The sequence below is a fragment of the Balaenoptera musculus genome, chromosome 18 (genome assembly GCF_009873245.2).
Source record: "Balaenoptera musculus isolate JJ_BM4_2016_0621 chromosome 18, mBalMus1.pri.v3, whole genome shotgun sequence".
Classification (NCBI taxonomy): Eukaryota; Metazoa; Chordata; class Mammalia; order Artiodactyla; family Balaenopteridae; genus Balaenoptera; species Balaenoptera musculus.
This window is the reverse complement of record NC_045802.1, coordinates 39,136,553-39,280,731: the sequence shown is the minus strand read 5'-3', so window position 1 is coordinate 39,280,731 and position 144,179 is coordinate 39,136,553.

The following is a 144,179-nucleotide window of genomic DNA, read 5'->3' as shown; positions in this document are numbered from 1 at the left end:
TCCTATATTATCATTAGACTAAAGTGTATGCTGTTTCCTCTGTGCTATGCTGATGGACCACTAGGAGTTAACCTTCTGTTTTCACTCACCTGTACAAAGTATAACCTAAATTTTAAAAAAATGTTTAAGATAAAACATATAAGTGTATCATGTCTGTTGAACAAAGGCTTTTTAAAGGACATGTGCCTTAAGAATCTATCTATAAACAATTTTAGTTAATATCAGCCTTAGGTAAAAATGTATAGGATGGCAGAATTAGGGTGAACTGGTTCTATAATCATCTGTTAAAACTGTCTTTAATTATTTCAACCCTTATCTTTGGTCACTAAATATGACTTTGGTGATCTATTTCTCTAGCTCTGCCTTCTCTTTTTCTTTGGATTGCTACTTTTTCCGAAGGTATCCTGATTCTCAACATTTCCACTATAATAATACCTCTTGGAACACACACCCACTCACTACTATTGAGGTTCTGATACTGCATGAACCAGTTTCAGTCTGATTTGGCTTATTTTGTTCGTTTTTGCCATGTCACACTGTGTGCAAATTTTTATCAATCATTATCTCAGTGTTTTTAATTAAATGCTTCTATAATTATCTCATGATACCACAACTTTATAATTTCTACTGGTCAAAACTGTGACTCTGTAAGAAAGTTTTCTACACTCCTCCAAATTATTTGCCTATCAGAGTGATGAATAATTGTTTTACCACAATCTACATTTTGTTACATCAGGGAAGGATTCTTAACTGTCTCTCAATCTACATTATTGATAAAACTAAGTTAAATTACAGGGGTGATATTAAGCTAAACAAAATTGCTTGATAATGCTGAAGTGAACCTCATGGAGGAAATTTTAAAAGTATATAAGGGCATGTTAGAGGGAACAATGGAGTCTGAACTCCAGAAAAATCTCCCTTTCATAGAAACTATGAGAATGACAAAAATTGTCAAAACTTTTGAAAAACTCTGGAAATTAACGCTTGGCTTGCAAAACTCCAGGGAGCATTTTTTTGAAGAAAAATAACTCTAAGAAAACTGAACTTTGTGACATTTGACCAACCCTAGTTCTATCCTCCTTTCCTCAGTCCCACAGTAACCTTGAAACTGTCCTCATCTACAATCATGGTGAAAATCAGCAATCTAGCAGCCACTGAAAGGAGTAGAAATGAATTGGATCTCCCCAAAGCTCCACTCCCTGAGGACTGTCACTGCTTAACCTGTCTGAAAATTTCCTTGAAACCACCACTCCTAAAGGTTGATTTTATTTCATCTGTGTTGAAGCTCCTCCTGTGTGAACAACTTGTTCTCAGTGGTGCTTGTCAGAAACAATCAGCAGAAATTGTTTAATATAGCAGCTTTCTGAGGCAGTGATAACAGTTGGGGCAAACAACAAACTCAGCAAAAAACTTCAAAAGTAAAGCTAGTAAATAAGATGTCCACAGGGGACTTTGAAAAGAAGACCTATTTCTGGGGATCAAGAAGTCCATGCACACATGGAAGGCTGTATGCATTTTCAGGAAAGACCTGAGGAGGCCCTAAACTCTCAGCTCTGGCTCTTCTTGAGGGTCTGCACAAAAAGGAAGTGAAAGCTAACACAGAGTTGTAACTAAATTCCTATCTGAGAATTGATAGTATGCCTCAATACAGAGAGAAGCCCTCAGCAAAAACCAAGAGACTTATTGGTTCTAGGAATGGAAGGAAATCTCTTCATTCACTAACTAACCATTAAACTAAATGAGCAGAAGCTCAGAGATTGCACATAACAAAGAATAAACACTTTGAATAAGAAGTGTAAATAACTTAAAAACAACAACAACTATTCCTGAGGAAGAGGAAAAAACTGATTTCAAGAGTTTGCATGTTACGTTATTTAAAATGTCCAGGTTTCAACAGGAAATAATGAAACATGCTAAGAAACTAGAATGTATGGTCCATATACAAAAGATATTGATTTTATAAACAAAGCATTACATTATTTAATTTAAATATGACAAAATCAGGAAGACATATCTAAATAACTAAAGGAAAATATGAGAACAATGCTTCACTAAATAAAGGATGACAATAAATTTATAGACATTATTAGAAAGAACCTAATAGAAATTCTGGAGTTGAAAAGTATAACTAAAATTTTTAAAAAACATCACCAGAGGTCTCATAGTATATTTGAACTAGCATAAGAAAGAATTGGCAAACTTGAAGATAGATCAATTTAGATTACCTAATGTGAGGGACAGAAAGAAAAAGAATGAAGGAAATGAACAGAGTTTCCTAGACCCTGTAAACAGTATCAAACATACCAAAATTCACAAAATGGAAGCTCCAGAAGGAGAGGAGTGGGATAAAAAGTTAAAAAGAATATTTGAAGTCTAATGGCCAAAGCTTCCCAAATTGCATGATAAATATTAATCTCTAAAAATACAGACATAGACACACTGTAATCAAACTACTGAAAGCCAAATACAAAGAAAGAATCCTGAAAGTAGCAAGACAGAAGTGTTTCCTCATGTGAAAAGGAAACCTCAATAAATTTAACAACCAGTTTCTCACCAGGAACCATGCAGGCCAATATAGGATGACATATTCAGTGTGTTAGGGAAAACAAAAACAAACAAACAAAAAATAAAAACAATAAAATACTCTTAACCAGTAATTCTATATCCAGCATAAATATCTTTCAAAAATGAAGGAGAAATAAATTCACAAAAGTTAAAGCAATTTCTTCAGGTATAAGTGAAAAGACTCTAGACAGTAAATCAAATTCACATGAAGAAATAGAGAACACCAGAAAACATAACTATTTGGGAAAATATAAAAACAGCATAAGTATAATTTTGTAGGTTTTTAAATTTCCTATATGATGTAAAATGTAACTACATAAAACTGTGTTAAGATTATAAAACTGTTTTGATGATATATAATGTATAAAGACACCAATTTTTATGATAATAACACAAATGAGTGAGGAGTTAAAGGAGATACAAAGAAGCACTGTTTTTATATACTAATAAAATTAAATTGGCATTAATCCAAACAAGATTGCTACAAATCAGTTTAAAGTAAAAGGGTAATTATATGTCATGGAAACAATAAATTAAAGAAAGCAGTGTGGGCTATAATGATATCAGACAATTAAGGCATGGCTTATTGTTAAAGAGCGAGAGGGATATTTTATAGTGATAAAAGGGCAACATATTAGGAAGAAGAGAGAATCATAACACAAGAAGAAAAACAGAACTGAAGTAAGAACTAGACAATTAAATAAAAATATTTGGAGCTGCAATACTCTACTTTCAATATTGATAGAAAAACTACACAGACAACTGAAAAAAGAAATAAAACACGTGAACAGTACTATAAGCTAACTAGACGTAACAAGTACCTATAGAACACTCCCAAAAGCAAGAAGAGAATGCACAATAAGCACATAAAAAATGTTCAACATTATTTGGGACTTCCCTAGTGGTCCAGTGGTAAAGAATCTGCCTTCCAATGCAGGGGACCCGGGTTCAATCCCTGGTCGGGGAACTAAGATCCCACTTGCCGCAAGGCAACTAAGCGCTCATGCTGCAACTACTGAGCCTGTGCACCTCAGCTAGAACCTGCGTGCTGCCAACTACAGAGCCCACATGCTCTGAAACCAACACGCCACAACTAGAGAGGAGCCTGCACACCACAGCTATAGAGAAGTCCATGCAGCACATCGAAAGATCCAGCATACAGCAATGAAGATCCCACATATCACAACTAAGACCCTATACAGCCAAAAGTAAATAAATAAATAAACAAATATTTAAAAACTTTTAAAAAGATAAGCAAATACCTATTTAAAAAAGTGTTCAACATTATTAGACATTAAGGAAATATAAATAAAAACCACAGTGAGATTCTATTTCTCACTCACTAGTTATAACAGTATAGTTATAATAGAAAATTCAGAAAATAACAAGTGTTAATGACAGTGCATAGACATTATAACCCTCATACTTTGCTCATGGGAATAAGAAATAGTTCAGCCAGTGTAGTGAGTTGAGTGGTATTCCCTCAAAAATTCATGACCACACAGAGGATCATAATATGATCTTATTATGAAGTAGGGTTATTTGCAGTTGTAATTAGTTAAAGATTTTGAGATGAAATCATCCTGGATTTAAAGTGGGCCTTAAATCCAATAACTGATGTCCTTATAAGAAAGGAGGAAAGAGAAGACACAGAGGGGGAAGAAAACCTTATGAAGAAGGAGGCAGAGATTGAGTTTGCTGCTGCAGCCAAAGTATGCTAGGAACCATCAGAAGCTGAAATAGACAAAGACATATACTGCCCTAGAGCCTTCAGAGGGAACATGGCCCTTTTAACATTTTGATTTTGAACTTCTATCACACAAAACTGTGAAATGATAAATTTCTGTTATTTTAAGCCACTGTGTTTTTGATAATTTGTTATGACAATCCTAAGAAACTAATACACCCAATTTGAAAACAGTTTGGCAGATTCTTAAAAAGTTAAACAGTTATTACATGATCCATCAATTCCACTCATAGGAACATGAAAATACATATCCATACAAAATCTCAGACATAAATGTTCATACAGTAATCATACATAATTACTAAAAAGTGGAAACAACCCAAATGTCCATCAATTGATGAATGGATAAACAAATGTGGTAAGCAATAGAATATAATATGCATATAAAAATAATTAAATAATGTTGCATGCTGTAGCATGGATGAATCTTGAAAATAGTATGCTAAGTAAAAGAAAACAGACTCCAAAGACCATGTATGCTATAATTAATTGTGTTTATATTAAATGTCCAGAATAGGCATATCCATAGAGATAGATATTAGATTGGTGGTTGCCAGGGGCTAGGGCAAAGAGAGAATGAGTGTGACTTCTAAGGTATAGAGTTTCATTTTGGGATGGTGAAAATATTTTCAAACTAGATAGCAGTGATGATTGCAAAACTTTGAGAATATATTTAAAATCACTGAATTGCACATTTTATTACTCTCCAAATTTCTTTAAAATCAAATTAAAGGTAGAGTAAAAATTACAAATACAAAAATTTTCAGAAATGCATAATTTGTGTGTCTCACTGAATGCATTTGAAGAAAGTATTACTCATAGTATAAACTATACTTGTTTTGAATGCTTCCTTTTAAGTGAATATGTTGAATAACATGCTTATTGAGTGTTTACTATGTACCAGTAAAGATCAAAGTATTCATGCTCTTTTAAACCCATTTAATTTTTTTTTAAATATTAAAAGGTATTACCAACATCTCCATTTTACAGATAAGGAATCTGTGGCAGTAATATCAAATTTTTGCCTAACATCACACAATTATTAAAAATTGGTTACAGGCTTCAGAATTTTCCTCTTCTTGACTGTTCTCATGAAGGAGTATTGGAGAATTTTTTAGAAAAACAATCATTCTCATCAGTACTATAAAAACTTCAAAATATGCAAACAAACAAAAAATAAAAAATCTTTTTTTATTCCAGTCCAGTATGTATGATTCATTTTCCCCTTTCCTATTTAAACAGTGCTACTAGAAACATAAGACTAGACTATATTACTAAAAAAAGTTGTGAACACCATTTCATATATTTGCCACATTCGGGTATAGTATTGTTTTGGTGTTACTATTACTAGAAACTCCAGATACATGCCATTCATTATATTATAATATGTCTATTTTGATTCCGCATTTCCCTTGAAGTTCAAGTGACTGCACTGGGTCTTTCAGCTAACCTTAGTTGTTCCATGAAATGGTACAAAATGGACTAAAATGAATATCAATCACCACAAACAAACTCAAAATGGAAAGTTCAAAGAAGTTTTCACTCCATCATTAATGTACATCACTTGCTCTTCAGCTTACACATATTATATCAGTGAAAATTCATGCAAAGGATTTAAGAGTTCTTTTAAGATTTACCCTGGAAATGATTTTCATAAGAATTATCTAAACTGAGATCTAATCTACAGTAGAGAGTTGCTTTGAATATGATAGTTCCTTACGTGACATTTAATTCAGCGTCATGGATTATTAGATATTCACAAAGAATTCAAGCATAAGTCTCTAGAGACAGCTTACCATGTAGAAATCTTTACAAAGGGAGCACTTTGAAAATATAGTTATCCTGCCCCACTCAAATTTAATATTTGTAGTAAATTATCACATTTGCAGATAATACTGATGAACAACAGAGTTTTTAAATAAATATCTTGTAATTTTATCTAGCAGTGATTGTTTTCCCCACAAAATCTTCTTTAAAGTTGAAATGTGTTGCTTATACTAAACTTTTAGATATGTCAAGAATGCATAAACACTTGTATAACAAATTTATTGTTCAATAAAAGGAATGAAAACTTTTAGAAATACATATTTGTATTATATTCTCAAACTTTATTATAGAATATTAGTGTTTAGCTTAAGGAAAAGATTTATTGCAATTAAGCTTCATAAATATTTATTGATTATTGACAGTTTTTTAAATTTCTGTTAAGTAACATTGTGTACTATTGACACTAGATATTTGAACACACTTTTCTAATTGAATATATGACTTGAATACTGAAGGTCATTCCTTGGATTTGAAAATAACGTATATGTAGTGAATGAGAAAACTAAGTTCTGCACATTTTCTACTTACTTATTATGCACAGAGCTAACACTGTCACTATATGTGGCATCTCCAGATGGCAAGTACATCAGTGGGAGATTGGGAAAACTTGTAGAATCAGTTACAATTGCAGGTAAAATTAAACTTGGAAGCCAAATCATTAATATGTTGAATATGCATCTGGTTACAATTCTTTGAACTATTTTAGAACATTTCTATCTTATTCTAACTCAGGAGCTTCTTACATGTTGTAACTGCTCTGTCTGAATTAAGACCATATGTGAAGTTTAGGCTTATCCCCAAGGAATCCATCTGGAGTAACTGATGTCGATCCATAGGTAAATCTTGGTGCCCACTTATAAGCTTTAGGGAGATAGGTAGCTAAATGAGTTGACTAAACAGCACTTCTATATTTTTTAATGTATGTGTTGTGAACTTTAATACCTAGAATTTGTGAGATTTTAGATGACTTTTGTTTGAAATTAAATCTATCATTATTTGTATAAGACATCAAATTTATAATTAAAATGTCATAGATAACTAATAAAGGACATACTGTATAGCACAGGGAACTGTACTCAATACTCTTTAATGACCTATATGGGAAAAGAATCTTAAAAAATTATATGTATATGTATATATGTATATGTATAACTGATTTACTTTGCTTTACACCTGAAACTAATGCAACATTGTAAATCAACTATATTCCAATTAAAAAATCAACACTTCTTAGAAGTATATTAATTCCTTCATAATCTAGGTTACTTTTAGAGTATCAGATTATAAACTCCAGTTAAATTAGAACCAATAAACAAGTTATGGACTATTGAAACATTTCTTAATAAATTATATAAAGAGCATATTATTTAATTTCTATGGATAGTATATTATTAAAATAGTTACTCTTCTAGAAATCTCTAATAAGATTTTGTGAAATAATGTTGTTTAATAGAATGTTTTGCCCAAAGATATATAATTTGTTACAGGTATTATTAAATTCTTAAAAGATGAATATTCAAAAATATAAAAGTATATACTATACACAAACCCATGCTACATATAGTCATTTCAGCCATCATATTTATATATACTATAGCACCTAAAATTGTATAAGTTCCACAACTTTTTTATTTAGATGAAAGAAATAATATTATGGAATCCTAAATTATGGAATCAGAAGCAGATATAAGAATCCAGGTTACATGTACTTTGAAGAAATAAAAGAAATTTGCAAAAATGTAATAAATGCCACTCTTCTTACAACATGTTTTTGTTTTGGATTATAAAGTGATTTTCACAAAAAAGTATGTAATTTACATTAACATGGAATAAATTTATTATTGTTATATTAAAATAAATTTATAAATAGATTTTAAGTTATTACTTTTCATTATAAATATGGTAAGTATTGATGCATATAAGCCACATACACAGAAGCTCTTTGGTGTCCTCAGGAAGTTTTAAGAGTACAAGGTATTTCCAAGATCAGAAAACTTGTGAATCATTGCACACAGGCTTGCCTTTGAAATTTCAGTGGGAGCAATATAGTTTCCAAGGGAGTAAAAAGTGGTTCCTGGAGGTGGGTGAAAGTATCTCACTCTTTTCATTTATGAAGCACAGACACACATATAATACATGAACGGATATACAAGTATATCTGGCATTAAAATTCCATGCAAGATTGTGACGATTAGAAAAATATATATAAATGGGTCCTTAGGGGGGATGATAATGGAATAAAAAGACTATAAATCTTACTATATGTTAAAATATAAGTTCTAGATGAGAGTGGTAATGTGCTTACTTAGCATCAGAGTATTTGTGGAAGAGCATCCACTTCACAGCTATTTTCTGTCCTCTTTGACTATAACATAACTCATTTACTTGGCTGGGTTTTTGGGTATGGGTCTCCATGATTGCATAAATACCATGTCTGGTTGTCACATCCATGTAGGCCTTTTGTGTTCTCCTCATCCTGATCATTCAATTCCCTCAAAGGTTTCAGTACATCCTTAGCCTTCCTATACATCTCTTGGAGGTGAGAAGCAAAGGGGATTTTAGTTGCTTTCCCATTCCATGGGGTCTTTGAAAGTGTCAGGCGTCTGTTTCAAGTTTCTTTTTTCCCCATACACTTTAAGCTACCTTTTCTAGTCGACTTTATCAATGACCTATGTGTAAGAATGCTACCTTTCAATATTCCAGAGGAGGGTGACTTAAAATATTTTTCTGCTCTTGGATTTTCAGCCACTATGTCTTGGTGGGCGAAGGAAGACAATAACACACTGATCTCAATGCATTAGTAGCTCCTAAATTCTGATTACATGATATCTAATCTTCGTTTACTTCACTTAGGAAAATTTTATCTGTGCTCTGACTAAGGATGGCTAACATAGCATCCATGAAGCACTTTATGCTAATAACTAGAAGTCACTGTATTCTTCATTGTCACATTAATACTTTTTTTAAAGAAAGTATTATATCTCAATCCCAATCTCCCAATTGGGAGGCATATATACACTATTATGTATAAAATGGATATCTAATAAGAACCTGCTGTATAAAAAACTATATATATTATAAAACACTTACAAAATACTTTTTTAAAAATGTCAATTTCACATGAGCATGTCCTTGATGAAGCAGTAAATGTTATTACTTTTGTTAAATCCCAACTTTGATAATATATCATTTTAATATTCTGTGCAAAAAAATGGGTATATGTATAAGTATTTCTGCTGCAACAATGTCCAACCAATGATTGTCTTCAGGAAAAGTCCTTGGGAGATCATTTCAGCTACGCATTGACTAGTCTCAGTTACTTCAATAGAAATTAAAGAATAAGCCATTGTCCTCAATTCAGTAAAAGCAGAAACCTTAAACTTATAATTTGGTGTAAACAAATGGATATTGTCATTGTCATATGAGCTCAAAAATCTGGAAAGAGCAAATAAAATTGGTATATGTTCTTAGAATGTGTACATGAGAACTATTAAGTGGGAAAATTGAATACATTGATTTCTTTCTTCTAGGGTCAATTCCTTACTCTCACACTAAGAGTTTAATTACAAAATACTGATCATGTAAGATGGACTTTCAAGATTTCTCAGGCCATTTAATTTTTCCTAAAGTTTTGTACTTACTGATATTACAAAATTCTTTTATATAGATTTTTATCCCCATGTATGTTACTTAAAAACAGCTGAGTGATATTGTAGTTTCATTATATTGAGTAGATGAAATTCTTTTATTCAGAATTTATAATTTCTTAGGAAAATGGAACTTCTTCAGCACTCATAGCTTCTTTTCATCTGTGACAACACATTATTCTCAATCTTTTCCATAATCATTACAGAATACATGTTTTTGTCATTACTACTGTAATTAAAAAACTAAGTTTACTAAATTCAGAGTGGAGACACACAAATTATTTAAAGTTGTGTTAATGATTCCTCTTTTAAATGAAAATTTTAAGATAGTATGCCAACAGCCTATGGTTCTATAAAATATATTCAATTGATTTTAATAAAAGGACTTTGTTATAACTACTAACTTCTCAAAAAGAAATAATGCATTAAAATGCAATTATTGGTAGTAAAAGCTTCTATAGAAATTAGTAAATATATGTCATTTTACAAGCCATGGGAAAAACAGTGTGATACAAATAATGCGTGACAAGTCTGAAACAATTGTGAGAAAAGCAATGATAGAGAATATAGTCTTCCAATTCATTTATTTTAAATTTTCAATTTATCTCTTGTGGAAGAAAGTACACATTCAGAAATCTGCAGAAATCAAAAGTGTATGAGTCAAGGGCTGAAACACAAGAATGGACATTTTACTTATCACTTTTTGGAGTATTTAACAAGGACTACAGAGAGACATTTCAAGTGAGAAACTGGGGACAATGTCAGTGGAAAATCACTCTTTAATATTGAAAATAATAGCATTTAGCACATAAGGAGTATCTTTGGTAATGTATAGAAAACCACTTTAAGAGATGGTTTGTATATGTTTTCCTGAGGAGTCTTTTGAAAACCTAAATCCAGTTAGGGCAACCTGATGTTATCGACTGCAGTGTAACTAAAGAAATTGTTTGCCTAATCAGTTTTGCTGTAACCTTGCTTTCTGAAACAATGCTGGATTAATGGAAGGATGATGCTTTTCAACAGAAGCTGCAAAGAGAGGATCTTAAAGAATTGGGATTTGTCAGTATATCTCCAGCACTTTCTAAGAAAGAGCATAGTCTGATAAAATGGTTGTAGGATCTAATTCTCTTGGGAGAAAAAGTAAATATAGTTTTAGGTAATTATTCTCCATGACTTGTTACTTGTTAATAAAACATATTTCTGACAGTATTTGGCCATCCAATATGGTCTTTATACAAAATAAGATACAGTGACCAGAAAACATTCTTTTCCTAGTAAAATTCCTGTTTTTCTTCTGTATTATCTTCCTTTCTTTCCTTCTTTCTTTCTTCCTTCTTTCTTTCCTTCCTTCCTTCCATTTTTTAAAAACCAACTCAATGATATTTTTTATTGCCACACTTCTTCACATGGGCACCATAATTCTCAAGTCTAATTATTAATTGGTAGAATTAGATTATTGAGTTATAGAATGATAGGTGTGAAATAAAATGAAGTAAAAACTAAAAACCAAGAATAGCTTGCTTTGGGGACTTCCCTGGTGGTGCAGTGATTAAGAATACGCCTGCCGATGCAGGGGACACGGGTTCGAGCCCTGGTCTGGGAAGATCCCACATGCCGCGGAGCAACTAAGCCCATGCAGCACAACTACTGAGCCTGCACTCTAGAGTTTGCAAGCCACAACTACTGAAGCCCGCATGCCTAGAGCCCGTGCTCTGCAACAAGAGAAGCCATAAGAAGAGAAGTAATAAGAAGTTCACGCACCGCAACGAAGAGTAACCCCTGCTCGCCGCAACTAGAGAAAGCCCGCACACACACAGCCAAAAATAAAATTTAAAAAAAAAGAATAGCTTGATTTGAATGTGAGGTATCTTTAAAATACTGTTTCTCTATTCTCTTTTTTTAGACTATATTTACTGACACTTTACTTAATTGTTACAAGGCTGTCTGATCCTTTTACCTCCCTAAATTTTAATCTCCTCCTTGATCTTGGCATTATTCTAATGGAAGAACATTGAGAACAATGTTCCCCATTCAAAAACAAAACTAAGTTCTTTGGTAGTTTTCATTTCTCGTAGTAACACTATGCCTGGGCCTCATGTGATTTTTGATTCCCAGATTTCTTTGACATTCAACTTATGAAAATGGGTACAGTCAATTTGCAGTTGAAAACTATATTTCACATTACAGTAATGCATGAAAAACACAATGTAATAAACCATTTTTTATCTCATGTACACACAGATATACACAGATATATAACATTTATATTTTGAATTGAATTTTCAGAAGGAATTTCTTTTTTTTTCTTAAATTATAAAAAGAATACATGAGCATTATTAAAAAATAAAACTAAGCAAAAATATGTTAAAAGACAGTTAAAACTCTTTACCCTGTCACTATCTTTTTCTCTGAAATAGACAATCTATCTTCTAGCATACATCTCACAATCTTTTCATTTTGTTTTCATTGTCATATAAAATATTATCACACACAGCATACCTCTTGATTGGAGAGAATGCAATATCTTTTGATATTACTTTCAGTACTGTAATTTTTAACATTCAGTATGACTGATTGACAGGGTTTCTCAGAAAAACTAATTTCTTTTTGTGATACTGCAGTTTCATTTTATCAAAACTATATTCACCCGGAGTAACTTTATCCTAGATATATTCCATGCAAATATCCTTCTTGTTTTTACATTTCTCTGTTTCGGACTCCTATGCCTGGAAACATACACTGCCAGACCAAGGCTTCAGAAATGCACATCCTATACACACACCCAGGTCTTATGTGGAGGGCTAATTAGAGACAAACAAACAAAAACCAAGCAGCAATGCAGTAATGCAAGGGTGGGAAAATATTTTGAAAGAATCTCCTGCTCTTGATAGTGGCAGAAATATTTGTGGTTATCATTTAAAAATGGAGGAAGTGAGAATGTCTGCACCTTCTCCTCTTGTCCCAGTATTAAAAAACTATGCAGTCACAGCTCAGAAGCAGGAAGGCCAATGAAGCAAGTTAGATGCCTCACATCTTTGTCAGACACCAGTTTGTACTATGTAGATGCAACCATGCTTTGTAGATGGAGCTGTTTTTCTAGATTTACTGCCCAGCCCGTGAGAACATAGTTATACTCTCTGAGCTTCTAAGACATTTCCCAGGGGAAAAAAAGGAGGTTAAATAGTGAAAATGAGGGGGTTCCTTCCTGAGTAGGAATGCCAGATAAAATCCAGATGCCCAATTCAATTTGAATTTCAGTTAAATAATTAATAAATTTTAATATATGTCCCAAATATTGTATGTACTTTATACTCACCCCCCCAAATAGCTTTTTATCTGAAATTCAAATTGAGCTAAGCATTTTGTATTTTTATTTGTTAGATATGGCAGCCCTGTTCCTGAGGAAATAGTTTTTCCTCAGCTGTTTCTCTCTCATCGTATTTTCCTGGACTACTCAAACAAGCTTCCATGCTTTTCCTGCACACTGTACAAACCAGTTTCCTCTCTGCTGCCTATTTGTCCCAATCCATATACCTGATGTTGTTTATTTTCCTTGCAATTATATAATGAATTTCACAAAAAGTACGTAATTTACTTTTTGAGGGGGCAGTGCTAGTGTAAATAGTGTCTGTTTTTTTTTTCGAATTCCAATTGTCCATTGCTGGTATGTAGCAAAGCAAATGACTTTTGTGTATTAACATTATATCCTGCAACTTTGTATCATCATTTATCACTTCCAGGAGTTTTTGTTTTCTTTTGTTTTTCCTTATTCTTTGCGATTATCTAAATATACAATCATATCATCTGCAAACAAACATAGTTGTATTTCTTCCTTCCCAATCTTTATGCCTTTCATTTGCTTTTCTGTCTTACTGCATTAGCTAGGACTTTTACATCTATGTTGAATGAGTTTGGTGAGAAGGGATGTCTTTACCTTGTCCCTGATATTAAGGGAAAAGCATCTAGTTTCTCAGCAATAAGTTTGTTGTGAGCTGTAGATGTTTTATAGATGTAATTTATCCAGTTGAGGAAATTCCTCTTGATTTCATTTTCTAAAATTTTATCATAAATGGACTTTGGTTAATTGTCAAGTGCTTTTTCTGCTTCTATTGATATAATCATATGATTTTGACATGATGAAATACACTAATTGATATTTGGATGTTGAATTAGTCTTATATACCTTGAATAAATCCCTCTTCTCAAATATTCTATTTATAACAACTAAGTTGTTCTGCCTTTTGGATTACATCAAAGTGTGGCATTTAAACATAATATGCTCATTTTTAATATTTTTCTATTTTTAGTTGACAGTGAAGAAGTAACCATTCAGGAAAGCATTGTATGTTAGAGAGAGAAGGTAAATAGTTGTGAGTAGTGCAGAAGTAAAAAGATTATTCTACATAACAAAGAAGAGAGGATGGTCTAAAGGAAAAAAGAACAGCAGCAGCAGGAAGATGATGAAATTACATCTATTAAAGGTTTTCTTACTGTTGTTTCCCTGCTTGGTTTTCAAATATATAATATCAATTCCTTTTTTACACAAAAAATGTGTGATTAACTTGCTTAAGAGAAAGGTTATTTAAAAATACTTAAATTAGCTCATATCCACCCCTTTTATAGGATAAAACTCATAAAACACAATAAATATAGGTAAAAATTTAATAAAACTTTAAGCATTTTAACTGTTAATAAATAATTTTATTTAATGTGATCCAGTATCATTTAAATTTTTTTCTACATCATAAATTGTGTCAAATTGTTTGTTTTCAGGATTATAATTTAGCCTACACTTCCAAAAAATTTTTGTACAATTCTACAGTTCTATGTTCTTCATCCTTTTTTTTAATTTATATTTCCTTTATTGATGTACATACATCTATAGGAATGTGATTTTTATTTTCATTTTTAATGTGTGATTATTGTGCTACTAACTTGTATCTATTGACAGTAAGACAATAAAATTATTTACAAACACAGTGTTTGGTTTTTATTTCTATTTTTATTATTTTTTTAACTTTTCAAAACTTTGCCAAAGAAGTGGCAAAAACAGTGCCAATTTTCTTGGCTTCTACTAACCATACACATGCCTCTTATTTTAATGCTTTATTAGCAGAATTGACCATGCTCATAAGCAAGAGTAGGTGATTGTTAATATAATAATATTTTAGGGACACTGAAATAATGACCTTGCCTTGCACCAAAATATCCTACCCTGTCATACTAACATTTTAAATAATAACCTGATTAGTATTCTCAGCGTACATTTACTCATCTCACTTTCCTCTGGATGTCTCAAATTCTCAAAAATAATTTGGCTATGCATTTCTCACTGTTGACATTCACTCCCTGTATCTTAAGCTCATCTCCAAATTCTGGAACATCATTCTGTTTGTAAGTGTTCATCTTTAGCTTTGATTTTCTTGCTTAGATATAGAGCCTGGCCTCTGCATCTTTCCTACACTAAATTATATTTTAATTATGTCATGTTTCAGAGCATCAGTCTGTGATATCACAAGTGGTCATAGTTCCTATTCATAGCGGCCCCCTAAAATACTTCAAAAACTTCCATCAGTACTTAACTCCATTCTTCCTTTGGGCTGACATTCTGTTGCCATAGATGACATTCACCTGCCATGGTTTTAGACCAGTGTAAAAAGTCAAATGCAGCCAGAAAATTTATAAAACCAAAATTATTGAACGTATAAAATATAACAGGAGCTGTTATGGGTTTCAGGGATCCATCAAGATTTTACCTTTTGTGAGGTCACTAATAAGGAAGTATTGTTTATATACTGAGTAATATTTCTCCCAGGGTGCTGCCTAGTAATTAAATTCTAGCAAGAAGTTGCTTTGGAAAAGTCTTATTTAACAGCAGAGATGTTAAAGATCTTCCTTTTATCATTTGGACATTATATAAAATAAACATTAGGAAGGGCAGTCGTTGAGAAATGGGATGTGTTTAGGTGCCAGGTGAGTTTAGACATACTTTCTTTAGAGACTCAGTCTTCTCTTTGCAATGGCAAGTTGCAAAGACTGAAAAATTCCTAAAAAGGATTAGATAAATTTTTAGAATGAGACGCTCAAAATTTCTATGGTAGTATTTTTCAAACCTGAATCATAATCTATCTGTGATTATTAAAATCTAACTATTTAGTCATTATTGGCTTAACATTTTCAAGTAAAATCACAGAATGAAAGTGTCAGAGTGCATGAATATAGTAAGAATAATTATTAGACAAAATTTGTTCAAATTGTCTGTGTATGTGTGTGTTTACATTTACTAGTTTTGATGCATGATATATTTCTTATTATGGGCCATAGTTTTTTAAAAACTGAGTTATAAGTTATTGAACTGGATACAGAGGTGAGGCTATAAAGGTATAATGGGCTGAGAAGGTCTGATAGAAAATGTAAACCGTATGTTATGTAACATTTATATATCCAAATCCACTAACTATTCCAATTCAGCATCCAATCATATAGCAAACCATGTAATCTAGGAAAGAAGGAAACAGGAATCAAATTAGTTTTGAATTTCTTTACTTGATAATATTTTTTGTGAAATATTTTCCTCATAAAGCCAACCATATATTCTAGATTTATTTTTAACTCTTGGGCTCTCTCATAAGTTGCTGAAATTTCCTTTTTTTTCCCCCAGAAAACTACTTTATGTATATATATAAGGTCTTAGCTTTGAAACTCTTTGCAACCAAAGTTGAACTGAAGCGCATAACACAAACATTTCTACTTAAATTATTTTATATACAATATGGATATATGGTTATATTTGATTCTAAATATTAATTTGGAAAGTAAGAATTTGATATTTAATTAATTGACTAATCAATGTAAAGGAAAAATAGTATTTTGAAATAATTAAGGGAAAGCTTACCATGTTTTTAAACTGGAGAACTTCGATAATTTTCTAAATCTAACATTTGCATTGTATATAAGCTCATAGATCATATGAATATAGATATTTTGAAACCAGACTTCTTTCAGGAATTCTTTGGTGTAAAAATTAAAAACAATTCAAAAACATGGTTTTTGTCCAGAATACAACAGAGAGAGCAAATATATATATGTATATATATATATATATATATACATATATATATATATATATATATTCAAGTAAACACAGGAGAAAAACAAAATAAGCACACACACACATTTGTGGAAAAGGTAAATTTTCCGTATGTCTCCAGATGTGATGCAAAAATCTAAAAATATGTAAATATGGGAAGGTGGTAGTTACTCCCAGGAGAAAGAGCAAACTATGCCTTCTAGAGTACATTTGAAGAAGAAACCAAGAATAATAAAGACATAAAAAGAGGCTATTTTGATCTTCATAATAAAATCGAAGGTGAGCTTAATTTCTGAGATGATAAGATTTGGAGTTCTTCCACCTTAGGGTTGCCAGATATAGCAAATGAAAATACAGGACCCATAGTTAAATAGAATCTCATATGCATAAGAAATACATACGCACACACATATATTTACATTATAGACACATTATATATATAATTTTTAGTGAGTATGCCTGTGTAATATGTGAGATGTGCTTATACTAAAAAAAATGTGTTGTTTATCTGGCATTCAGAATTAAATGTAAGTCATTTTTATTGCCTGGAAACCTCACCCCACTCCTCTCTGGAAAGGTAGTGAATGTTTGGAATTCTTTCTTTGATGAGAAGAACAAAATTAATTTGATTTGAATAAAGAGATTAGTCAAATACTAGGAGAAACACTGTGAATTAATTAGAGGGATTTTTTAAATTTGTTTTTAATATAGTCCACGTTGTAAGGTGACTTTTTTCTTCAATGCTTAATAACCTTAAAATGTAGAAAAGAAAAGAGTCTTAAATTTATATCAAATTTGGAATTGTCAGTGTGGGTATGATATAATCATTAAAATGCTGGAATTATTTTAATCAAGAAAAAACTTATTTAATGTATCTGGTTAAGGAGAATGTTTAGAAATGATAACTGTTAGGAAAATAGTTATCAGATTAGAGAACAAAATAATGACAAAGAAAATATGGGAGCAGCTAAAGATTAAAGAATGAAAGCTGGATCAGGGATTGGGGCCCACTCTTCTTAAGTTAAAAGCTTAATAGTTGAGTTGTTACTGCCTGCAAGGTTGCTTACAACTTCTATCTGTGTATTCAGTCTTATGAAACAGTGATAGAAAAGTGTGTAGAGTGAAATCAAGGTCATGAGCAATATTTTTGAAAATGGAAATCCTTGAAAAATGTTGGGAGAGGTGTCTAAGTTTATAAATGATAAGAAATGGTATAGATTTAGAGTGAGGACAGATTGTTGAATAAGGTGTTTGAAAAGTGGTGAAAAGGTAGCACTTGAGAATGAGAAAATTCCCCTATTTTTGGCTTAATAATACCAGAAAATAGCAGATAGAGCAAGAATTTTAAGACTTCAGGTAAAGAGACATTTCACTTTAATTGAAAGAGTAAAGTTTGCTCAAATAAAATTTGAGAATATAGAGACATTTGTAGATAATTAATGTATAAGGTACAAAAGAATGAGCTAGGCACAACATTACTACATAAGGCAGAAATAAGTAAAAGGCAAGTGTTTCAGGATTTTATTGACTGCAGAGCATTCGCCCCAGTCATAACTATGAATCACAGGGGAAAAATAAAAAATAATTCAAAAGGAGAGAGACATGTCACCTCACTCATGAGGAAGGAGGTTGTGTATAAAACTTTTCAACCTGTATCAAGGAGTCAATGATAAAATATTTGTTGTTTTGCCAGTCCTGGATGCTTTATATTTTGGAAATTGTCTGTGTAGTTGGAAGGTGACTGACACTGATTAAAAATTAATTAACTATGAACCTTCTAAAATGACCATCTGAACCTCAAAGAAAAATGTCTCCTTAGAAAGTAATTGCATTTTAGCTTAATTCAAGTCTCAGGCTAAGATGTTATTAGAATTTACTATAACTTCTCTGAATAAAAGGTGAAACTAAAAAGTAAAACCATGAACATTATAGTAAAAAATCCCCTGTTAGCAATCCAAAACTCTTCAAAAGGGAGAGTGTTAGACTAAATCACATTTTAAATATGGTATTAGATATTATACCTCTTTTATGTTTTCGTTGTCAAGAACCAGTCTAAGGTAACCAGCTCAGGTTTCAAAAATACCATATAACACCCAGACAATAGAGATTCTGACAATTACTGGCAAAGCATAAGCTTTGTATCATACTGATGTGTATGTAGACACGACGGATAACTTATGTGATCAATATCAACCTGTAATGTTATATCAGTTGATGCACAGTGGTCAAGAGAATACGTTTTATGTTCACACAGGTCTGTGCTAAATTTGAATTTTACTTTTGCTACTTACAAAATTTCTAAGCTTAAATGAGTATCTAATCTCTACAAGTCTCAGCTTTATATTTTAAATATAATAACAACATGATTTCATAATTTGTTATAGAGATTTAATAAGATAATTCATGTCAAATATTTAATTCATACTAAATGTTATTGTCATCTTGCTATTTTGAGATGCTGAAGATTCCCATATTCAAAGTTATGTGATAACATACTAACAAGTGTAAAATTTGAATTTTATGATGTTTATTAGTTTAATTACAAAATTAATTTCTTACCATGAAAGCTACTTTTTTGAATAATGCATTTGAAATGAACACATTTTCTTCCTTATTAATTGCCAAATTTTATTTCCTTAATTTAGGTCTAGTTAGTTCATTTTATTAGCATTTCTCAAATATAAACACAATAGCATATATAATATTTTCAAATACATAGATTGATTAGTGAACCCAATAACATAATACCAATACCACTACTTATGTACTCTCAAAAATACATATTTTGAGGTAGAAATAGGGCCTATACTCTCTACTGAGTAGCAAGTAGTTTAGTTTGGACAAAACTGAAATGAATTTATCATACTCATTACATGATGTTGATAATGTTTCTCTCAAGAGCTAATGTGAGCCAAACACCACTGGGTTTTACTAATGAAGATATTTTTTGAATATTTAAAAATAAGAACAGTAATATAAGAATGTAGTATTTCTATTAATAAACTTATGTTTATCAGAAAACTGTATATCTACTTTATGTAAAACAGCTGCCAGAAATAAATTTTAAAATATTACTCAGCCATAAAAATGAATGAAATAATGTTATTTGCAGTGACATGGATGGACCTAGAAATTGTCACACTGAGTGAAGTAAGTCAGACAGAGAAAGACAAATACCATATGATATCCCTTATATGTGGAATCTTTAGAAAATTGTACAAATGAGAACTTGTTTACAAAACAGAGTCACAGATATAGAAAACAAACATGTTTACCAGGGGAGGAAAGCAGGATGGGGGAGGGATAAATTGGGAGATTGGGATCAACATATACACACTACTATATATAAAATAGATAACTAGTAGGAACCTGCTGAATAGCACAGGGAACTCATCTCAGTACTCTGTAATGACCTATATGGGAAAATAATCTAAAAAAGAGTGGAAATATGTATATGTACAACTGATTCACTGTGCTGTACATCAGAAACTAACACACCATTGTAAACCAACTATACTCCAATAAAAATTTTTTAAAAGACATCTTCTTAAATAAGAAAATAAATAAATAAATAAAATATAGTTTAGATAATAAATTTTAAAAAACTAAATAGAAATTTTACTTTCAACAAACTGGGTATAGAAGGAATGTACATAAACATAATACAGGCCATATATGACAAGCCCACAGCTAACATCACACTTGATACCTAAGAATAAATTTAACCAAGGAGGTGAAAGATCTCTACACTGAAAACTATAAAACAATCATGAAAAATTAAAGATCACCATAATAAGGCTAGTTACCATGTAACAACATATAAAGATACTACATTATTATTGACTGTATTCCCCACACTGTGCATTTCAGACGTGACTAATTTATTTTGAAACTGGAAGTTTGTACCTCTTAATCTTTGTCACCTATTTCTTACATCCCCACTCCCTTCCCCTCTGGCAACCACCTGTTTGTTCTCTGGATCTATGACTCTGTTTCTGTTTTCTTATGTTTGCTCATTCATTTGTTTTTCAGACTCTACATATAATTAAAATCATACAGTATTTGTCTTTCTCTGGCTGACTTATTTCACTTGGCATAATACCCTCTAGGTCCATCCTTGTTGTTACAAATGGCAAGATTTCATTCTTTTTATAGTTGAGTAATATTCCACTATATATATATATATATATATATACCACATCTTCTTTATACATTTAATTTTTTATGGCCGCTTAAATTGCTTCCTTATCTTGGCTATTGTAAATAATGCTGCAATGAACATAGTGGTGCACATATCTTATCAAATTTAGTATTTTCATTTTCTTTGGGTAAATACCCAGGAGTGGAATTGCTGGATGATATGGTAGTTCTATTTTTAATTTTTTGAAGAAACCCCATACTGTTTTCCATAGTGACTGCACTAATTTACATAGAAAAAGAGATAAGTGTTGTGATTACCAGAGGCAGGGGGTGAGGGGTGGGGGAGATGGATGAAAGTGGTCAAAAGGTACAAACTTCTAGTTATAAGACAAATAAGTACTAGGTTTGTAATGTACAACAAAACTAATATAATTAACACTGCTCTATTTATATTTTATAGTTGTTAAGAGAATAATTCCTAAGAGTTCTCATCATAAAGAAAAAAATATATATTCTTTCTTTTTATTTTTATTTTGTATCTATATATGAGATGATGGATTTTGGCAATAAACTTATTTTTATCATCATTTCATGATGTATGTAAGTCAAATCATTATACTGTATGTACACCTTAAACTTATGCAGTGTTATATGTCAATTATATCTTTTAAAAAGTGGGAAAAAAATAAACTTCAAGAAGACAAAAGTAAAAGGAAAGATAGTCTGTGCTCATGGACTGGAAGAATTGCTAAAATGTCCACTCTACCCAAAGCACTAAACATTCAAAGCAATGCCTATCAAAATTCCAGTGGCATTTTTTACAGAAATAGCAAAAACAATCCTAAAATATGTTTGGAGCTACAAAAGACCCTGAATAGCTAAAGCAATCTCGAGCAAGAAGAACAAAGCTGGAGGCATCACATTTCTCGATTTCAAACTATATTACAAAGATATAGTAAACAAAACAGGAATAAAAACAGACACATAGATGGATGGAACAGAATAGAAAGCTCCAAAATAAACTCATGCACATAAGGTCAATTAATTTTTCAGCCCAGAAATACACCCATGCATATTTGTCAATTAATGTTTCTCTTCAAACTCATTTAATTAGACACGTTAAGGTACCACTGCTGTTAGGAAATATTTGTAATATTTCTGCTTTTAAATATTTTCTGCCATAATTATTATAAATTTTTCCAGGTATCACACTTAGTTTCAACTATCATAGAATCAGAAGTATTTCCCACAGGCTCTCCTCTATATAAAGAAGTAATATGTATAATAATTTTTAAATAGTCCTCCTAACTTTGGGAAAACTTTGTCCTACCCCAATACACACACACACACACACCATTTTTTTCAAGCCAAGAATATATTATGGGGAAGGGATAATCTCTTCAAAAACTGGTCCTGGGAAAACTGGATGGCCACATGCAAAAGAATGAAACTGAACCACTATCTTATACCATATACAAAAGTAAAAAGTCAACCCAAAATGGATTAAGGAGTTGAATATCAGACCTAAAGCACTAAAACTACTTGGAAAAAACATAGGGGGTAAGGTCTTTGACATTGGTCTTGGCATCAATTTTATGGACTTGACACCAAAAGCAAAAATAAACAAGTGGGAATACATCAAACTAAAATGCTTCTGCACAGCAAAGAAAACCATCAACAAGTGGAAAATGCAACTTATAAAGTGGGGAAAAAATATTTGCAAACTACATGTCTGATAAAGGCTTAATATCCAAAATATATAAGAGACACATACAAAAAACAGAAGCTTAGTGAAAAGGTAAGCAAAGGACCTGAACAGACATTTTTTTCAAAGAAGACATACAAAGCGCCAACAATACATTAAAATGTGCTCAACATCACTCATCATCAGAGAAATGCAATTAAAAATCACCGTAAGGTATCACCTGACATTGGTTGGTATATCTATTATTAGTGAGACAAGAGATAACGAATGCTGGCAAGGATGTGGAGAAAAGGAAACTCTTGTACACTGTTGCTGGAAATGTAAACTGGTACAGCCACTACGGAAAATAGTATGAAGTTTCCTCAAGAAACTGAAAACAGAGCTATCATAAGATCAAGCAATCCTACTTCTGGGTATACATACAAAGGAAACAAAATCACTATCTTGAAGAAATACTTGTGCTACCATGTTCATTGCACCATTATTCACAACAGTCAAGGTATAGAAACAAACTAAGTATCCACAAACAAATGAATGGATTTTAAAAAGGTGAGATATAAATTAAATAAATAAATATATATGTATATGTATATATACATATACAGTAAGTCACCTACATACAAACCTTCAAGTTGAGAAATTTCAAAGTTGCGAACGTGCGTTCACATGTCCAATCAAGTAAGTCAATTCACATGTCTGGCATACATTGTCACGTGCGTGCATCCTCTACAAGTGGTTGTGCTTTTGTGTACTTTGCTCTACAGTACTGTATACAATATAGTAGTAGAATGTCTTTATTTCAAGCCCAGGATGTCCAGAAGCAAGCATAAAAGCAGTGGTGATGCAGCTGGTACACAAAGGTTGTGGCAGCTGTTCAGAATGTAATCCAGTGCTACCATGTTATCTATGGTGAGAAAAGAAGAGCTATTACCCAGATATCACTGGATCATTTTTTTTTCAAGAGGGTAGATATAATTGAATACAGCAAGGAACCAGAACCTATGCCATCAGTGTCAGGTACGAGTGAAATTGCAGCTTGCCCTCTATCTCCTATTGCTGATGATCCTTCAGCTCTACCATCTCCCACCTCCTCTCCCTACTCCAGTCTTCTTGCTTGTTCACTCAATGCCAGCCCCTGTATGCCAGCTGTTGCATTGTACTTTTTTGTACTACTGTACTTTTCAAGGTATGGTACTGTAGATTTAAAATGTTTTCTTTATTTTTTGTGTTTGTTTTTTATGTATTATTTGTGTGAAAAGTATTATAAACTTATTACAGTACAGTACTATATAGCTGATTGTGTTAGCTGGGAACCTAGGCTAACACTGTTGGACTTACAAACAAATTGGACTTACAAACGTGCTCTCAGAACAGAACTCGTTCGTATGTAGGGGACTTTCTGTATATATATATATATATATGTGTGTGTGTGTGTGTGTGTGTGTATATATATGTATGTCAGCCTTAAAAATAGAAAGAAGTCCATAGATAAACCTGGAGGGAATTGTGCTAGGTGAAATATACCAGACTAAGAAAGACAAATACTACATAATATCACTTAAATGTGTAATCTAAAAAAAAAGTCAAACTCATAGAAAAAGAGACTAGAATGGTTGTTGCCAGGGTCTGGGAAGTAGAGGAACTAGGGAGAAGATGGAAAAAGAGTGCGAATTATCAGTAATAAGATGAATAAGATCTGAGGATATAATATGTTATATGGTGACTAAAGTTGATAATACTGTTTGGTACTGTATAAATGAAATTTGCTAGAGGAGTAAAACTTGTGTTCTCAACAACAACAACAAAAAGTAAATATGTGAAATGATAAAGGAATGGATATGTTAACTCAGTGGTGGGAATTCATTTACAATGTATATGTATATCAAATCATGTTCACACCTTATATCACAATTTTAATTTTCAATTATATTTCAAAAATTTAAAATAAATAATAGAAGCTTTACTTTCAGATAAATAAAGAGCTGACAGTAATCATTCTAAAATATATTAGGTGTTGCCAATATTGAGATTTAGGAAACTCAACAGTTTTTCTTCAAATTTTATTAAGATATAATTGGCATACAGCACTGTGTAAGTTTATAGTATACAGCATAATGATTTGATTTACATATATCATGAAGTGATTATCACAATAAGTTTACCGGATATCCATCATTTCATATAGGTACAAAATTAAAGTAGAAAAAATTATTCTTGTGAAGAGAACTCTTAGAATTTACCTTCTTAACAACTTTCATATACAACATACAGCAGTGTTAATGATTCATGAGTTTTAAATTGCCAAAATGGCATAACTAACCTATTTAGCGAGTGTCTTCAACTTGACTTTAATTTAGGTAGCAGTGATATATGAGCATTCTAACTTATCAGCAAAGATGCTTGATGACTAGTGAAGATAAATGTTTCCCTTGTTTTCTTTCCTACTCAGTAGTTTGAGAGCATCCTTTAAAGAGTTAGAACATGTGATATAAAATACTGAAGTTTGTCTATCTTTTGTGCACTCCAAGTATCCACTTAGGACTGAAGTATGACCAGGAAAGAACTATGCTGTTGAATATCTATGCCCTTGATTTTTAAGATTATATCTTTTTATTTCAGAAGTTTTGAAGTCTTTAAATTTATTTGGTTTATTATCCTTCCCTATATATATATCACATACTGTAAATTATACATACTTAAATGATAAGAGTTTAAAGAAAGTGAAACCACCTGGATATTCACTAGATTTTTGATAGTAGAATATGTTTTTATATGCTTATGTAATTTATCTTATTTCTTTCATAGTATCCATAGTAGAGAGAAATCTCAAAAATCTCAGTTTTTCATAGATCAACCTATATATAACAATAAAATTAAATTTAGGCTTTTTTTCTTTTAAAATAATCCTCTTTAAAAGTGTAAGGTTTATATATGCTGAGTCAGTATAGAAAACTTTAAATAAGTAATAGAGTAGCTGATTGAGGGAGAGTTCAAATACATATGTTTTTATTTCACTCCAAAGAAGGAATTACCACTTTAGAAAGGTGAAAAACATCTGAGATTTTTCTACACAATCATGACTCTTTCATATTAACTCAGTTTGCTACCTTTGTATGTATTTGTGCTGATAATCAGAACGTAAGCTGAAGTAGTTGAAGAGACAGAAATGTAATTAGGGAATCTTTCATTCTGTAAATATCAGGAACTTTAAAGTCTTAGCTCCAACTCTTTTGAGAGTTCCACCTCATCATCCCCAATTGATAGATATGTAGTTCTGTCTGTATCACGTTTATTCATATAGGACCCATATAATTAAAAAATTCTAAGAGGCTTAAAAAAATAAGACAACACAACACTTCAAGGAGAATCAGCTTGATTTTATTTTGCTGAAAGAAGGAGAATGGAAAGTGAATGAGGGGTAAGAGAGTGAGTGAAAGAGAGAGAGACCCATGGTATTACTGACCTAAGATAAATTGTAGAACAAACTAATGCTAACATCTCCTTAACTCATTCTTTGATTCTAAAAGAAATTATGAAGAATCTTACATTATCTGATATTTTTGCCACTTAGTAATGTTCTACCAAAATTCTCAAAAGCATCCCCTCCTTTAAAGACTAAAGACCTAGGGCTCTTAACCCAGTATCATGTCTGAAGAACAAGATTTTAGATACTAATATTGTACTGTAAATAATGCTACCACCTCATCTTCCTACAGGATTATGCAACATTAATATTAAATTCCATGGACACTCTTCAAGCTGACTCTTTTCTGAATTTTGTAAGATTACTTAAAATACAGGATAAGTAAATATCTCATCCTTCAGGAAAATAAATTAAACCATTTTTAATGGACTTTTTAAATACTTCAAATACCTCATTATTTTTTGAAAACTATATCTGATGCCTTCATCGTTCTTTATATTTGTATACTTAATGTTTCACATAATATGTATTAATATAAAGACAGGCAGAAGTAATATTAACTAAAGGAAACTAGCATGTTAAAACGTTTAATATGCCATCAGCATTGTGATAGGTACTTTAACATATTATTTGACTTAATCATTACAAAGATTCTCTAAGGAAACATTAAGTGCATTTTACAGGTCAATTAACTCAAGAGATGTTTGATACGTTGCTGAAGGACACAAAACTAATTGAAAACCCCATTTTCCTGACTCCAGTCTATATGTTTATATTTAACTAAACTATAATTTCCAAAAGTTAATCACAGATTTTATAGTAAAAAGCCTTGACATATAAATGGTAATTCCCTGCTTCCATTCAAAATTGTCTTCCTCCATTCTTCATCCATATTTTACTGTAAACACTCACTCATATGTTCAGGACTACCTGGGTTTGAAACCAATTCTAAAATTGGGAAGAAGATATATACCAAGATTCCTTAAAACTTGAGCTATCAAGATATTGTTACTTAGACTTTCAGTTTCTTATTCAAAACCTTTGACTATATCCCTACTTCTTCTGCCCAAGATACGTGGAATTCCTTATCTCAGGTGATTATCACTCTAATCTGGATCCAGGTGATCTATGTATCTTTTCCTTGTTTTAGTTAAATTTCTTCAATCTGAGATCTTGCTTGGTTGGATATATATTAACTGTTTTCAGTATTTGAAATTCCTCTTGACCAGGTTAATTATTAATCTCTATTTTCCTCATTTTGATGTAATTTCTTTAGATTTGAGCTCCACCTGTTTGCTATATCATTCCTTTCATTATTACTATTATCAAGCAAAATTCGAAGTTCCACCCAGGTTTCCTCTGTGACTAATGGATGATTCTGTTAATTTTCTTCTCACTTTTAACATGAATTTGCAACAAAGGCTCCAGGTTTTTAAAATTCTATATATTTTAAACAGTATAAAGTTTGAAAATTCTATATATTCTCTCTTCACCTTTTCTCCCTTCCCTTATAATCCTACTTACAGAAACAGTACACTTAACATAATTATAATTTTATAATTGTACTTCATTCATATAGTTTCAGGTTAATAATATTCTCTTGTGAAAAATGAGCTACTTAAACAACCATTCATTACCAAATATATAAATTATATGATAGATTGTCAATGAAAAATTAATTTCCTCTTAAGACCTAGATAAAATCATTTGATCATGTATATTCAAAGAATAATTAAAATATACATATATTGAATGAAATTCAAATGAAACATTTGTACTATTTCTTTGATATTCTCTTTATGTAACTTCACTATGATTATAAGTAAACCAGTCAGCTAGCATATTAAATTACATAGTTATATAATTTTTCAAGTCAAAGATCAAATAACTCTCCTATGTGCTAATAAATTAAAAATAAATTTTTTATTCTGAAAATTTTTATGCATTAAATCATTTTAGTATGTTTTTGTAATTCAGTGTGGATAAATTGACAAAATGAATATATGAGTTGAGGATATAAAACCCAGGGGTGACACAAAAAAGACTTTTTTTTTAAGTTGTGACTTAATTAAATTATCATTCAGTACAATACTTATGATAACATGTTTATTGCTCATTCCATGTCCTGCTGTGCAATGAGACACAAGAGACAGTAAATATGGAATTAAATGCCAATAGGTTGCAGCTTTGTAAACACATAAAATGCAAAATGGCATAAAAGCTCTTGAGTCCTGCTGATTCTTAATTGTCATCTGTGGCATGCTTTATTCTACATTGCTTTAAAGTAGCTGATATTACATTAAGCTCCAAATACCTTGTACCTAAGAAAAACTAATTCTTTAAATTATGATAATTCTTAGAAATTATACTGATTTTTTACTTAGTTAATAAAATGTATGCTCAATAATTACTTTCAAGTAGCAAATTTTAATAGAAAGCCCTTTATATGGATTGAAAATGGTAGGGAAAAAAGTATACTAGCAAATCATTATCACTTTTTAAAAGCACTTCTATTTTTTATTAGCAATAATTTTTTAAGTATCAAAAAGTTTCTTCATGTCTATAAATTATATTTCTCTTACTTTTGGTTTATTTAACCTCATCATCAATCAGGAAAGATACATTCTGGGTTTTTTTCAAATTTTATTTTGTGACATTAGTCAAATATAAACTCAAGTATTCTTATGACTTTTAAAAATTTTTTTCTCCTGAGAAATGCAAACATTCTTGGCGCTACTGATAAATTGGCTCTCACAGTAAACAATCAGTATTAGAGTACCAGCAAAAAAAAAAGGTTAATCTGAATTAGACAAAGTAAATCTTATCAAGTTATCATTCTGAACTTCATTCCTTTCTTTTGAGAAATTACTGCATTCCTAAACTTTTTATCTGTGAATCCAAAAATTTTTGTTTGTTTGTTCTGTCCTTTTATGTTTTTTATTTATTGTTGAAATACAATATTATATTAGTTTTAGGTGTACAACATACTGATTTGACTTTTCTATGCATTATGAATTGATCTCAACAGTAAGTCTAGTCTGTCTCTATATAAAGTATTGCAATATTATCAGCTATATATTATACTGTACATTACATCCCTGTGACTTATTTATTTTATAACTGGAAGTTTGTGTTTCTAAATCCCCTCCACATATTTTGCCCAACCCCCTAACCCCCATGCCTCTGACAATCACCAGTTTGTTCTCTGTATCTATGACTCTGTTTTTGTTTTCTTATGTTTGTTCATTTGTCTTGTTTTTTTTTTTTTTTTTTTTAATTTTTATTTATTTATGGCTGTGTTGGGTCTTCATTTCTGTACGAGGGCTTTCTCCAGTTGTGGCAAGCGGGGGCCACTCTTCATCGCGGTGCGCAGGCCTCTCACTATCGTGGCCTCTCTTCTTGCGGAGCACAGGCTCCAGACGCGCAGGCTCAGTAATTGTGGCTCACGGGCCCAGTTGCTCCGTGGCATGTGGGATCTTCCCAGACCAGGGCTCGAACCCGTGTCCCCTGCATTGGCAGGCAGATTCTCAACCACTGCGCCACCAGGGAAGCCCCATTTGTCTTGTTTTTTAGATTCCACATAAACGTGAAATCATATGGCATATGTCTTTCTCTGTCTGATTTATTTCACTTAGCATAATATCCTCTAGGTCCATCCATGTTCTTGCAAATGGTAAGATTTCATTTTTTTTATCGCTGTGTAATATTCCATTTCATATGTGTGTGTGTGTGTGTTGTATACATATCAATCATATCTTCTTTACCCATTCATCTATCAATGGACACTTCAGTTGCTTCGATATCTTGGCAATTGTACATAATGCTGCTATGAACATAAGGGTGTATATATCTTTTAAAATTAATGTTTTCATTTTCTTCTGATAAATACCAAGAGGTGGAATTGCTGGATCATATAGTTCTATTTTCAATTTTTTGAGGAAACTTCACACTGTTTTCAATAGTGACTGCACCAATTTACATTCCTATCAGCAGTGCACAAGGGTTTCCTTTTCTCCACATCCTCACCAATATTTGTTATTTGTTATCTTTTTGATAATAGCAATTCTGACAGGTGTGAGGTGATATTTCATTGTGGTTTTGATTTGATTTTCCCTGATTAGAAATGTTGAACATCTTCTCATGGGTCTGTTAGCTATGAGCATGTCTCCTTTGGAAGAAAAAAATGTCTATTCAAGCCCTCTGCCCACTTTTTGAATGAGATTGTTTAATTTTTTGATGTTGAGTTGCATAAATTCTTCATATATTTTGGATATGAACCTCCTAACAGATATATCATTTGCAAATATTTTCTCCCATTCTGTAGACTGCCTTTTCTTTTTGTTGAAGGTGTCCTTCACTATGCAAAAACTTTTTAGTTTGATGCAATCAGATTTGTTTATTTTTTCTTTTGTTTCACTTGCCTGAGGAGACTGAAATTTAAAAATTTTGCGACCAAGATGGTGGAGTACTGTGATCCTGAGCTCACCTCCTCCCACAAGCACACCAAAATCGCAATGATCTGCAGAACACCATTGATGAAAAAGACTGGAACCTACCAGAAAAGATTTTCTACAACTAAGGACATAAAGAAAGAACCACAATGAGACAGGTAGGAAAGGCAGAATCATGGTATAATAAAATACCATAACCCCTGGATGGGTGACCCACAAACTGGAGAATAATTGTATTTCAGTGGTTCTCCCACAGGAGTGAGAGTTCTGAGGCTCACATCAGGCTCCCCAGTCTGGGAGGTCAAGCACTGGGAGAATGAGACCCCAGAGCATTTGGTTTGAAGGCCAGTGGGGCTTAATTGAAGAAACCCCACAGGACTGGAAGAACTAGAGACTTCACTCTTAAAGGGCACGCACAAAATCTCACATGCACCAGGACCCAGGGCAAGAGCAGTAATTTGATAGGACCCTGGGCCGGAACTACCTGCTGGTCTTGGAGAATCTCCTGGAGAGGTGGGGGGGAGGGTTGTGGCTCCCCCAGGGGACATGGACACTGGTAGTAGACATATTTGGGAAAATTCAATCACATGAACACCTCTGCTGGTTGCTGCCATCTTGGCTCAATAGTGCTAAGGCCTGGCCCCACCCAACAGCCTGTAGGTGCCAGTGCAGGGATGCCTCAAACAAACAACAAACTAGATGGAGATACAGCCCTACCTATCAGCAGGTAGGCTGCCTAAAGACTTTCTGAGCCCACAACCACCTCTAGACAAGCCCCTATACAAGGTCTGCCCACCAGAAGCCCAAGACCCAGTTCCACTCACCAGTGGGCAGACACCTGCCCTTCCCTCCAGGAAATCTGCACTCATCTTTAAACCAGACTCACCCACCAGACCCACCAGCAGGCAGACAACAGACACAGAAACTATTATCCTAAAGCCTGCAGACTCAGCCCAGCCACAGCATTCCAGACCCTACTCTGGGACCAGCTGGGTCCTGGCCCTGGCCACTAGCAAGCCAACACAACCTTAGGGACACACTAAACCCCATACCCAGCTGTGTCAGGAACTGCACCCCCAACCAACAATCTGAAACAAGCTCTGGGGATCCCTGGTCTCTTCAGCCAGACTACAAGAACCAGCTCTGCCTGCCAGTAGTCCATCACTAATGCAAGGACCTAGCTCCAATTGCCAGTGACTGGGCAGCAGCCTTTGGGACTTGATTCTGACCACCAGTGAGGCAGCACTAACCCCAGCACCAATTAGGCTTCTGAAACCAGCCACCACATGACCAGGCCCTACAGCAGCCAGCAGCATTCACACAAGGCAGGGTCTAGCAACCAACCAAGCTAGAGGCCAACCAAGCCTACCAGACTGTACACAAAGTCAGCCCACCACAACGGAAGGACCCATGCAGCCTTCTAAGGGGGAACCCCTAGAGTATATAGCTTGGGTGACAAGATGGGAGTATACTGCTGGGATACATAGGTTGTCTCCTACAGAAGGACACTTCTCCAAGGTTGAGAAACATAACTAACCTACCACATACATAAAAATACAAACAGCAACTTAGACAAAATGAAGTGGTAGAAGAATATGTTTCAAATGATGGAAAAAGATAAAACCCCAGAAGAAGAATTAAGTGAAGTGGAGATAGGCAATCTACCTGAGAAAGAGTTCAGAGTAATGATCATAAAAATAACCAAAGAACTCAGGAGAAGAATAAATGCACAGAGTCAGAAGTTTTTAACAAAGAGTTAGAAAATATAAACAAAAACCAAACAGATGAAAATACAATAACTAAAATGAAAAACACACTAAAAGGAATCAATAGTAGACTAAATGATTCAGAAGAATAAATCAGTGAGCTGGAAGACAGAATAGTGGAAATCACTACCACTGAACAGAAAAAAGAATGAAAAAAATGAGGACAGTTTAAGAGACCTATGGGACAATATCAAGTGCATGAATATTCTCATTATAGAGGTCCCAGAAGGAGAAGAGAGATAGAAAGTGCCTGAGAAAATATTTGAAGATATAATAACTGAAAACTTCCTTAACCAGGGAAAGGATACCATCACCCAAGTCAAGGAAATGCAGAGTCCCATATAGGATTAACTCAAAGAGGATCACACCAAGACACACTGTAATCAAAATGACAAAATGATAAACAGAGAAAATTAAAAGCAGCAAGGGAAAAGCAAAAAATAACATACACAGGAACTCTGATAAGGCTATAAGCTGATTTTTCAGTATAAATTCTTCAGGCCAGAAGGAAATAGCACAACATATTTAAAGTGACAAAAGGGAAAAATCTACAACCAAGAAAATTCTACCCAGAAAGGCTCTCATTCATTAATTTGATGGAGAAATCAAAGGCTTTACAGACAAGCAAAATCAAAAAGAATTCAACATCACCAAACCAGATTTACAACAAATATTAAAGGAACTTCTGTAAGTGAAAAAGAAAAGGCCACAACTGGAAACAAGAAAATTACAAAATGAAAAAGCACACCAGTAAAAGTAAACATACAGTAAAGGTAGGAAATCATCCACACGCAAATCTAGTAGGAAGGTTAAAAGACAAAAGTAGTAAAATTGTCTGTATCCCACAATAAGCAGTTAAGGGATGCATAAAACAATTAGATGTAAAATATATCAAAAACTGTAGTCATGAGGGCAGGAGAGTACAAATGCAATGTTTTTTAAATGCATTTGAAATTAAGAGATCATTGACTTAAAACAATCATGTATATATATAGACTGCTATACAAAAACTTTATGGTCATTGCAAACCAAAAATCTATAATAGATATACTCACAAAGTAGTAAAAGGAATCCAAACATAACACTAAAGATAGTCATCAAATCACAAGAGAAGAAAACAAAAGAAGGAAGGAATAAAAAAACCTACAAAGACAAATCCAAAACAATGAACAAAATGGCAATAAGAATATACATATAAATAATTACTTTAAATGGATTAAATGATCCAACCAAAAGATATAGAGTGGCTGAATGGATAGAAAAACAAGGCCCATATATATGCTGTTTACAAGAGACCCACTTCAGAGCTAGAGACAAATACAGACTGAAAGTGAGGGGATGGAAAAAGGTATTCCATGCAAATGCAGATCAAAAGAAAGCTGAAGTAGCAATACTTATATAAGACAAAATTGACTCTAAAATAAAGACTGTTACAAAAGACAAAGAAAGACACTTCCTAATGATCAAAGGATCAATCCAAGAAGATATAACAATTATAAATATATAGGCAGCCAACATAGGAGCACCTAAATGTATAAGGCAAATATTAGCAGACGAAAAAGGAGACATCAACAGTAACACAATAATAGTAGGGACAAATTAGGAGTTTGGGATTAACAGATACACACTACTATATATAGAATAAATAAACAACAAGGACCTACAGTATAGCACAAGGAACTATATTCAATATCTTGTAATAAGCTGTAATAGAGAAGAATCTGAAAAAGAATATATATATATAAATATATATATATATACATACACACACACACATATAAAACTAAATCAGATTGCTGTACACCTGAAACTAATACAGTATGAATAAATTATACTTCAGTAAAAAAAAAAAAAACTTAAAAATTTAAAAAATTTAAAAATTAAATTTAATAAATGACTTCCTCAAGATCAAACAGTACACAAAAGTTGATTAGTAGTTGCCTAGAGTTAAAGTTAGTGGGGGGTAGGGAATAGATATTAACTGCTAATGGGCATGGAGTTTTTTGAGGGATGAGGAAAACGTTCTAAATCTGATTGTTGCTAAGGTTGCCCAACTTTTAACCATACTAAAAAAAGTTGAATTGTACATTAAATGGGTGAGCTGTATGATATATTAATTATAATCTCAATAAAACTGTTAAAATATCAAACAGTAAATTGAGGAGATAACCTTCAACCAGAGCGTAATATCTCAAAAGTGTGTGAAACTATCTGTCTATATACAACAGGGAGAACTTGAGAGTTTCCTGAAGAATACTCAATGCATAAAGTTATATACAGGAAAATGATCTGCTGTATGGTGTGAAGACAAGGCAGACATCAGACCAGGAGAAACTGAGAGGACAGAAAAGACAAATTTAATCTATTCAAAAATGTTTATGGGAGTCAGTATCACGATGGCAGAATAGGAAGATTCTGAGCTTACCTCCACTCACAGACACACCAAAACTACAACTACATTTAGAACAACCATCTCTGAGAATGACTTGAAGACAAGCAGAACAGATTGTCTATAACTAAGGATATAAAGAAAAGGCCACAATAACAGATAGTAGAGATGTAGTCAGAAACCACACCTCTAGTGTGGTGACCCACAGGAGGGATACCACAACCATGGAGGTCCCCCCTAAGGAGCAAGGGATCTGAGTCAACAATCAGGTTCCCCAGCCCAGGGGACCACTATCAAGAAAATGAACCCCACATCATCTGGCTTTGAAAACCAACAGGGCTTATGTCTGGGAAACCAAGACTCTGCTCTTGAAGGGCTCATACACAAACTCATTTTTACATAACATTGTGCCAGCACAGATGCAGCAGCTTGAAACGTACCTGGGTCATATGAGAAGAAGATTCATGGGCTAATATTAAGGTGGTGTCAGAGAGGTAGGGATCTGGTGGAGCTTTCTCCAGAGGTGAAAGCATTGGCCACTGCCATTATCTTTTTCTTTTCTTTTTAACTTTCCTTCCACCTAGCTGGCCTGGTGCTGGAGGGTATCATATCTATCACTCTCAATTACCCAAGCTACCACTGTGTGCCCTGCCCCACCCCACATGGATGCCCTGGCTGGGCCTTCCAAATTGGCTCCCATCTCACCCCATCCAGTGGACTACACCAGCTGGCACCAGCACCCCTTCAAAGTGGCTTTTGCTCTGGGGGACCCAGCCACATACACAAGCACACCCAGAATAGTCCTAACTGGTCCTTATAGCTGGTTGTACCAAGGACCAGCCATGCACATCAGTGCACCCACAACAGTCACCGAATGACATCTCAGCCAGCTGGGTCTGGAGCTAGCCTTGCCCATCAGCACACCTGCAGAAGTCTCAGCATGTAACAGGAGGGTACATACAGCCAACACAGGGGTGCCCCTGGAGCACCTGGATCTGGTTATCAGGGGAGATTACACCACTGGGCCCCACAGACACCTTCTACATAAGGCCACTCCTTCAAGGTTGGAAGAGGTAGCTAAAATACCTAATACATAGAAACAAACACAGAGAGTTAGGCAAATGAGGAGACAAAGAATACCTTCCAAATGAAAAAACAAGACAAAAACCCAGAAAAAGAACTAAATAAAATAGGAATAAGTACTTCACTGATACATAGTTCAAAGAAATAGTCATAAAAATGTCACCAAACTCAGGAGAAAAATGGATGAACTCAGTGAGAACTTCAACAAAGAGACAGAAAATATAAAACAGAACCAATCAGAACTGAAGAATACAATATGTGAAATGAAAAATACAATAAAGGGAAACAATAGCAGATTACAGCATGCAGAATAAGGGATCAGCAATCTGGAAGACAGGGTACTGAAAAATCACCCAGTTGGAACATCAAAAAGAAAAAACTATTTAAAAAAATGAGGATAGGTTAAGGGACCTGTAAGGCAACATCAAGCATACTAATATTTATATTATAGTGGTCCCAGAAGAAGAAGAGAGAAAAAGGGACAGAAGACCTATTAAAAGAAACAATGGTTGAAAACTTTCCTAACTTGGCAAAAGAAACAAACATCCAAGTCCAGAAATCACAGAGTCCCAAACAAGAAGAACCCAAGGAGACCCACACCAATACATATTATAATTAAGACATCAAAAGTTAAAAGACAAATAGAGACTCTTGAAAGCAGAAGAGAAAAACAACTACTTATGAACAAGGGAACACCCGTGAGACTTTCAGTTCATTTCTCAGCTGAAACTTTACAGGCCAGAAGGACTAGAATGATATATTTAAAGGGTTGAAAGAAAAAAAAAAAAAAACTACAACCAAGAAAACTCTACCTGGAAAAGTGATTATTCAGAATTGAAGGATATATAGAGTTCTCCAGACAAGCTAAAACTAAAGGAGCCATTGCCACTAAACTAGTCTTACTAGAAATGTTAAAAAGACTTGTTTAAATGAAAAAGATGCCATAACTAGAAACAAGAAAATTATGAAAAAATATCTCACTGGAAAAGGCAAACATATAATAAAGGAAGTGGATCAACCACCTATAAAGCTAGCATAAAAGTTAAAAGTAGTATGAAGTAGTAAAATCATATACATCTAAAATAATAAGTTTAGCAATACACAAAATAAAAAGATGTATAATATGATCAAAAACATAAAACATGGGGGGAATGGCATAAATATGTAGTACTATTGGAATATGCTCAATCTTAAGTGACTATCAACCTAAAATAGACTGTTACATATGTAGGTTATTATGTATGAATGTCACAAACCAAAAACCTATAACAAATACACAAAAAAATAAAGAGAAAGGAAAATAAACATAAAATTAAAGAAAGCCCTATAAAGTCACAAGGGAAGATAGGAAGAAACAAAAAGAGAAGACCAACAAAATTAACCAGAAAACAATTGACAAAATGGCTATAAGTACATACCTCTCAATAATTACTCTAAATATAAATGTACTGAATGCTCCAATCAAAAGCCATAAAGAATTAAAATAAGAAGCCCCCTATTTATATTGCCTACAAAAGATTCACTTCAAATATAAAGATACACATAGACAGAGGGATGCAAAAAGATATTCCAAGAAAATAGAAACGAAAAGAAAGCAGGTGTAGCAATACTTATATCAGACAAATTAGACTTTAAAACTGCTGATATAATTCAACATCCATTTATGATAAAAACTCTTAATAATGTGAGTATAGAGGAATATACCTTAACATAGTAAAGGTGATATATGCCAAACCCTCAGCTAACATAATAATCAACAGTGAAAGAAACATTCAGAAAGACAAATTAAGAAAAGCAATCCCATTTACAATTGCATCAGAAAGAATAAAATACCTAGGAATAATTTTAAGCAAGGAAATGACAGACCTATACTCTGAAAAATATAAAACATTGATTAAAGAAATTAAAGACAATACAAATTAATGTTAAGATATGCTGTGCTCATCGATTGGAAGAATTAATATGGTTAAACTGCCCGTACTACCAGAGGCAACCTACAGATTCAATGTAATTCCTATCAAAATACCAATGGCATTTTTCATAGAACTGGAACAAATAACCCTAAGATTTGTATCAAATCACAAAGGACTCTGAATAGCCAAAACAACCTTAAGAAAGAAAAACAAGGTGGAGTCAAGACGGTAGAATAGGAGGACATGGAATCCAACTCTTCCCACAAGTACATCAAGAATATATCTATTATACAAATAGAACAATATTCACAGAACACTTGCTGAACATGAGCAGAGAACCTTGGACACCTAAAAGGACAAGAAAAAATCCACACACAACCAGGTAGGATGAAAGAAAGAAAAAAAGAAAAGAGGATACACGATGGGACCTGCACCGCTGTGGGAGGGGGGAGCTGAAGGAAAGGAGAGATTCCCGCACTCAGTGAAGCCCTGTCACCAGCGGGAGGCTCACCTGGGACAGAGAGGGAGCTTCGGGGACTCAAAAGACAGCGCAGCATCCCGTCTGTGGCAGGCAAGACAAAGTAAGACTTACATGGATGGTTCCCGCTGCAGCCCTGCATGCTCCAGCCTGAGTTGTGTGTCTGCTGGTGTGGAAAGGGGCTGGGTCCTGGGATGTGGGGTTTGGAGAGTGGACCCAGGGAGGGGACAGCTGTTGGCTATGAACAGACAGCTTGAAAGGACAGGAGTAAGAAGATCCACAACTGGGAAAGTTTGTGGAAGAAGCCCGAACCGCCATAGTAGCAGGGTGCCATTGTTGAACGGTGCACAAGGGGCAGGGTCGCCATTGCAGCCCTCTTCCCCATGCATTGACCCTGCCTCTGTGAGCATTAGGAGGGGCACTCGCCTGAGCAGCCTCACCCATCCTGCTCCCCAAAGTGTCCTCTGGTCCTGGTGCCCCTTGCAGGATGGCTTGCCTCCCCTGCCAAAGCCTCCTCTGACCTGCTAGTCCTGGTGGGCTCGTGTGCCATACCCCTCAATGCCTCTGCCCCCGCCTGCCTGGGTGGGTGCCTGTGCTCCGGGGCTGCCTCAGGAACAGACACTGGTGGGAGGAACACATGCAGAGGAGGGACTGAAAAAACTGCTGAGCTCTACGGGCTATGCAACTAAGGAAGAAAAGCTGAAATCTCTCCTCGCAGCTGCAGGAACCACAGACTCACACCCCTGTTGCTGTCTTCATAAACTCAGGCTCTGCAGAATGTTCAAATGGACGAGTGCTCCTGCAGCTGAGACAGGTTTAGGTTTAGCAGCTGTGGACTTTGTGGGCACACACATGTGGGGATTGGACCCGGTCAGAATCAGAGCTACCTCCATTGCTCCCACAGCAGGTCCAGGTAAACAATTACTACAGTCCTGGGACATGAATTCAGTGGATCTGCACTGGTGATCTGATGAAAACAATGCCTGAGAGACACCAGGACCAAGCACTGGCATACCCATTGTTAAGGTGGGGCTGAAAGCAGTTTCAGCAACAGTGTAATTTGTGAACCAGCACAATGGGTGAAAAGTGACACAACAGAGTACACTCACAAGTGAACAGCTCCAGGGTAGGAAAACTCAGTGGCTTCTCTCCTGGTGCGAATGCTCCAGTCCCACCTATCTCACACCAAGGATCAGAAACACAGCTCAGAAACATATCTGGGGGACTCTACTCCAACAACTAGGGAGACAGCCCTGCCCCTGACAAGGCAGTAACAACCAGAGAGCAAAGGGGAGACCCCACTCAATATCCAGTGTAGGCTCAGTTCGTCACAACATCAGTCACACCTCCAATCAATAGGATAACGACCAGCATATGCTGAGAAAAGAGGTGGCAGACATCCATCCTAAAAACAGCCCTCAAACCAAAAAATATTAAACATACAGAGACTACACAGGGATGTTCCCAGATAAAAATAGCCATCCAAGATATTCTGTGGGTAAAGCCTCAGGAAGAAGAACCACCAGAGTATTTGTCTTTGAAGGCCATTGGGACCTGAGTTGCAGGAGCTCCACAGGGCTGAGAGAAACAGAGACCCCACTCTTGGAAGGTGCACACAAGGCCTCACATGCTTTGGTACCCAGCACAAAGCACTACCTCCATAGGAACAAGGGCTAGACCTAAGTAGTGGTCTGGGAGGGTCTCCTTAGGAGGTGGGAGTTGGATGTAGTTCACTGTAGGGGCAAGGACACTGGTGGCAGAAGCCCCAGAGAATATTGATAGTCATGAGCTCTCCTGGAGGTCCCTATTTTGGCACCAAGACCCAGCCCAACCCAACAGCCTTCAGGCTCCAGAGCTAGAACACCTCAGGCCAATCAACTAGCAAGAAAAGAACCCAGCCCCAGCCATAAGCAGACAGGCTACCTAAAGTCTTACTGAGCTCAAAACTACCAAAAAAAACCACACCCCTTTACATTGCCCTGCACATCAGAGGGACAAGACCTGGCTCCACCCACCAGAGGGCAGTCACAAGTTACTCCAACCAGGAAGCCTGCACAGGGCCCTAGACCAACCTCATCCACCAGGGGGCAGACACCAGAAGCAAGAGGAACTACAATCCTGCAACCCTTGGAAAGAAGACCACAAACACAGAAAGTTAGACAAAATGAGATGATAGAGAAATATGTTGCAAATGAATGAACAAGCTAAAAACCCAAAAGAACAACTAAATGAAGAGAAGATAGTCACTCTACCTGAAAAAGAATTCAGTGTAATGATAGTAAAGACGATCCAAAATCTCAGAAAAAGGATGGAGGCCCATATCAAGAAGATACAAGAAATGCTTAAAAAGGAGCTAGAAGATTTAAAAAACAAACAAACTGAGATGAACAATACATTAAGTGAAATGAAACATACACTAGAAGGAATCAATAGCAGAATAACTGAGGCAGAGGAACAAATAAGTGAGCTGGAAGACAGGGTGGTGGAAATCACTGCCACAGAACAGAATACAGAAAAAAGGAATGAAAAGCAGTGAGGATAGTCTCAGAGATTTCTGGGACAATATTAAACACACCTACATTCACATTATAGTTGTCCCAGAAGGAGAAGAGAAAGAAAAAGGGCCTGAGAAAATATTTGAAGATATTATTACCAAAAACTTCCCTAACATGAGAAAGAAAACCTTCACTCAAGTCCAGGAAGCCCAGAGAATCCCATGCAAGATGAACCCAAGGAGGAACACACTGAGACACGTATTAATCAAACTGACAAAAAATAAAGACAAAGAAAAATATTCAATGCAACAAGGGAAAAGCAACAAACAACATACAAGGGAATCCCTGTAAGGTTATCAGCTGATTTTTCAGCAGAAACTCTGCAGGCCAGAAAGAAGTGGCACAATATATTTAAAGTTATGAAAGGGAAAAATATTATATCCAAAAACACTCTACCCTGCAAGGCTCTCATTCAGATTCCATAGAGAAACAAAAGCTTTACAAAATACATGGGACCCAGTTAAACTTAAAAGCTTTTGCACAGCAAGAGAATCCTTGAACAAAATGAAAAGATAACCCAAAGAATGGGAGAAAATATTTTCAAATGAAGCAACTCACAAGGAATTAATCTTCAAAATATACAAACAATTTATGCAGCTCAATAATAAAAAACAAACAATCCAATCAAAAAATGGGCAGAAAATCTAAATAGACATTTCTCCAAAGAAGACATACAGAGGGACAACAAGCACATGAAAATATGCTGAACATAACTAATTACTAGAGAAATGCAAATCAAAACAAAATGAGGTATCACCTCACACTGGTCAGAATGACCAACATCAAATTATCTACAAAAAATAAATGTTGAAGAGCATGTAGAGAAAAGGTAATCCTTCTACACTGTTAGTGGGAATGTAAATTGATACAGCCACTATGGAGAACAGTATGGAGGTTCCTTAAAAAAAAAAAAAAAAAAAAAAAAATATATATATATATATATATATATATATATTTTAGCAACATGGATGGACCTAGAGATTGTTATTCTGAGTAAAGTAAGTCAGACAGAGAAGGACAAGTATCATATGATGTCACTTATATGTGGAAGCTATAAAAATGGTACAAATGAACTTATTTACAAAACAGAAATAGAGTTACAGATATGGTACAAATAAACTTATTTACAAAACAGAAATAGAGTTACAGATGTAGAAAATAAGCTAATGGTTACCAGGGGTGAAAGCAGGGGAGGGATAAATTGGGAAATTAGGATTGACATATACATACTACTATATATAAACTAGATAACTAATAAGGACATACTGTATAGTACAGGGAACTCTACTCAATACTCTGTAATGACCTGTATTGGAAAAAAATCTAAAAAAGAGTGGATATATGTATATGTATAACTGATTCACTGTGTTGGACAGCAGAAAGTAACACAACATTGTAAATCAACTATACACCAATAAAAATAAAAAATAAAAACTATAAACAAATGAAAAAGATTTATTATGGAAAAAAAAGACAGAAACAAAATGTCACACAGTTTTACACTTGCTAACTAGATATGAAATACATTACTAATACAATAAATAAATACTGCAATGCTATAATATGTACTGCAATACTACAATAAATAAATACTACTGCTCGGTAGAAAAAAAAAAAAAGAAAAACAAAGTTGGAGGTATTACTCTTTCTGATTTCAAACTATAATAAAAAGGTATAGTAATCAAAACTGTATGGTCCTGGTGCAAAAACAGACACATATAACAATGGAACTGAATACGGATTCCAGAAATAAACCCATGTTTGTACATGACCAATTTGCTACTAAGGAGCCAATAATATACAGTGGGTAAAGGACAGTCTGTTCAATAAATTGTTTTGGGAAAACTGGGCAGCCACATGCAAAAGAGTGAAACTGGATCACTTTCTTACACCATATACAAAAATAAACTCAAAATTGATGAAAGACTTAAATGTAAGACCAGAAACCATAAAACTCCTAGAAGAAAAAATGTGTAGTATGCTCTTTGACATAGGTCTTAGCAATTTTTTTTTTTACTTTTTTTTTAATTGAAGTATAGCTGACTTATGATGTTGTATTAGTTTCAAGTGTACAGCAAAGTGATTCAGTTATATATACATATATATTCTTTAACAGACTCTTTTCCATTATACGTTATTACAAGATATTGAATATAGTTCCCTGTGCCTTACAGTAAGTTTTTGTTGTTTATCTATTCTAAGTATAATAATGTGTGTCTGTTAATCCCAAAGTCCTAACTTATCCTTCTCCAACTTTCCCCTTTGGTAACCATGTTTGTTTTCTATTTTTGTGAGTTTAATTCTGTTTTGTAAATCAGTATATTTGTATCATTCTTTTAGATTCCACATATAAGGGATATCATAGGATATTTGTCTTTCTTTGACTTACTTTATTTAGTATGATAATCTCTAGGTCTATCCATGTTACTACAAATGACATTATTTCATTCATTTGATGACTGAGTAATATTCCATTGTGTATATACATATATAGATACACATGTGTCTATATATATACCATATCTTTTTATCCATTCATTTGTCAATGAATATTTGGGTTGCTTCCATGTCTTGACTCTTGTAAATAGGCTGCTATGAACATTGGGGTGCATGTATTTTTTTGAATTAGAGTTTTTGCCTTTTCTGGTTATATGCCCAAGAGTGGAATTGTTAGATCATATGGTAACTCTATTTTTCATGTTTTAAGAAACCTCCATACTATTCTCCATAGTGGCTGCACTAATTTATATTCTCACCAACTGTGTAAGAGGGTTCCCTTTTCTCCAAACTCTCTCCAACATTTATTATTTTTAGTCTATTTTGATGATGGCCATTCTTACTGATGTGAGGTGATACCTCACTGTAGTTTTGACTTGTGTTTCTTTAATAATTAGCGACGTTGAGCACCTATTCGTGTGTCTGCTGGCCATCTGTATGTCTTCTTTGGAGAAGTGTTTATTTAGATCTTCCCACTTTTTTTGATTGGGTTGTTTGTTTGATATTGAGCTATGTGTTGTTTGTATATTTTGGAAAAAAATCTCTTGTTGTTCACAACATCTGCAAATATTTTCTCCCATTCCATAGGTTGTCTTTTCATCTTGTTTATGGTTTCTTTTGCCGTGCAAAAGCTTTTAAGTTTAATTAGGTTCCATTCATTTATTTTTGCTTTTATTTTCAATACTCTAGGAGGTGGATCAAAAAAGATCTTGCTGCGATTTATGTCAGTGTTCTGCCTATGTTTTCCTCTAAGAGTTCTATAGTATCTGGCCTTACATTTAGGTTTCTATCCATTTTGAGTTTATTTTTGTGTATAGTGTTGTGGTGGGTTCTAATATCATTCTTTTGCATGTAACTGTCCAGTTTTCCCAGCACCACTTACGGAAGAGACTACCTTTTCTCCACTATATATTCTTGCCTCCTTTGTCATAGATTAGTTGACCATAAGTGTATGGGTCTATCTCTGGACTTTCTATCCTGTTCCATTGATCTATATGTCTGTTTTTGTGCCAAGACCATACTGTTTTGATTAATGTAGCTTTATAGTATAGTCTGAAGTCAGGGAGAGTGATTCCTCCAGCTCTGTTCTTCTTTCTCAAGATTGTTTTGGCTATCTGGAGCCTTTTGTGTTTCCATACAAATTTTGAAATTATTTGTTCTAGTTCTGTGGGAAAATTCCATTGGCAATATGATAGGGTTTCCATTGAATCTGTAGATTGCCTTGGGTAGTATGGTCATTTTAACAATATTGATTCTTCCAATCCAAGAACATGGTATATCTTTCCACCTGTTTGTGTCATCTTCAATTTCTTTCATCAGCATCTCATAGTTTTTGGAGTACTGGTCTTTTGGTCTTTTTTGGACCAAAAATTTTTGGTCTTCTGTCTCCTTAGATAGGTTTATTCCTCTGTATTTTATTCTTTGATGTGATTTCATGAAGTTAAAACCTGAAGAGAGTTTTCATTTACTATTTATAAATATTAAAAAGTTCTTTTCTTTCATATATTATACTCATTTAACAAGAACCTACAATTATGTTATTTCATCATATGTAATATTAATGGTGTCTTAGTACCATAGCAATTTAACCAGGTTCCTATTTGCAAAATTAAAGTGCAATGAGTGAGAAGTGGCTAAAGATTTCCTTACTGATTTAATAGTAACAGACTAATGTAGACCTTAAATGAAAATTTCTTTACCAATAAACTTTTTAAAGAAAGATTAAAAACTAAGAAGTTTAATAATCTGTTTGCTTCTTCTCATTTCTATGAATAAGTAATTTCAACAACATTCTTACCTAGGTGTAAACTTTAAACTTGAACACAATTTTCTTTTACTTTCAGACTTCTGTGCCTTTGACCATGTTTTCTCTTTTAACTTAGTGGGTAGAAGTACATTATGGTGAACATGTTCATTTTAGGTACATGAATTACACATGTCTATCAAAGTAAAGAAGTTTTGTTAAAATAATTTAGACCTACAATTTATCTCCTGCTAAAGCTACCTTTTTGATGCTACCATTTAAAATTGATGCTGCTTCATTTGGGGATTAAGGAGGAGTTGATTTTGTCAACTCTGGAAGTTCCAAGTTAACTGGACTCTCAGGTGACTTATATTGGCGAACACAGGCAGTGAGCACAATCTTTATTAAAAGTATCTTTCCTTCCTTCCTGTTTTCAGACTAGCTAGTGCTAACATGAACCCATTTATGCCTTGGAGAACTCGGAAAAAAGCTGCAAATAAACTGTAATAGTCTGAATATTTTCTGTAATTTTTCCTCGTGCTACAGCTTTAGGTAGTGATTGTACTCTTTCTACCAAGTTACAGCTGGTGAAAGTTTAATCAAATATTTTCCCACTTTATATCAAGAGTTGCCATGTTATAACATAAGTTGCCAGCTTTCAAGTCTGAGATAGGTGAGTTTTTAATTACCAGCTCTCCAATCACCTCAATAAGACAATGAAACAATTTTTTTTTTTTTTTTTTTTTTTACATTCTGTCATTTATAGTACTTAAAACTGATTGAGATTTAGGTAGAGAAGATCAAAAGTATATTTTTAACATGTTTATTCTGAGATACATATGTGACTTCTAATTTGTAATATTATAAAGGCAATTGGATATATGAGCCTAAAATACAGAAGAAAGACATGAACCAAGATAAAAATTTAGTGTGTCATCAACATTTAGAAATACAGAGCTTAAAGCCAAGAGACTAATAAACTAAAATTTCTATTTAATAATCATTGGATTATAGAACATAATCAAAATTATGTGGCATTTTAGAAGATACTCTACCAAAACACAAGAATCCCGGAAAGTTGAAAAGATGGGAAAAGTATGCCTAATGGTATTGTGAAAGCTTTAGGCACATATCTCTCAATAATTATAGAATAAAGAACAACAAAAATGATGACATATTTAGCTACATAATTAACATGCTTAATCTAATAAATGTATTTAGAATCCTGACCCTAAAAATTAGAGAATGCACTTTTTCCAGGAATTCATGTTTCTATTCAACCCTAGAAAAGTCTTCAAAATATGTTAAAATCACAATATCATACAGACTTTTTGACCATATGTAAATAAATTAGAAAAAATAACTAAAAAATAATTCAGGTTTCTTAAGATTATTTTTTAGGCAACAAAACAACTCTCTGAAACACACTCATAGAAGGAATCCTGGGACATTAATTCAGCATTCCATAAATATCATATAAAACATCCTCTACATATGAAAAAAAACAAACAAACAAAACTTCTTGCTAATTATATCACAAACAAATTATAGCCAGAAATTATTAGTCATAGTTTTCTTATTAAAATATTGTAAATGTATTTAATTTCCAAAATGCCCCACTTTTTGTCCTTTTTTAAAATGCTCTCTGCTTTTATTACATTTAAGTGGCATGTGTAAGAAGTCAATATAGGAAAGGAGTACTTTTATCAAGTGAATTTTACCACATAAAAAAAATCACACTCATTTCTTCAAGTAGTGGAATGAAATTAAATTCATTTTTTTTTTGGCTTGAAGGAGTGATAGTGTAATTCAGAAAAATAAGTACAAGCACACTTACAAAAATAAATTCAAGTATTATCCCCCCCAAGTCAGAATCACTGCTTTCTCTCTAACTATTGAAATAAACTATGTATAAGTATTATACTAGATTTGCAGTAACTTTTGTTATCCTCTGAGAAAAACAGCAGCTTAGCTTAATTATTTGAAAATTTAATTCTATTATTCTTATTATTTCTTTACTATTTCTTACTCAATACCTTCTAAGAAAACAAATTGATAGCAAATATTCACCAAGTATAAAAAATTTCTTTAGACCTTCACATGTAAATTGCTTTTTGAAAGTAGAATAAAAGATATCAACCCTTAACCAGTTTGAATTTTATCAAGGGACAAAAATTTTAAATACATATAGCCATTGTAAAATGGGTGCCAAATGAGTTAACACAGTAACTGTTAATTGGAATTCACAGTAAAAGTTTGTATAGAAAAGCTAAGCCTAGATAAGTGGATAATTTATGATCAGTTTTATATATTTTAACATCCTCATGTAGTCATTGGCAAATAATACAGAGTTGAAACAGATTTAAGTGAAGGGCATAAAATATTTAAAGTGAAAGGAAGAGTGTGGATGCAAGGCAAGATCAGGAAATAATAGACCACCTGATGAAAGAAATTGCCTTTTAAACTCCATGTATGCAGTGTCCTATTCTCAAAAAGTAGCCTTGAAAAGTTGGAGAGAAGTGAGGCTGAGATAGGCATCAATATGTCTATCAATATGTCCATAAGGCTATGATATGCATAATAAATGAGTGATAACAAAAACTTAAAAGACAGGAAATCTAATAAAATGTAGAGGTAGCTTTGCCATGTAAGAGTCTAAAATAGAATGATCTGAGGGAAAGGAAAGCAAAATGATGTCTTAGGTATATCAGCTAGGTAAAAGAATAGACATGGCCAATTTGCTATACATGGATATCCATTTAATTGTGTGGATGAGAAGCAAAAGCCAGTTTTAGTGGTCAAAATTGCTGACCTGAGAGTCAGACTCCAAGGTTAAATCTTATTTCCACATTATTATTTTGGGCAAGTGACCTAACATAATTATATCTCAATTTACTTATCTGTAAAATGAGTATAATAGCTGCATCTCTTGATAGGATTCTTGTGTGATAAACAAGATAATATTTTAAAACATTAAGAAAGTCCATGGCTCATGATAACCACTCAGAATATTAGTAATTATTATTGGTAACATTATTTAAAACTTTATGACAGTAGTATATATTATATTCATCACATCATATTAATTCATGGGATATGGATATGAATTAATTCTCTTTCTTTCTGTGTTTCACTTTCACTTATCCAAATCTGCCTCACTTCTACTAGTTGCACTTCTGCATTTAATATCTAGTGATATTTCTAATGTTCTTAAAACATTAATATGATGTTACCTTTTCACAAATATTTTAAAAATTGCTTTAAAATCATACAAATGATGCCTATACAGCTTAAATTTTGTACTGGCAAATTATACAAAATTTAACAAGGATAGAAAATGAATAAGAAATTAATACAGAAAGTAATGAATAAGAAATTAATACAGAAAGTAACACATTTAATACCAACCTCTTATAAAACAGAAATGTATAAACTAATTGTTATGCTTTATCTATTTCATTCAAATAAGTAATGGTAAGTGACCAAGAAAGATTGTTACAAAAAATTATAGTTAAATATAGCAAAACACATAAGAGGTATACTTCAGGGGTGTAAATATGGTACTTGTTAGCCTTATTTTTCAGGAAAAATGGTATCCCTCAAAGCTACTCTTCTGTGGTATTCCTAAGTACAATCAAAGTGGACTCCCAGAATTTCATGGTGCATTGTATATTTCCTACCTTTTGCGAAGTAGAATGACAGTCAGTTCTATACCATCAACTCTTAACTAAGATCTTAAATCAGTTCTAACAATTGTAATGCTGAAAGTAAGGTCATAAGGAAAACAATTTTTCATGGGAAATGGCTAGCAATTAAGAACATTCTAAAACTGAGGACTCAGAACACTTTAGCTTCTATAGATAGAAAGAGCAAAAACAAACAATATTTACCTATGTGTTTAAGGAGAAAAGAATCACTTTCTTTTAGAACGGATCATTTATCAGTCTCACTGCTCCTGTGATGTACTGAATGCTTGACATTGTTATAGAAAATCAATTGGATTCAATCTGAGAAAGTTGTGTTATAAGCATTCATACCTGACAGTCACATAAATCAGTAATTTTTGAGAAAAACTCAACCCAAAATAAAATGAAATTCATTTGTTTACTTCTTAAGCCAGATGTGATTGCTACTTTATTTTCCTTTAAAAGGCATTATAATACAAATTGACTTTGAACTGCCCAGTAAAGTTAAGCAGTGCAGAATATGCCTATAAAAATCTGATTAGAAAACATATTTTCAAAGCATTTTTATCTTGTTCATAGAACAAAAAAGGTGAAAAGTTTTTTTTTTCTTTTCTAGGAAAAAAATAACCATTTAAAAAAGCAAAGCCAAGAATTTAATGAAAACTTTTAACAGCATCAACTGATAATACATAACTAAAATAAAAAATTACTCATGACGCTCTCATCCAGCATTATAATCGAAAATGTTGAGTTGGATTGGATATTGATTAGTGCCAAAATGGATTTAGAAATTCAAAATCAAACTTCCATCATGACATTTTCCTTGAAGTTTTACATATGTAGATACTTAGAAGTTACGGTGAATCATTTCTGACCATTATATATTTAGTCAATCCAAGCACAATTTGAGAGAATCCCTCCCTGATTACAGCTTGAGATCCAAAGAGTAACTTTATCAGAATAATCAGGGGTCAAGATATTTTTGCTTTGTTTTGTCTTCAGTGCAAATCTGAAGCCCTACCTCAGATCTAAATAGGATTGTCTGGAGGTACAACCCAAATATATAAATTGTTAACAAGCTTGCAGGTGGTTTTCATATTCACCAAACTTTGAAAACCACAATACTATATATTTAAATGAACTGATCTTCTTGCCCCTTAATCTCTTTGCACCTTACCCATCCTTCAAGAGAGATTTCAACTTCCAGTATCCTCATAGAATTGTCTCTGACAATCACAGACAACAGTGCCCTCTTTCCTGAACTGTGGTAATTACTAATTTTAATCTATATATTCTGCATGGCCTCAAACAAGTTATATTAACTTGAACTGACTGTGATAGTAGGTTTATAATGAGCATTTTTAAGGGTACAATTTAATAAATTTTATAATATGCATACACTCACGAAAGCTTCTTCACAATCAACATAGTGAACATATACTCACACCCAAATTTTCCTCCCACCTTTCCCATATCCAGGTAATCAGAAATCTTTTTTAATTAGCTGAAGAGGCTGATTTGTAACTTTCTTATATATATATATTTTTTTTTAATTAATTAATTAATTTATTTTATTTTTGGCTGTGTTGGGTCTTCGTTTCTGTGCGAGGGCTCTCCCCAGCTGTGGCGAGCGGGGGCCACTCTTCATCGCGGTGCGCGGGCCTCTCACTGTCGTGGCCTCTCCCGTTGCGGAGCACAGGCTCCAGATGCGCAGGCTCAGTAGTTGTGGCTCACGGGCTTAGTTGCTCCGCGGCATGTGGGATCTTCCCAGACCAGGGCTCAAACCCGTGTGCCCTGCATTGGCAGGCAGATTCCCAACCACTGCGCCACCAGGGAAGCCCAACTTTCTTATATTTTGATTTTAGCTCAGTCTTTACTGCTCTTAGTATATATGAGTGAATGCTCATTAAGAAAAACTAGTGTTTAATTTTGTTCTGTTTATTCCCAGAGACTTTAACTGTGCCTAATACATATTAAGTTCTCGATACGTTTTTTTTTTTAACTTTTTGTTTTATATTGGGGTATAGCTGATTAACAATGATATGATAGTTTTAGGTGCACAACAAAGTTACTCAGCCATACATATACATGTATTCATTCTACCCCAAACTCCCCTCCCATCCAGGGTGCCACATAACATTGAGCAGAGTTCCCTGTGCTATACAGTAGGTCCTTACTGGTTATCTATCTTAAATATAGCAGTGTGTAAATATCGATCCCAAACTCCCTAACTATTCCTTCCCCCTGCCCTTCACCCCTGGTAACCATAAGTTCATTCTCTAGGTCTATGAGTCTGTTTCTGTTTTGTAAATAAGTTCATTTGTATCATTTCTTTTAGGATTCTTTATATAAGGACTATCATATGATATTTCTCTTTCTCCATCTGACTTACTTCACTCAGTATGGCAATCTCTAGATCCATCCATGTTACTGCAAATGGTATTATTTCATTCTTTTTAATGGCTGAGGAACATTCCATTGTATATATATATATATATATATATATATATATATATATATATACCACATCTTCTTTATCCATTCTGGAACAAATTAATGAGCAGCTAGTTATGAAAATCTATTATACAGGAAAATAAGTGGTAAGACATTTATACTTAATAGCATAAGAGCATAGATTGTGGTTATTTGATTAGTGTTAGACAACACTACAAACAAGATAAGGGCTGGTCAGTAACTATTCTGATTATAAATAATAAATAGGTAATTATAATGAACACTGTTAAGCATTATAATGAGAAAAAAATAGTGATACTTTATGGTTTATGAAAAGGAGACTTAGTAGAAGCCTGAACTTATGAGATAATTATATAAGGTCATTGGAATTAGCCTAAGTGCTTTGCTACAGCACAAGCCTTGCTCCAATTTTATAAGAAAGTGCCAAGTAAACAAAAACCAAATTAATTTAAAAATAGGTAATGTGAGAATTGAAGAAATCAAAACTTAAGTATCAACTCCTATCATATATTTTAATGTAAATATACAGGTATTACATTATTGAAAATATTGACAACTTGGCAATTAAATTATTTAAAGATAATGCAGATTTTATGTAATCAATTTGCACAAAGCATTAGATGTTATCTTGGCCAAATGCCATTCAAGGGTTTATGCCGCTCTCTAATTTCATAAATAAAAAATTGGCAAGTAAACAAAAAATACATTAAAAAGATAAAGTTATAGCACCACACCATATATTTTCAAAATTGTAATAATAGAAATATTATGCTTTAGAGAATATTGACAATTCAATTATTTAGATATAAGTTCTGTTATTTAAAATTAATCTTCTTTCAAGAAGATATTTAAATACACTTCTAAGATAAACTTTGAGAAGCTATAGTCCATGTTATATAAAAGCATTACAGTTAAAATATAACTTCTGTTTTTAGAAGCATTTCATTTTTTTTTTTTTCTTTAAACATCTTTATTTAAGTATAATTGCCTTACAATAGTGTGTTAGCTTCTGCTTTATAACAAAGTGAATCAGTTATACATATACAATATGTTCCCATTTCTCTTCCCTCTTGCATCTCCCTCCCTCCCACCCTCCCCATCCCACCCCTCTAGGTGGTCACAAAGCACCGAGCTGATCTCCCTGTGCTATGCGGCTGCTTCCCACTAGCTATCTATTTTACATTTGGTAGTGTATATATGGCCATGACACTCTCTTACCCTGTCACATCTCACCCCACCCCCTCCCCATATCCTCAAGTCCATTCTCTAGTAGGTCTGTGTCTTTATTCCCGTCTTGCCACTAGGTTCTTCATGGCCTTTTTTTTTTTTTTTTTCTTAGATTCCGTATATATGTGTTAGCATACTGTATTTGTTTTTCTCTTTCTGACTTACTTCACTCTGTATGACAGACTCTAACTCCCTCCATCTCATTACAAATACCTCCATTTCATTTCTTTTTATGGCTGAGTAATATTCCATTGTATATATGTGCCACATCTTCTTTATCCATTCATCTGTCGATGGACATTTAGGTTGCTTCCAGGTCCTGGCTATTGTAAATAGAGCTGCAATGAACATTGTGGTACATGACACTTTTTGACCTATGGTTTTCTCAGGGTATATACCCAGTAGTGGGATTGCTGGGTCGTATGGTAGTTCTATTTGTAGTTTTTTAAGGAACCTCCATACTGTTCTCCATAGTGGCTGTATCAATTTACATTCCCACCAACAGTGCAAGAGGGTTCCCTTTCCTCCACACCCTCTCCAGCATTTATTGTTTCTAGATTTTTTGATGATGGCCATTCTGACCGGTGTGAGATGATATCTCATTGTAGTTTTGATTTGCATTTCTGTAATGATTAATGATGTTGAGCATTCTTTCATGTGTCTGTAGGCCATCTGTATATCTTCTTTGGAGAAATGTCTATTTAGGTCTTCTGCCCATTTTTGGATTGGGTTGTTCGTTTTTTTGTTATTGAGCTGCATGAGCTGCTTGTAAATCTTGGAGATTAATCCTTTGTCAGTTGCTTCATTTGCAAATATTTTCTCCCATTCTGATGGTTGTCTTTTGGTCTTGTTTATGGTTTCCTTTGCTGTGCAAAAGCTTTTAAGTTTCATTAGGTCCCATTTGTTTATTTGTGTTCTTATTTCCATTTCTCTGGGAGCTGGGTCAAAAAGAATCTTGCTGTGATGTATGTCATAGAGTGTTCTGCCTATGTTTTCCTCTAAGAGTTTGATAGTGTCTGGCCTTACACTTAGGTCTTTAATCCATTTGGAGTTTATTTTTGTGCATGGTGTCAGGGAGTGTTCTAATTTCATACTTTTACATGTAGCTGTCCAATTTTCCCAGCACCACTTATTGAAGAGGCTGTCTTTTCTCCACTGTATATGCTTGCCTCCTTTATCAAAGATAAGGTGACCATATGTGTGTGTGTTTATCTCTGGGCTTTCTATCCTGTTCCATTGATCTATATTTCTGTTTTTGTGCCAGTACCAAACTGTCTTGATTACTGAAGCTTTGTAGTATAGTCTGAAGTCAGGGAGCCTGATTCCCCCAGCTCCATTTTTCGTTCTCAAGATTGCTTTGGCTATTCGGGGTCTTTTGTGTTTCCATACAAATTGTGAAATTTTTTGTTCTAGTTCTGTGAAAAATGCCAGTGGTAGTTTGATAGGCATTGCATTGAATCTGTAGATTGCTTTGGGTAGTAGAGTCATTTTCACAATGTTGATTCTTCCAATCCAGGAACATGGTATATCTCTCCATCTATTTGTATCGTCTTTAATTTCTTTCATCAGTGTCTTATAATTTTCTGCATACAGGTCTTTTGTCTCCTTAGGTAGGTTTATTCCTAGATATCTTATTCTTTTTGTTGCAATGGTAAACGGGAGTGTTTTCTTAATTTCACTTTCAGATTTTTCGTCATTAGTGTATAGAAATGCAAACGATTTCTGTGCATTAATTTTGTATCCTGCTACTTTACCAAATTCATTGATTAGCTCTAGGAGTTTTCTGGTAGCATCTTTAGGATTCTCTATGTATAGTATCATGTCATCTGCAAATAGTGACAGCTTTACTTCTTCTTTTCCGATTTGGATTCCTTTTATTTCTTTGTCTTCTCTGATTGCTGTGGCTAACACTTCCAAAACTATGTTGAATAATAGTGGTGAGAGTGGGCAACCTTGTCTTGTTCCTGATCTTAGTGGAAATGGTTTCAGTTTTTCACCATTGAGGACAATGTTGGCTGTGGTTTTGTCATATATGGCCTATATTATGTTGAGGAAAGTTCCCTATATGCCTACTTTCTGCAGGGCTTTTATCATAAATGGGTGTTGAATTTTGTCGAAAGCTTTCTCTGCATCTATTGAGATGATCATATGGTTTTTCTCCTTCAATTAGTTAATATGGTGTATCACATTGATTGATTTGCGTATATTGAAGAATCCTTGCATTCCTGGGATAAACCCCACTTGATCATGGTGTATGATCCTTTTAATGTGCTGTTGGATTCTGTTTGCTAGTATTTTGTTGAGGATTTTTGCATCTATGTTCATCAGGGATATTGGCCTGTAGTTTTCTTTCTTTGTGACATCTTTGTCTGGTTTTGGTATCAGGGTGATGGTGGCCTCGTAGAATGAGTTTGGGAGTGTTCCTCCCTCTGCAATATTTTGGAAGAGTTTGAGAAGGATAGATGTTAGCTCTTCTCTAAATGTTTGATAGAATTCACCTGTGAAGCCATCTGGTCCTGGGCTTTTGTTTGTTGGAAGGTTTTTAATCACAGTTTCAATTTCAGTGCTTGTGATTGGTCTGTTCATATTTTCTATTTCTTCCTGGTTCAGTCTCGGCAGTTTGTGCATTTCTAAGAATCTGTCCATTTCTTCCAGGTTTTCCATTTTATTGGCATAGAGTTGCTTGTAGTAATCTATCATGATCTTTTGTATTTCTGCAGTGTCAGTGGTTATTTCTCCTTTTTCATTTCTAATTCTATTGATCTGAGTCTTCTCCCTTTTTCTCTTGATGAGTCTGGCTAATGGTTTATCAATTTTGTTTATCTTCTCAAAGAACCAGCTTTTAGTTTCATTGATTTTTGCTATTGTTTCCTTCATTTCTTTTTCATTTATTTCTGACCTGATCTTTATAATTTCTTTCCTTCTGCTGGCTTTGGGGTTTTTTTGTTCTTCTTTCTCTAATTGCTTTAGGTGCAAGGTTAGGTTGTTTATTCGAGATGTTTCCTGTTTCTTGAGGTAGGCTTGTATTGCTATAAACTTCCCTCTTAGCACTGCTTTTGCTGTGTCCCATAGGTTTTGGGTCGTCGTATCTCCATTGTCATTTATTTCTAGGTATTTTTTGATTGCCCCTTTGATTTCTTCAGTAATCACTTCATTATTAAGTAATGTATTGTGTAGCCTCCATGTGTTTGTATTTTTTACAGATCTTTTCCTGTAATTGATATCTAGTCTCATAGCGTTGTGGTCGGAAAAGATACTTGATACGATTTCAATTTTCTTAAATTTACCAAGGCTTGATTTGTGACCCAAGATATGATCTATCTTGGAGAATGTTCCATGAGCACTTGAGAAAAATGTGTATTCTGTTGTTTTTGGGTGGAATGTCCTATAAATATCAATTAAGTCCATCTTGTTTAATGTATCATTTAAAGCTTGTGTTTCCTTACTTATTTTCATGTTGGATGATCTGTCCATTGGTGAAAGTGAGGTGTTAAAGTCCCCTACTATGATTGTGTTGCTGTCGATTTCCCCTTTTATGGCTGTTAGTACTTGCCTTATGTATTGAGGTGCTCCTATGTTGGGTGCATAAATATTTACAATTGTTATACCTTCCTCTTGGATCGATCCCTTGATCATTATATAGTGTCCTTCTTTGTCTCTTGTAATAGTCTTTATTTTAAAGTCTATTTTGTCTGATATGAGAATTGCTACTCCAGCTTTCTTTTGATTCCCATTTTCATGGAATATCTTTTTCCATCCCCTCACTTTCAGTCTGTATGTGTCTCTAGGTCTGAAGTGGGTCTCTTGTAGACAGCATATATATGGGTCTTGTTTTTGTATCCATTCAGCCAGCCTGTGTCTTTTGGTGGGAGCATTTAATCCATTTACATTCAAGGTAATTATCGATATGTATGTTCCTATTTCCATTTTCTTAAATGTTTTGGGTTTGTTATTGTAGGTGTTTTCCTTCTCTTGTGTTTCTTGCCTAGAGAAGTTCCTTTAGCATTTGTTGTAAAGCTGGTTTGGTAGTGCTGAACTCTCTCAGCTTTTGCTTGTCTGTAAAGGTTTTAATTTCTCCATCACATTTGAATGAGATCCTTGCTGGGCAGAGTAATCTTGGTTGTAGGTTCTTCTCCTTCATCACTTTAAGTATATCCTGCCACTCCCTTCTGGCTTGCAGAGTTTCTGCTGAAAGATCAGATGTTAACCTTATGGGGATTCCCTTGTGTATTATTTGTTTTTTTTCCCTTGCTGACTTTAATATGTTTTCCTTATATTTAATTTTTGACAGTTTGATTAATATGTGTCTTGGCATGTTTCTCCTTGGGTTTATCCTGTATGGGACTCTCTGTGCTTCCAGGACTTGATTAACTATTTCCTTTCCCATATTAGGGAAGTTTTCAACTATAATCTCTTCAAATATTTTCTCAGTCCCTTTCTTTTTCTCTTCTTCTTCTGGGACCCCTATAATTCGAATGTTGGTGCATTTAATGTTGTCCCAGAGGTCTCTGAGACTGTCCTCAGTTCTTTTCATTCTTTTTTGTTTATCCTGCTCTGCAGTAGTTATTTCCACCATTTTATCTTCCAGGTCACTTATCCTTTCTTCTGCCTCAGTTATTCTGCTATTGATCCCATCTAGAGTATTTTTAATTTCATTTATTGTGTTTTTCATCATTGCTTGATTCCTCTTTAGTTCTTCTACGTCCTTGTTAAATGTTTCTTGCATTTTGTCTATTCTATTTCCAAGATTTTGGATCATCCTTACTATCATTATTCTGAATTCTTTTTCAGGTAGACTACCTATTTCCTCTTCATTTGTTAAGTCTAGTGTCTTTTGACCCTGCTCCTTCATCTGCTGTGTGTTTTTCTGTCGTCTCATTTTGCTTATCTTACTGTGTTTGGGGTCTGCTTATCACAGGTTGCAGGTTTGTAGTTCCCGTTGTTTTTGGTATCTGTCCCCAGTGGCTAAGGTTGGTTCAGTGGGTTGTGTAGGCTTCCTGGTGGAGGGAACTAGTGCCTGAGCTCTGGTGGATGAGGCTGGATCTTGTCTTTCTGGTGGGCACGTCCACGTCTGGTGGTGTATTTTTGGGGTGTCAGTGGCCTTATTATGATTTTAGGCAGCCTCTCTGCTAATGGATGGGGCTGTGTTCCTGTCTTGCTAGTTGTTTGGCATAGAGTGTTCAGCACTGTAGCTTGCTGGTCATTGAGTGATGCTGGGTCTTGATGTTGAGATGGAGATCTCTGAGAGATTTTTGCCATTTGGTATTACGTGGAGCTGGGAGGTCTCTTGTGGACCAGTGTCCTGAAGTTGGCTCTCCCACCTCCGAGGTACGGCCCTGATGCCTGGCTGAAGCACCAAGAGCCTTTTGTCCACACGGCTCAGAGTAAAAGGGAGAAAAAATAGAAAGAAAGGAAGGAAGGAAGGAAGGAAGGAAGGAAGGAAGGAAGGAAGGAAGGAAGGAAGGAAGGAAGGAAGGAAGGAAGGAAGGAAGGAAGGAAGGAAGGAAGGAAGGAAGGAAGGAAGGAAGGAAGGAAGGAAGGAAGGAAGGAAGGAAGGAAGGAAGGAAGGAAGGAAGGAAAGGAAGGAAGGAAGGAAGGAAGGAAGGAAGAAAGGAAGGAAGGAAGGAAGGAAGGAAGGAAGGAAGGAAGGAAGGAAGGAAGGAAGGAAGGAAGGAAGGAAGGAAGGAAGGAAGGAAGGAAGGAAGGAAGGAAGGAAGGAAGGAAGGAAGGAAGGAAGGAAGGAAGGAAGAAGAAAGGAAGAAAGAAAGAAGAAAGAAAGAAGGAAAGAAAGAAAGAAGCTATAATATAGTGAAGTAAAATAAAGCTATTATCAAGCAAAGCTATACAGACAAAATCTCCCCCAGAAGCATATGCATATACACTCACAAAAAAAAAAGGAAAAGGGGAAAAATTAATATATCCTGCTCCCAAAGTCCACCTCCTGAATTTGGGATGATTCGTTGTCTATTCAGGTATTCAACAGATGCAGGCACATCAAGTTGTTTGTGGAGTTTTAATCCGCTTCTTCTGAGGCTGCTGGGAGAGATTTCCCCTCCTCTACTCTGTTCGCACAGCTCCTGGGGATCAGCTTTGGATTTGGACCCGCCTCTGCGTGTAGGTCGCCTGAGGGCGTCTGTTCCCCGCCCAGACAGGACGGGGTTAAAGGAGCAGCTGCTTCGGGGACTCTGGCTCACCCAGGCGGCGGGGAGGGAGGGGTACAGAGGAGGTGGGGCGAGCCTGCGGCGTCAGAGGCCGGCGTGACGTTGCAGCAGCCTGAGGCGCGCAGTGCGTTCTCCCGGGGATGTTGTCCCGGGATCACGGGACGCTGGCAGTGGCAGGCTGCACGGGCTCCCGGGAGGGGCGGCGCGGAGAGTGACCTGTGCTCGCACACAGGCTTTCTGGTGGCGGCAGCAGCAGCCCCAGCGTCTCACGCCCGTCTCTGGGGTCCGCGCTGACCGCCGCGGCTCACGCCAGTCTCTGGAGTTCGTTTCGGCGGCGCTCTGAATCCCCTCTCCCTGCCCGCCGCGAAACAAAGAGGCAAGAAAAAGTCTCTTGCCTCTTCGGCAGCTGCAGACTTTTTCCCGGTCTCCCTCCCAGCCAGCTGTGTTCACGCCGCCAACCCCAGTCCTCTCCCTGCGATCCGACCGAAGCCCGAGCCTCCGCTCCCAGCCCCGCCCGCCCCGGCGGGGGAGCAGACAAACCTCTCGGGCTGGTGAGTGCTGGTCAGCGCCAAGCCTCCATGCGGGAAGTGCGGGAATCTCTCCGCTTTGCCCTCCGCACCCCTGTGGCTGCGCTCTCCTCCGTGGCTCCGAAGCTTCCCCCCTCTGCCACCCGCAGTCTCTGCCCGCGAAGGGGCTCCTAGTGCGTGGAAATCTTTCCTCCTTCACAGCTCCCTCCCACTGGTGCAGGTGCCGTCCCTATTCTTTTGTCTCTGTTATTTCTTTTTTCTTTTGCCCTACCCAAGTACCGGGGGAGTTTCTTGCCTTTTGGGAGGTCTGATGTCTTCTGCCAGCGTTCAGTGGGTGTTCTGTAGGAGCAGTTCCACGTGTAGATGTATTTCTACTGTATCTGTGGGAAGGAAGGTGATCTCCGCGTCTTACTCTTCTGCCATCTTCTCTCTCCTAGAAGCATTTCATTTTGTTTAACCTAAAATAAAGTTAAAAATGTTAAATAAAACACAATACTGTAAAATAGACTCATTTTAATTTCTTTTGTGACCTTTAATTAACATGGTGTGTTGGATTAAGATCTAGAGCTCCAGAGACAAAATGCCTTGATTCAGATCTGAGCTAAGTCACTTTCTGGCTGTGTGGCCCTATGCAAGTTTCTTAGCCTCTCTGTGGTTTATGATTATCATATGTAAAATTGTTTAAGAAGTAGTACTTTCCTCAAAACTGTTGAGAGTATTAAAAGGCAATGAATGTAAAGAAGTTAGTCTAATACAATAAAATGGAATTAATTGTGTTTCTTACTATTAAGCACAAAAAATTAATGGACTAACATTTAACTGTATACAAAATCAAAAGGTGGTTGCAAGTAGCATTTTTAAAAATTTGTCTAGATAATATAATTTAGTGAAAATTGGAATGAATTACTATCAAGGAAACTTGGGACCAATAGCTGTGAACTTGCTATTGTATCACCTATTTTGAGGTAAAATAACCAGATAAAGGAGAAAGTTTCATTTTTAATGAACGGCTATGTCTTCAAGATTTACCCTCTCAAACATCTTTTATTTATTTTCCGTTTAGCTGCACATTTTATATATTTTTAATATAATTTCTAGGAACGTTGTAGTAAATATTATTTGATTGAGATTCAAACTTTTCCTGAAGTCATTTACTATTGTTATTATTAATTATCACTAATTGAATGCTTACCAAATGCTTACCACTTTTCTAAGTGCTTTATATATGCTATTTCATTAAATCAGCAATTTTAAAACGTGGGAATTATCTTCATCTTAGAGATGAGAATATTGAGGCTCTGAAATCATAAGAAATCTGTTAAAGGCCACACAGCCTAGTAGGTGAGCCAGGTTTAGAGTCAGGGCTTTTTGTCTTCAATGCCCTCTTCACGTGTACACACAAGACACATTCGATGATGGGACAAAGAAGGATGCAGTCTGCATTTTGTCATTAGCTGTAAATTTAATCCAACATTCTTGACAATTAATTTTTAGACATATATATGAAGGCTATTTTGAATGGATATATCCAAATAGTAAATATATATTATCATGTGAGCAAATTATTTTTCCTCCTTCTGTAAAGTCAGAGACTATGTGTCAAATATTGAAAATAGTTTTGATGTGGAAATTTTTAGCCCTATAAGAAAAAAATTAAAACATTTTCTTCTGCTTTTTTTCCTGGTATTCCAGGAAATAGAGAGAAACTTTTTTTTTCTCTTCCAAGTGTTCTTCCCTATAATTGTTTTCTATATTTTAATTAAAAAAAATTAAATATAGACATGATAGCAGCTTCTCCATCAAAAATAGCTTCAATGAGAGTGATGCTAACAATAAAGTTATAAAAATCAGAAAGGGAAACAGAAAAACACTTCTATTTCTATAGTCCTGCTGAGACCCCAAAATGGATTTCAGATAAGGCCAAAATGATGTCAGGTTAAGAAGGAAATATTTACTGACTTTGGTAAACTTTTAACCTATAAAATAACTCTCCATATCCCTTTTGTGTTGCAGAATAAAATCCAGATATAATAGTTATGGAACATATTATTAAGTAATTGATTTTCAATTAATGATTATTTTAATATATTAGAAACTAATAAAAAATACACTTTAATGGTGCAAACCAGAAAATAGTTCAGCATTACTAAAAAGCCTGTGGAAAATAAATGTACTTATATCTTTCTTTTTCTCTCAATGCAGAGCAGAACACCTGTAAATCCCCATGGAAGCAAGGTCAACTGCAAAATGTACAAAGACCCTTTTTTTTCCTTTGGGCATAACACAACGCAATTTTACCTTTTTAATGTTAGTCTGAGAATGCCATGACCCTTAGGAAACTGTGCCTGCAAAGCATCAGTTCACCAGTCATTAGCCTCTGACTGTCAGCCACAGACATTCGCAGACCTGCAGTTTTATGTGGCATAAAGGTTAATACTGAAACCTCAGGTAAAATTTGAAAATTTTCTTGATCTTCAAAAGCCATGGGGAAACTAATAAAGTTCCAGTATGGAATTCTGACTTAATTCAACCTTGTGATAAGTAGACTGACAGTTAAAATGTCTAGTGACTAAAAACTAATGAGCATATCATATATATGATATTGTGGGACAAATGCATGACAGGCAATAATTATAAAATATGATATTTTAAAGAAACATTCACGTACTTTCTTTTCTGCTCTCATTTCTCTCAATGTTTGTTTTAATAAATCAGCTGGAATAACAGCAAAATCATAAAAGTCTTGGGGACATGTAAAAATGTACATTTCCAACAGTTTATTCAGTGAGATTATATAAATTAAATATTTTCCAATTCAAGTCATGAGTTTAAGAAACTATTTTGCTTGAGTCCATATGTTTTACTGTATTTAAAAGGTGGAGGAAGAAATAAAAAGCAAAATCACCAAAGTATGAGCAATTAAACAGTATTTCCCTCTATAACTATTTAGGTCTTATATTTGCATTGATATGTTACATCCCTTTTTTTAAATAAAAATGATGAATAATAGTGATGTCTAAATGATAAAATATTTAGTCATTCAATAGTGTCCTTAATTCTCTTGACAAAGCAAGTAAACTTTGACACTCGATTTTTTTAGTGCCACTCAATATTAACGAGCAAGTGATTAAAATTTGAATGACATTTTCTTTTTCTTTTTTGGTATAATTCTCTTCTAAAATATGATCAACAATTTTATTTTGGAATTTTAAATAATGTTCATATTTATTTTTAATTCATAAATTAAATATGTTCAAAATTTTGCCTGATATCCAAACAAAATGGCAAGATGAATATCTAACAAAATTGAAGAATATAACTTTTATTGTAAGTTATGCAGCATGTTAATAATTTTGCAAAGTTTTGAGGTGGTTTCCAGTTTCTGGTTCCACATGAAGGAGCTTGGGAGTTGCCAATCCATTTGAACAACATGTATGAAGTTGAATAGACTGAAAGATCAACAGCTCTTCTTGGATCCATAAGAGAGATGAGGACACTGCCCGCAAGACTGGAGAGTCAAACAGGAAAATACAGAGAGTCATTGCTTACTGGAAAAGAAACTCATGAAGAGAATCCATTACAGGAACCAGTACCAGGGAAGGAAAACCTGAACTGTAATTGATAAGTTGCTGGAGGCTCAGTGTGGACAAGTGTGGGAGTTAAAAACTCCAGGGGGACACAGTCCTAGGGAACTCTTTACACTTTTGTGAGTTTTACCTCCTGGAACTCAACCAGTAGATATCGAAGAAAAATCTCCTTTTGCTTCTAGTAGGGGAAGAAGAAAAGGAACCACCTTAAAAAACATGAAAGTACTATGTTCTTTGAACAATGCCTGCCCTCAGGAGAAACTAGTTAATAAGAGTCTAACCTGTTGGGCATTACTAGAGCTTAACTAATCTTGAGGAAGAAAAATTCCCAACTCTAGTCAGCTATAGCCTTCCACATGAGAGAAGGGTAATACTCAACTCTAATCCACTCTCGTCATCCTGTTCCATCTAAAAGGGGGAGGAAAAAACTGAGAAACACTTGTGAAGTTCACAGTCCAGAGGCATAGGCTTATTGAAGACTTTGACCTAATCATAGTACTATAGAATGCTTCCCCTCCCCTTAAAACTCATCACCACATTACTAAAGCCCTATTCATAGCAGCTCCTTTGACCTAGTACATCATGTCTGACTCTCAAAAAAATTACAAGGCATACTTAAAGGCAAAAAACAATTTGAAGAGACAGAGCAAGCATCAGAACCAGACATAAATGTTGTAATTATAAGACAGGTATTTAAAAGCTATCTGATCGATATGCTATAATGGATAAAGTAGACATCATGTAATAAGAGATAGGCAATATAAGCAGAGAGGTGGAAATCCTAAGAAAGAACCAAAAAGAATACTATAGATCAAAAATACTATAATGGAAATGAATAATGTTTTTGATTGCCTCATTAATAGAATGGACATGGCTGAAGAAAAAAAAAAAAAAAATCACTGAGCTTGAGGGTATCACAGTAAAAACCACCCAAACTGAAAGGCAAAGAGAACAAAAACTGGGAAAAAAAATAACATAATATCCAAGGACTCTGGCATAAATACAAAATATGTAATATATTCATAATGGGAATACCAGAGGGAGAAAGAAGAGATAAAGAACAGAAGAAATATTTAAAACATTAATGACTGAAAATTTCCCCCAATTAACATCAGACACCAAACTACAGATCCAGGAGGCTCAGAGAAAATCATGCAGGATAAGTGCAAACAAAAACAGAAACCAAAACAAAAAAACAAACAAAAACCGACAAACTACAGAGAATCAAAGATAAAGAAAAAATCCTGAAGGAAGTCCAAAGAAAAGGAAATCACTTCACCTGTAAAAGGAATAAAGATAAGAATTACATTTGAATTCTCAGAAACTATGCAAACAAGAAGAGAGTTGGGTAAAATGTTTAAAGTGTTAAGATAAAAAAACCTACCAACCTAAAATTCTACACCCTATGAATTTGTCCTTCAAAAGTGAAGGAAAAATAAAGATGTTCTCAGAGAAACAAAAATTGAGGGAATGTGTTGCCAGTAGACCTGCCTTGCAAGGAGTGTTAAAAGAAGTTCTTTAGAGAGAAGGAAAATAATGTAGGTCAGAATCTTATATCTACATAAAGAAAGGAAGAGCATAAAAGAAGGAATAAGTTAAGGGAAATTTTTTTTTAATTTTATTTTTCTTATTCCTAATTGATCTAACAGATAATATTTTGTTAAAAATAATATCCACAATGTATTCACAAGTGACATTAGCAAGATGGCAGAATAAGAGGCTCCTGACTATCTCTCTTCCCTCAGACCCACCAAATATACAACTACAAATGGACCAATTCCCCCTAAGAGAAAACCAGAAATGAGTGATTCCTACACATCAGGCAACTGAGGAAACAACTACATTGAAATGACACACACACACCACAAACAACAGTCCTGGCACAGCTCCTAACAATTGGGAAGAAACCCCCAAATCTCAGTTTCTCCTTGAGAAGTGAAGGGCTTGGGCCACACATCAAGCACCACAACTTTCATGGCTACAATCAGAGGGACTGACTCCCAAATCACCTAACTTGGAGAAACAAGGGAGCATGGCATTTGCAGGCCCCAGGACCACACTAAACAAAAAGGTGGCTTTTAAACTGAGCAGCAGGCACTTCCCATGGCTATCCCCCTGACCTCAGCACAGAAGAAGTAGGCAAAAACATCCAGCTCCCAATTTCTCCCTTGAAGGAATTGGACTGCACACTTTCTCAGGTGCTGCCTGAGAGTAAGTCTTGTAATCAGCATGTACTGGGAACTGACTGGGATCCTCCAGGGTGCCTGAAAGAACATGTGGACACTTCCTCTGTCTTCTCCCCTGGTTTGTTCCAACACTAAAACCAAGTCTCCAGCTTCTCCCTGGAAGAAGCTTGTCCACATATCTAGTACCCCAACTTTTACAGCTGCCCCACAAGGGCTAGGCTCCCAAATTACCTAACACAGAGAGCCTACGGGACTTTGCATTTGTGGGTCCCCCAGGACTACTAAACAAAGAAGCAGTTTTTAAGCAAGTCTCATAGTTACCCCTCAGGCTCAGTGCAGAGAGATTAGGCAAGAACACAAGGCTCCCAGTTTCTTCTTGGAAGGGGTCTGTCTGCATACTTTCCCAGCTGCTGCCCAAGGGCCAGGCTTCTAATCAACCTGCATCTGGGAGCTGACAGAGCACATAATTAGTAGTCCTCCAGGAGCTTGAAGAGTTGTGTAGGATCTTCCTGAGCCTTCTCTCTCTTGATTCACCCCAGCAATAAAATCAAATCTCTGGCTTCTCCCAGAAAGGAGTTTATCGACACATCTAGCCCCCTGATTTCCGCAGCTGCCACACAAGGGACTGGCTCCTGAATCACCTAGCTCTTGTTGGTGATGGGGATTGAAATTTGAGAGTCTCCTGAAACCACAGAGAACAAAGGTGCCATTCTACGTGTACATACAAGCACTGTCAGCAGCTATTCCCCAGTCTCAGCACAGAGCGAGTAGGCAAAAGCACCCAGGTCCCAGTTTCTCCCCACAGGGGCTGGACTGCAATATTTAATGTCTCAACTTTCCCAGCTACTGCCCTAAGGTCAGGCTTCCAATTAGCTTGCATGTGAGAGATGCAGGGCAGGGAATTAGTAGCCCTCTGGAAGCCAGAACAGGTGTGTGGGCATTTCCTCCACCTCTGGGGCACTGATGGGACTTGGCACACCCTAAGCACCTGGGAGCCAATTGCAGCAATGCAACTTGAGTAACATTACCTTTTTTCCAAAATCCTTTCTAGAGATTTTTTTTTTTTTTTTTTTAAGACACTGGGCTATATATATATAGAATCCATTATTTTTGCATTTTTAAATTATTGAGATATAATTGATGTATATTACATTAGTTTCAAGTGTACAACATAATAATTCCATATATGTATACAATGTGAAATGATTACAATATGTCTAGTTAGTATCCATCACCACTCATATTACACATTTTTTTCTTGTGATGAGAACTTTTAAAATCTATTTTCTTAGCAAATTTAAAATAATCTCACTTATATGTGGAATCTAAAAAAGAATTATTGTCATATTTATCTGATGAATTTACTGTGGATGTCAGTGATGATCCAAGACATACACTTGGAAAAGACAGAGGAAAGCATATAAGGATAACTATTCTAAATTAGGCATCAGTGGTGGTAAGAGAATATTGTTTTACTCCTGGTAACATTCCATATCTTCACCACCACCAGAGGTAACATGGATTTTTACAGTGTGAACATTTAAAGGAAATTAAGAAAATTTGTAAAATATTGTTATCAAAGAAGTTTCAAAATATATTTCTTGAAAAGAAAGTTGAGATATTCCATCACTTTCCTTGTAAGGTATCACTGGCTTTATAGTCATATTAAATGTTGTTGCCAGGCCATTAGCCTTTGATTTTTAAGTCAAGTCACTACAGGGATAGTAAGAACCAAAAGGTATTCCTGCTCAGGGTATCAAACTATTAATATATCCTGTTCCTCACCTAAACCTCTCCTCATCCACATTAATCAATTTCCTGAATTAGAATCCAGTGAGTCTTCTTGGCTTCTTTCTTCTCACAGTGTGGCTGAATCTCTTATGAAGGTCTTTGAGGTTTTACTTGTTTGCTCCTGACTTTTTTCAGTGTTTACCCATTCCCAACTGATGCAATGATAACTTCACACCCTCGTGGTTTCTTGCCCAACTGTCATAACTGTTTAGCTAATTTCTCTGGCTCTAGTCTCTCTAAGGTAAATCCTTTCCTTAAACTGATCACAGAGTTCTCTTTCTATGACATTAACTTAATCATCTGTCATTTATTGTTGACTTTTAAAAATTAGGTATTGTTGACATTGTATTCTGAAGGGATACATTTTAAAATAGTATATGTTTCTGGAGATCATTTGAGTAGAGTCTCTGGAAAATATCCCATGATTATACCCTATTTTTAGCATCCCCAACTCAGTTTTAGACATGATGAAAAGAACAAATCTCTATGTATTAATTTATGGAAATCATGAGAGAGACTAGAACTGGAGATGGAGATGTTATATTACTTAGCTTACACAAGTTATATAAGCCATAATTGTGGATGAAGTCATGCATAAAGTATGTAAAGTAAGGTCATACATGGACAAATATGAAATTTTAAGACCAGTTCTGATAGACATTGCCAATTAACCCCCAATATGCGTCCTATTTTTCTTTCCGGTAACAGAATTCCCCACAGTAAGTTTCAGCAAAGCATTTAGCTACCCAGATAAAAATTACATTTCTCAATCTCCTTTGCAGCTAGGTATGGACATGTGACTAAATTATGACCACTGGAATGTAAATAAAAGGGATATGTGTAATTTTCACATTACTTCATTAAAAAACTTTTTTCTTTGCCTTTTTTTCTTTTCTCTCTTTATCCCTTCCTACTAGCTGGATGTGGAAATGATGGTGAGTGATTTAGATAAGAAACATCCATGAGATACGTTAAACCAAGAAGATAAAGCAAAGATGAGTTGCTGAATACCCTTTGGAAAAACCTGCCTATCCACTCTGGACCACCACCAACTCCTGGACCATTCTGTGATGAACAAACACACTTCCAGGTTACTTGAGCCAATGTACTTTGGTCTCTCTGTTAGCACAGCTTAGCCTGGATTCCATCAAGAGTAACATCATATGGAAAAGAAAAATTGATGAAGATCTAAGCATTCAGAAAACTGAGGAAATCAGACTAGAATGCTTTCACGAAGGCCAAAAGAGAACAGAATTATACTGAGGGAAGAGTGGTCAGTAGTACTAAATAATGAAGAGATATTATATGAGATAAAATATTGCAAGTGTATATTGAGATATTGGTGGGATAAGAAAATTAAGGAACCTGTTAAAGACTAGGGAAACCTTCTGTGGGAAATGATAGTTAATAAGGAACACATGGAAAGTTTATCAAACTGGAAGGTACAAAATAAATTATGAATGTGTAGCACAACCTATCTGAAGAATTTTGTAATTTTTTAATGAAATATTCAGCAGCCTCAATGTGGATCCCTATGTTAAAATCAAATATGTACAAGAGTATCAGTAACTTTCTGTCTCCACCAAAATTTTGATTGTATTTACCAGAGGACAGTAAAGCATAGAGGCTAAGGAATAGGTTCTGGATTTAAATCCTAGCATTTAATAGCTTTATAAATTTGATAAATTATTTAACCTCTTTAAGTGTTAATTTCTTCATCTGTGAAATGTGGATAACACAGTGCCTGGTGATTACAATCAACTTTGCTCTGGTAACAACAACTCTCTCAATGGCCTAAAATCACAAACACTTGTCATGGACCTGCAGATTGCCTAGGACTCTGCTCCATTTGGATCTGCTCATCTTGGCCAGGTTCCACTGGGCTTGATTCTAGGCTGAGGTTAACTTCAGGTCTATTACAGATGGTTTTTCTTTTCAGAATCCAGGCTGAAGAAAGGACTACTATCTGAGATATATTCTCAAAAAGCAGAAAGTCTAGAGCCCAAGCGGAAATTGACACTGCCTCTAAAAAGCTTTTACTAGGACACAGCGTTCTTTGCAGGCTTCCATTCCATTGGACAAAGTAGGTCATACAGCCATGCCAATGGTGGGGGAAAGGACACTAAATATAGCTGAAGTTAGTGTTAGATGATTTTATTTTTATTATTGCTATTTATAAAAATTTATTTATATTTTTGGTGGATATTGGTGTCTACATAGCATAGGAAATGAAGCAATACAACGAGGAAACTGAGAGGTTGGGGGAAAATGGATTATTTCAGAAATGTGATAGACTAAAAGAGTGAAGTCTATGTTTAAAGAGATACATATCATATTTTAGTATTTATATGAGTTCAAACCATTTATGGAATTTGGGTTTTGAAGTGGTGATAAGGTCATTGGCATTGAAGAAATCAAGGATATGTTAGATTGTATCATGAATAAATCAGGAACATGAAACTCCAGAGAGAAAAATATCTATAAAGTGAGTTCTAAAATCTGGACTAAATTAAGAGATTGATTCAGTGTGATAACTTTAAACTACCAAAAATAATGACATGGAATAATATGAAACACACAGATGTAGGGTTTTTAAAATAAAAGTTTGGAGATTTGTTTTAGAAATAGTACTAGAGAGTTTAGAAAATGACGAAAGTACACTGTTCTAGGCTTGATGACACAGTAAGAAAGAAAAGATGAAAGAACAAGAGAAAACAAAAGTAAACTGAGTATTAAGTGCTGATACTTTACTTCCCACACCAAGACATAAAAAGTTATTCCTTTGCTCTTTGATCTGTTGGTTCCCTTAGCCTGTATGGCTTGCATTGACCACCAAACTTTGGATGTGTCAACATGACAAATCTGGAAGCAGAGTCTAGTTACATCCACTCATTCATAGTCATATATTTTATGTCCTTTGCATTGGTTATTTCCAGGTTGCTATTAAACTGAAGAGAATCATTCTCCTCAATTTTTGGACCCAGAGCAGCTCTTTGTGGTTTGACCTAGCTCACAGTCTTTTCCTTGATGTTGGATTAAAACCAGTTCTCACCTGAAGAGTCTCCAGAGAAGACAAGAATTTTTGTCTGCCTAGAGTTAAGAAAACAGTGGATAACTGAGAATAGTTTCTCTATTCTGAGAATAGGATGAAGTTACTGGGGTTATTTATGAAGAAACAGGAAATTCAGAAGCCTGCCTTCCTCCACACAGTATATAGTTAAAGGGGAAAGGGCTTCTAAAATGAATTTATTAAATGGGAGCATAAAAGAATTGTTTTTGAAAAGATTGTTTAAATTAATTTCAACTTTAACACAAACATCATTGGAATGTATTTGCTCAAATTTTATGTTTTCATCTTCATTTTCCTTAGTCCTTTTTCTATTTTACAATTTCAAGATATCATGTTCTCTCCCTCTTCAATTCCTTATGTCATCATCACAAACTTTGCATTCTGTGAACCAATATGCAGAACTCCAGTGCTGTGTAGGTGCAATTGGCTCTGGAAGAACACGTTTCCTCCACATCTAAGTATGGGTTATGTGAGGTCCACATGTTGGTACTTATTAGGTACCATAAATATTTTCTGTCAAATGATCTGGAATGCTTTAAGGAGCGACTCACAGGGTAATATTTTTATGCAAATTCAAGCATTTCATTTATGAAAAAATCAGTTTTTCTCTGTATAATAACTTGCCAGACCATTTCATAGAAGTAGAGAAAGAGTGTTCTTGCATCTTAAATTATCAAGAGTGTTTAGATCCTAATTAATAAAGCTATTAAATTTGACATCATCACTTCATTGAATGCCAATTAACATAATGGCAATTAACACAATGGCAATTAACACAAATGCTAATAATGGTTTACTCATTTAGAATAAATTAACATTTGTATTTAATAATCACTTGCATATATATTTAGTAAAATTAATTAGTAGAGAAACAATTACATATATGACATATAGTTACTTTTATTTGTAATGATATCTATCTATTATTATCTATCTATCATTAGTTTCAAAACAAAACTGGATAATTAGAAGGTTAATTTTCAATACATTTCATATTACACCAAAGCCAGTAAAATGCTTTAGTCCAAGTCTACTTAGTCTGCCCTAATGATCATCTCAGCTTTTGGGACACATACCTGCTATTTTCCAAAGAAACTGCTTTCATGCTTTTACTTGGCTTCCAGGTGTCTAATGCAGAACTCATAAAGATTTCCTGTGATTCAACCCAAGACAGAAATATTGCTAAGCCATTCAATACTATCAATAAATTTCCTTTTCCATATATTTTCTAAACTCTTTTATAAGTTGACCCCAGCTCATTCTCTTCTCCTAGAATCATTTTAAAAACTAAACATATATAAATATTATAATTCAATTTGCTGTATATTAACATATTTTCATATTTTAATTCAAACACCAGTATAAATATTTTATGATCACTTAAAAAATGGCATTATGTATTCAAAATCTGCTTTCCTAAATGTTACTTATGACATTTTTTGACTTTTTTTCCCCAATGGATACTGAATCCATCGTAAATGACAGCCAAGTTCAAACTAAAATTAAATGCTATGTTCCATGCTGAAAAGTAAAATAAAATAGAACTCCTATGGATAGAACATAGGTATCATATACAGACTGACCTGGGTTCAAATAGGAACTGAACCACATACTAGTCAGATGGCTGTAATCAAGTTCTTAAACCAAGTCTCAGTTTTTTCACCTTTATATTAGATCTAATATAACAGATATTATCCAGTCAATATTTGATCTTAAGTCAAGTTTTCAAAGTGTATTAAGAATAACATTATTAACTATAGAACAACTGTCAATTGTTTGTAAACTAGTTAATTTAAACCCTATCAGAAAATACATCATAACAGATGCATAATTGTGAAATTTGTTCTCAGAATGTCATCATAAGAGATTAAATAATAGGTCTCTACCTGAGAACAAAATGTAAAGAGTCAGGTCTTTTTTTCTTAACTTAAGAGAGGCCATACTTAAACATTCTAAAATTTGTAGTCTAAAGCCCCTTCTTTCCCAACCTGCTACACATTATCCTATTTTGTTTCCTTCAGAACACTAACTTCCAAGCATCTTGTTTCACTGCCCAGAGGATCATTTTCTGTCTCCCCACTAGAGGACCCAGAGAAGTTCATGGCATAGAGTACTCATTCAGCACATATTTGCTGAATGAATGAACTGTCTATGTCTTAAAAGGGGATCTACTTTTGTTCTCAAGTTTGTGAATTGAGCCATACACCATATGTACTTTACAAGTATCTGGTTGTTACACACAATGGAAAGGAGATAAAAGAAATTCTTATAAAGAACTCTTTGTGTAGTGAGTGGTTCACCCAAGAAAGTGAAAGTTATTTTGTCTTTTGGGACCTGACACATTTTGTGTGAATTTAATCATTTTTTTGTGTTGTATTGGTTTAAGCTATTTTTGTCACTTTATGGGCCTGCTGAGAACCACTAAGTTTAATTTTTTAAGGTAGAAATTTATAATGCCACTGCAATGATTTCTAGAAACTGCATTCTAATTGACTGGAGTAAACTCTATAAATGTGAATAAGATCTGCTGGAATAAAGAAAGAAGATTGGTGTGCTTTGGAGAGTAAATAAAAGTAAGCCTTCCCCTGCAACCTCCTGCTTCCTCGCCTCCCCCCACCCCTACCCACCTGTCTCCCACACCTTGTAAATTCTGGCTGAATAAAAGCTGAGAGGAATAAACAGCATGCTTTTGGGATAGTCATTTTTATCATGTTTACTTGAGAGAACTTGAAAAATCAAGATGGATAGTAACACTTTATTAATGAAGCAATCATCATTTAAAATTCCTCAGTGGTTACAAATCTTGAAATGTATCACCAATTTAGTCTTATATTAATATCTTATTTAATTCCATTAAAACTAATTATAATTCCTTGTAACAGCCCCAAGTAATTGTTTTTATTTCTTACAATTCTTACTTAGCTCAGCTGCAGCTCAATGCACCTATAGTATCTGCTTGGCTATTTCTTAGTCAAGATATAGATTTTCTAATCTTTCCTAATAAACTACCCCACTTCATAACTTCAATAGTTCTCCAGTATCTATGAATTTCATCTATTTTTCCACAAATTTAACTTTTTTCAGGAACTAAAGGAATTTAAAAAAAAGAACTATTAATTTCTTCTCTATTAAATGAAATATATTATTCTTTGTACTCTGGATTAAGGTGTGACTTTTTGTTTCAATTCTGCTCTTATAAATGACCCTTAAATGATGTCCTTATTTTTGGAAATTTCTAAGCATTTTTAATTTCTAGATTTTCATTTTATGAACCTACTTATTTGCCTCCATTTAAGCACCCAGTGCTTGAATAAAGATAGTACTAAAGATAGTACCCAGTGCTCAATTAAGATTTTTTTGAATGTAAACTCTTTGCTACTAATAGCCTAGTTCAGCTAAAACTTTTTTCATTTGTATTATAGCAGAGACAATTAACAGTTCCATAGAGTGCTCAGTACAATGAGAAAATAACAAAAACCACCAAAACTATCACACCAGAGATAAAGAATAGACACAAAAGTTTACAGAGAGAAACAAATAGGTCAGTTTCAATAAAACAAGGAAAAATCTGACATCAGATTGGGCAATTGTAACACCAGATATTAGAAAACAACAAAATAAAACTTCAATGATTCTGAGGGGTCATAATTTTTATCCTAAATTTCTACACCCAGAAAAACTATAAGTGAATTTTGAGGATATAATTAAAACATTTTCATAAATGTGAACACTAGAAATATTTATTTCCCATTCATTCCTTCTTAGGATGTCCTCAAGCAAAATAAAGAAGAAAAAACATGCAACCCAGTAAAAATAAAAGAAAATAAATAATGGATAGAAAAGTATTGAAAGAAAGTTGTCTTTGCATCAAAGGAACCCTTAGAGGTCAACCAGCCATACTGGAGCAGACGCATCTTGGAAATGATGGTTACTTAACAGACTATCTGATATACTGAAACACTTGGGAAAAATTAGGATATAATAATGGATATTGAGAGCAAGAGAATAGCAAAGCATTTAAAAACTCTGGAGTGGGGAAGATGAAACCGAGCAGGATGCTGTGGGGCCATCCTGGATACAAATCCTTTCCATGTCCCCCATTTCTTGTTTGTGGGAAATAGGCTTCCTTCAGCCTCTTTGACCTTCCCTGTGTTCCAAAGGGCAGATGCAAACTGTTGCTAATCAGAAAAGTGAGGGACTGCAGAAACAAAGGAGGAGCAATTAAGAAACAATAGTGCAGTGATAAAGCAGGGTCCTGGTTTGTCCTCAAGGGATTTTATATATATCTTTGAGTTCTTCTGCAGGAACAGGTCCCCATCCAGGGGTGAGGATGATAACCTTAGGCTGAGCACAGGAGTCCTGGAGCACTGCCCTGTTACCTCACCATTGACCAATCAGAAGAAAGTCTGCACAAAATGGAAGATAACAAAGACTCTGAACCCCTCCCCAAATAATTAACTGCTATTAACTTACCCTTTCTCCCTTTAAAAACTTTCATGGTTAAACAGAATCTTCGGAGTTTTTTCTTGGACATGAGTCCACTTTCTTCCCTGGTTGCTGGCCTCCTGAATAGATCAATCTTTTCTTCCCAACCAACACTTGTCTTTCAAGTATTGGCTTTCAGACAGCAGCAGTTGAACCTGAGTTTGGTAACAAAGATATTAATATAATTATATTAAAATATTTGAATTTACAGCAAATGGTATTTGCATATGTAAAATTATATGGGAAAGGATAAGTTGAGGAGACTTAAGAGAGCTGTGTTTAGTAAAATGAGAAATCATTTTCTAATTTTTAACCTCAATAAATGTACTTTATAAGAAGAAATAAGGCTTTGGAGTGCAGTACTGGAAGAAGAAGTGAGGTAGAAAGCTATAGGTTTTCATTATAGACTGTCCCCCCCGAATTACAATGTTTTGACTTAAGATTTTTCGACTACATTGGTACCAATATGATACACAGTCAGTAGAAACTGTACTTTCGATTTTAAATTTTGATCTTTTCCCAGGCTAGCAATGATACTCTCTCATGAAGCTGGGCAGCTGCAGTGAGCCACAGCTTCCAGTAAGCCATTCGATCAGGGGGATAAACAACCTACACACTTACAACCATTCTGTTTTTCACTTTCAGTACAGTATTTAATAAATCACAGGAGATATTCAACACTTTATTATAAAATAAGGTTTGCATTAGATCATTTTTCCTGAGAGTAGGCTAATGTAAATATTCTGAGCATGTTTAAAGTAGTCTAGACTAGGCAGTGATGTTTGGCAGATTAGGTTATTAAATTCATTTTTGACAAACAATAGTTTCAACTTATGATGGGATTTTGGACATATAACCACACTGTAGGTTGAAGAAGATCTGTATTATCCTTTTAGGAATTGTAGAGGCATAATTCTAAGATGACCTTCAATGTACCTCACCCCTTATCTCCTGGAAAAACTTGTGAATATGATGAGGTATCCGTCTCATGACTCTGTTATTTTATACTAAAAAGAGGATTTTGAATATGTAAGTAGGGCTTTGGAATTGGGTAGTGGGTGGGAAATGGAAAATTTTTGAGGGCCATAAGAAAATCCTAGATCGTCTTGAACAAACTGTTAGTAGGAGTATGTATTTTAAAGATACTACCAGTGAACTTACAGAAGGAAGGGCAGGAAAAGCATGAAGAAGAAATACTAAATCACCTTTGAGAAATCCTAAATCACTGGATATAGACTGTTAGTAGAAATCTGGAGGGACATGGTTAACAAGGGCTCAAAAGGAAGTAAGGAAGTAAGGATTGGAAACTGGTAGACAGGGGATCTGTGTTACGTGGTTAAAAAAAAAAAGCTTGGGGAAATTTTCTACTATGTTTACGTGGAAGGCAGAACTTATATGTGATAAATTATTATAATAAATATTGACCTGAGGAGATTTCTAACTAAAACGTTAAAGGTGTGGCCTAGTTTTGGTTTTGTTTTGTTTTGTTTTTTTGCTTATATAAAATATGAAAAAATAGAGATAAATAGAAGGAGGAACTGTTAAACAAAAGGCAAACCAGCATGTGATGATTTAAAAGATTTTCAGTCTATCCATATGGCAAAAATTAAGTGGTTGCTTTAAATGGCATAGAGAAATAAATGAAGGTACGACTGTACAACCTTTTTCTAAAAACTCAAAAAGATCATAAGATCAGTCTGTACAGTGGCAGAAAGGCTCATTCAAGAGATTAAGGCTGTGTTTCACAGATCTTCTCATTTCAACCAGAGGACCTCCTCAAACTTAAGGTCATTATTCCTCAGCCATCTCAGCAGGAGTTCAAGATAAAGAAGGGATTATCCCCAAAAGATTTGTGGGTGTGGCTTTTATTTAATGGATTGGAATTTGGTAAAGTTTAGACAAAAACTGCAAAATTTTGTGAAGTTTTCATCAGTAGAAACACTGCCAGCTTGGAATTAAAGGGGGGAAAAGAGTACAAAATAAAAGGGGGCTGTTGGGCTTCTAAAACCTACTGGCAGGAAGCAGGCTGATAAAACTACTCCGTTAAAAACAGTTGTTGTTATTCATGGACAAGGAAGAATGATGCAGCAGATGGAGCCAAGAGTCCAGAGGGGGAAAAGAAAAGCCAAGAGGATGGAGTTAAAAGACACAGAGGAAGATTATTCCAAGCCCTTGAAACCTAATGAAGGAACTCCAGCTGAGTTTACTTGACTGGGTTTCAAAATCTGCTTTGGACTGGTAACTCTTTTACCTTCTATCTTCCCACTTTTTAAACCAGAATGTCTTTTACTGTTATCCCACACCTGTTACACCAATATATGTTGAAGCTTTAGGGGCAAATCTGTAGTTACACAGGTTCAAAGATTTTTAAATATTGTGCCCCAGAATGCATTAAACACAAAGACTCCTCCAAAATGGGTTATAGAACTTAGATGATGAGATTTAGATTTAGATGAAAAGATTTGAACTTGAGCTGATCCTGTCATGGGGTTCTTTTTGGGGACCTAGAGATGGAGTGAATGTATTTTGCTTGTGGGACAGATGTGGAATTTTAGGGGCTGGGGATAATTGACATCTTTATAATATCGTCTTCTCATCCAAGAGAATGAAATATCTTCCAAAAATTTTATTAAAGTTTTCCAATTCTGTACATAAGGCTTGTATCTTTAGGGTTAAGTTCATTCCTGTATATTTTATAAAGAATTTGTTGTTTTAGTTGTTATTTGAAAGGAATCTTAATATTTATTATATTCTATCATTTATTATTTTATTGTTTATATAGAAATATGCTAACAAGATTGATAAATAAATCTTATATACAGTAACTTTCCTAGCCTTACTTATTAATTCTTATAATTTGCAGTTTGATTCCAAAGGTTATCTGAAGTATCAATATATGATCTTATCATCTGAAAATATGAGTTTCTCTTTTTAAATCCTTACATGACATTTTTCTTTTTCTTTGTTTGTAACATTGGCCAGGATCTTTAGTCCTAAATTTAATAGTAGTGATATTTATGAGGATCTTTGTCTTATTCCCAAGAATAAATATATAACTCAACTTCAAATATGAAGTTGTCAATTGTTTGGGGATATATAAAATTAACCAAGTTAAGAGCTTACTCTACTTTTCAGTTTTCTAAAAAAAAAATCATAAATGGGTGCTAAATTTTCCAAACGCTTTTTTTGATAATTGAGGCAAACATACCTTTGAATATTAATATGGTGAAATATACAATAATACACTTTTGGAGATTTAACTCTCCTTGTCATCTTAAGAAAAAAACTTCTTAATCAAGATGTATTATTTAATATTTGCCAATACTTAATTTAAGATTTTACATTTAATGTTATAAACTTTTAAAGAATGTTTACTTTTTCACCATTTTTTCTTTATTCTGGAACAAACTGAATAAGGTGGCAATTAACTATTCACTAAAAATTTATTGGAACATGTTAATAATAAAAACATGTAACAGTGTTCTTTACTATTATTCAGATTTCTTCCAGTAAATTTTATATGACCAATTTAGAATTTTGTTATACGATATCTTGTTTCATCTATATAGTTATTTTAAAAACATGGTAATTTTACATTTTCTTTGTATCTGCACTTACTCAAAATTTTTTATTGTCTATTATGTTCATTTTTATTTTTTCACTCTTCTTTCTTTGATCCTTCTAGCTAAAATTGTGTGCCCTGTATTGATTGCTTAAAAAAATTAGTTCTTTAAAAAAAAATGTTCTTTAGTACTGCTCACGTTCTCTGTTTCACTGATTTTTGCACTTTGTTTTATTATTCCCTTTATTTGCTTTTTTGTTTGTGCTTTTTCCAAATTCCTGAGGTAAATGCTAAGCTTGTTTGCTTAACTAGTTTGCTTGTTACTTTACTCTTTTCCTGAAAAATACATGTAAAGCTATAAAATTCTCTCTAAGAACTGTTTTTGCTTTTTTCATTGTAATATTTTCACTACCTGTTAATTCTACATGTTATATAACTTATTTTCTAATTTATTTAGAACCTAAAGTTTGTTTAGTAATATATTACTTAATACTAAACATGTAAGAATATGTTTAGCTCTCCTTGGTATAATATCAAATATTATGTCATTGTGGTAAGAAAAATATTCTGGTGGCATTCACCTTTTGGAATTAATTGAGACTACTTTTGTAGCTTGATAAAAGTTCTATTTTTAAAAGTTCTCCAAGCGTTCAAAAATAATTTGTATTCCATGTTGGTATCAGAGGGGAAAAACATTTTTTTTATCTTAAGTTTCCAACTCTTACTCATTTTTTTCTTCCTTCTAGTAGAATTATTTGATATATGACTTAGTTTGAAACAACTAATCTGTTGCACAACTTATTCATTCTGTCATCTAATACATATACTGTGGTATTTACTTCTATTTCTCATATCAAATATTTGTAATTATTACTTTTTAAATAACTTCCTACTCATATATTGTAAATATCTTTCATATTTAGTTAAGTATATCAATGATCTTTCTTTTAAATTATTGCTTTATCTATATCATTGATTCTTTTGCAGTTGATATATTTTGTTCATGTCCTCTTTCTTTTAGATTGGTTTTACTCTTCCATTACCTAGTCTTTTGACCTCTGATTTTTTAATTTCTTTTGAAGTAATGTTTCAGGTATGACCAATGTGTGTATCCTCCAGGTGTCTTAGATTACTGATAATATATAAACACAACTAGTCAAAAACCAAAATCATTATCTATGCTGTTCCTTATCTTCTGAATAATTTTTTTCCCCTTTTCTGTTTTTCCTATTTTGGGAAATTTTACCAACTTTTCTTCATCCTCTTTTTTTGAGGCATAACATTGGGGACTCCTAGCCTCTTCTTAAATTTAAAGAGTTCTGATCATTCTCTTTAATAAGTCTCTTTGATAAGGAGAATTGAGAGGACTGCTGAAGAGCTAACTGCTGTGACCACTCCACTAGTCCACTCCAGTAGTGGACTAATGACTCCACAGTCATTCCACCAGATAATTTAAGGTAGGGATTTATACTGTTAGAAAGAGGCAGCTACAGGAAGAGTAGTTTCCTTAATTTGTAATCCACCAACCAAACTGGTGGGATGGCAGATGTTGGAGAGGGAGAGTAGTAGAGAAGTGAATCCCAGAGAGCAAGTGATCTTCCCACACCAGTTTCACCAAATCCTCAATAGTTTTTCTTACCTTAAATAACTTCAGTGACACTGGGCTCTCAACTGTGAAGAGATGGGGCAGTACTTGTTCCATAGCAATGGGAGAGAAAGTAAGAGCAGACCTTAAAAGCTTCCCTCCCATCTATGTTCCCTCTAAAACCTCTAGTGGAGGTTAGCACTAGGCTGTAGCTCTCCACAGAAGGATATAGAGCTCCCTAGCAGTTCACCTTAGCTTTCAGCCTCCCCAAATATTTCTCAGGGTTTTTTAGTTCATTTCTTTTATCCATAATTCTATCTTGTCTTTGTACTTTCTAGAGTGTTGATTAGGACAGGAGAAAGCCTGTAGCTGATGTTGCTTCCCACCTTAGGAAACAAAAAGGATGAATTTTGTCCTGAAGATTATGAGGAGTTTTTAAAAATTCTAAATATCAGAGCAATCAATTCAAGGTAATATGTCAGAAATGTCATCTAGTAGCCATTTGCTGTAAGTTTTAGGTAAAGAAGGGACTATGGAAACTTGAGACAAGGAAACCGATTAGGCAATGTTCACAATATATTGGGTGAAAAGTAAGCGTCCTGGAAATAAGAAGAGCTGACAGATTTATAACAGACTTATCAAAGAGAATGACCAAAACTCTTTAAATTTAAGAAGAGGCTAGGATTCCCCAACATTTCTCCCCAAAAAAAGAGGATGGAGAAAAGTTAGTAAAATTTCTCAAAACAGAAAAAAAGGAAAAGGGAAAAAAATTGTTCAGAAGATGAGGAACAGCATAGATAATGATTTTGGTTTTTGACTAGTTGTGTTTACATATTTATCAGTAATCTAAGTACCATTTTTGCTATAGAGTAATAAAGAATAGGAAAGAAATCAACAAGTAGTTATTGAAGACAAGGTCTTCCAGAATGTTTCATGCATATAGAATGCTAAGTACAATGGAGGGATAGAACAATGGCTTCCAAACTTTCTTGGACATCATAATCTCTGGAACATTAAAAGAGAAAGAAAAAAACACAAGGAAGAAAGGATGAAAAACAAAAAACATGCATGATTTAACCCTCAAGGTTCTGATTTAGCTGTACATCAGATTAGCTGGGTATCTGATTTTTCTTTCAGAGTTCAGAAGGTGATCCTAATATGCAATCAGGTTTTGGAACCATTAGGGGTAGAGGAACTGTAATACAGTGTGCACCAATTTTAGGATTCATTCTACCTACTATGTGGAACTGAGTACCTTGAATATAGTATTTCTCCACTACATTCATAAAATGAATGACAGAAAAGTAAAGTTCAAGAAAAAGTAATACACAAGATCAAATGTAATATCTGTGGAACTGAATGATTCCTGACTGGATTTGAATTTGTTTGAGTTTATATGTATTGTTTGTTGCTATTTACTCAGGCAGGGTAGTTGTACATCCTAGTTTGAGTCTCTCAGTCAAAGGGAAGACAATGAGGAGGTAGAGTGGAAGAGAAGTGTTTCCTTGTTTTACATGGTCTTGTTTACATGAAGTGAAGCCTAGGTAAGTTTTTCAAAATTTAGTTTGTATATCTTATAATTTTTTGATGTATAGTTGTTTTATAATATTAGAGTAGTTTCAGGAGTACAGGATAGTGATTCAGTATTTTTACAGATTATATTCCAAAGTTATTACAAGATAATGGTCATAATTCCCTATGCCATGCAGTATATCCTTGTTGCTTATCTACTGTATATAGTAGTTTGCATCTCTTAATCCCATATGCCTAATTTGCCCTTTCCCCATTCCCTCTCCCCTTTGATAACCACTAGTTTGTTTTCTACATCTGTGAGTCTTATTCTGTTTTGCATATACATTTATTTGTATTATTTCTTAGATACCACTTATTTCACTAAGCATACTATTCTTTAGGTCCATCCACATTGCAGCAAGTGAAAGAATATCATTATTTTTTATGGCTTACTATTCCACGTATATAATATATGTACCATTATATACACACATACACACACCACATATTCATTCATTTGTCTGTTGATGGGCACTTGGGTTGCTTCCATATCTTGACTATTGTAAATAACATTGCTACAAACATTGGGATGCATGTATCTTTTTGAATTAATGTTTTCATTTTTTTCTGGATACATACACAGGAGTGGAATGCCTGGATCATATGATAATTCTGTTTGTACTTCTTTTGAGGAACCTCCATACTATTTCCCATAGTGACTGCACCAATTTACATTCCCACCAACACAGTAAAATATTCACTTTTCTCCAAATCCTCTCCAACATTTGTTATTTGTAAACTTTTTGATAATAGCCATTCTGACAGGTGTGAGATGATATCTTCTTGTTGATTTGATCTGTATTTCTCTAATAATTAGCAATGTTGAATATATTTTCTTTTGCCTATTAGCAGTTTCTATGTCTTCTTCGGCAAAATGTCTATTCAAGTCTTCAGCCTATTTTTTTGGATTGGGCTGTTTGTATTTTGATATTGTGTTGTATGAGTTGTATATATATTTTGGATATTAACTCCTTGCAAATATTATTTGCAAATATTTTCTCACATTCCATAGGTTATGTATTGCTTTGTCAATGGTTTCCTTCACTGTGCTAAAGCTTTTAGGTTTAATTACATTCCATTTGTTTATTTTTGCTTGTTTTTTTTCTTTTGCTTTAGAAGACTGATCCAAAAAAATATTTCTATGATTTATGTCAAAGACTGTTCTGCCTATGTCCTCTTCTAGGAATTTTATGGTTTCTGTTCTTACATTTAGGTCTTTAATCTATTTTAAGTTTATTTTTGTTTATGGTGTGAGGGAATGTTCTATCTCATTCTTTTATATGTATCTGTCTACTTTTCCCGCACTAATTCTTTAAGGGATTGTCTTTTCTCCTTTGTATATTTATGCCTCCTTTGTTGTAGATTAATTGCTCATAGGTGCATAGGTTTATTTCTGGGCTCTCTATTCTGTTCCATTGATCTATGTGTCTGTTTTTGCACCAGTACTATGCTGTGTTGATTACTGGTTCCATATGAATTTTAGGATTATTTGCTCTAGTTCTGTGAAAAATGTAATGGATAACTTGATAGGGATTGCCTTAAATCTGTAGATTGTTTTGGGTAGTATGGCCATTTAAACAATATTAATTCTTCCAATCCAAGAGCATATAAATATCTTTACATTTATTTTTATCATCTTCAATTTCCTTCATCAATGTTTTATAGTTTTCATAGTATAGGTCTTTCATCTCTATGGTTAAGTTTATTCCTAGGTGTTTTATTCTGTTTGATGTAATTTAAAATGGGATTTTTAAAAGCTTCTTCTTTCTGATATTAATCAGGAAAGAAAATGTTAAAATATTTTATTGTATAGAAACACAACAGATTTCTGTATATTAATCTTGTATCCTGCAACTTTGCTGAATTCATTTATTAGTTCTAGTAGTTTTCTGGTGTACACTTTAGAGTTTTCTAAAGTATTGTTTCATCTACAAATAGTGCCAGTTTTACCACTTTCCTTTCAATTTGGATGCCTTCTAATTCTTTGTTTTGTCTGATTTCTGTGGCTAGGTCTTCCAATACTGTGTGTAGTAGAAAGGATGAGAGTGGGCATCCTTGTCCTGTTCCTGAACTTAAAGGAAAGGCTTTCAGCTTTTCACCATTCAGTATGATGTTGGCTGTGGGTTTGTCAGAAATGGGTTTTATTGTGCTGAGATATGTTCCCTCTATACCAACTTTGATGATAGCTTTTATCATGTATGGATGTTGAATTTTGCCAAATGTTTTCTCTATGCCTATTGAGATGATCATGTGATATTTTCCTTCCTTTTGTTAATGTGGTGTATCACATTGATTTGCAAATGTTGATCCATTCTTGTGACCCTGGAATAAATGAAAGTTGATCATGGTATATGATCTTTTTTATGTATTGTTGGCTTGGGTTTGCTAATACTTTGTTGAGGATTTTTGCATCTATATTCATCAAAGATATTGACCTATAATTTTCTTTTTCTTGTAGTTTCTTTGGGTGGTTTTGGTATCAGGGTAATTGTGGTCTCGTAGAATGAATTTGAGAGTGTTCCATCCTGTTCAATTTTTGGAAAAGTTTGAGAATAATAGGTATTAGTTCTTCTTTTATATTTAGTAGAATTCCCCTGTAAAGCCATTTGGCCCCTGAATTTTATTTGCTGGGAAGTTTGTTGTTGTTGCTGTTATTTTATTACATATTTAAGTTCACTGCTAGTGATCAGTTCGTTCAAATTGTCTGTTGCTTCTTGATCCAGTCTTGGCAGGTTGTATGTTTCTAGAAGTTTGTCTATTTCTTCTAAGTTGTCCAATTTATTGGCATGTAACTGTTAGTAGTAGCCCCTTATAATTTGTTGTATCTCTGTGTATTGGTTGTTGTTTCTCCGCTTTCATTTCTTTTTTTGTTTATTTGGGTCCTCTATTTTCTTCTTGGTGAGCCTGGCTAAATGTTTATCAGTTTTGTTCATCATTTCAAAAAAACAGCTCTTGGTTTCATTGATCTTTTCTACTGTTTTTATTTTGTTTTGATCTCTATTTTATGTATTTCCTCTCTGATCTTTATTATTTCCTTCCTTCTGCTGACTTTGGCCTTTGCTTGTTCTCTTTTCTAATTATCTTAAGTGGTAGGTTGGGTTGTTTATTTGAGATTTTTCTTGTTTCTTGAGGTATGCCTGTATTGCTATAAACTTCCCTTTTAGAACTGATTTTGCTGCATCCCATAGATTTTGGAGTGTTGTGTTTTCATTTTCATTTGTCGTAAGATTTTTTTTATTTCTTCTTTAATTTCTTCACTGACCCATTAGTTTTTTAGTATCATGTTTTTTAATCTTCACGTTTCTGCTTTTCATATTTTTCTTTCTGTAGTTGATTTCTAGTTTCATACCATTTCTAGTTTCAGAAAAATGCTAAATATAATTCCTTTCTCCTTACATTTGTTGAGACTTGCTTTGTGGGCCTAGAATGTGATCTATTTTTGAGAACATCCCATGTGCACTTAAAAAGAGTGTATATTTTGCTACTTTTGGATATAATGTCCTATAGATATCTATTAAGTCCAACTGGTCTGTCATGTCATTTAAGCCCACTGTTGCCTTATTTATTTTCTGTCTGGATGATCTGTCCATTGATGTAGGTGGGGTGTTAAAGTTCTCTACTATTATTGCTTTATTGTCAATTTCTTCCTTTTATGTCTGTTAGCTTTGCTTTATATATTAATATGCTTCTGTATTGGATGCATATATGGTAATATCTTCTTGTATTGATTTCTTTATCATTATAAAATACTCTTCTTTGTCTTTTTAAATAGTCTTTGTTTTAAAGTCTATTTTTTGTTTTAAAGTCTATAACATACTCTATATGAGTATTGCTACCCCTGCAGATAAAGTGATACAGAAGAACTCACAAGTGATCTGATTGGAAATTGTCCAATCAGAACAGCAGAAAGAAAAACAAATTTAAAAATAAATAAATAAAAGCAACTTAAGAGCTCTCTGTGATAACATATACATCTTATAAATTTTAATGCTTCATATATTCTGCTACTATGGTTTTTCTCAGTCCTAGCTTTTGACATTTTAAGTCTTTGTCTTTCTCTCATTTGGTGTTATCATTTTAGAGGAAAATAGAAGCTACCACTGAGCTACTAAAAATTATGCCATTTTAATTAAAAACCTAAGCATTGATTTGTAATTACCATATTAATCTCTTATAATTATATTCACTTTTTAAATCTTTTATTGTTTATTGTCTCCTTCACCCAGTTCCATTTTAATAAATCATTCCACTTCCTTGGCTTTAAAAATACAACTCAACAGAGTAAGCAGATTTTCTAATTTCCTCTGGAATGCAAGTTATGCATCCTGCTTGTTTACATTCATTTCAATATGAGCCAAGTACTTTGTTATCTTCTATTTGTCAATAAGTGATTCAACAAGGTCTTCCTGAATTCCAAGCTATCCACTTTCCTTGCATTTTTCATGTTAATGACAGATTTTTTTTTAAATGAGTTGAAGCTTTAAGCCTTTTTGTGAGTCATTAATTTTACACACCTTGTGATTTATCAAGTACTCTATATTCCTTGGTGTTACTGACTACAAAAGAATTAGGACTAAAAATCTGTCCTGCTGGGTTTTGCCCTGTAAACTTTACTAATGCTATGCTTTATTTTGATTCCCTTTTCTGCATTTAAGACTGCTGTAATTCATTTCTTTAACAATACTCAAGTTGTCGGAAAGTCCATTTTTTTAATACATACATTTTTAATTTAAATAAACTTCTAAAAATTTTAGAATACTTCAAGTGTTTTTAATGACCCAAATACAAGTCTTTAATTTCAGAATATCAAAAGAATTTTATCTCCTTCCTAAAATATTTTTCTCATGCAATATACTAGGGAATAGAGGTTTTGAAATTTTAAAATATATTAGTATCTCAGATTTTTTGTGTATAATAACATGTCAAACATTTTATATGCATACTCACATTTCATTCCAACTCAGTGATGTTATTACCACTCTTTCCAGATTCAGAAACCAAGGCACAGATTGGTTGTGTCACTTACCTATGATAAAATAGGTATTAGGTATATTTTGCTTAAGTAAAATACAACTAGAAAACCAAATACATAAAACCCATGGAAAACCCTCCTTTTTAAAAATAGAATGTATATAATAGAAGGATTCCTACTCAACCCTCATGGATATGGCCTAAAATCCCCTTTGCTACCTCATTTCTCATAAATAGAAATTGAAAATTCTCTGCTATTTTGTTTAACTATGTACAGTAATATTTTTCTCTGACATAACTTTGTCACATAATCACTTATTTTAAAACTTAAAAGACTTACTATAATTTCCAGTTTCCTAATGAATCTTTAAATATATTTAGGTAAATGTAGGAGAGAATACGGAACAGGAAAAGTGGCAAGATAATACTTGGAGGAAGAATATGGTGTACAAAGTTAGACACTAAGTTTCTTTGAATTATTTCTACAAAATTGTCACTTCTTATCTTAATTCTTTGAAGAATCATGTCATTTTTTTTAGTTTCCAGAGAATTAGCAGATTAGATTTGAAAACAAAACAAAACCCAAAACAAACAAACAAACATTCCCAGGAAATTCTAAGACACACATTAATTTGTGGTTCTCTTTGGTTCTCTCTCTCTCTGTCTTTTTTTTCCCCCTTTGCCTTAAAGATACCTTCAAAACATTAAGGTTAACTTAAAAATAGTTCCCTCCTTTAATTTTAAAATTTTTTTCTTTTTTCTTTCTTTTTGTTTGTTTCTTTATTCTTTTTTTTTTTTTTTTTGGCTGCACCACGTGGCATGTGAGATCTTAGTTCACCGACCAGACATCAAACCCATGCCCCCTGCAGTGGAAGCACTGAGTCTTAACCACTGGAGCACCAAGGAAGTCCCCAAAATAGTAGCTCCTTGACTTTAGTGTGAGTTGTGGAAAAACTCTTGATTGTCTGTATATGGAAATTCATCATGAACACATGTTTGTTTTATCACTTCTCAATTACTCCAGTTTATCTTTCATGCCAAATTTGCAATTAAATTGTTTTGTTTATAATCACTGTGGATGCCCTTATGTGTAAATAAAAAGTTATTTTATAGTTCTAATTCCTAAAAAACCCTCTATTTCTTAAAAAAAATCTCTCCTTCTGAATGTTTGATTTGCATCTGTGGAGTTGATTGTATACATTTTCTTTTTTATTCAGTGAATATGGTGGATTATATTGATTGATATTCTAGTGTTTTAAACCAAACTAGTGTTCCTAAGATAAACTCTATTTTATCATAATGTATTTATACTCTTCCTGTGTTACTGGGTTAGATTTGCTAGTATTGTATTGAGGTTTATCAAGAATATTGGTATGCAGTTTCCTATTTCCTATAATTAATTTGTCATGTTTTGTTATTGTGGATATACTAGGAAATGTTTTCCCTTCATTTTTCTAAAGAAATTTGTGTTCGATTATTTTTTTTAATAAATGTTTGAAAAATTGACTAATTTAGCCACAGGAACCTGAAGTTTTCTTTTTGGGAAGGTTTTGATTAAAATTTTAGTTTATTTGTTTACTTATGATTGGGCATTTGGAAATTCTATTTTGTCTTGTGTCTGCTTTGGCAAGTGAAGGGTTTTTTTGTTATTGTTTGTTTGTTTTAATGTCCATTTTATGTAAATTGTCGAAATGATTGGTATAGGTCTATTCATATTATTCCCTTATTATCCTTTTAACAACCTGGGGAGATGGGTCATAACCTTCTAAAATTGTGTTTATCAATAATTTGTGTTTTTTCTTATTTTTTGATAAGTTTTGCTAAGGGTTTATCAACTTAGTAATCTTTACAAAGAAACAATTTTAGTGGGTAATTCTGTTGATTATTTTCTATTTTATTCATTTCTGCTTTTATCTTTTTCTATATTTTCTTCTACTACTTCGATGGTAACTGTACTTTTTTTTAAAAGTCTAGTTTCTTAAGGTAGTTTAGATAATTAAATTTAAGCCTTTCTGTTTTCTAACATAAGCACTCAAAGCTATAAGTTTTCTTCTTGACAGTCATTAAGCTGTTTCTCACAAATTTTAATATGCTACATTTTTATTGTTATTCAATTTGATGTATTTTGCTAATTTCTCTCATGATTTATTTTTGGCCTAAAGGTATTTTTATATATTAGAAGGTATTTTTAAATTTCTCCAAATGTGAGGATTTCTAGATATTCTATTGCTATTTATTCCTAACTTCATAATGTTCTGATCAGATAACTTTTTAATATTTCAATCTTTGTAAATTTGAATTTTCCTTTATTGCAGAGATTATGCCCCTCTTGGTGATTATTCTATGTACACGTAGCATACTGCAAACCAGGCTATATTTTAAAATATATTTCTATGAGGTAAATATTTGTTTGAAAGCTATCACATTAGTTCTTGGAGTCTCAAAATTTGATGCACAATATACTCTTTGAAAAAATGGTTAGAGATAGCCTCATCCAACAGAGGGCAGACAGCAGAAGAAGAACTACAATCCTGTAGCCTGTGGACAAACCCACAGCAAACATCATTCTCAATGGTGAAAAACTGAAATCATTTCCTCTAAGATCAGGAAGAAGACAAGGATGTCCACTCTCACCATTATTATTCAACATAGTTTTGGAAGTCCTAGCCACAGCAATCAGAGAACAAAAAGAAATAAAAGGAATACAAATTGGAAATGAAGAAGTATAACTGGCACTGTTTGCAGATGACATGATACTATACATAGAGAATCCTAAAGATGCCACCAGGAAACTACTAGAGTTAATCAATGAATTTGGTAAAGTAGCAGGATACAAAATTAATGCACAGAAATCTCTTGCATTCCTACATACTAATGATGAAAAATCTGAAAGAGAAAATAAGGAAACACTCCCATTTATCATTGCAACAAAGAGAATAAAATGCCTGGGAATAAAACTACCTAGGGAGAGAAAAGACCTGTATGCAGAAAACTATAAGACACTGATGAAAGAAATTAAAGATGATACCAACAGATGGAGAGATATACCATGCTCTTGGATTGGACGAATCAATGTTGTGAAAATGACTCTACTACCCAAAGCAATCTACAGATTCAATGCAATCCCTATCAAATTACTAATGGCATTTTTTACAGAACTAGAACAAAAATTCTTAAAATTTGTATGGAGGCACAAAAGACCCCGAATAGCCAAAGTAGTCTTGAGGGAAAAAAACAGAGCTGGAGGAATCAGACTCCCTGACTTCAGACTATACTACAAAGCTACAGTAATCAAGACAATATGGTACTGGCACAAAAACAGAAACATAGATCAATGGAACAAGATAGAAAGCCAGAGATAAACCCACACACCTATGGTCAACTAATCTATGACAAAGGAGGCAAAAACATACAATGGAAAAAAGACAGTCTCTTCAATAAGTGGTGCTGGGAAAATTGGACAGCTACATGTAAAAGAATGAAATTAGAACACTCCTTAACACCATACACAAAAATAAACTCAAAATGGATTCGAGACCTAAATGTAAGACCAGACACTATAAAACTCTTAGAGGAAAACATAAGAAGAACACTCTTTGACATAAATCACAGCAAGATCTTTTTTGATCCATCTCCTAGAGTAATGGAAATAAAAACAAAAATAAACAAATGGGACCTAATGAAACTTCAAAGCTTTTGCACAGCAAAGGAAACCATAAACAAGATGAAAAGACAACCCTCAGAATGGGAGAAAATATTTTCAAACGAATCAACGGACAAAGGATTCATCTCCAAAATTTATAAACAGTTCATGCAGCTCAATATTAAAAAAACAAACAACCCAATCCAAAACTAGGCAGAAGACCTAAATAGACATTTTTCCAAAGAAGACATACAAAGGGCCAAGAAGCACATGAAAAGCTGCTCAACATCCCTAATTATTAGAGAAATGCAAATCTAAACTACAATGAGGTATCACCTCACACCAGTTAGAATGGGCATCATCAGAAAATCTACAAACAACAAATGCTGGAGAGGGTGTGGAGAAAAAGGAACCCTCTTCCGTTGTTGGTGGGAATGTAAATTGATACAGCCATTATGGAGAACAGTATGGAGGTTCCTTAAAAAACTAAAAATAGAATTACCATATGATCCAGAAATCCCACTACTGGGCATATACCCAGAGAAAACCATAATTCAAAAATACACATGCACCCCAATGTTCATTGCAGCACTGTTTACAATAGCCAGGTCATGGAAACAACCTAAATGCCCATCGACAGATGAATGGATAAAGACAAAGTGGTACATATATACGATGGAATATTACTCAGCCATAAAAAGGAATGAAATTGGGTCATTTGTTGAGGTGTTGATGGATCTAGAGACTGTCATACAGAGTGAAGTAAGTCAGAAAGAGAAAAAATAAATATTGTATATTAACGCATATATGTGGAACCTGGGAAAATGACACAGATTAACTGGTTTGCAGGGTAGAAATTGAGCCATAGATATAGAGAACAAACGTATGGACACCAAGCGGGGAAAGTGGCGGAAGGGTGGGGGGCGGGTGTGATGAACTGGGCAATTGGGATTGACATGTATACACAGATGTGTATAAAATTGATGACTAATAAGAACCTGCTGTATAAAAAAATAAATAATATTAAATTTAAAAATTAAAAAAAAAAGAAATTTGTTGCATTTCTATACCCTAATAATGAACTGTCAGAAGGAGAAATGAAGAAAACAATCTTATTGACAGTTGCATAAAAAAGAATAAAATACCTCAGAATAAATTTAACCAAGGAGGTGAAAAACCTATACAAAAAAAAAAAAAAAATTTTTTTTCAAATGCAAATTCCAGAGCTTTAATGCCCAGAGAATTGGTAGGACTGAATGTGCTCTGGGTATCTGCATTTCTTATAAGTACCATTAAGCTAAACAGGTATTCTGGGAACAGATTTGTATAAATATTACCTAAATTGATTTTGAGATAAGAATCTATACCTTATTAAGGTTGTATTTGTGCTTTTCTGAAATTAATAAAAATATCTGTGAAAATTATTCATCAAACAAGTAAACAAAATAATATGCTAAGAATAAAATTATTGTCTTTTAATTACTTCATTTTTTAAACACATCAGCAATCATTTGGATTATATCAACAAACAAAACAGACTAAGATCTATGCCCTAATAGAACTGACATACTAATGTGCATGACAGGCAATAAACTACAAACATAATAAATAGATAAATGTCATCTGTAACAAAATAAAAATAAAATATATGTGAGGGATGGGGGCAAGAAAATAAATTGAAGGCTTTAAAGGACTGTTGGGGTAGGCTTAAGTGGAAAGGTTTTATTTGAGCAAAGGTTTTAAGGAGGTGAGGGGTAATTTATATAGATTTCCAAGGGGAAAATGTTCCAGGCAGAGGGAATAGCAAGAGCAGAGACCCATAGCTGAGATCCAGTCTGGTGTATTTCAAGATCAGCAAAGAGGTTCTACAGGCTGCAATGCAGAGAACAAGGGGAAGAGTAGAAGAAAATGAAGTCAAGGATGTAACCTGGGGACAATTAAAGATCTTTGCTTTTACTCGGAGTAAATGGTTAAGCAATGCAGGGTTTTGAGCAGACCACTGACAAGATCTAAATTAGGTTGCTACCCTGTTTATGATGCATCTTAGGCAGGATACATGTATAAAAGTGGAGGGTGCTTTTACGAGTCCATTGCAGTATTACAGGTGAGAAATCATTTTGGCTTGGACTAGTTTGTACATAAATATTCACAAACTGTGCATTGCATTTATCAGGGAAGTAGCCTTGCAAGGCAGGAAGTTATTTGAAGGTATCAGTAGCATGATTTTCTGACAATTTGAATATGAATTGTGAAAAAGATAGGCAACATAGACTCAAATGATATGTAAGATTTTATTTTCTTTAAAAACTTGAATTACTTATCAAAATTTCTTTGACTTTTGCCAGATGAGAACAGAATGAGCTTTTCCCCATCACTTTCTTGTTTATTTAAAGCCTACAACATTTTAAAGTAGCTAAGAAAGTTATTATTTTTCTCAAATTGTTAATGGTGTAGTTGAAGCACAGAGTTTAAGTGATTTGGTTTTGATAAGGCTATTAAATGGCAGATATAAATCTTGAACCCATGTGATCTGACACCATATAGAGTGTTCTTTGCACTATACTAAAGAATTCTTCAGTGTTTAGAGATCCCCTCTTATCTATCACATACTCATTTATATTCCCGATTCTAAGGCACTTAAAAGTGTTTTGAAATTTTAAAAATAATGACATCAATTTAACTCTAAATCTTATATGCTTGTTGGAGAGGTAAGAGAAGAAAAAACAAACAATCTGCCTGTGGACATGTTTGGTAACATATTACAAAGTTGTACAACTCCAAAAATGTGTTAATTTTTATCCTTTAGAATCAACAAATAGTCTATAGAAGACAGCTCACTCATGGAAGTCCTGAAGATTCAAAATATTCTGGACTATTGTAGTAAAAATTGGAAAGCAGATTTATAGTGCTGGATTTAGTAGTGTAGGCAACTGTAAAAATCATCTAATACCTTTTTTTAGACAGGATGTTTGGCAGAAGGTTTTTTCCCTGACAACAAGTTTATCTCCTGGCAGTGGTGATTTTTTGCAGCTGCTACAAATCAGTAATAATTTGGGATCATTCCATTGCACAGGTGTGGAAAGCCTAGCATTTAACAGGTTTACAAACTCTGTACTACACTTATCAGTGAACAACTTGTGTAATTTTTTCTTTATAATATTTATTGTTATTTAAAAATCCAGAAGTCTCTTTTTTCTGGGTCAAAATAATTGACCCTGCAGATTCTAGCTACTCTTCTCTTTCACTAAGGATAGAGGAAAGGTGAGCATTGAGATGGAATTTTCTTTATCAACGCTTTCTTAAACCTTTAAGAACAGTTGGGAAGTTGCAGAGACTTGCCTCTCTTAAAGGCTAATATCCTGCATTTGTCACTTTTGTTGTTTCTGTATTCCTTGTCACTAGATCTCTATAAAAGACAGGGGCATTGAACTTCTTTCTTCTTCACATTAATATCCTTACATACATAGCAAAGTAGAGACCAAATCAGGCATCTTGCTGTGACATATTATTTCTGTAGCTGAAGACCTACTATTAGATCTTCATTCATGTGCACTAGGCCTATCAGCTTATCAGTTATCCTATTGAGTTCTGGAATCTTCAGTCACACATTACCATTAACATTATCCTTTTAATCAGTAAATAAATTATCAAAGTCATGGCATTTGTCTCCACAAACTATGTCTTAAGCAATTATATATCACTGTTGCCCATTGAAATACCCACTATTGGCCACTACAACCATTCCTCATCAAATCAGTCTTGACATTCACATATTTAAGAATAATTTGGTTAATTTTTTCTCTTGAAAAGCCCAGTGTGATAGCGTTCTTCAATAAAATATAGAAAAACAAGTAAATGATTAAATCATTTGCTTATTTATTATGCTTATCTCTTTCTATCAACTAGTATCAGACACTAATTTGCTACAAGGTAATACTACTTTGTTACATCAATGGAAGAACAATTTTTCTTGGGCTTCTCTTATCTACTTCTTGCATTGCAAAAATGATAATAATGTAAAAACTAATTTATCAGATGCTTAAGTATATTTCAGGTACTTAAAATTATTTCATTTAATGAATAAAACACTCTGTATGTTCCAAAGTCAGGCAATTTGAGTCCAAAGATTTTGTGGCTATACATCCCATTTCATTCAAGTTTAACACTTTAAGTATACAATGCATATTGCCTTTTTCTGGCATTTTATTCAATAGTTACCAAAAAGCGCATACATCATTGGAGAGGGAGGGCATTGTAATAGCATTGGGATGAAATTTTAAAATATGATTGATAGTATAATATATATGAGTGTATACATACATTTATAATATCTGCCTTTCTTTAAAATAATAATAAACCCAACCATGATTTTTTAAAGTGTTTTATAGAGAATATTGCTAGAAAAATCAAACAAAACAAATCAAAGCAAAATTGATTTTCTGAGGGGAATCTGATAGTAATGTTGATATTTACCAGACGTGGATAACTCAAACTTTTGCCTGTGGTCATGATGCTACCAGTAATATCTACTCAAATAGAATGAAATTAGCTACTTGGACACATATAGATACCAGTTGATATTTGTAAACATTTTTTATATTGTGTGATACTGCCATGAATTATTCTCCCATGTGGTGTTTAAATCATGTCCCCGTATGGTTACTGATTCTGCCATTTGCAGTTCTCTCACGTTGTGATTGCACAATGTTCCCTTGTTGTGATTGGCAAAGCCACAGAATGGCTATAATTTCTGGACAGTTCATTCTAGCAGATTTCATAATCAAGCATGATATTTACTGAAAATTTTCTTTTCAAGTTCCAATGTAATGGACAGTATTTAATATAAGTTCTATATTTTATTGCCTTAAAATGTCTTTTTAAGAGTTATTTTTCATGTGCATAGATAAAACACCAAAATATGGAAATTAGTTATGAGAAATGCTTACTTTTGAGGGTTTTTTAAAATTATAGAATAAGAGAGACTCACTCTCTTTCAACGATTGTTAGTCAGCTTTGAAAGTTATCTTTACATTTTAACATTCTTCCTAATTAAATTGAAATATTTCAGTTGTGTTGGATTCATTATTAGGAAACACTAACTTTATTCAAGATCTTTATTAGTCATTTAAAAATATATTCTTAACAAAATAAATCCCAGTTACAAATCAGAAGACTGGAAATCTAATATCAGCTTCCAAACTAAACTGATTGGGTGACCTTGGGCAAGTTCATTAACTTTTCTCGGTTTTAACTGACTTGTTGAGGCCCAGGGCAGGCCGCCCCAAAATATGTCTCAATGACATATTGATTATTTTGAATTAAAGTTACTTGAGAAAAACCCAGTGAAAAATAAAGATACTCTGACTCCACTTCTTTCCTCTTAAAAGTGGGAAATAAATCTCCTATGTGAAGGAATCCTCCTTGTACCATGAGGATGGAAAGTATGCTTTTCACCTGAGTTAGGGAATTCAAGGCTAACTTTATTACTTCTCCACTAGTCTGCTGTCCCAAGCACAAGCCTCTTTGTTTAGTTAAGTCTTCACAATAATTGTTTCTTTATCTTAAAAATTGTATGTATAAACAGCCTGGTTTTGTCACTCTCAGGGGTGCCTTTCTATAAGACTTTTGTGCATATGAATTAAATTATTTTTTTTCTCCTGTTAATCTATCTTGTGTCAATTTAATTATTAGACTGGTCAAAAAAACTCAAAGTATAAGGAGGAAATTTCCCCCTCCCTGACAGTCTCAACCATGGAGCTGTGAGGAATGTCAAATGAGATAATCTATTGATAAGAGGGTTATACAGCATGTGGTCAAACTTTAAAACACTAATCAATGGTAAGGCAAGATCACTATCATCATCACATTCCATACTGCATACACCTCATTGTGTTGATTTTATTTACTTAATCTGTTTATTGAAAGCATTTACTTATTTCTTTACTAATGAGTTACAACTTTTAGAAATGTACTTTAAAAACATTAATTTGAAATGGAAGTGTAAACATCATCAGTTTTATAATGTTTTCTTTAGACCAGACTTAATGTTTGATCTCAGTAAAGGGATATACAATCTTAGGAAAATTACTTAATTTTTATAACCTCACTTTCCTTTTATATATGGGCTATATCATAAGAACCTAAAATTGCTACTTTTAGAATTAAATGAAATAATGCCTGTAGAACTTAACACATTTTCTAGTATATGGTAAGTCAGTTTTATGACTAAGTTATGATTAGAGTTAAGTAAATATAACCCAGATTTTCCCAGATTTTTTTCTGTGTCTCAAAATGTCTATCCATCACATGGACTCTGAGAGATCATGGGCTTCCTATACTCTCCAACTTTTTATGCTTAGGTTTCATTGTGCTTCTTGGACTTGTGGGTTTGTAGTTTGCATCTCATTTGGAAAAATTTGACCATTATTTCCTCAAACTTTTTCTGTTCCTCTTCTCCTTTGGGGACTCCAATTACATGTATATTAGGACCCTTAAAGGTGTTGTAAAGCTTTTATCATTACTTTTTATTCTTCGTCTTTTTCTCTGTCTTTTTTTAGGTATTTCTATTGCTATGACTTCAAGTTAACTGATCATTTTTTCTGCCGTATCTAATTGTAGTTAATCCCATCTGGTATGTTTTTCATCTCAGACATTGTAGTTTCATCCCTAGAATTTGATTGGGTATTTTTATACTTTCCATGCCTCTACTTATTTTTTGAACATTTGGAATACAGTTAATAATAACTGTCTTAATATCCTTGTCTGCTAATTCCAACATCTGTGCCACTTCTGGGTTGGTTTTGATTGATTAATTATTCTCTTTATTATGATTTCCTGGATCTTATTTGTATGCCTAATAATATTTGATTTGATGCTAAACTCTGTGAATTTTACCCTTTTTGGGTACTAGATATGTTTATATTCACAAAGCTATTCAATGCTTTTTGTTCTGGGATGCAATTTAATTACTTGGAAAGAGTATGATTCACTCAGGACTTGCTTTTTAAATTTATTAGGAAGATCCAGTGCTAAGCTCAATCTAAGGTCAAATATTGCCCATTAAAAGTTAAAAATACCTTGACTCTTCTACCAGTTCCCCATAAATTATGGGTTTTCCAGTCTGGCTGGTGGGAACAGGCACTGCCCTGACCCTGTGTGAGAACTGGGCATATTTCTCTAATCCTTTTAGATGAAACACCTCTCCCCCAGCTTCAGCATGCTCTGATCAGTGCTTTGCTGAATACTTTGGGAGAATCCTCTGCAAATCTCTGGTTTTATGCAGCTTTATACTTGGTCATCTAGCCACCTTGGTCTCCTTGGAGACCATCTCCTGAACTTCATTTCCTCAACACAGGAATTTCAACAGAGGATCTGACTGAATACTGCTCCCTGTACCATGGAAAATCTTAGAAGGCAGTAAGATGAGACAATTATAAGGCTTGACTTATTTGTTCCCCATCTTTCAGAGACCACTGCACTTTATTGCCTGATGTCCACTATTGTAAACACTTTTTTTTTTCTATTTTTAAAAAGTATTTTGTCTCTTTTCATTAGTTTATTTGTTTCAGATGGAAGGATAAATTTGGTGTTAAATTGTCAAGTAAGAAATGGAAAAAGAGTCTGGGATTTCATCTTTCTTGCAAAGTAATAAGTTAACCTAACACAGTTTCACAAATACCTGAAAGAGAGACATGACATGTCTGGGTCAGTGACAAGAAACCATTTATTACTCACAGTAAAAAGCAGCAGTCAGAATAACACTGGAACAGTGGTTCTTTGACCCCGATTACCAAGGTAGTCAGATAGTAAGGGCCAGATGGTGCCTGTATTGCACTGGAAGTATGTTACAGGAAAGAAACCCAAAGGTTGAGACATATGATATTGGAACTGCCTGAAAGAATGCCCATCCTCCCTGCTAGAGAGACATTATCTTCATTACCTTGAGTTGTAAGCAAATCTCTCTTGAAAGAGGAGAGAAGTGTCTTATTTTTATTATCTTGGAATGTCTTCAGGGAGAAAAATATCTCCATCTTTACTGTCTGATAGCGTAAATAAATTTGCTGTGGAGGGAGTCCTTGTCTCTACCTTTCCAGAGTTATGTGCTTATACAAATATTCCTGAAAAGACAGCCCTGCAGCACATGGCATTTTACTGCCTAGATGTGTAGAAATGTGTGAGAGATTTATAGAGAATTGTCTCTCAACATCTGGTCCCTGTTAGCTCATCTTAGTTGGAAGTGGAAATTCTTTATAGCTCCTTAAGAAGGCATAAGCATTTGGGGAGGTTTAAAATTGAGTTAGAGCTATACTCTGATCCCAACTCTAAACAGAGTCCATGTCAGTGGGCATCTACATTAACTCAAGTTCTTAAGGAAGACCTTTAAACAAAACAAAACTTTTATATATATATATATATATATATATATATATATATATATATATATATATATATTCCTACAAAAACATCTCTTTATCCATTACACACATGGCAACTCAGGTTCCGATAAGAGAATCCAAAATAAACAATATATGATTACTTAATAACTCTAGAAGTTAGGAACCTTGTTTAGTCCAGATTATCTCATAGATTAGGAACTCTAGGAAAATAGTCTTCCACCATTTGAATCAACTATGATTCACCTTTTAAGTTTATAGATACAAACAGCTCATACTAGACTGAATCAAAATAACTTTGGCACAATGTTTGTATAATTAAAACAAAGCTGAACAAAAGAAAAGCATTCCAAAGGTGATATTGGTGAATTTCAAAAGAAAAGAAAAACTGAAGCTGGCAGTTGTTTCATCTGTGCCAGAAAGAACAGTGACTTTCATCATGGCACTTAAAAAGTAGCAAGTGGGATGCAGTATCATCAGTAAGTGTGCTCACTTCCCCCTTAGAAGGAACAGTGGATTTCCGAGTTTCTGCATTAAAAGGCATAAAACCCACTCAGGAATTATAGCATCATTACCAGCATGCACAGTGCCTCAGCCTCCTAGTCAAACCTGCAGAGATGACAAAGCACGAAGCTGGCAATGAGAGATGCAGAAAGTCATTCTGGATTGTAGTAGTAAGCATGTGTTTAACAATCATGCTAACACAGGTAGGGAAAAGCTTTAGGTTCAGCCTCTATTTAGTTCTAAAGCTGAACCAATTTCAAGTCTTTGAGAAATATTTATACTACATTATTTTTATTTTTATTTATTTTTTGGCAATCCCGCGCAGCTTGCGAGATCCTATTTCCCCAACCAGGGATCGAACCCGGGCCCCGGGCAGTGAAAGCAACAAGTCTTAACCACTGGACAACCAGGGAATTCCCCTACATAGTTTTTAAATAATTTTTATGATCAAGTTCTTTGTAACCCTTGAATACTCTGAGAAAGAGGCTTCAGATTTAATAGCAAAGAACTGAGACTGCTAGGAAATATTTTTAGACCAGTAGTGTGAGTACAATGTCTGAAGACTGACAGAGAACTACAGAAGATTCAGGAGTGTCTTCAAAGTATATAAGAGAGAACAATTCAGGAAAGTAGAGAGCAGCAATGAAAAAGATCCAGCTTGACAACAGTAGCAGAAATGGACCTTTAAAAAGAGACTTGAGGAACCCAGGTGGAGAAACATTTAGGCTAAAGATGATTACATTTTTGAAGCTTGGGGTAAATTAACTGAAACACAGATAGAAGGAATGGATACATTGGAAACCCAAGACAGTTAAGACTTTATCTCAAAATTTTGGGAATCAATTTTGGTGAGGGTTCAAAGGCCAAGACAAATAGAAAAGTATTATAATTTTATTTAATTATTTATTTAGACTGATGTTCCTAAAACAATGCTCAATATAAAAAATTACACAAAATATATTTTTCTCTAAAACATTTAATTGTACACAGTGATACTAAATAAGACCAAATTATTTTAATAGTTTTTAAAATTTTATATCAGTTTACAATTTACAAAGCATTTTCGTGTACATTATTTTATTTTAAATTAACATTAGTCATAGCTAAGAAATTATAGCATAATGAAATTTTCCTCAAGAACACAAAAGTTCTATATGGCAGAACTCACTGGAATTCAGACTTATAAATCCCAAATTCAATATTTTTCCAGGATACAATACAGGCTTTAAACAAAATGTCATTTAAAACTTTTCATATCTCTCATATTTTATACATGAGCTTGATAACCTAAACTTAAATCTTAACTGGCTAGAACTGTGTTCTTCCACATTATAGGAAAGAAATAAATTATTAATGGGTCAGACAACTATTCTTTTATAATATTTTATACACACTAAAATTCTGTCATATTTTGACTTAATAACTAGTAGGTTACTACCACTTTGTTTCTAGATAAGATTGCAAAATGGACCAAAACAAAACTTAAAGACTTCAGTTCAATTTCTTCTTACAATTTTAGGTGAAGTTAAAATATTGAACATCACCAGTATAAGTATCTTACATACAGTATACTTAAGATTTTCCAGGATATTTGCCTTCTGATAAATTGCACAGTTCTTATTTAGGATGATTGTCAGAACACTGTTTCAATGCAATGAATCTTAATGACTCCACCATTGATTAATTGCTTGCCTAATTGTGAAAACTGAATTAAATAAATTAGGAGCAAGAAAAATCAATTTGTCAGCCTCACAGCCCAATTAAGTTATAAAGCTGACAAATACAGGTTCCAAGTTTAGGAGAAAAAAGAAATCAGTTGTCTCTTGGCAAGCCCCAACTTTTATTTAATTAGGAAGCAAATTCAATTTCCTTCAGAAAGTAGTAGTCACTATTAAAAAAATCAACTTGATTCTTTTCTTTTTTTAGCATCAAGATCAATCTTTCAAGCAGTTTCTCAGATTTAATCTTTCTCAACTCTTTTTTCATTTCTATTCAATTATTCTCCTTTTTTCCCTGACTCTGGTCTTTCAACACTTCAAATCTTCACACATATTAAGGCTGATTAGTTTTTCATGTGATCCAGTGGCTGTCCATTGCCTAACTCTTTAATGTCTACAGTACAGTAGCTTTCCCACCATGAGCTTAAGGTCTTACATGATAAGTGCCAGGTTTATCTCATTGTTCCTCTATATACAACTAATGTCATTGCTTGACTGTCAAAATTACTATTCTCCCAAATATATTGACCACTTCTATCTTTCTATCCACCTCATTCAATCTTCTGGGCTGATGAAAATGACATTACCACAGCTAAGGTTTGTATTATACTTACTATATTCCAGATACTGTTCTAGAAACTTTACATGTAAAAATGTATTTAATCCTCATAAGAACCTTCTGAGGTGAGTACTGAAGTGAGTATAATTATTTTCACTATTTTGCTGATGAGAAAATTGAAGTAGAGAGGCTAAAGTTCTACAACTAGAGAAAGGTGGAGCTGTAAATTTCATAGGACCTAGGCACTTTTGTCTTCATAAGACCTTTCCTCCATAAAAAAAATTATGTTTTAGTGCTGCCATGATATAAATGTGCTGATATTGTATATTAAAACATTTTTTTGATATAAAAGTCTATTTTTCTTTTACTGTGTAAGAAATTAAATACTTTCAATGGTTCTCTAACAGCATTATGGGCCCCAGGCACTGTGCAACTGTGCCTAATGGATAAGTCAGCCCTGACCACCAGTTTAATACCAGTCTAGCCTCTTAAAGACTATGTGTGTTTCCTGAGTTCTCTAGATCTAAAGTCTTGCCTCCATTTTACAGTAATGTTTTAAAAAAATATTAATACAATTTTTAAAGGTTACTTTCCATTTACAGTTATTACAAAATATTAGCTATGTTCCTGTGTTGTACAATACATCCTTGAGCCTATCTTACACCCAATAGTTTCTACCTCCCACTCCCCACCCCTATATTGCCCCTACCCACCCTCACTGGTAGCCACTAGTTTGTTGTCTATAATCTGTGAGTCTGCTTCTTCTTTCCTATATTCACTAGTTTGTTGTATCTTTTAGATTCCACACACAAGTGATAACATACAGTTTTTGTCTTTCCCTATCTAACTTATTTCACTTAGCATAAAGGCCTCCAAGCCCATGTCCATGTTGCTGAAAATTGCAAAATTTTATTCTCTCTTATGGCTGAGTAGTATTCTGTTGTGTATATATACCACATCTTCTTTATCCATTCATCTATTTATGGACAATTAGGTTGTTTCCATATCTTGGCATTTGTAAAGCTGCTATGAATATTGGGGTACAAGTTTCTTTTTGAATTAGTGTTTTTGGTTTTTTTTGGATATATACCCGGGAGAGGAATTGCTGGGTTATATGGTAGTTCTATTTTTAATTTTCTGAGGAAGCTCCATACTGTTTTACACAGTGTCTATACCAATTTACATTCCCACAACAGTGCACAAAATTTCCCTTTTCTCCACATCCTTGCCAACATTTGTTATACCTTGTTTTTTTGATAATAGACATGCTAACAGGTATGAGGTCATATCACATTGTGGTTTTGATTGGCATTTCCCCGATGATTAATAGTGTTGAGCATCTTTTTAGTGCCTGTTGGCCATCTGCATTTCCTCTTTGGAAAATGTTTGTTTGGTTCTTCTGCCCATTTTTTAAAGTGGTTTGTGTTTTTTTGATATTGAGTTGTATGAGCTGTTTATATATGTTGGATATTAATCCCTTATTGGTCATATCATTTGCAAATATTTACAAGCTTTACAGTTTTATTATATTTTACCTTTGCTTTTCTTCAATGACATTCATCATATTAGGCTTCATGATATAATAATCTGCATGTGCTTTGCTATCCTTAATAAATTATCAATTTCTTGAGTATAGGAACTAGCACTATATCATATTTGCCTTTGAATAACAGTGCCTAGTAGTGTCTCACATATATTTCAGTAAATTTCTGTTGTATTTTTTAACAAAGCAGTAAATACCAAATCTTTATTAAGAAATTTATTAGTTCAATCCTACTAATTTATGCAAACATAATCCAAAATATTCATATATCATTAAATAAGATTTAATGATCTGAAGTGCTCAGAAATCATTTTGTAATTGTGTCTTTTGGTTAAACAGTTTTCCACATTCTATTGTAATTATAAATCTTATAAATTTAATTTTAAGGAAGTCATAAATATTTAACATCTTACATGGACTTATTCTAAGAATCTTTGCTGAAATTTTTAAATTTGAATTTCAGACCAATTAAGTCCTTTTTTTGCACGGATATGTGGAATAGTGTTTGTAAATTATTCAGGAAAATGTAGCTCTGCTTGTATAGGTAACATTTTGTTTCTATATTAAAATAATAGTATGTTCCTGAATTGTCTTTAAAGATATGCATGTCCCTTTTCTACTTTAAGTATTCCTCAATCTAATAAATTTTTAACTCATGTCTTGTTCCTACTATATGTTTGTGGGATATATTATTTCAAGTGATACAAAAAGATACAGTTTTTGATTCTCAGCTTCAATTCAAACTGTTCCCACCTTTTGCTAGTTTCAATGGAAATTTTGCAAAATAATTACTAATAGATGGTTGCAGGTATTTCCTTCTCAGATGCATTTACATCTCAGCAGAAAACAACCTAAAAGCAGAAAAAAACTTTTCCATATCTAAGAATGTCTCTAAGAGGTTTTTTTGAAAGATCTTTGTACTTAGAGATGGAAATATATTAACAGTATATGGTCTACCCAATGTTTTTTACCTTTGCCTTCTACCTAATTTCCCTGTTTTTATAGTATCCCAAGAAAATATTTTTGCCAATGTTGAAAAGAATACAATGTAAAATCAAATTTCTATCACTATAATCAGCATATCACTTAATTGGCAAATTTTTGCTTCAGTGGATATGTGCCAATTAAGATTTTACTGTACTTTTTTTTACATGCAGACTCAGCTCATATCTCATCTTCCATAAACCACTCATGAAATACAAGAATTTTCAAACTCAATTAAGTCCTTTTTTGCTTCATTAAGTATAAATACATTACCCAATTCCTGTTAAGCTTTATGGATATTTTTAACTGGCTTAGGCTTTTTTAGTTGGATTTAGAATAGTCTTGTCTATTATATGGTGAAATAGGAGGTAAGAACATTTCTAGTTTGGAAACTCTTTAAAATTTTATTTAAATATATAAATTGAAAATATTCTATCTTAATGAACATTTACTTTAAGATTTATGACATTAAATCCTTTAGAGTACAGTAGGTATTACGTGGTCCATGATTTGTTCACTCTTTTATTTTCTGACTTTGATTTGTCCTATTATAATGTTTAAGCTACAGAAGAATCTATTTTTCCAACAAAAGGGGTACTCTCATATACTGAGACAAATGAAGAACTACTCAGTAATGCTATTTAGTTATGCATTTAAATGTGATAGTAAGACATTCCAACACATGCTAATTTAAATGTAGTCTAACAAAATGATTTCTAAACTTGACTGATCAAAATAATCATGCATGGAGCTGTTTGAAATAGAGATTACCAATCCCCACACCATTCTAAATAAATTGTTTTCTAAGGATGTGATCGATGGAAAACTATATTTTTAAACATTTCTTAAGATGATTTTAATGAAAGGATTAGCTTTAATATAAATAATACAAAACACTCTTGAAATATTGTTTTATTGGTAGGTAATCACTGTATGGTGTAATAGATATTTAAAATGTGTAAATGAAGGAAATAAAAGACTGCCTAAGACTAAAGAGAAAAAGCCAACACAAAGGAAAAGGAGATTTCAAAGAGAAACAGTTCAGAAGGGTCATGGAGGCTGAGCAGAGGAAAAAAACTTATACCTGATAGAAGCAGTAGAGAAAATATGAGGGTTGTAAAGGTCTCAGGAATAACCTTAGAATTCAGGAACATTTTACTAGTTGCCTACCTACACACACACACACACACACACACACACACACACACACACACACCCCTTAAAGAGAAGCCAAGGTCAAGTCAAAGTCTGAAATTTGAGTTGAAGTTTGTGTTGTTCTAACATAACCTCATTAAGATCAGTTAGATAAGGTATGTCCTTAAGGCACATCCTTTCAATAGTCTATGCTTATCTTTAAATGCAGGATGGTTTTAGTTGTTATCTGACTGAAATTCAGAATTACGTAGCCTAACTGTAACATATTTTGCTCTGAAAGAATTACAAATAACAAATTTGGTTTAAGAGTAATTTTTTGCAGAACTGTTCTTTCAAAAAAATACAATTTAAATAGTCATATATTATTACCAAGACGTTCAAAATGTTAGTAATAAAGTAATGTGATTGGATAGAAAAATATATTAAGGTAATACATAATTTAATTATAATTATTTTAAAGCCTTCTTAGACAACTTTCTGTTTCACTTATATTCTACTAATATGCCATAGCCATTTAAAATATGGTTTTAGTGTTTCATATAGCAAAAAAAAAAACTATGTAAACATAAAGCTATTGTTAAGTTCCTTACATTAAGCATGCATACCACTTCACTGGGTGCCAGATATATATTAATTGAATTTTTTTCCTTATTCCTTATTAATGTAATTTGTTTTCTTATTTCTTTGATAACACTTAAGTGTAGTCTTGTAGCTCAGCAACATTCTAGGATTGGGACAAGCAGAAGTTAAAGTATGTTTTCTCTTCTTAAGTTTTCAAGGTCTATTACAAAAAAGTAAGTGTAATTGAGAGTGATAGTGTCAGGATAGAATTTGTCATCAGGTACTGTGGGTTCCCTGAAAGGTCACATATTCCAGACTAGATGAGGATGCAGGAAGTCAGTTGAAGAGTTCACATCTGGTTTATGTTTAGAATGATGTATAGAAGATAGCCAGATGAAAAATGGAGAGAACAAAAAGATCCAAATAATAATTGTGTGAGTATTCTTCCTCTCTCTCTCAATGTTGGTTTAAACTTGCTCTATGAAACTCATTTTTGCTCTGGCCCTGGATGAAATCTAAAGTAGGGTACATAAGTTATCCATTCATTTATAAATATGAAAGTCTTTTTGTATCTAGTTAAATAATCAAATAATAATTAAATAAATAATAAGATATTCAATTTTAGAAATAAATATTTAATATAAATGTGTCCAATGTAATGATGGAACTTCAAACTTTATTTGAAATCAAAGCATTCCTTTATCCCTTTAAGCTGAACTCTTCTGAGCGGAAGGGAGTCTTGGTTGGCAGATTTTCTATTCCTCTACCTAAATCTGCCTCTATTTCCTCATCACATATTTTTACCCCGGAAAGATCAAATTAAGGAAGAGAAAGAAAGAGACAGAAAAGGTCTCGCAAAGCACAGTGCAATCAGGTGTTGATTTACTCTGGCCATGACAAATGTTTAAAACTCGGATATCTCCCTGTAGACCCCTGGAACACTCCGTCCCTTCTCTACCCTCGTCTTGGACATCTAGTATTAACCTTCCTTACCTGGTCCACAATAAGCAAACCCTTCTGAATCCTCCTCAAAGTGAGTGCCTAATGCCCCAAAGGCAGATTTCTATTCACTCCCACAACAAAATTCTGGCCTACTTACTGCTCTGCTCTTGTCTATTTCTTCCTCTCTTTCTCTCTGTGTGGGTATTACTTTCAAAGAAATTAACTGTCAGTTTATCATTCTTAAGTTTTTAATTTTCTACAATGAAGATATGAGGACCAGGGTCACAATATTTTTTTTCACTCTCTTTTCTGATCTTTCATTTCATCTAGTACTTTTCTTTCAAATATGCAATAATTGTCACTCTTTGGTTTAGGCACATTTATAATTGAAACAGAATGAATACAGGTTTAACAAACTGTTACACAAATAACACTTCTTAAATATTTAGTATGAACTTGAAATTGAGATATACATACATTACCCAATTTAAATTTCAGAGTGGTCTTAAAGGTAGGTGACATTTTTATGGTGAACAAAAGAAGAGAGACACAAAAGAATACATATTATATGATTTCATTTATGTGAAGTCCAGTGATTGGGGAGAAGGGTGGGGGCTATGAGAATGATAGGAAATGGACCAAAGGGAATGTGGAGAATAAAGAAAATGTTCTGTATCAAATGGGTAGTAGTTAAATAGGTATATTGCCAAAGTCATAGAAATGAAAACATAATTTCTGTGATTTTTCTTGTGTGTAATTATATCTTTATTTAAAAATGAACTTAGTTTCTTAAGGGACATTCAACAGAAAGAGTCAACAAATGGGGTTAAAGAATAATGATTCACTGGGAGAAGACAGCTTGGAAAAGTGTCAGATTAATCAAAGCTTCTGGATTTCTGAGTGTATTATTCCCTCAAAACTCCCACTCTCTTTGTAGTTTGACAATAAGTTAATTGTGGTATAAAAGGAAATTAATATAAAGTAACCAGTGCAACTATTATCCTGGCAATTCTATTGTAGGAAGTCTGTTTTATTCTTTTTAAACATTTTTTATTGAATTATAATTGATTGACAATATTACATTAGTTTCAGGTGTACAATACACTGATTCAATAGTTAATCCTTTTAAAGTTATTACAAAATAATGGCTATATTTCCTTGTGATATACACTATATCCTTGTTGCTTATCTATTTTATGCATAGTAGTATGTATCTCTTAATCTCATGCCCCTAATTTACCCCTCCCTCTTCCCTCTCCCCATTAGTAACTACTAATGTGTTCTCTATATTTGTGAATCTGTTTCTGTTTTGTTATATACATTCATTTCTTTTGTTTTTTAGACTCCAAATATGTGATAACATAGAGTATTTGTCTTTGATTTATTTCACTAAGCATAATACTCTCTAGATTCATCAACATTGTTGCAAATGGCAAAATTTCATTCTTTTTCATGGCTGAGTTATATGTATATATGTATATCACATCTTCTTTATTCATTCATCTGTTGATGGACACTTGGGTTCCTTCCATATCTTGGTTATTGTAAATAACGCTGCTATGAATATGGGGATACATGTACTTTTCAAATTAGTATGTTCATTTTCTTCAGGTATATATCCAGGGGTAGAATTACTGAATCATATTGTAGGAAGTCTTTTAGAAATAGAAAGGTATTTATTTTCCCTGGAGGCCAGAAAGAGGGAAGAGTAAAGAGTGTGATGGTTTGGATGTGGTAAAATCATTGCTAGCTGCCATCCATGACTAACAGCTGAGTCATAGTATAGGACCAGAGTAGATACAGACAGGAGCTCTGAGAACCTTCTCACTGACCAGCACTTCTCTCTTTGTCTCTGTCACAAACACACACATACACACTCACACACCCTGTATCACAAATAAATTAAAATGGGATGCTAGTAAAGGGAAACATCTGGAAAATACGGTACTTTTACCTCTTAATTAAGTAGGTATTTTTGGAACATTGAAATTTCAAGTCCTGCTGTAAACGTGACAGATTATTCTTTCCTGGAAGATAAAGCCTGAAGCATATCTACCTTTAAAAAATTATGTATTTAAGAAACAAAGCCATTTTATTACAATCAATGTGCTTTTATAATGGAAGTGTATCAAATAAACCACAGACTTTGGATATCCTGAGTGTTTTTAATATCAAAAAAGTATTTTATTTAAAAAATTATAGGGCATAATTACTAAAGTTTTCAAAACTATCCCTTGTTATTTCTAAAGGGAAAGACATCAAGAGCTTAAACAAAGGAAGGGAATTCCTGAAAGGAATGCAAAAAGTATTCAAGAGTAGTAATAAAGGTGAAAAGGCTTTTTTTCTCTGTCACTGTTTTTTGTTATGTTTAGGAGTAGGAAAGATGAGTCCAGTTTTTTAATAGAAGCAAAGAATATGTGTATCCTTATATACAGGAGATAGTTTTGTTTTATACTTCTGTGTTTTATAACTTCACAAAAGAAGTATATCCTCTCTTCTTCTCCTCTAAGAAGAGAAAAATAGACCATCTCAAAGCAACTATTTCCACAACTGAAGCCAGCACATTCTAGCTTTTCTAATAAGAATACAGATGACAGGGCACTATTTTCTAAAAGTAAGAAGAGATTATGTTGTTTCCCTTATTAGAAAATATGCTCAGTGTAGGATGTATTTAAGGCTTTTAATGCATGTCCAATGGGCCTCAGAGTTGGGCAAGATAGATGTGTCCAAAATAAGAAGATGTAGGGTAGAGATTTCCATGCACCAAGGATCTATATATTTGTTGGAAGCCCTAGGTTCCTGCGTCTCCCCCACATTTATCTCTGAAGTACATCACTTGACATCAGAAGAACTTCATATAATCAGTTGGATGAGAGCAATTGGACTCTGAGGAGACTCAAAAAATTATTTATTTAAATTCAAGTTGATTGTTTTTCTTCATATCATATCAGACAAAGACAGGTATTTACTCCAGGAAAAATTTGAGTCTGACAATGTTGCTTGTGTGTTTTAAAGCGAAACTTTCTATGTGGACGTGAATCAACTTTGCTTGATTCACGTCCACATAGAAAGCTCATAAAAAATTGAAAGGCTTCAATAATATTAAATCATTTTGTACTGCTCATGGAGATTTAAATTTCAGTGCTAATTTTTTTATTAGCACTTTAATTTGGAAAGTACCAGACTTCTACAAGATTTAAAATTATTGGAGCATTTCAAATTTTTATAAGCTTTCCAGTAAGGTTGTGGCTGTGATTCTGGGCTTGTAAAGTAAAGCACAATTTAAAGTTAATTTAAATTATTTAAGTGATGTAAACTTTAAGGGAATTGTTTTGTCTTTCAAACTGGAATTCAGGATAGAAGATTAGAATATGTTATAGAGAAGAAATACTTTTTTAATAAAAATAGTAATAGTTCTGGTTCATTTCGAAAGCAAGGTATTTATTTTTGTCATTTCATGTAGACTTTCATTTTGATAATATTATCATTTTTTTGCATTGTTAATTTTTGAACAATTTTATTCAAATTGTGTTTCTCAATGATTATCACCAAGCTAGATTGATATCTCTAGTGGCAGATCTCAGATCTCTGCCTTTAGTCCTGTCTTGTTCAACAATACGATAATTTGAATTATGATCTTGCAAAAATGCTTATATTACTGCATGATAGAAAGAGGGTAGGGATTAATTGATTAAATAAAAATATTGCTATTCAAGAAGACCTTATGACAATGAATTTTGTGTGAGAGAATGCATTTTAAGAAAAGTAAATAAAAAGACTTTCACTTGAATACAAATATCTAACTGGTCAAATTCAGAATTGAAGGAAAATTATGAACATATCTAAGAAAGACAAGTTGTTTGTTCACTATTTTCTTTTTAAAGGAAGCTTATCATGAGTCATGGACAAAACAACAAAAACCCTAAATAAAACTGTAGTCAAGATCAATATATATGTAATTAATTATGTGAATAAAGGAAGTAGAAATTCCTCTCATGTGTAGGATAAGACCACAGAATGAATATGAATTGTGATTCTTTCTTTCAAATATTTCTAGACATAATTTTTAATATTGGAATATGCTCATGTAATGAATAATTTCTAAAGGCAAGAGACAAAAATCTATGTGAAGAAACCTATCAAGAGAAAAAGTCCCATGGATGTTTAAATATTTTAAATAATTGAAAGGCCATCACGTGTAGAAGGAATTTATTTTGTTTGTGTGTTTATGTGGAAATAACAAACCTCACTCTGACAGTAATCAAGGGTCAGAATTCAGCTATATGGCAACAAGACTATACCTCACTACAAAGAAGTCTAGAAAATAAGAGTCTAGTGGAGCTGTGTCCCCAGGAGGAAAGGGAGACAAGATTTGTGAACAGCTAAGTACAAGAATTTTATGTTAGGTAACCTGGATATAAGTTGACCACATGACTTTTGAAGTTCTCTCCAACTTTGAGATACAGACTATAAATCAAAAAGGACCGAAAACTTATGGTTTCCACTTAAAATGCAATAACTTTTCTATACTAGCCAATGTATATTTAAGAACAACCATGTATTAGTAATGTATAGCTGCTTAACAAATTACCTCAAGTTTAGTAGCTTAGAACAAGTTATTTATAATATTACATACTTTGTAGTTATAAATCTGGGTCTGGCTTAGCTCTGTGACTCTGGACCAAGTCTCTCACAAGGCTGCAATCAAGGTGTCAGTGGGAGCTGTGATTTCATCTAAAGATTAAATGGAGAAGATTAATTGTTGTTAAGCCCATTTGTGTTGTTATTCGCAGCCTTCAGGTCCTCACGGTTTTGTGGACTGAAGATCCCAGTTCTTCTATGGTTGTTGCCCAGAACTTCTCATAGGTCTATGTCCTCCCTGGGACACTCACCACTCGGCAGTTGGCTTCATTCAGAGAAAGCAGCAAGAAAGCGAAAGAGAACACCTAAGACAGAAGCCACAATACTTTAGTAACCTTATCTCAGAAGAGACATCCTTCTTGTCATATTGTACTCATTAGAAATTAGTTAATAGGTCCAGACCACAACAACAGAGGTGGGGAGGTACTGTACCAGAGCATGAATAACAGGAGTTTGCATTCATTGGGACACATTTTATAATCTGTCTACTACAAGCAGATATGCTAATTTTGTATACGAAGGGTTTTATTATTATCAAAGCAAATCTAGGTTAAAATACGAAGTATTTTTTTCCTTAATCTATATAAAAAATTTTAAATGCCCATAATATTGTTCACTGATTTTAAATGGCCTGGGGCAAAAATATAAACATTTGCTACACAGATTTTTTTTTTTTCCAGGAATATTTTTAAGGGTATTTTGAAAACACTTAGCTTGTTTCACTACTCTTCCTCTCTTTTACAGTCTCTCCACATGTCATGGTCATGACACAGATTTGCAGCAGTGAACCACTTAGAGCTGTAAAACAACTTACATCATCTTTCAGTTTCTCATAACAGCAAATTTTAAGAATAGTTATACTTATTTTACATCAAAACACCTAGTAGAATTATGTATCTGGAAAAACATTATAGAAGAGTAGCCACAGAGAGTGTCACACTAAACTAACCAGAAAAAAGAAGGGGAGAAGGAGTTTTCCTTCTTGGTGTAAACCCTAGAATCTTTTGCAAGTTTACTTTAGCCCTTCAGTCATTAGAGGAGCTGAGGCTTACCTGTAAAACATCTCAATGTATTGTAGAGATGAGGAGATTATCATCTTATTTAATTGAGTAAAATTCCATATATATATATGTATTTATGTATATGTATATATTATTGCATACACATGATATATAAACATATAATACATATATGTGTAGGTTATATAATACATACTTTGTATATATAATGTACATATGTATATTATGTATATATAATGTATATGCACTCTGTATACATAATATACAATGTATGTGCATTATGTACATTATTTTATATTTGTAAATTATTTATATATTTTCAATGTTTATAGCTTAGAAATACAAAATATATTTTTCAAAGCATTTAAATAAATGATAATCAACATTATCATTCTTAATTTAGGGATTTTAAAAGGCTATAAATTAAAATCCTAAAACAATTTTTTCAACTTCCTGCAGTTATACTTTAAACAAACCTTTATTCTTTTATTTTTTGAATAAATGAAGATAAATTATTTTGTGTAATGTCTACAGTCCAACACATTCCTATTTGAGGCTTATCTATCCATATTTAATTCTATCCAGGCACAGAATAGTCTCCTGGTTTCTCTTTATTTCTGATGCTAAGGCCAATTTATTCATAGTAATAACTTAAAAATTTTATTATGAAAAATTTCATATGTAAAACAAAGGTAAATATAGTAAGACAATGAATCTTTCTTTATATGTTTATCATTCAGATTCAATGACTCTCAAGATTTTTTAAAACTTGCTTAATCTAGCTTTTGTTGTTGTTGTTGATGATGTACTTTAAGAAAATCCTAATCCCAGAAATCATGTTTTTCACCTTACATATTTCATTATGTATTTGTTTAAAAAAATAATTCTTTGATAGGCACAGTGATATAATTACCCAAAAAATAAATATTAATTTCTCATCCATTACATATTAAAATGTCTTAGTATTCTCAAATTTATTTTTTTATGTTTGTCTATTCAAATCAGTTTCCAAATGAAGTGCACATGATGCCTTCGATTATTATTTCTCTTAAGTGTTTTCTCATCCATGACATTGACTTGTTGAAGATATTGTGTCAGTTATCTCAGAGAATGTCTCACATTCTGAACTTTTATTTCCTCATGATGCTCTTTTACATGTTCTGCTATATACCGTATTCTTGTAAACTAGAATTTGTGTTTAAAGGCTTTATTCAATTTAGATTTAACATTTGTGTAAGAATACATCACGGCTAGTGTTTTGAACTTCATATTTCATCATATTAAGGGGGCATATAGGTTTTGTTTTCCCTCTCAGTGATATGAAGAATGATCTGCAGGTTGAAGTGATGACAGCAAGGTCTCATTTCCCCCAACATTCTTCCTTCCTTAATATTTCATATAATATTTTCGCCAATTAATGATCTTTACCTGAATCAATTATTTCATTAGCTATTGCAAGATCGAGATTTTCTTGTTCTATTATTTCTTCCACATTTATCGGCTGGAATTGTATTTTAAAACATGTTTTTTACATTGATAACTAAGGCCATATATCTACCTGTCTTGTGTCAGCCCCACAGCAGTTGATGAGTTGGCTACTCCTGATCATGTAATGAAATTTGCTAGGAATTCCTATCAGCAAATTTTGTCAAAGATCTAGTATCAGTCATGGTTGATCAGAGAAGTAGAACCATAAGAAATTTTATACAATAGGAAGCATTATACAGATTTGATTCAGGCAATTGTGGGAACAGGTTATACAATCTATGGCCATTTCCTCTGTGTTTGTGGCAGCCTGAAGTAAGCAGACATGTGGTTGGGAAGGGAAAGTGGGCATGAAAGGAGAGAAGGAAGGACAAATTGGTATTTTGGAGGATGAATGGAATCCTCATCAGTCTCTCACTGCCTCCAAGATGATGCCTAGATGATGCAAGTGCCTTTTAGAAGAATCTGACTGCCTTCTTCATGGAAATGATGCATACCTGGTCCAGGAGAACAGCAAGAGCTGGAGTTGTTGCAGGCCAGCTGCTGCCCTAGTCAAAAGGTGAGATAGCAAATGACAACACAAACCTTGGGACAAGAGCACTTAGTGGTCTCCTCACACCTGATGAGCAGAACAAGAATGAAGCCATTTCACCTCTGCCTTCCAAATCTCACACAAAATATGGTCTAGACTTACCTTAGACTCTGCAGGGAAGGACATTTTGGCAAATGTAATTTAAACTTGACTAAACTGACACAATACAAATCCACCACAAATATCATTCATTCCACGATTTTTTTTAACCATCCCATTTGGTTTGTGTGATTCAAGAAAGTATTTGGAAGAGATTCATGCAAGATGGCTGCTCTGTCTCCATGCCTCTTTCTTTCTAAAAGTAACAACAACAAAAAACAAATTTAGTACAAATAAAACAACAATAATGTTTACGGACATTTACAGTTATGAATAATTAATGCTAGAAAAAAGCAAGAATGAAAACAACTCTATTGTATAATTTCATTTTCTTTCAGAAGATGATAGAGGCATAATGGCTAAAAATCATTGGTTTCTGAATCAGACAGACCTAATTTGAATCCTGGCTCTGTCCTGTACTGTTTATATGATCTTTGTTAGCTCACTTTACTTTCAAAACTTCAGGTTTTTTCTCTAGTAACAATTGAGATTATAAAACCAATCTTTCAAGTTTACCACGCAAGTGAGACAATGAAGGTATATTGGGAGCACATACTGCTCCATAAATAATAGTTTTTAAACTTATTCTTACTGCTATTACTTCCCTCATCCAACACCCTGACCCCCTAAATGTGTGTACATTTAGAACATCTAGAGATTAAAGAATACTTAGGCGATCTAGACCTGAGGTCATTAGCTTGTGTACCACCATTTGATAAGTTCTAGATACTACTCTGTTAATTCAGAATTGAACAGCTATCTGTCATTCCTGCAATCTTCCATCCCGACAGAATAATTACTGAGACCACATTTTCCATCTTCAAAATACATATATCATACAGAAAAATCAAGAGCTTCATTGAATTCAAAATATATTACATTTAGTGCTTTCTTCTCTCCACAAAACCTGTCCTTCTGTCATTGATGGGATTTAGAATTTTTTCACAACTTGTCTTTCTACATCCATGATGGCTTTTATTTTGAAACCTATGATTTCTTGGTATACGAAAATTTATTATTTGGCTACCTTTCACTAGTGTCTAGTAAATGAAATAAGCTATAATTTTTAGTATGTGGTCATCTTACTGCAAGAAGTAAGATGATTATACAAAGTTGAAGAGTTTCTGTTAAAAATATTCCAACTTTTCAATATGTCAAATTATCCTCATATTAATAAGGGTCTTTATTCCTCATTTTCCAAATCCACATGAGTATAGTCTCATAATGCAGCTCTTTTACTTTATGTTTCAAATTAAAGCAACTTATTTACTCACCAAACATTGGCTAAGTGCCTGCCTTGTGATAGATACTGTATTATGTGACATAGTTACAAGAAAAGCAAAACATTTCCTTTTTGCAAGGAAATAGTCATGTGGAGGAGACAATACTGGTACATATTTATCTCAAATTCCAGACCATCATTAAGGAAAAGCTTTGACATAAGTTCAATTAAAAAATTGTGAGATTACAGAAAGGTAGCATTTTTTGGTTAATTTTTATTGGAGTATAGTTGATTTACAATGTTGTGTTAATTTCAGGTATACAGCAAAGTGAATCAGTTATACATATACATATTGACATATCTATTCTTTTTTAGATTCTTTTTTAACATCAAATTTTCAAAAGAGATGTTGCAGAAGTAGTAACTTTTAATTTGTTTTAAAGAAGGGTTTTGATAGATATAAGAATGGGAGGAAAGTCCAAGCAGAGATGTCAGAATGAATTAAAGTACAGAGTACAAGGTGTGCACATCTGCCTTGTACAGAGTATGCTGAGGGTCTTATCTTTATTATATGGTCAGGAAAGTCTGTAAACTGTCCATACAAAAACGCAAGAAGAATCCCAAATGAGAGATAAATTTGGAAAGCTTGAGGAAATCTTCAAAGCTATTTCATTTGTTAGAAGCACGGTTGGGTTTTGGCAGGTATAATATGCTTGACAATATCAATAACCACAGGGGAAACGTAAGATAAATGTGGGATAGGGTCTCAAGAACTTAATATGGAATAAGCATACAAATAAAGGAGGAATACATCATAGATGCTGGAGTAAGGCTTTTATTAGTACAGAATTATGTTCTGCATATCCACTTTTTGTCATATATTTCCATTTAAAGTTCAGATTTCTTGAGTACTTTGGCACTGACTGTCTTAAATAAAATATCATCCAAATAGATTATTTACCCGTAAGTGACCTTCTGCAGTAGAAACTTGATGATATGATCATAGCTTTAGGAAGTATAATAAAGGTAGAATGTGTATTTGAACCATATTTGAAGAGATTTATAATGAGTTCTTTTTGGTATATCTGACCAGCGCATCACACCACTTTTATAAGAACTCCACTGAGAGGGAGAACTTTGGTTCCATTGTTGGTTTTATATAAGATTCCACCCACCAGATCATAGCTGGTCAGAGGAGGAATGGACTGTTAATTCATACTGTGACTCTCAGTTACTCCCTCCTCTAAATTTGCAAGTGAGAATCAGAAATCAAGATAAATTTTGAGATTTATTTAATCTAAGAATTTGTACAATGTGAGGCAGCTTTCTTCCACCATGAACAAAGAGAAATAAAGTCAAATAGCATATTAAAAGACTGATCTAGACACAAAGAAAAAAATAAGAGAGAGAACATATGGGTCCAGAAAGATAGACTCTAAATGTATATGCTTTGCTTTCTATCAACTTTCTAGTTTCTTATTCCAGTCGACTGTTATCCTTCCTGCCCTCCAGTGTTTTGAATTACCTGTGACTCTAGCTACCCGCAAAATATAGTTCTACTATTTTGAATACACTAGGTGAAGAAATTTTCTATTATTTGAACCATACAAGGAAAGCCTCCCTATCGCCAAACAGATTGAGAATTTTAACACTTATTTCATAGGAAACTGGATTATTTAACAAGCACATGCTATTATTATAATGATCTTACTGATTACTATCTTACTAATTCTCTTTCTGTTATCCTAAAAGTCTAGTAGTGAAAGCTTTTAATGTAGATTTAAATAACCTGTGTGAAGACAATGAAGAGAAAGGGGTTTGATGTATATGAGGAAATGAGGTAGATAAGTTCGTTATGAATAAATTATAATGAGCCAACAGGAGAGTAGAAGTTGGATGATATTGGGCAGCAGACAGAGGCCAGATAAGGCATGAAAATTTCGACTATGGGAAGGACTAACGTGCTAACTCTTGCCTAAGTCGAAAAGGAAGATACTGAAGATTTTAAGTTGAGAGTAACGTGATATATTTTGTTTCATAAAACTCACCCTGGGTGCTAGATAGAGAAAGGAGTATATACACAAAATATAATACTGTGTGGTGGTAATATGAACTAAGAGGGTGTCACTGGATATTAAAATAAATAAATGTAGTTCAGGTATATTTTGGATATAGAGTTGTGAAAACTTAGGGATGATTCAGCTTAACAAATAGTTAAGTGCTGTCTTTGGACCACTGAATGAAGCCTCCTACCATTTGCTGATATGGGGAAGTTTGAGAGAAGAACAAGTTAACAAGAGAAAATAAAGAGATAATATTGATTACAAGAATATTGAAATACTGCTGATCTATTCTTATAAGGTTGTCAAGAAGGAAACTGTATATTAGAGAATGTAGGTTAGAATTAAGGTCAAAGAGATAGATGTATATTCTTGAATTACCTGCACAGTATCTGCATAGTATTTAAACACATATAAATTGATGAGTAGGAGATTATATAGAGACAGAGGATAAGAAGTCTGAATAAGGAGCAAGCTATGCCAAACACCAAAATGTTGAATTTGGAGATGTAAGTTAGAGTTAGAAAGTGAGACAGGAAGAAATAATCATAGAGTAAGATGAAAACAAGGATAAGCAAGAGAGGAGACTGTTTAAAGAAGAGAAGAGTGATCTAGTGCCTCAAATGCTGCTAAGCGGTATAGTAAGAAGAAGACTAAATTTTTAAAATGTCTATGGAATTTAGAATCATAAAAATCATAAGTTTTCAAAATCCATGTTTCTGTACAGCCACACAGATGGGCACCTGATTTGAGTGTGTTGAATAATGAACAGGACGTGAAAAAAATAAAGCCAACCTATGTTGGCAACTAATTCCAGAGTTTGGCAGTGACAAGTAGCAGGGATTTGATGTTAGGATTTGTTTTCTCCTGAAATGAATAATATTGAACATTGCTTTTATGCAGATCGAAATGACAAAGTACAAAGAAACCATGGTTTTGTAGGGAAGAAAAGGAACAATTAAAGTAGTAAGACAAGAGACTATGGTAGGCAGCTTCCAAGATGGTTTCCAATTATAACTGCCTCCTGGTATTATTCATACCCTTATAGAGACCTTTCATATATTTTACCAGAGATGGTCTGAGTGACCAACAGAATATGCAAAAGTGATAATACTATAAAAGTTGGATTATTGAATCCCATGTCAGATCTTATGAAAATTAATTTCTAAAAATAGGAGCCAATATTTAATACTCTTTTACAAACTCTCCAAATAATGCTTATACACACAAGGAAAGATAATAATTGTTGCACCATAAAAAGGAAAGCATTAAAATTAAGGAGGGTAATTAAGTTGGTTACATTGCAACTGTTACTCCTGCTTGAAATGCTTTCTCAAGATTGGATCATATATTTACCCCAACAAATTGATTGGCCATATAATGGCTTAAGTTTCTCCTTTCTGTATGTCTTAGACCACACAAAAACCACATTAGATGGTCACAAATTATGGTATCTTTGAATCTGAAATGTGCATCCTGTACACTGCATAAACTTGAATGATTTTTAAAAACCCAGTTTGATAATCTGTGCCTTTCAATTGGATTATTAACCCATTGTCAGTTAATGTTATTACTGATATATTTGGATATACTTATGTCTGCCGTCTTTCCCTTTGCTGTCTATATGTTCATGTCTTTCTTGTCCTCTACTCCTGCTTTACTAATTCTTTTGCACCAAGTACATTCTAGAGTAGCATTTAATTCTGTTAATGATTTTTTTTACTATATTTTTAAATCATTTTCTTAGCTCTAGGGACTACCATATACATCTTAAGTTGTCAGAATCTACTTCAAATTTACACTAATTTAATTCCAGTGAGATATACATAAACATTATTCCCACATAGTTCTATTTCATTTCTGCCTTTTTGTGATATTTTCCTTACACCTGAATAGGTAAGGTAATCATATATTTATATTATAAACCAAACATTACATTGTTAAAATTATTATGTTATATAATTTTATGCATCTTAAAGAAATTGAGGGTAGAAAGAACAAGTATATATTTATAGTTTGTTATAATATTTTTATATACTGTTCCTGGTTCTTTGTATTTGTTTGTTTTTGTTCCTGTGAATTCGAATTACCATCTGATGTCATTCCCACACTCCAATATAGGTTTTCTCCCACCCATATCCATTGTGCTGTTGTTAGCAAATACGTTACATTTCTATGTTATAGGCTTAATAATACAATTATACACTTTTTTTTTATTCAGTTGCTTAAAAGAAGCAAGGAGAATACATACACATTTAGACCCTCATTTATAATTGTGCAATTACTTATACCGGTGCTTCTTGCTTTTTAATGTGAATTCAAATTGCTGTATGGGTCTACTTCTTTCAGCCTAAAGAATTTCCTTTAGTATTTCTTCTAAGGCAAGTTTGCTAGCAACAAATTCCCTCAGTTTTTATTTATGTAAGATTGTCCTTGTTTTACTTTTATTTTATGAAATTTTTCTGGATATAAGATTCTTGTTTGGCTGATTTTCTCTCAGCAACTTGAACGTGTCATCCACTGATTTCTTGCCTCCATGGTTTCCAATACAAAGTCAGCTGTTAATCTTATTGGATGTTCCCTTGTAAAAGACAAAGTTTCTTTGGATTTTAGTGTGATGTATCTGGATACTGGTCTCTTCATGTTTATTCTACCTGGAGTTCATTGATCATTTTTATTGTGTATATTAATGTTTTAAAACAAATTTTGGAAGTTTTCAGCCATTAGCTATTTTAATATTATTTTCTGCACATTTCTTTTTCTCTCTCCTCCTTCTGGTTCTCAAATTGCATGTTGGTGAGCTTAATATTGTACCACATTTTGGACTTGCAGTTTCCAATGTTGGACCTCTGCATTTTGTAAAAGTTTGCAGAAGAGCAATCAGGGCTTCAATGTTCTCAGTGTTCTGCACCTGAAGTAAAGCCTCTGCAAAATGAGTGGAGTTGTGCATAAGAAGGAAACCCCTGACCTGGCCATACTCACCAGGGGTTTAGTCTCTGCAACTCTAGCTAGCGTGATGAGAAATGCTGGTGACCTTTCCCCTACAAGGAAGACACAATGGACCTTGACTGGGAACAGTGGGGAAAGCCCTGTGTTCTTGAATGCAGCTGCCTGGCATTTCCATCATGCTGAGCTGTGAGGAGGAAGGAGACAGTGGGTCTTGTCTCAAATGTCACAGACTCTCCCTGTTCTTATTAGGTTCTAGCAGATTTTCTTGAATAAATGTTTCTTACTTTGAAGGAAAATTTGCAGAGACTTTGAATGGTTGTTTTTTAAAAATACAATTTTCAACTGTTATGAATGTTTTTCTGGGGAGCAGGTCTATGGAGCTCTTCACACTGACATTCTGGAAATCTTCCGTTATAACATATCCCTGCCTTTATTATGAATTTACCCACGGCTCACCACTCTGCCTTAAGCTTTCACTAATTTTATGTGGCCAGACTCTGGTATCTGAAACTACCAGAAACAAAAGATTTGAAGCCCCTCACTGGTTCATGGATGTATCAGTTTCCAACCTCACTGAATTGTCTTTAAGACTGAGAGGTTTACCTTCTTTCTTCTGCAGAACTCTGCTAGGCTCATCTTATTTCAGGAACACTCCATTCCATCCCTACTCCTAACACATATGTATATCTCTGAAGGAAAAAAAACTAATTTCAGTGACAGTACAAATGAAAATCATGAAGAGGTGAGAAACATTGTCCTTACTGCCACATCGCTTGGTAGTTATTAATTTATGTCTGTGCATCTCAAACTATAATTTGCATACTAGTTCCCTAGTGATCTTGTTAAAATGCAGATTATAATTTTGTAAGTGTGAGGTTAGACCTAAGACACTCTATTTCTAAACTGGTTCCCAAGTGATACCCATATGGCTAGTCTGCAGGCCTCACTTGGGGTGGCAAAGCTTAATGTTAATTATACAAAATATTATGTATTTTAATAATTATTTCACCTCAAATTATGCACACTTATACTTGACAAAAAGAAGAAAGGGATTCATTACTTAACTATATGAGTCTAATAACTGTCAATTTAGCTACTCAAAAATCTGCTGAGTTTTAATATTACCAGTTGTATGGTCTTTATTGACTTTTTAGGCAAGAAGCCTCTCTCTCTCTCTCTCTCTCTTTCTCTCTCACTCTTAATGGGCTTCAGTGGACGGGACAATTCTTTAAGATGAGGATAGGGAAGTAAAGAGAACATAGTTTGATTTTGGTTTGAACAGAGTTCAATTAGGAGTTTATTTTTTAAACTATTTTTAAAGATAATTTAAAAATAGTATGTTGGTTATGGGCTATCTTGGTTATTGGCTATCTTGGTTATTGACTTCTTCATTGAGTGATAATCCAGAACATGGGGGTTCAATTCTCCAGTATTAAGGGCTTTGCTTACCATATCAGTGATGTGTAGAGATAAGGCATTTAGCCTTTGAGGGTCAGTTGTAAATGATAAACTTTACTGAATAATACTGAAGTAAAATATCAAATAGACAATGGTAGTCAACAATCTGAAGTTAGAATTATGACCCTATTCTTAATAAAATAGGACTTGGTTTGACTAAATATGATACAACTCATACATTTTTACCACTAGAAATAACATAGACTCTCAGAAAATGCAGGCTCATGTTATCTGTCTTAAAGAAATCTGGAAGAGAACCAGAAATTCTACATTTTGTAAATTATTTTACTGGGTTCAACAAGATGTTATAGGATTAGAGTATATTTAAGAAGTATTGAAGAGCTTTATTTCTACAACAAACACCATATATACATATATATAAGGTATATATATATATATATATATATATAACTAATATATTTTGATTTAATTTGGTAAATATTTTTAAAATATTGAATTTAACTTAGAAAACTATGTTATATTTGTGTGTGTTCTTCAAAATCAGTTTAGATTTAGATTCATAGTAAAATAAATGTCATTCTTTGATGATAACGCAATATATCTATGACTAGAGTAGTTCCTGGAACATAACATATAATTAATAAATGAGTATTGAAAGAAAATAAATGATTTATTCCTTTCTTCTTTTGTTCTCTTCCCTTGTTACTTGATGAGTATCTTTAGTGTTATGTTTGGATTCATTTCTCATTTTCATGTGAGTATCTATTATAGATTTTTGGTTTGTTGTTACTATAATGTTCATATATAGTGACATGTTATATATGTGTGTGTGTGTGTATATATATAGATAGATAGATAGACAGACAGATAGATAGATAGATATACACATGATTGCTTCAAGTTGATGGTCTCTAAAGTTCAAACACATTCTAAGAACTGTGCATTCCCCACCCCCTTGACCATGTTTACCATTTTTGACATCATATTTTACATCTTTTTGATTTGTGTATCCCTTAACTACTTGTTGTGAATATAGATGATTTTACTACTTTGTCTTTTAACTTTCCCACTAGATTTATACATGGTTGGTCTACTACCTTTACTCTATATTTGGCTTTACCAATGAGATTTTTTATTTTATAATTTTCATATTTCTAGCTGAGGTCTTTTCTTTTCCACTTAGAGAAGTCTCTGACATTTCTGGTAAAGTCTTTTAGCTTTTGCTTGTCTGTAAAACTCTTTATCTTTCCTTCAAATCTGAATAATAACCTTGCTGGGTAGAGTATTATTGGCTGTAGATTTTTTCATTTATCACTTTAAATATATCATGTCACTACATTCTGGCCTGCAAAGTTTCTGCTGAAAAATCAGCTTGACAGCCTTATGGGATTTCACTTGTATGTAACTAATATTTACCTAGCTGTTTTATTCTGGATGTCTGTTTCCCAGATTAGGGAAGTTTTTAACTCTTATTCTTCAAATGTTCTCTCTTCCCCTTTCTCTCCTGTCCTTCTGGTAACCCTATAATGTGAATGTTAGTATGTTGTTGCTGTCCCAGAGGTCTTTTAAACTGTCCTCATTTTTTTCATTAAAAATTTTTTTTTTCCTGTTCAGCTTGGGTGATTTCCACTACTCTGTCTTTCAGTTTGCTGATCTGTTCCTCTGTACCATCTAATCTACTCCTTCTAGTGTTTGTTTCAATTATTGTATTCTTCATCTCTGTTTGGGTCTTCTTTATATTTTCTAACTCTTTGTTTAGCTTTTCACTGTATTCATTTATTCTTCTCCCAAGTTCATTGAGCTTCTTTATGATCATTACCTTGAACTCTTTATCAGAAAGGTTGATTTTCTCCATTTGGCTTAATTCTTCTGGGGTTTTATTTTGTTCCTTTATTTGGAACATATTCCTTTGTTGCCTTATTTTGCCTGATACTCCGTGTTTATTTGTATGTATTAGGGAGTTTGGTTATTTTTCCTAATCTTGGAGAAGTGCCCTCTTATAGGAGATATTCCATGGGATCTAGCAGCACATTCCCCTCTGGTCACCAGAGCTATATAATCTGGGGTCACCCCTTATGTGGGCTTAGTGGGCCCTTCTGTTGTGGTGGGTCCAAACTACTGTGAGTGTGCTGGTAGAAAGGGCTGGTCCCTGGCCCTGTTGACTGTTGGCCACTGGTGTGCAAGGCCCAGGTCCTGGCATGGCTGACTTCTTGGCCTGGGAATCTCAGGGCTGGTGCCAGCCCACTGGTGGGTGGGGCCAAGGGCTTTGAAAGTCCTGGGGCTGGTGCTGGCTTGCTGGTGGGCAGGTCTGTGTCCTGACTCAGTGGACTATGAGACTGGGGGATTCCCAGGGCTGATGTATGCCTGCTGATGTGTGGGTTTTGACCCCAGTTGGCTGGCTGTGTGTGCCAGGTTTCCTGGTGCGATTGCTAGCCCATTAGTGGGTGGAGCCAGGTCTTAGAGCAGCTGGAATGCCTCAGAGTCCTGGGGCTGCTCCTGGACCACTGGTGGGCAGGTTTGGTCCTGAGGTTGCTTTCTGAGGGACCCGGGAGCTCCTGAAATTGGTGTTAACTGGCTGGTGGACCAAGCCAGGTCCTGGTGCTAACTAGAGGGAGGACTCAAAATGGTGCTTGCCAGCACCAGAGTTCTTATAGGAGAATAAGCTCCCAAAAATTACTACCACCAGTATCTATGTCCCCAGGGATTTAATATATGAATGATACAAGGTAAAATTTATTGGTAATGAGACAATATTTAAATCATCTATTGTTATGCCAATTACCTCAAATTTAGTGGCTTAAAACAATGCACATTTATTATCTCAGTTTCTGTTGGTCATAACTCTTGGACATGGCTTATCTGAGTCTACTGCAAGCCTGAAATTAAAGGCTTTTTCTTATCAGAGAACTCACTAGGGGAGGATCCACTGCCAAGTTCATGTAGTTTTTGGGAAGAATTCACTTCCTTGTAGGCTGCTGGACTAAGGGCCCAATTTCTTGCTAGCTGTTGGTCAGAGTCTGCCTTTAGTTATTGGTCATGTGGTTTCCACATAAGCAGCTCACAATATGGCAGCTTGTTGAAAGCCAGTAAGGGAGAGAGAGTGTCTCCAGCAAGATGAGTAACAATTTACATCATGTAATCACATATGTATTCTATTGATTAAAAAAAGTCACAGGCCCCATTAACTTTCAAATGGAAAAGCACAAAAGGCTGTAAATATCAGGAATTGAGGATTCTGAGGGCAATCTCTGAGTTGTTCTCCCACAGTCAATGAAAGTAAATTGTTTTCTTTTATTATTTTGCATAACTCTCCCATGCTAAAAAAATAAACTACATAAGAACAAAACTTTATCCACTTTATTTATTTTTGCATCCTCAGAGGCTAAAACAGTGCCTCCTACAGAGTAGATGCTCAGTCATTATTTCCTGGATGATAGAATATTAAGTGACATTTTTCTCAAAAGAATATTATACTCCTATGAGTTGCAATAATAGGGAATCAATATTATGTAGTGATTAATTGTGTAAACTCCAACTCAAGACTCCCTTAACTAGATCTGTATTTTTATGACTACTAGCTGAGTCTCTTTAGAAATAATAATGTAATAAATTAATAATAATAACAGTTACAACTTTATAGGGTTATTTCTAGGAATAAATAATAAATATTAGGCATATATAGTTCTTCAAACAATGCTTGGAACATAGTGAACATTCAGTAAATGTTAGATATTATGATCTTTACTATTTTTTAGATTTATTAGGACAGTAATTTGTTCACAATTCTCAAATATTAATGTCCTTAGTGATCACTTGGTGATCTTGTTAAAATGCCAATTCTGATTCAACAAGTCTGTAGGTGGGCCTGAAATTCTGGATTTTTTAACAAGTTCCCAGGTATTTTCTATAATGTAGCTCTAAGGAACACAATTTCGGGAGCAGGTAATTAAGTTTCCCTGGTGAAGCATTTTAATATATGCAGTATCTAAGTGACATCAAACATTTTTCTGGCAAAAAAAATATAATGGATTTTCTTGCTTATTAAAATTTAAATGTCTTTAGTGAATCAGTTGGAAACCAACATTGTAGCATTCTGGTACTTTTAAAATCTACAAAAGCTATTTTTTCTGAATTAATTTTAATTCCTATTGATTATCCAGCTTTTCTTTCCCCAAGAAAATCTGATATTATTACATTATATTAATTTTAACTTATTTTAGGATGATTATATTATCTGAACTAAACAATTTACAAATCTATGCTAAGAAAGATATACCAAATACAAGCCTACATGCACATTCAAAATGTGACAAAATTTAGTTATTTTACTCTAAGTTAATAGATATTTCTGACCTTTCAAATGAGATAGTGGATTTTATAATTGATATGGTCTCTTCTAGTTAAAAAGCAAAAAGTAAGATTCTATAGGTAGTCAACAAACCAAACACTGCCAATAAAATGGCTTACATTTTTTATACAGATATAAAAATGCATGTCTAATATATGAAGGAATTAGTACCTGCAAGTTTTTATTTCCCATATTTCTCTGGTTTAGATTCTAGGATAAAAAGTTGTTTTCATTTTATGGCTGCTGAAGTAGCCAAAAAATCCTCTTTTTACCCACTCTAACCAAATATTTGTTCAATTGACAATATTATCTCTTATCTGAAGCCATTGTCTTCAATAGTAAAAGAAAACTTGGCTGGCATTTGTCCTATGTAGAAAATCACTTTGGGGTGGGGGAGTTGCTTCAGACACTTTCCCAATTAGTTCTTTGTCTATACAAATGAGAAAAGGGTTACCCATCACAAGTCTATTACAGTTATTTCTTTCTTTTACAGAGTAAACTATCAAGCCTCTCACATCCTGAGATTAGAAACAATACTTCTGATTAGCTTGTACATATCAGGTAACTGCCTGTTGCAATACAGGTGGGTCACCCTCATGAGTTCTTCCATTAAACCACAAGTAAACGTTTGGAAATTACCTGCCCCAAACAAAACTTATGTTGTAACCATTTTTACAAGTAACAAGTTGCCTGCCAGGAAGATCCTGAACAAATCAGAGTTAAAATGAAAGATATCATTAGTCTAGGAAATCATTCTAAAAAAGGAGATCTGAAAGTGACTTCTGATTCCACTGAAGCAGGCTCCACAAGAGATTATGATTTTCCTTAGAAAGCCAAACCAAACAAAACAAAATTCAATGTTTCTTATACCTTCCTTGAAGAGAATCAAGAACTAAAGGAGATTTGTAATCATTTTTCCATTTAGCAAGTGTCTGCCTTAGGAAATACCAATGTCTTTACTGAAGTTAAGAAGTACATTCCAGTTAATGTGATAATTTAATATAAACTAGTATTTTTACTCAGAGTTGAGGATAATTTTTAATGAAGACTATTTGTTTCTATGTAGATCCTCAGGGCTATTGCTAATGACCCAGCTCTAAATGGAGAGTAATCTCATCAGACCCAGCTGTAAATGGAGAGTAATCTCATCAGACTGCGATGTTAGATGTAGCCACTCCAGTGGCCATTTGGCATTTCTGAATTTCCCTTAAAGAGTTCTGATTGTCAGTAGGAATAAAGAGTTTGAGCATAGATATAAACAAATTATCTGAGATCACTCCTGCAAAAGGAGCCTTGGGAAGTCCAGATCCAAGATAGCAGGATCACTAGGGAAGGGGTAGGCAGCCTAATTAGAGTCAGTGGTTATATTTCAGGTTCAGTCTCTGTGCTATATAGGTTGTTTTGCACAGTCCTCAGCCCACTTTTCACTTCTTCTTAAGTGAACCTCATTAAGAACAGTTCACTGTTTAATACTGACTTATTAAGCTCTTACTTTTTTAGCCAGTTGTATTATGAATATAGAACTCTAAAATGACAATGGTTTCTAAATGACTAATGAGTCAGGTTTTCTTACGTATTTGCAATTCTTATTTATATTGTGGTCTAAATTGTAAGTTGTTACTATTTAACTGACTGCTATTGACTCTGTAAATTTGAACAGTCACAGTGACAGGGGCTTATGGCAGACAAATGAATATTTTAAAAAGCATAGCACTCCAAATTACTATGTATTGAAATTTTGTTTGCAGAAAAGAGTAGCCTAGTTATTGGGGTGAATTATGATGTCATCCAAACTAGGAAACAATCTTCCCTTATCATATTGAGAATGTCCTTCTGAGTCCTGAGAGAAATCTTAATATTTCTTGGCAGCTATGCCAACCCTTTACCAATCCAGCCTCCTAACTGTGGAGAAAGAAAAAGTGTACTTTTTAGTATTGTTTTTTAAAATTAATTTGATTGTGTGCTTTTAGTTATCATAGTGTATAAAAACTAGAGCATATTAGGTCATGTTCACACACCCCAAAAATAAATTTCTGGAACAGCATGTAAGTGCACATGCTGTTCTAAATTTTAGAATCTGTGCCTATAACTCAATATATGTAAATTTTACACATTGTGAAATAGCTTTAAAATCCAAATACTGTTAATATCTTAAAACTAAATCTTTGATTTTTTGAAAATGTATAACAAACCCTTGACTTCTGAATATGGATACAAATGACAATAATAGAAGTCAAAGGAAATAAAAGGCAAAAAACTTTATAAAAATTATAAAAATTTTAAGACAAGATTTATATTACCTGGACTATAGAATCATTATAGTTTCTTGTAAATCAGAATAATTTCAATTATAATGTAAGGGGACAGAATATATCTGATTCCATATTAGATCTGTCCCTTTTACTTTAATTATTGTGCTTGTTGCCTGTGCTTAGTCATTTTGTCTCTGCACTTTTTGTAAAAGAATGTTACCTATAACCTGAAATATACAAGATAACCTATTCTCAGGGCTCTGACTTTTAAGAATCCACTTAAAAAGAGATAAAAAGTTACAGAACAGAGAATAACATTTGTCTTGTTGGAAGTTTACAGGAACATGGTGACCTGACCTACTTGGACAGCTGCAAGAACAAAGGATTCCAGCACCAAGGAGTTTGCCAAAACTAACCACACCCTTCCCTCATCATGCCTTTAAAAATGCCTTGCTGAAACCCTCTGGGGAGTTTGGGGTATTTTGGGCATGAGACACCCATTTGCTTGCATGGTCCTGCAATAAACATTTCTCTGCTCCAGACTCTAATGTTTTGGTTTTTTTGGCCTCACCGTGCCTTGGGCACATGAACTTGTGTCCAGTAACAATAATACTCCAGAAGAGGATATTTGGATATCACATTACAATAGATTTTTCATGTACATAATAGAGTTTTTGATGTTTTTTGATAGTTCCATCTTTTCTAAATTAATAAAATATGTTATGAACTATTTAACAAATGAAGTACTCATACACAAATTCTAGGTGTATGGCTCTGGTAACAGATAATTTTAAATTACTGGAAAGCTGATCTTTGTGTAAGTTGGTTGATACCTTCTCTCTTATTTTTTCTTGAAATTCTTAATGAATACTAAAAATTTCTCCAGATATTTATATTAATTGATTGGGGTTTCATATTTAAAAGTACAGAAAAGAAAAAAAAGTCATAGAACCTAAACTTGGAAGCCAAATTAATCAACTCTCTGATGTATTGCACTAATTCTTTCTTCAGAAAGGACTACATATTACCAATATTAGGAATAAGAGAGGTGATGTCACTACAGATTATTTAGATATTAAAATAATAATTAGAGAATATTACAAATAACTTTATTCAAGATCTTAGGTGATATGGGCAAATTTCTTGAAGGACATAAATTTCTAAGGGCTTTCAAAATAAATAGATAACATAAATATTCATATATCTACTAAAGAAATGATTTTTTTATTAAAAGCTTCTCCACAAAGAAAACTCCAGCTTCATATGGATGCAATGGTAAACTCTACCAAACATTCAAATATAAATAAAACTAACTCTATACAAATTTTTCCAGAAAGTTAAAGGGGAAAGAGTAATTTTCAAATCATTGTATGAGGTCTGCAGTAGTACAATATTCAAACCTGATAAAGATATTATAAGAAAGAAAACTAAGTCCTATATCCTTCATGAGTGTAAATGCAAAAATTTCTTAGGAGTTTATTAGCATATTGAATCTAACAATCTATAAATAAAGATAATGTATCATGACTAAAAAGAGGTCTAATCAACAAATGTAAAGTTGTTCTAACTTTAATAAATGAATCAATATAATATGCCATATTAGATAAAAGAGAAAATAATCTGACCATCTCAATAGTCAAATGCCTGAAATAGTATTTGACAAAATTCAGCATTGATTGTTGATAACTGTCAGCACATTAGGAACAGAGGGAATGTCTCCAAAGTGAAAAAGGGTATCTGTATAAGATTTACAGCTAACATCATACTTAATGGTAAAAAACTAAGACCAAGTGTAAGGCAAGGATGTGCACTCTCATTATGTTTTTAAACATTGTACTGGATATTCTAGCTAATGAAATAAGGCAAGAATAAGAACAAATAGCATCTAGATTTATAGGAAGAACTACAACTGCCTTTATTCACAGACAATTGTTTATGTATAAAATCCATTGGAGTCTACCAAGAAAAGCTACCAGAATTAATAAATGAATTTATCAACATTGAGGATAAAAGACCAGTAATATGAAAATAATTTTAATGTCTAAAATTTAGCAAAGTTATAAATTTAAATGAAAATAATATTTGTGTTTTAAAATATGAATTGAATTTCTTAAGGGTCAATCTGACAAATATGTGCAAGATTTAAATTGCCAAAACTAATATATATATATATATATATATATATATATATATATATATATATATATATATTACTGAGAGAAATGTCTTTAATATCTGAAGACTCATTATAATAAAGATGTTAATTTTGTCTGAATAGATTTGATGCAATCCCATGCAAAACTCCAGTAAGCTTTATGGTTGAAACTGACAAGCTGACTCTAAGATTCCTGTGGAAATATTAAGGACCTAGAATGGCCAATACAACTGTGAAAATGAAGAATAATGTTGGAAGATATATATTGCTTGACTTTAAGATTTATTATAATGCTACAATGATCAAGTCAGTTTGTTACTGGCATCAAGATAGACATATAGATCAAGGGAAGAAAACAGAGCTCAGGAATAGACTCATACACTTTATAAATCAATGAAAAAAATGAAAATAAAGTCATTTGAATAAATTGTCCTCAATCCCATTTACACATTATAATCACCTGGGGAAATTTTAAACAGCACAGATGCCTAGATCCCATCCTTTTTTTTTTTTTTTAATTTTTAAAAATTTTTACTGAATTGGTCTGAAATGAGGCACAGCTATTAGCATTTTCACAAACTCCCAAGTGATTGTAAAGATCATCCAGATTTGGGAATCACTAAATTAAATACATGGTGAAACTTGACCGTCCTGGAAGTGCCAGCCCATTATTTAATTGCCATATCTCTTCTTTATAATTTGAATAGGAAACCAGTTATTCACCTCCCAATTTAATATTCCAACATCCCAAGGAAGAAACTATGGTCATATTTTTCAGGAGATACCTGACAATTCCACATATACTTGACCTATTCAGAAACTTATGCTGCATCTGACACCAGCTGCTAGGTTATCATTACCAAAGACTGCTTTGAAAAGGATCCATGCATGCAACACACAACAGTAGAGCTACTGAGTTCCAGGTATCTGGGAACATGTGTCTGGACGCACAAGTCAACCACAGATTACGCATATTACAAACTCTAATTTCTATTCCTAAGAGTATTTTCAAACAAACTCACTTCACTCACTCCCACTTCTTGACACATCATCTAGTGGAACATATCACATCATAACATTATTTTAATAACAGTTACCTCATTACTTAGATGATGATTCATTGAGAAGAACATCCTCAAGTTTTGCTCATGCAATACTTACATATGCATGTGCATGCAGGATTAGTTGCAAATTTTTTTGTAGGGGGTGATATCTCTGCAATGGTCAGAAGAGTCTCCCAGGAATATTGCTGTGATAACCTCTCAACATCTTAAATGGGCTCTTACCATGTTGCTAAGTGTGTGTGGTCTCAGGATGTTTTGTGGGGTTTGCTTAATGCTGCAATAGGCAGAATCCTAAAATGTCCCCCACGGTTTCCATACCCTGATGTACATGCCTTGTATAATCTCCTCCCGTTGAGTATGAGTGGGATCTGTGACTATGATGGGGTATCATTCCTGTGATTAGGTTACCTTATATGTTAAATGTGAAAGGATTTTGCAGATATATTTAAGTTTCATAATCAGTTAACTTTAATTTAATCAAAGAAGGATTACCCTGGGTGGGTCTGACCTAATCGGGTGCTTTATAAAATGCTCCTGACACCTCACCCACAGTAATTGAGTTGTTTTATGATGCTAAACTCATGGAATTTGTTACTTAATAATCATAAAAAAAAACTAATATGGATGCCAATTTATTTTTGTATCTTGGTGAAAGGCCTGGGTTAGAAAAGAAATCACATGTCCCTCTAATTACCTAGGACCCATAGAACTCTGTCATCTCTTATCATCCAAATTCATACCAGCAATTATAATTTTTGCTTTATCAATCTAAAGTCAATTATTGCACAGGTAAAGGCAGGTTTATAGCATTTCACAAACATGGAGATGTGTAGTTTCCTTATTGAATATTAGCTATATAGTAAAAGATGGATTCTGAGAAACATCTGGTAAAACTTTCAGAGAATGACATTTCTCCCAGAAATTAAAATATACATACATAGACAGACAGATAGACACACACACACACACACACTCAACTAGACTAGCTTCTGGTGTCATGGAGTTCCCAATTGCCTGGGTACAGTCAAATGATATATTTGTTTTATGTGGTATTCAACTTGGAAAATCCATGTCTTTTAAAATTATTTTTGTTATTGTACTAATACATAACTATGTTTATTAAGATCAAAAAGTTAAACCCTGATATGTAAAAAGATATGTCAAATAGCAGAATTTCCTACTTTGACATTTAGTTTTCTTAGCCATTCTTCCAACAACAAAATATTGTAAGAATCACCCCAGATTTTAACAGCACTTGTGTGAGCCTTGATACCCTACTGCTACTCTGCATTATTACAAACACTTAAGAACCTGCCAGTTGTCCTAAAGTCATGCAGGAAGGCTTTCTAACATGCTAGTGCCAACCCATTTCTTGAGTGAGCGTATGGAATGTCCAGTGATAGATGGCAGTACAATATATAGCAGAGCAGGCAAGTTAACATCTTAATATATTTTTGCAAATGTTTTGAACAGATTCATTTAAATCAATGTCAAAATTGCAGTAAACTTTTTAAATAAATTAACAAACATTCTAAAATTTATGTAGAAAAACAAAATATTTAGAATAGCCAAAATATTCTTGAAAATTTCAATATTTTTAATATACTTTTAAAAGAAGATGGCATATATAGGGCAACAGAAGATGAAAATTTTAACATGATGAAATGGTTTTTTTTCACTTTTTCATTATCCTTCTACAAAATTCCAATATTCTTTTCTTTTATTATTATTTTAGCATTTTTAGCATAGATGAGAATAATTGATAAAACTAATAAATAATTCTTAGAGTGATGGAATAGCAAGATATTTCAAGTATTTGAGAAAGTAAAAGTCACTGATTCTACTATGTATTTTAAATTTATAAAATGTCCAGTTGAGCACTAAAATCATTGCAAGATAAAATGTTTTATTCTATTAAAATGTAAGTAAACTCTTTTTGTTTTTTGGAATATTGCTAAAAAAGAACAAAGTCATTAAAATAGATTTTTAAAATAAATTTATTTATTTATTTATTTTTGGCTGCATTGGGTCTTCGTTGCTGCGTGTGGGCTTTCTCTAATTGGGGTGCACAGGCTTCTCATTGCGGTGGCTTCTCTTGTTGCAGAGCAGGACGTGGGCTTCAGTAGTTGTAGCACGTGGGCTCAGTAGTTGTGGCTCATGGGCTGTAGATCACAGGCTCAGTAGTTATGGCACACGGGCTTAGTTGTTCTGCAGCATGTGGGATCTTCCCGGACCAGGGCTGGAACCCATGTCTCCTGCATTGGCAGGTGGATTCTTAACCACTGTGCCACCAGGGAAGTTCTAAAATAGATATTTAAAAAGAGTTTTAACTTCTCAAATATAAACTTAAAAATTTTAATTGAGGTCAATGGATTCTGATAGTAGAGACTGAAATGGTTTATGTTCTAACACTGATTAATTCTGCAAAAATAACAATCTAAATAATACCTTTATGTTTAAGGATCATATTTTTATATTACATAAAATCTCGATGCCAAATAGTCAACAAAGATGTTCAAATGATAAATGAGTCAATAACAACAGAATCAATAATAAAAGTCCAATTTTATAAAACCTACTAAGGTAGTTCCTATTTAAGTATAGTCATGCATTAAAGATGGTGATCCAAAATAAATATAATGGATATATTGAGCTGCATATCAGAAAGTTTATCGGTTTTATAATAGATTAATATCTGGAATTACAAACTAGAAAAGACATCCATTTCCATAATAGAAAGTGTAACTGGGATATCTAGTAATTAATATACTATCTCAGATCTTTCTACAACTTTATTTGTTGTAAGCTAAAAAGTGTGATCAATTATTACATGTTTGATGCATAAACAGATGATCAAATTTTTGACGGAAGATGTTGTGTGAATGACTTACAAACTCTAGGTAAAAATATATGGTTATAAATAATTTGAAGTCATAAATAATTTCCTGAATGCATAATAATCAGTGATAAGTAGTCTTCTTGGGAAACTGATCAGCAGTTTATAAGTCTCCATGGTATTATTAACTTCAAGAATTCAGGCACCCTGTTTTTTTCATCACTAAATTATCAGTACCAGGAAAATAGCACGTGCTTCAAATTCTTTGTTGAATAAGTGATAAATAATTAAATAACTAATTAAAAAATCAGCTGAACTTAGTTTTTGAAAGAAATTATTTGTTTCTTTTTTTCCCACTGTATGTCAAAGATTCACATTTTGGAGGCAGAGGGGGAAGGGGTAGTAAAGAAACTAGAATTTAATGCACCAGAATATGAAAAAGAGAATATATACCTAATTTAAAAAGGAAAAAACTCAACTTATATGTTTATATTCTGTGAATAAAATAAATACCAAGAAGTACCCTTTGCAAGTATGCATACATTTTTACATTTTTCAAAAGGGAGAATGCTTCAAGTAAAATATAAAACAAAACTATGTGAGACCAACTTTCTTTTTTTTTTGAATTTTATTTTATTTATTTTTTATACGGCAGGTTCTTATTAGTTATCTATTTTATACATATTGGTGTATATATGTCAATCCCAATCTCCCAAGAGACCACCTTTCTATATACTATTCCGCCAAAACCTAGAAATAATTAATTTGGATATACTTATGTTAACATGAAATTAGTTAAATCAGTCAAGTTTCTGAAATATATCTTCATACAAATTAAGCATATTTGTTTCTACATTCTGACACCAATTTATTTTTGTCTGTTGTTCCCAAACGTTTTCAAGGAACTCATTGCCATTGCTCATACTAGAGTCTGAAAACATTAACCAACATCTCAGATATAAGAGCAATCTCCCTGAAGCAACCTCCTTGAAACCTCCAATTAAGAAATGATCACTTCGTGATTATTTTATCAAAGATTAAAAAAATTAACTTCATACATTATCTTTGATGAGACATAGAGAGGTTCAAGACAATCAATGATTCTTTCAATCTGCTCTCCTTTGTCTAGAAAAATGTTTAACACATTTATCACCCTGTTCCCCTATAAAATTTAACTAAAGGAAAATGAGAAAATCACATTAACATGTCCTCTTAAATTCAATACACATTAGATTCAGGAACAAAAAATAAATATCTCTTCTAAATAAAGTACTAAAAACTGAACTACCGTTTTCCCCCAAACCTTAAGAATTTTAGTTATCTAGTATCCATTTTACTTGAGTGAAGAAGGGAAAGGGCCATCACTCTATATTTAGTAAGTGTTTAATAAGCAGACATAACTCAATCCTTTTGAAATTTTAAATGAAACATACCGTTCTATTTTCATATTCAATTGAGAAAAGTTTGCATTTTATTTTATTGCTGAAAAGATCTGTTCTTACATCAATATCTTTTGTTCTTTTTTTAAAATAAAAGTGACCTTTGAGTTTGGCCTGTAAGCAAAAGCTGTTTAAATTTCTTAATATCTGTAATGAAGGACTTTTTAAAACAGAAAAAATAATATAGAATATATGCCACTAACATACTAAATAATTGTGGGTAACGTATTAGTTACATAAAAATACACTGTAGAAATAGGATCATCATTACATGAAGAAAAATATTTGATTATCCAATTCAATAAGTCCTAGTTACTTAGCCCTGTGTTTAGGTGCTGTCACGGTAGAATGGAAGGCTAAAACAAGAACCTTGACGTTTATAAGGCAACAAGTTATTTTTGGAGCATAAAATGTATTCAAAAGTATTTAAACAATTAAATTCTTGTATTAAATATTATGCATTCCTCTTCTATCTTCCCTACTGGTGACTTAGCAGTAAGAAGAACAAGCTTATTGATTTAGACCTATAAATGAAATTAATATATTTCAACTATGCATATCTAATCACAGTTTGGTTGATAATTTTGTATTTTTAAGATGGTATTTTTGGTTTCCATTTTCATGTCTTGCCAAAGACAAATGTTATACTTGCACAAGCAAAAATTAATTAATATTAATGAAAGAGTTAGTTGAGCATAATCTCCAAAGTATATTATATTCCAACTTGAATGCTTCTTTTAACAGTAATAAAGTTGTAATCTTTATTACTTTTGGAAACACTTAATTTTTAAAAAAAAAATTATTAGAGTATAGTTGCTTTACAATATTGTGTTAGTTTCTGCTGTACAGCAAAATGAATCAGTTATACATATACATGTATTCCCTCTTTTTAAGATTTCCTTCACATTTAGGTCACCACAGAGCACTGAGTAGAGTTCCCTATGCCCTACAGTAGGTTCTCATTAGTTATCTATTTTATGTATAGTAGTGTATATATGTCAATGCCAGTCTCCCAATTCATCCCATCTCCTCTTCCGCCTTGGTATCCATAAGTTTGTTCTCTACATCTGCATCTCTATTTCTGCTTTGCAAGTAAGTTCATCTGTACCATTATTCTAAATCCACAATATTTGCTTTTCTCTTTCTGACTTACTTCACTCTGTATGACAGTCTCTAGGTCTATCCAAGTCTCTGCAAGTGGCACTATTTGTTTCTTTTCATGGCTGAGTAATATTCCATTGTATATATGTACCTCATCTTTGTTATCCATTCCTCTGTTGATGGACATTTAGGTTGCTTCCATGTCCTGGTTATTGTAAAATAAATGGGTGGAAAACCTAAATAGACATTTCTCCAAAGAAGACATATGGATGGCCGACAAACACATGAAAAGATGCTCAATATCACTAATTATTAGAGAAATGTAAATCAAAACTACAATGAGGTATCACCTCACACCAGTCAGAATGGCCATCATCCAAAAATCTACAAATAATAAATGCTGGAGAGGATGTGGAGAAAAGAGAATCCTCCTACACTGTTTGTGGGAATGTAAATTGGTACAGCCACTATGGAGAACAGTATAGATGTTCCTCAAAAAAAACTAAAAATAGAACTACCATATGATCCAGCAATCCCACTCCTGGACTTATACCTGGAGAAAACCATAATTTGAAAAGATACATGCACCCCAATGTTCATTGCAGCATTACTTGAATGTTTTTTTAATTCCTGTTTCATCCTTTTCCTTTAGATCTCAAATTTATTTTATATTTTAAATATGCTTTTTCTAAAGCCTTACAAACACAAATTTGATAGTTGCAAAAAATATAGTAGTCAATTTTTGGGGGGAAATTGTTTTTCCTATGACATGAATACAAAAGAAATACTTCTGATATTTTTCTCAATAAAAATGTTAATGATATAATTTGGAGATTATTAAAACATTTTAGTTTAGATATATTTACATTTGAGAATATTTAGAAAATTCAATAATAGAAAAGTATTTTCTATATTATCACATTCATTTCATAAATATATTTTTAGTGGCTGCATGATATTCTTTTAAAGTTTTAAAAACAAACTGTTCACTTTTAGGTACACAATAAGTTTTCTACAAATTTTGATTCTGTTGTTATTGATTCATTTATTATTCGAACATCTTTGTTGGCTATTTGGCATCAAGATTTTATATAATATAAAAATAGCGGTACACTGTTACTTTGGTGGCCTGCCATGAACCATACCTTCCAGTATTCACATCCTTGTTTAGTCTTCTCCCTTTTATTATGGGTTTGCCTGTGATTTGCTTTAACCAGTGGCAGAATGACACTGGGTTAATTGCTGACCTAAATCTTAAGAAAGCTTAGCTGCATATACTTATGCACATTGCAGGAGGATAGCTATTATATATGAAGTCTCACTTCCCTGAGATGGTTATGCAGTGAGAATCCCAATATGGCCATGTTTTAGGAGCACTTGAAGGAAAACTGAGGATCCTGTGTATGGTAACTCCAGCTAAACTTCCCACTGATAGCAATTTTCCAGTCATCTTCATGAATGACAAAATCACAGCCTCAGAAGTGATGAGGAAGACTATTTCCTGGCAAGTCAGCAAAGTTGACCAATTTTGGTGACCTTAAAAAAATAAGACCACCAAAATCTATAGATACTACAGAAGAAACCAGGTGGAGAAAGTTTTGAGGGCGTTGAGTTCCTAACATCAGGATAAAGACTAAGTAATAGAGGTTTTAGAAAGTCCAATCATGTATTCATAATGATATTTCTAGATAGACATTAATTCTCTGACATCAAGTGTTGCTAATATAATGTGATTGAGGGGGTTTCTTCGGTTAATTAGCATCTCTTGCTACATCTGTGCAAATAGGCCAAAACATGAGGAAATCCTAATTTTTGTGTGACTAATAGTAACATTCAGAGATTATTTGTAATTTAAATGGGGAGATTAAGAAACTATATTATTATTTTATTATATACAAACACTTATTTTAAAACTATTAGGTGAAAGGTCAGTCACATATCCTTTCAATGATATAATGAAGTGTTGTTTAACAAATTCACCCAACATTCAATATTTACCTTGTGAAATATATACCATATATGTTCTTGTTGAGAATTACATATGCCAGAATGCAGTTTAATGCAGTAGATAAGAAAATGGGCCCTAGGGTCATTCTAGCTGTATTTATATCCCAAGTCTACTAACATCTGTTTAATTAAAAGTATATTCTGTAAGTTAACATTCATTTAGGAAGGATTTCATCATTAACACAACTTAAAGAAGGAAGAAAAATTGGAGAAATATCTTGTTTCCCTTGAACAGAAATGTTATGTTTTCCTAAAAATACCACCACTTCCACCTACCTCACCAGCTTTCCACTTAGGTCTCACTGGCCAGAATTGGATATATTACCACTCTAAACAAACAAAAAACAACAGTGGGGGATTTGCTAATAGTAGTGACATGATGGGTTATAACAATTTGTGACCTATTTTCTTAAGCTGGGCACAGTATCACCCTGAAGAAAATTGGGATTTTATTAATAAAGAAGAATGAGAATATTTAATGAATAGGCAATTAACAGTGTCTGTAGCATTCTATCCCTTTGTCTTCCTAAGATACATAAACATCGTGTATTTTTTTTTTTTTGCAGGAAGTGTATTCTCTTCTATTCACCTCCAAAGTAAACTGTCTCATCCAGTTTTTTCTTGAGTCCCAGTATCTCCAGCGATACATGACTCCATCAAGTCCAAAAGTGGCTCCATGTATAATTCACTATAGCCAGAAAGACATGCTATATTCTCTAAATATCACCAGTATATGATGATGGAGATGAGACATGATAACTGCAATAAAATTACCTGTTCAAAGTAGAGAATTTAAAAAACATCCAGGATGGCAGAGAGTGGCCAAGGTGGCAGAGTAAGAAGACCTTGAACTCATCTCCTTCCTTGGGCACACCAAAATTACAACTATTTACAGAGCAACTAATGATGAGAAAGACTAGAAGTCTAGCAGAAAACACCTCCTACAACAAAAGATATAAAGAAGAAACCACAATGAAACAGGTAGGAGGGGCAAAGACATGGTATAGTCAAGACCCATACCTCAGGGTGGGTGACCCACAAATAAGAGGATAATTACAATTACAGAGGTTCTCCACAAGGAGCAAGGGTTCTGAGCGTCACGTTGGGTTCCCAAGCCTGGGGGGTCTTCGCTGGAAAGACCAGCCCCCAGAACATCTGGCTTTGAAAGTCATTGGGACTAACTTTCAGGAGAGCCAGAGGGCTGTGAGAAATAGATACTCCCCTCTTAAAGGATGCACATAAAATCTAACATGCTCTGGGACCGAGGGAAAAAACAGTAATTTGAAACAAGCTTAGGTTAGACCCACCTGCTGTTCAAGGAGAATCTCCCAGAGAGGGAGGAGGCATCTGGAGCTCACCCTGGGCATATAAACATTGGTGGCACCCATTTGGGGGTGCTTAATCTACCATCAGAACACTGGTGCAGGCTAGCACCATTTTGGAATTTTTCCTGTAGCTTATTATCACCAGGCCAAGCCCCACCTACCAGCCTGTCAGCACAAGTACTGGGACATCTCAGGCCAAACAACTAACTAAGCAGGGACCCAGCTCAACTCAACAGCAGGCCAACTGCCGTAATATTCCCTGAGCCCACAGCTACCCAGGGATATTGCCCTGTCCACCAAAGGGTCCAGTAAACAGACCCACATACCAGTGTGCTGGCACTAGCCCCTGTATCCCCAGGGCCTTGCAGCTAGAGACGCTAGGAACTGCACCACCCCCTGTGGGAAGGCAGCAGCCCCAGGAAATCCTGGGTCCTGATCTGAAACATCAGTGAGACAGCTCTAGTCTTGGGACCAGCCCCACCCACCAGTAGGCCAACACCATTCTGAGACACCTTGGGGCTCTCAACCAGCTGCCCCAGGATCTGGACCCACCCACCAGCAGGCTGACATGAGCTTTGGGACTCTCTAGAGCCTGTAGCCAGTTGTCAGGAACCAGCCTCCCCAAACAGCAGTCCATACACACTCTGGGAACCCCCAGGGCTCTGCAACCAAAGATCTTGTGATCTGGCTCTGCTCACCAGCAGGATGGTACTAGCTATAGGACCCACCAGCCTTGTTCTCACAAAGCAACAGACCAACATGAGCTCCAAGACATGCTGGACTATTCAGCAAGCCACCCTGGGACCCAGCTCCACTCACCAGTGGGCCCATACCAGCTATGAGTCACCCCAGACCCAGCAACCAGTGAAGTTAGGAACAGGTCCACTTACCAGTAGGAAGACACTAGATCCAGGACCCCTGACCCTGCAACAACCCACTGAAGAACTTAACTACATTCACCAGTGGGGCAACACTAAACCCAGGAGATCCTGGGGCTCCACAGCCAGTTGCCTCAATTCACAGACTTGCCCACCAGTGAACAGCAGCCTCTGCACAAAGCAGGGTCTGGCAACCAACCAGACAGGGACCAGCCACGTTTATCAGACTGCACACAATAGTAAGCCTGCCACCAAAAACAAAAAAAAAGATTCATATGGCCCACATAGGGAACACCCCTAAAGCATGTAGCTCTGGTGACCAGAGGGGCATGCATTGCTGGGACACATAGGATGTATCCTACAAAAAACCATTTCTCCAGGTGGAACATAACGAACTTACAAAATACAAAGAAATAAAAACAGTGAATTAGGCAAAATGAGGCAACAACAAAAAAAATATGTTCTAAACAAAGGAACAAAATAACACACCAAAAGAATAATTAAGTGAAATGGAAATAATAAATCTACCCAATCAAAAGTTCAAGGTAATGATAGTAAAGATGTTCAAAGAATGTGGGAGAAGATTGGATGAACAAAATGAAAAGTTAGAAGTTTTTAACAAAGAAAATATAAAAAAGAACAAAACATACATGAAGAATACAATAATGGAATAAAAAATACACTAGAGTGAATCAACAGTAGATTAGATGATACAGAGGAATGGATCAGTGAACTGGAAGAAAGAGTAGTGGAAATCATTCAAGTTAAATGGAAAAAATTTAAAGTAAATAAATGAGGACAGTTTAAGAGACCTCTGAGACAATGTGAAGCATGCTAACATTCATATTATAGGAGTTCCAGAAGGACTAGAGAGAGAACAGGGCAGAGAATATATTTGAAGACTTAACAGTGGAAAACTTTCCTAACCTGGAAAAGGAAACAGACATCCAGGTCCAGGAAGCACAGAGAGTCCCAAACAGAATCAATCCAAAAAGGACCACACCAAAACATATTGTAATTAAAAAGGAAAAAACTAAAGATAAAGAGAGAATATAAAAGCAGAAAGGGAAAAACAACAAGTTACATACAAAGGAACTCTGATTGGTCTTTCAGCTGACTTTTCAGCAGAAATTCTGCAGATCAGAGAAAGTGGTACAGTATATTTAAAGTGATGAGAGGGAAAAACCTACAACCAGAACTAGTCTACCTGGCAAGGATGTCATTCTGATTTGATGGAGAGAGCACAACTTTTACACACAACCAAAAGCTAAAAGACCTCAGCACCACTAAAACAGCTTACAAGAAATTCTAAAGGGATTTCTCTAAGTGAAAAAAAAAAAAAAAAAGAGCCATGCTAGAAATATGAAAATTTTGAGAGGAAAAATTTCACTGGCAAATGCAAATATGCAGTAAAGGTAATAGATGAACGATATATAAAGCTAATAGGAACATTAAAAGACAAAAGTAGTAAAATCATCAATATCTACAATAAGTATTTGAGAAATACACAAAACAAAAAGATGTAAAATATGATGTTAAAGAGAGTAAAAATGATGGAAGGGGGAGTAAAAATGCAGGGCTATTAAAATGCTTTTGAACTTAAGAGATTAGCAATTTAAAATAATCACATGTATCTAGAGATTACTACATATACACCTCATAGTAACAAAAACCTAAAATTCTATAATAGATACACACAGTAAAAAAGAGAAATGAATCCAAACATTAAAGATAATCATCAAACCACAAGGGAAGAAATCAAAGGAAAAAGAAAGAAAGAAAAAAAAAAAAACAAATAATTAACAAAATGGCAATAAGTTATCAATAATTACTTTACATGTAAATGGAATAAATGCTCCAATCACATGACACAGAATAGCTGAATGGATAAAAAAAATAAGACGCATATATTTGCTGCCTACAAGAGACTCACTTGAGATTTAAAAACACACACAGACTGAAAATGAGGGAATGGGAAAAGGTATTTCATGCAAATGGAAATGAAAAGAAAGCCAGGGTATCAATAATTATATCAGAATATATAGACTGTGAAATAAAGATTGTAAGACGAGACAAAGAAGAATATAACACAATGGTCAAGTGATCAATCAAAGAAGACATAACAACTGTGAATAGGTATGCACCCAACATAGGAGCACCAAAAAAATAAAGCAAATATTAACAGACATAAAGAGAGAAATTGACAGTAAAACAGTAATAGTAAGAGAATTTATCACTTCACTTACATCAATGGACAGATCATCCAGAAGAATATAAATAAACACTTGACTTAAAGGACACATTAGGGTAAACTGACTTTTTTTTTTTAACATCTTTGTTGGACTATAATTGCTTTACAATTGTGTGTTAGTTTCTGCTTTATAAAGGAGTGAATCAGTTATACATATACATATATCCCCATATCTCTTCCCTCTTGCATCTCCCTCCCTCCCACCCTCCCTATCCCACCCCTCTAGGTGGTCACAAAGCACAGAGCTGATCTCCCTGTGCTATGCGACTGCTTCCCACTAGCTATCTATTTTACATTTGGTAGTGTATATGTGTCCATGCCATTCTCTCACTTTGCCCTAGCTTACCCTTCCCCCTCCCCATATCCTCAAGTCCATTCTCTAGTAGGTCTGTGTCTTTATTCCCATCTTGCCCCTAGGTTCTTTATGACCTTTTTTTTTTTTTTTTTGATTCTATATATATGTGTTAGCATACGGGATTTGTCTTTCTCTTTCTGACTTACTTCACCCTGTATGACACACTCTAGGTCCATCCACCTCACTACAAATAACTCAATTTCATTTCTTTTTATGACTGAGTAATATTCCATTGTATATATGTGCCACATCTTCTTTATCCATTCATCTCTTGATGGACATTAGGTTGCTTCCATGTCCTGGCTATTGTAAATAGAGTTGCAATGAACATTGTGGTACATGACTCTTTTTGAATTATAGTTTTCTCAGGGTATATGCCCAGTAGTGGGATTCCTGGGCAATATGGTAGTTTATTTTTAGATTTTTAAGGAACCTCCATATTGTTCTCCATAGTGGCTGTATCAATTTACATTCCAAACAACAGTGCAAGAGTGTTCCCTTTTCTCCACACCCTCTCCAGCATTTATTGTTTGTAGATTTTTTGATGATGGTCATTCTGACTGGTTTGAGATGATATCTCATTGTAGTTTTGATTTGCATTTCTCTAATGATTAATGATGTTGAGCATTCTTTCATGTGTTTGTTGGCAATCTGTATATCTTCTTTGGAGAAATGTCTATTTAGGTCTTCTGCCCATTTTTGGATTGGGTTGTTTGTTTTTTTGTTATTGAGCTGCATGAGCTGCTTGTAAATCTTGGAGATTAACCCTTTGACA